Source organism: Pimephales promelas, chromosome 18 (assembly GCF_988280905.1).
Source record: "Pimephales promelas chromosome 18, fPimPro1.hap1.1, whole genome shotgun sequence".
NCBI classification, from domain to species: Eukaryota; Metazoa; Chordata; class Actinopteri; order Cypriniformes; family Leuciscidae; genus Pimephales; species Pimephales promelas.
This window is the reverse complement of record NC_142786.1, coordinates 27,856,397-27,999,835: the sequence shown is the minus strand read 5'-3', so window position 1 is coordinate 27,999,835 and position 143,439 is coordinate 27,856,397. Positions and strand designations below refer to the sequence as shown.

At 38.1% G+C, this 143,439-nt stretch overlaps 8 protein-coding genes across 11 annotated transcripts; 3 read left to right on the top strand and 5 right to left on the bottom strand.

Annotated features, from left to right (window-relative positions):
• Window positions 1-29,342: 29,342 nt before the first annotated feature.
• On the bottom strand, window positions 29,343-33,061 carry tdp2b (tyrosyl-DNA phosphodiesterase 2b). The gene is made up of 7 exons (XM_039680437.2): window positions 32,803-33,061; window positions 32,381-32,553; window positions 31,848-32,036; window positions 31,670-31,761; window positions 31,479-31,597; window positions 30,973-31,143; window positions 29,343-29,844 (listed from the first exon to the last, which is right to left on the bottom strand). Exons 1-7 carry the CDS (start codon window positions 32,959-32,961, stop codon window positions 29,569-29,571), a joined length of 1,179 nt encoding a protein of 392 aa, XP_039536371.2. The 5' UTR covers window positions 32,962-33,061; the 3' UTR covers window positions 29,343-29,568.
• Window positions 33,062-33,883: 822 nt separating this feature from the next.
• On the top strand, window positions 33,884-35,845 carry acot13 (acyl-CoA thioesterase 13). The gene is made up of 3 exons (XM_039680631.2): window positions 33,884-34,045; window positions 34,165-34,349; window positions 35,624-35,845. The coding sequence occupies exons 1-3, from the start codon at window positions 33,962-33,964 to the stop codon at window positions 35,778-35,780; spliced, it is 426 nt and encodes a 141-aa protein (XP_039536565.1). The 5' UTR covers window positions 33,884-33,961; the 3' UTR covers window positions 35,781-35,845.
• Window positions 35,846-35,858: 13 nt separating this feature from the next.
• On the bottom strand, window positions 35,859-41,448 carry c18h6orf62 (chromosome 18 C6orf62 homolog). The gene is made up of 5 exons (XM_039680630.2): window positions 39,923-41,448; window positions 39,659-39,835; window positions 39,398-39,523; window positions 37,993-38,127; window positions 35,859-37,129 (listed from the first exon to the last, which is right to left on the bottom strand). Exons 1-5 carry the CDS (start codon window positions 40,049-40,051, stop codon window positions 37,004-37,006), a joined length of 693 nt encoding a protein of 230 aa, XP_039536564.1. The 5' UTR covers window positions 40,052-41,448; the 3' UTR covers window positions 35,859-37,003.
• Window positions 41,449-41,963: 515 nt separating this feature from the next.
• gmnn (geminin DNA replication inhibitor) lies at window positions 41,964-46,306 on the top strand. Its single transcript, XM_089123320.1, has 7 exons — window positions 41,964-42,088; window positions 42,611-42,672; window positions 43,664-43,783; window positions 43,877-44,033; window positions 45,326-45,408; window positions 45,642-45,752; window positions 45,898-46,306. The coding sequence occupies exons 2-7, from the start codon at window positions 42,619-42,621 to the stop codon at window positions 46,090-46,092; spliced, it is 720 nt and encodes a 239-aa protein (XP_088979446.1). The 5' UTR covers window positions 41,964-42,088; window positions 42,611-42,618; the 3' UTR covers window positions 46,093-46,306.
• Window positions 46,307-47,435: 1,129 nt separating this feature from the next.
• ripor2 (RHO family interacting cell polarization regulator 2) lies at window positions 47,436-95,717 on the bottom strand. 3 transcript variants are annotated; one of them, XM_089123319.1, is made up of 23 exons: window positions 95,451-95,717; window positions 73,257-73,377; window positions 70,341-70,505; window positions 70,033-70,111; window positions 69,293-69,316; window positions 68,955-69,008; window positions 61,730-61,879; window positions 60,923-60,986; window positions 60,787-60,830; window positions 60,292-60,417; window positions 59,374-59,522; window positions 58,998-59,127; window positions 57,937-58,083; window positions 56,484-57,122; window positions 54,440-54,612; window positions 54,161-54,326; window positions 53,894-54,026; window positions 52,050-52,205; window positions 51,774-51,947; window positions 51,479-51,681; window positions 50,409-50,492; window positions 50,219-50,309; window positions 47,436-49,541 (listed from the first exon to the last, which is right to left on the bottom strand). In XM_089123319.1, exons 1-23 carry the CDS (start codon window positions 95,527-95,529, stop codon window positions 49,441-49,443), a joined length of 3,252 nt encoding a protein of 1,083 aa, XP_088979445.1. In that variant the 5' UTR covers window positions 95,530-95,717; the 3' UTR covers window positions 47,436-49,440. The 3 variants fall into 3 exon arrangements, with proteins under 3 accessions (XP_088979445.1, XP_039536610.2, XP_039536611.1); XM_039680676.2 differs by lacking the exon at window positions 57,937-58,083 and having other exon boundaries at window positions 95,451-95,716; XM_039680677.2 differs by lacking the exons at window positions 57,937-58,083; window positions 95,451-95,717 and adding an exon at window positions 87,062-87,267.
• Window positions 95,718-113,104: 17,387 nt separating this feature from the next.
• On the bottom strand, window positions 113,105-125,937 carry LOC120485243 (Y+L amino acid transporter 2). 2 transcript variants are annotated; one of them, XM_039680888.2, is made up of 10 exons: window positions 125,799-125,937; window positions 123,290-123,875; window positions 120,875-121,000; window positions 120,453-120,597; window positions 120,008-120,131; window positions 118,148-118,251; window positions 117,961-118,057; window positions 117,696-117,845; window positions 114,763-114,946; window positions 113,105-113,342 (listed from the first exon to the last, which is right to left on the bottom strand). In XM_039680888.2, exons 2-10 carry the CDS (start codon window positions 123,723-123,725, stop codon window positions 113,245-113,247), a joined length of 1,464 nt encoding a protein of 487 aa, XP_039536822.2. In that variant the 5' UTR covers window positions 123,726-123,875; window positions 125,799-125,937; the 3' UTR covers window positions 113,105-113,244. The 2 variants fall into 2 exon arrangements, with proteins under 2 accessions (XP_039536822.2, XP_039536823.2); XM_039680889.2 differs by lacking the exon at window positions 125,799-125,937 and adding an exon at window positions 124,037-124,066.
• A 3,009-nt stretch (window positions 125,938-128,946) lies between these two features.
• On the top strand, window positions 128,947-135,990 carry stmn2b (stathmin 2b). Its single transcript, XM_039680445.2, has 5 exons — window positions 128,947-129,209; window positions 133,854-133,949; window positions 134,278-134,453; window positions 134,556-134,747; window positions 135,699-135,990. Exons 1-5 carry the CDS (start codon window positions 129,191-129,193, stop codon window positions 135,756-135,758), a joined length of 543 nt encoding a protein of 180 aa, XP_039536379.1. The 5' UTR covers window positions 128,947-129,190; the 3' UTR covers window positions 135,759-135,990.
• Window positions 135,991-139,952: 3,962 nt separating this feature from the next.
• hey1 (hes-related family bHLH transcription factor with YRPW motif 1) lies at window positions 139,953-143,042 on the bottom strand. The gene is made up of 5 exons (XM_039681243.2): window positions 142,870-143,042; window positions 142,506-142,581; window positions 142,306-142,389; window positions 141,763-141,844; window positions 139,953-141,109 (listed from the first exon to the last, which is right to left on the bottom strand). Exons 1-5 carry the CDS (start codon window positions 142,953-142,955, stop codon window positions 140,475-140,477), a joined length of 963 nt encoding a protein of 320 aa, XP_039537177.1. The 5' UTR covers window positions 142,956-143,042; the 3' UTR covers window positions 139,953-140,474.
• Between the last annotated feature and the right edge of the window lie 397 nt (window positions 143,043-143,439).

Below are 143,439 nucleotides of genomic sequence, written 5' to 3'. Positions count from 1 at the left end.
ATAAGGGGTACCACTGTCGTTTTTTTTTCGGGTCGAATTTTTGAGTTTCGATATCTCAGCTCTGGAATGGTCTAGAGCCTCCATTTTTGCACTCAGGTCTAAGTCTCATGGCCCTCTATCAGAATCCAGAGTTTTTGGAAGATTGGAGAAACTTAAGTTTTCGCCCCGAAAAAAAAACAACGAAAGGGGTACCACTGTCGTTTTTTTTTTCGGGTCGAATTTTTGAGTTTCGATATCTCAGCTCTGGAAGGGTCTAGAGCCTCCATTTTTGCACTCAGGTCTAAGTCTCATGGCCCTCTGTCAGAATCCAGAGTTTTGAGAAGATTGGAGAAACTTAATTTTTCGCCTGAAAAAAAAAACATAAGGGGTACCACTGTCGGGTTTTTTTTGGGTCGAATTTTTGAGTTTCGATATCTCAGCTCTGGAAGGGTCTAGAGCCTCCATTTTTGCACTCAGGTCTAAGTCTCATGGCCCTCTATCAGAATCCAGAGTTTTGAGAAGATTGGAGAGACTTAATTTTTTGCCTGAAAAAAAAAACGTAAGGGGTACCACTGTCGTTTTTTTTCGGGTCGAATTTTTGAGTTTCGATATCTCAGCTCTGGAAGGGTCTAGAGCCTCCATTTTTGCACTCAGGTCTAAGTCTCATGGCCCTCTATCAGAATCCAGAGTTTTGAGAAGATTGGAGAAACTTAATTTTTCGCCTGAAAAAAAAAACATAAGGGGTACCACTGTCGTTTTTTTTTCGGGTCGAATTTTTGAGTTTCGATATCTCAGCTCTGGAATGGTCTAGAGCCTCCATTTTTGCACTCAGGTCTAAGTCTCATGGCCCTCTATCAAAATCCAGAGTTTTTGGAAGATTGGAGAAACTTAAGTTTTCGCCCCGAAAAAAAAACAACGAAAGGGGTACCACTGTCGTTTTTTTTTTCGGGTCGAATTTTTGAGTTTCGATATCTCAGCTCTGGAAGGGTCTAGAGCCTCCATTTTTGCACTCAGGTCTAAGTCTCATGGCCCTCTATCAGAATCCAGAGTTTTGAGAAGATTGGAGAGACTTAATTTTTTGCCTGAAAAAAAAAACGTAAGGGGTACCACTGTCGTTTTTTTTTTTTCGGGTCGAATTTTTGAGTTTCGATATCTCAGCTCTGGAAGGGTCTAGAGCCTCCATTTTTGCACTCAGGTCTAAGTCTCATGGCCCTCTATCAGAATCCAGAGTTTTGGGAAGATTGGAGAAACTTAATTTTTCGCCTGAAAAAAAACGTAAGGGGTACCACTGTCGTTTTTTTTTTTCAGGTCGAATTTTTGAGTTTCGATATCTCAGTTCTGGAAGGGTCTAGAGCCTCCATTTTTGCACTCAGGTCTAAGTCTCATGGCCCTCTATCAGAATCCAGAGTTTTGAGAAGATTGGAGAAACTTAATTTTTCGCCTGAAAAAAAAAACATAAGGGGTACCACTGTCGTTTTTTTTTCGGGTCGAATTTTTGAATTTCTATATCTCAGCTCTGGAAGGGTCTAGAGCCTCCATTTTTGCACTCAGATCTAAGTCTCATGGCCCTCTATCAAAATCCAGAGTTTTGAGAAGATTGGAGAAACTTCATTTTTCGCCTGAAAAAAAAAACGTAAGGGGTACCACTGTCGTTTTTTTTTTTTCGGGTCGAATTTTTGAGATTCGATATCTCAGCTCTGGAAGGGTCTAGAGCCTCCATTTTTGCACTCAGGTCTAAGTCTCATGGCCCTCTATCAGAATCCAGAGTTTTGGGAAGATTGGAGAAACTTAATTTTTCGCCTGAAAAAAAAAACGTAAGGGGCAATGGCGCCACCAGGGGGTGGCCAGGGGTGGCCATGGCCACCCCTGGCCGACTCCTGGCCACCCCATTGGCCACCCCAATGGCCAGTATTAATTTTTGTAGCATCAGTTATGCATTTTATAAATAAGTCAAAAATATTCTTAAGTAAAAGAAGACGGGGAATTATGTGTCGTGACGTGCTTTTTTAAGTGCCAAATGGTATACAGCAGCTTTTAGGTGTGTTTTTGCCACGTTTGGACAGGCAGGGATGCTAACAGCGCGCTTTTCGGCGCCTCCCGCTTTTTTCACGTCAGTTTGGGTGACAAAGTCATCTGAAGTCATTCCATAGCTTAATGTGAGGGACAGAAGTATATTTACATCATTAAAGTAAACTCGTTTTCCCTCCTGCGACTGTCAATCATTCTCCATTCATATTCAAACAGCACGCGCGCCTCTTGGATGCACGGTAAAACTCTCTCCAATATGATATATTGACATTATAAATGCATGATCTGTAGATAAAAGTCTGTATATTCGCATAAAATTACTTTATTTTCTTGGAGTTTGTTGCTGTTTTTAAGCGACTCACTACCGTACCGTGTTCTGTTAGATCACATAGCCTACATATCACAAGGATTATGAATCGGCATCAAACGCACAATAACTGTGAAACAAAGGAACAAATCGCACTTGGATTTGTGCGCTCAACATTTTTTCGATTTGTGACATGAGCTTTTAAATGCACACTTATGAAGCGCAGTGCTGCTGCACACTGTGACTCCATGTTGCTTTGAGCACATTCTGCACCCGCGATGTTTTTCATGTAGCTAATCATGCAAGAACGGGCTCAATCATGGGGTTTCGCACTGAAATATTATTAAAAGCCAATATATTTTGTTATACCTAGCCTGCTCAATACATTTTAAATAAGCATAATTTAATTGTATATAATTTATTTGTAGTTTAGGCTATGCACTTCTGAATTCTTGACAGTAATATATAAATATAAAATTGTGACATGATTGCCTGATTGAATTTTAAAAGAGAACTAATAGTAATTTGTTTTTATTAACATATTTAGATTTTATAAATTTACTGTGCAGATTTTTTCAAGAATTACTTTTTGCTGCTGATGTATACACTCATTAAGTGTATTAAAAATTCATAATACATGTATGTAATATTTAAAGGTGTTAACTGTAATCTTACACTGCAAACTAATAACTTAAAAATGATTAAATTCATCACAATTATGTAAGTATCTGGAAATTTGCTGTGGGGCAAGGACCCTTATATAATCATATAATATATATCATTATATACAATGTAATATATATTAGTTGGGCCCTACTAATATCATTAGTAACATTAAATATTACACAATAAACCAAAGTATATCAGTAGGAGTTTCCTTAAGTCTTTCAACAGTAGAAAACAATTCTGAAATTATGGTTTATACTGTAGTTTTGGTGTGCCACCCCAAGATTTTAACTGGCCCCATCTGGCCACCCCTACGAAAAATTTCTGGAGGCGCCACTGGTAAGGGGTACCACTGTCGTTTTTTTTTTCGGGTCGAATTTTTGAGTTTCGATATCTCAGTTCTGGAAGGGTCTAGAGCCTCCATTTTTGCACTCAGGTCTAAGTCTCATGGCCCTCTATCAGAATCCAGAATTTTGAGAAGATTGGAGAAACTTAATTTTTCGCCTGAAAAAAAAAACATAAGGGGTACCACTGTCGTTTTTTTTCGGGTCGAATTTTTGAGTTTCGATATCTCAGCTCTGGAAGGGTCTAGAGCCTCCATTTTTGCACTCATGTCTAAGTCTTTATATTTCCTACTTTATATTTTGGGGTGAAGTGTGACCAGGATCTGGTTTTATTGAGATTCAAACACTGACTGTGGTGTGTGTGTGTGTGTGTTTGTGCGTGTGCACCTGCTGTCTGGTCAAGTACACAGTAGTGCAGTGCCAGATCAGTGCAGTGTGTAATAAGCCCAGCAGTGTTTATGTGTATGAGTGCGTGTTGGCGCTGATTGTGTCCTCTTCACATCCGATCCTCCACTCCTCCAGCACCTGACTGCCAACACTTACTTCAGTCCCTAATATGAAGAAATGTTGTGATGGATCCGTGTCAATATCAGGATTCTGATAACACCTGGTTTAGCCTATAAATCCTTTAACATATCTCAGCTCTGAAAGGGTCTAGAGCCTCCATTTTTGCACTTAGCTCTAAGTCTCATGGCCCTCTATCAGAATCCAGAGTTTTGGGAAGATTGGAGAAAGTAAATTTTTCGCCTGAAAAAAAAAACGTAAGGGGTACCACTGTCGTTTTTTTTTTCGGGTCGAATTTTTGAGTTTCGATATCTCAGCTCTGGAAGGGTCTAGAGCCTCCATTTTTGCACTCAGGTCTAAGTCTCATGGCCCTCTATCAGAATCCAGAGTTTGGGGAAGATTGGAGAAACTTAATTTTTCGCCTGAAAAAAAAAACGTAAGGGGTACCACTGTCGTTTTTTTTTTTGGGTCGAATTTTTGAGTTTCGATATCTCAGCTCTGGAAGGGTCTAGAGCCTCCATTTTTGCACTCAGGTCTAAGTCTCATGGCCCTCTATCAGAATCCAGAATCTTGAGAAGATTGGAGAAACTTAATTTTTCGCCTGAAAAAAAAAACGTAAGGGGTACCACTGTTGTTGTTTTTTCAGGTCGAATTTTTGAGTTTCGATATCTCAGCTCTGGAAGGGTCTAGAGCCTCCATTTTTGCACTCAGGTCTAAGTCTCATGGCCCTCTATCAGAATCCAGAGTTTTGAGAAGATTGGAGAGACTTAATTTTTTGCCTGAAAAAAAAAAACGTAAGGGGTACCACTGTCGTTTTTTTTTCGGGTCGAATTTTTGAGTTTCGATATCTCAGCTCTGGAAGGGTCTAGAGCCTCCATTTTTGCACTCAGGTCTAAGTCTCATGGCCCTCTATCAGAATCCAGAGTTTTGAGAAGATTGGAGAGACTTATTTTTTTGCCTGAAAAAAAAAACGTAAGGGGTACCACTGTCGTTTTTTTTTTCGGGTCGAATTTTTGAGTTTCAATATCTCAGCTCTGGAAGGGTCTAGAGCCTCCATTTTTGCACTCAGGTCTAAGTCTCATGGCCCTCTATCAGAATCCAGAGTTTGGGGAAGATTGCAGAAACTTAATTTTTCGCCTGAAAAAAAAAACGTAAGGGGTACCACTGTCGTTTTTTTTCGGGTCGAATTTTTGAGTTTCGATATCTCAGCTCTGGAAGGGTCTAGAGCCTCCATTTTTGCACTCAGGTCTAAGTCTCATGGCCCTCTATCAGAATCCAGAGTTTGGGGAAGATTGGAGAAACTTAATTTTTCGTCTGAAAAAAAAAACGTAAGGGGTACCACTGTCGTTTTTTTTTTTCGGGTTGAATTTTTGAGTTTCGATATCTCAGCTCTGGAAGGGTCTAGAGCCTCCATTTTTGCACTCAGGTCTAAGTCTCATGGCCCTCTATCAGAATCCAGAGTTTTGAGAAGATTGGAGAAACTTAATTTTTCGCCCGAAAAAAAAAACAAAAAACGAAAGGGGTACCACTGTCGTTTTTTTTTTTCGGGTTGAATTTTTGAGTTTCGATATCTCAGCTCTGGAAGGGTCTAGAGCCTCAATTTTTGCACTCAGGTTTAAGTCTCATGGCCCTCTATCAGAATCCAGAGTTTTGAGAAGATTGGAGAAACTTCATTTTTCGCCTGAAAAAAAACCCGTAAGGGGTACCACTGTCGGTTTTTTTTTTCAGGTCAAATTTTTGAGTTTCGATATCTCAGCTCTGGAAGGGTCTAGAGCCTCCATTTTTGCACTCAGGTCTAAGTCTCATGGCCCTCTATCAGAATCCAGAGTTTGGGGAAGATTGGAGAAACTTAATTTTTCGCCTGAAAAAAAAACCGTAAGGGGTACCACTGTCGTTTTTTTTTTGGGTCGAATTTTTGAGTTTCGATATCTCAGCTCTGGAAGGGTCTAGAGCCTCCATTTTTGCACTCAGGTCTAAGTCTCATGGCCCTCTATCAGAATCCAGAATCTTGAGAAGATTGGAGAAACTTAATTTTTCGCCTGAAAAAAAAAATGTAAGGGGTACCACTGTCGTTTTTTTTTTCGGGTCGAATTTTTGAGTTTCAATATCTCAGCTCTGGAAGGGTCTAGAGCCTCCATTTTTGCACTCAGGTCTAAGTCTCATGGCCCTCTATCAGAATCCAGAGTTTGGGGAAGATTGCAGAAACTTAATTTTTCGCCTGAAAAAAAAACGTAAGGGGTACCACTGTCGTTTTTTTTCGGGTCGAATTTTTGAGTTTCGATATCTCAGCTCTGGAAGGGTCTAGAGCCTCCATTTTTGCACTCAGGTCTAAGTCTCATGGCCCTCTATCAGAATCCAGAGTTTGGGGAAGATTGGAGAAACTTAATTTTTCGCCTGAAAAAAAAAACGTAAGGGGTACCACTGTCGTTTTTTTTTTCGGGTTGAATTTTTGAGTTTCGATATCTTAGCTCTGGAAGGGTCTAGAGCCTCCATTTTTGCACTCAGGTCTAAGTCTCATGGCCCTCTATCAGAATCCAGAGTTTTGAGAAGATTGGAGAAACTTAATTTTTCGCCCGAAAAAAAAAACAAAAAACGAAAGGGGTACCACTGTCGTTTTTTTTTTCGGGTTGAATTTTTGAGTTTCGATATCTCAGCTCTGGAAGGGTCTAGAGCCTCAATTTTTGCACTCAGGTTTAAGTCTCATGGCCCTCTATCAGAATCCAGAGTTTTGAGAAGATTGGAGAAACTTCATTTTTCGCCTGAAAAAAAACCCGTAAGGGGTACCACTGTCGGTTTTTTTTTTCAGGTCAAATTTTTGAGTTTCGATATCTCAGCTCTGGAAGGGTCTAGAGCCTCCATTTTTGCACTCAGGTCTAAGTCTCATGGCCCTCTATCAGAATCCAGAGTTTTGGGAAGATTGGAGAAACTTAATTTTTCGCCTGAAAAAAAAAACGTAAGGGGTACCACTGTCGTTTTTTTTCGGGTCGAATTTTTGAGTTTCGATATCTCAGCTCTGGAAGGGTCTAGAGCCTCCATTTTTGCACTCAGGTCTAAGTCTCATGGCCCTCTATCAGAATCCAGAGTTTTGGGAAGATTGGAGAAACTTAATTTTTCGCCTGAAAAAAAAAACGTAAGGGGTACCACTGTCGTTTTTTTTCGGGTCGAATTTTTGAGTTTCGATATCTCAGCTCTGGAAGGGTCTAGAGCCTCCATTTTTGCACTCATGTCTAAGTCTTTATATTTCCTACTTTATATTTTGGGGTGAAGTGTGACCAGGATCTGGTTTTATTGAGATTCAAACACTGACTGTGGTGTGTGTGTGTGTGTGTTTGTGCGTGTGCACCTGCTGTCTGGTCAAGTACACAGTAGTGCAGTGCCAGATCAGTGCAGTGTGTAATAAGCTCAGCAGTGTTTATGTGTATGAGTGCGTGTTGGCGCTGATTGTGTCCTCTTCACATCCGATCCTCCACTCCTCCAGCACCTGACTGCCAACACTTACTTCAGTCCCTAATATGAAGAAATGTTGTGATGGATCCGTGTCAATATCAGGATTCTGATAACACCTGGTTTAGCCTATAAATCCTTTAACATATCTCAGCTCTGAAAGGGTCTAGAGCCTCCATTTTTGCACTTAGCTCTAAGTCTCATGGCCCTCTATCAGAATCCAGAGTTTTGGGAAGATTGGAGAAAGTTAATTTTTCGCCTGAAAAAAAAAAACGTAAGGGGTACCACTGTCGTTTTTTTTTTCGGGTCGAATTTTTGAGTTTCGATATCTCAGCTCTGGAAGGGTCTAGAGCCTCCATTTTTGCACTCAGGTCTAAGTCTCATGGCCCTCTATCAGAATCCAGAGTTTGGGGAAGATTGGAGAAACTTAATTTTTCGCCTGAAAAAAAAAACGTAAGGGGTACCACTGTCGTTTTTTTTTTTGGGTCGAATTTTTGAGTTTCGATATCTCAGCTCTGGAAGGGTCTAGAGCCTCCATTTTTGCACTCAGGTCTAAGTCTCATGGCCCTCTATCAGAATCCAGAATCTTGAGAAGATTGGAGAAACTTAATTTTTCGCCTGAAAAAAAAAACGTAAGGGGTACCACTGTTGTTTTTTTTTCAGGTCGAATTTTTGAGTTTCGATATCTCAGCTCTGGAAGGGTCTAGAGCCTCCATTTTTGCACTCAGGTCTAAGTCTCATGGCCCTCTATCAGAATCCAGAGTTTTGAGAAGATTGGAGAGACTTAATTTTTTGCCTGAAAAAAAAAAAACGTAAGGGGTACCACTGTCGTTTTTTTTTTCGGGTCGAATTTTTGAGTTTCGATATCTCAGCTCTGGAAGGGTCTAGAGCCTCCATTTTTGCACTCAGGTCTAAGTCTCATGGCCCTCTATCAGAATCCAGAGTTTTGAGAAGATTGGAGAGACTTATTTTTTTGCCTGAAAAAAAAAACGTAAGGGGTACCACTGTCGTTTTTTTTTTCGGGTCGAATTTTTGAGTTTCAATATCTCAGCTCTGGAAGGGTCTAGAGCCTCCATTTTTGCACTCAGGTCTAAGTCTCATGGCCCTCTATCAGAATCCAGAGTTTGGGGAAGATTGCAGAAACTTAATTTTTCGCCTGAAAAAAAAAACGTAAGGGGTACCACTGTCGTTTTTTTTCGGGTCGAATTTTTGAGTTTCGATATCTCAGCTCTGGAAGGGTCTAGAGCCTCCATTTTTGCACTCAGGTCTAAGTCTCATGGCCCTCTATCAGAATCCAGAGTTTGGGGAAGATTGGAGAAACTTAATTTTTCGCCTGAAAAAAAAAACGTAAGGGGTACCACTGTCGTTTTTTTTTTCGGGTTGAATTTTTGAGTTTCGATATCTCAGCTCTGGAAGGGTCTAGAGCCTCCATTTTTGCACTCAGGTCTAAGTCTCATGGCCCTCTATCAGAATCCAGAGTTTTGAGAAGATTGGAGAAACTTAATTTTTCGCCCGAAAAAAAAAACAAAAAACGAAAGGGGTACCACTGTCGTTTTTTTTTTCGGGTTGAATTTTTGAGTTTCGATATCTCAGCTCTGGAAGGGTCTAGAGCCTCAATTTTTGCACTCAGGTTTAAGTCTCATGGCCCTCTATCAGAATCCAGAGTTTTGAGAAGATTGGAGAAACTTCATTTTTCGCCTGAAAAAAAACCCGTAAGGGGTACCACTGTCGGTTTTTTTTTTCAGGTCAAATTTTTGAGTTTCGATATCTCAGCTCTGGAAGGGTCTAGAGCCTCCATTTTTGCACTCAGGTCTAAGTCTCATGGCCCTCTATCAGAATCCAGAGTTTGGGGAAGATTGGAGAAACTTAATTTTTCGCCTGAAAAAAAAAACGTAAGTGGTACCTCTGTCGTTTTTTTTTTTTGGGTCGAATTTTTGAGTTTCGATATCTCAGCTCTGGAAGGGTCTAGAGCCTCCATTTTTGCACTCAGGTCTAAGTCTCATGGCCCTCTATCAGAATCCAGAATCTTGAGAAGATTGGAGAATCTTAATTTTTCGCCTGAAAAAAAAAACGTAAGGGGTACCACTGTCGTTTTTTTTTCAGGTCGAATTTTTGAGTTTCGATATCTCAGCTCTGGAAGGGTCTAGAGCCTCCATTTTTGCACTCAGGTCTAAGTCTCATGGCCCTCTATCAGAATCCAGAGTTTTGAGAAGATTGGAGAGACTTAATTTTTTGCCTGAAAAAAAAAAACCGTAAGGGGTACCACTGTCGTTTTTTTATCGGGTCGAATTTTTGAGTTTCGATATCTCAGCTCTGGAAGGGTCTAGAGCCTCCATTTTTGCACTCAGGTCTAAGTCTCATGGCCCTCTATCATAATCCAGAGTTTGGGGAAGATTGGAGAAACTTAATTTTTCGCCTGAAAAAAAAAACGTAAGGGGTACCACTGTCGTTTTTTTTTTCGGGTCGAATTTTTGAGTTTCGATATCTCAGCTCTGGAAGGGTCTAGAGCCTCCATTTTTGCACTCAGGTCTAAGTCTCATGGCCCTCTATCAGAATCCAGAATTTTCAGAATATTGGAGAAACTTAATTTTTCGCCTGAAAAAAAAAACATAAGGGGTACCACTGTCGTTTTTTTTCGGGTCGAAATTTTGAGTTTCGATATCTCAGCTCTGGAAGGGTCTAGAGCCTCCATTTTTGCACTCAGGTCTAAGTCTCATGGCCCTCTATCAGAATCCAGATTTTTGAGAAGATTGGAGAGACTTAATTTTTCGCCTGAAAAAAAAAACATAAGGGGTACCACTGTCGTTTTTTTTTCGGGTCGAAATTTTGAGTTTCGATAACTCAGCTCTGGAAGGGTCTAGAGCCTCCATTTTTGCACTCAGGTCTAAGTCTCATGGCCCTCTATCAGAATCCAGAGTTTTGGGAAGATTGGAGAAAGTTAATTTTTCGCCTGAAAAAAAAAACGTAAGGGGTACCACTGTCGTTTTTTTATCGGGTCGAATTTTTGAGTTTCGATATCTCAGCTCTGGAAGGGTCTAGAGCCTCCATTTTTGCACTCAGGTCTAAGTCTCATGGCCCTCTATCATAATCCAGAGTTTGGGGAAGATTGGAGAAACTTAATTTTTCGCCTGAAAAAAAAACGTAAGGGGTACCACTGTCGTTTTTTTTTTCGGGTCGAATTTTTGAGTTTCGATATCTCAGCTCTGGAAGGGTCTAGAGCCTCCATTTTTGCACTCAGGTCTAAGTCTCATGGCCCTCTATCAGAATCCAGAATTTTCAGAATATTGGAGAAACTTAATTTTTCGCCTGAAAAAAAAAACATAAGGGGTACCACTGTCGTTTTTTTTCGGGTCGAAATTTTGAGTTTCGATATCTCAGCTCTGGAAGGGTCTAGAGCCTCCATTTTTGCACTCAGGTCTAAGTCTCATGGCCCTCTATCAGAATCCAGAGTTTTGAGAAGATTGGAGAGACTTAATTTTTTGCCTGAAAAAAAAAACGTAAGGGGTACCACTGTCATTTTTTTTTTTGGGTCGAATTTTTGAGTTTCGATATCTCAGCTCTGGAAGGGTCTAGAGCCTCCATTTTTGCACTCAGGTCTAAGTCTCATGGCCCTCTATCAGAATCCAGAGTTTTGGGAAGATTGGAGAAAGTTAATTTTTCGCCTGAAAAAAAAAACGTAAGGGGTACCACTGTCGTTTTTTTTTTCGGGTCGAATTTTTGAGTTTCGATATCTCAGCTCTGGAAGGGTCTAGAGCCTCCATTTTTGCACTTAGCTCTAAGTCTCATGGCCCTTTATCAGAATCCAGAGTTTTGGGAAGATTGGAGAAAGTAAATTTTTCGCCTGAAAAAAAAACGTAAGGGGTACCACTGTCGTTTTTTTTTCGGGTCGAATTTTTGAGTTTCGATATCTCAGCTCTGGAAGGGTCTAGAGCCTCCATTTTTGCACTCAGGTCTAAGTCTCATGGCCCTCTATCAGAATCCAGAGTTTGGGGAAGATTGGAGAAACTTAATTTTTCGCCTGAAAAAAAAACGTAAGGGGTACCACTGTCGTTTTTTTTTTTGGGTCGAATTTTTGAGTTTCGATATCTCAGCTCTGGAAGGGTCTAGAGCCTCCATTTTTGCACTCAGGTCTAAGTCTCATGGCCCTCTATCAGAATCCAGAATCTTAAGAAGATTGGAGAAACTTAATTTTTCGCCTGAAAAAAAAAACGTAAGGGGTACCACTGTCGTTTTTTTTTTCAGGTCGAATTTTTGAGTTTCGATATCTCAGCTCTGGAAGGGTCTAGAGCCTCCATTTTTGCACTCAGGTCTAAGCCTCATGGCCCTCTATCAGAATCCAGAGTTTTGAGAAGATTGGAGAGACTTAATTTTTTGCCTGAAAAAAAAAAAACGTAAGGGGTACCACTGTCGTTTTTTTTTCGGGTCGAATTTTTGAGTTTCGATATCTCAGCTCTGGAAGGGTCTAGAGCCTCCATTTTTGCACTCAGGTCTAAGTCTCATGGCCCTCTATCAGAATCCAGAGTTTTGAGAAGATTGGAGAGACTTAATTTTTTGCCTGAAAAAAAAAACGTAAGGGGTACCACTGTCGTTTTTTTTTCGGGTCGAATTTTTGAGTTTCGATATCTCAGCTCTGGAAGGGTCTAGAGCCTCCATTTTTGCACTCAGGTCTAAGTCTCATGGCCCTCTATCAGAATCCAGAGTTTTGAGAAGATTGGAGAGACTTAATTTTTTGCCTAAAAAAAAAAACGTAAGGGGTACCACTGTCGTTTTTTTTTTCGGGTCGAATTTTTGAGTTTCGATATCTCAGCTCTGGAAGGGTCTAGAGCCTCCATTTTTGCACTCAGGTCTAAGTCTCATGGCCCTCTATCAGAATCCAGAGTTTTGAGAAGATTGGAGAGACTTATTTTTTTGCCTGAAAAAAAAAACGTAAGGGGTACCACTGTCGTTTTTTTTTCGGGTCGAATTTTTGAGTTTCGATATCTCAGCTCTGGAAGGGTCTAGAGCCTCCATTTTTGCACTCAGGTCTAAGTCTCATGGCCCTCTATCAGAATCCAGAGTTTGGGGAAGATTGCAGAAACTTAATTTTTCGCCTGAAAAAAAAAACGTAAGGGGTACCACTGTCGGTTTTTTTCGGGTCGAATTTTTGAGTTTCGATATCTCAGCTCTGGAAGGGTCTAGAGCCTCCATTTTTGCACTCATGTCTAAGTCTTTATATTTCCTACTTTATATTTTGGGGTGAAGTGTGACCAGGATCTGGTTTTATTGAGATTCAAACACTGACTGTGGTGTGTGTGTGTGTGTGTGTGTGTGTGTGTGTGTGTGTGTGTGTGTGTTTGTGCGTGTGCACCTGCTGTCTGGTCAAGTACACAGTAGTGCAGTGCCAGATCAGTGCAGTGTGTAATAAGCCCAGCAGTGTTTATGTGTATGAGTGCGTGTTGGCGCTGATTGTGTCCTCTTCACATCCGGTCCTCCACTCCTCCAGCACCTGACTGCCAACACTTACTTCAGTCCCTAATATGAAGAAATGTTGTGATGGATCCGTGTCAATATCAGGATTCTGATAACACCTGGTTTAGCCTATACATCCTTTAACATATCTCAGCTCTGAAAGGGTCTAGAGCCTCCATTTTTGCACTTAGCTCTAAGTCTCATGGCCCTCTATCTGAATCCAGAGTTTTGGGAAGATTGGAGAAAGTTAATTTTTCGCCTGAAAAAAAAAACGTAAGGGGTACCACTGTCGTTTTTTTTTCGGGTCGAATTTTTGAGTTTCGATATCTCAGCTCTGGAAGGGTCTAGAGCCTCCATTTTTGCACTCAGGTCTAAGTCTCATGGCCCTCTATCAGAATCCAGAGTTTTGAGAAGATTGGAGAGACTTAATTTTTTGCCTGAAAAAAAAAAACGTAAGGGGTACCACTGTCGTTTTTTTTTTCGGGTCTAATTTTTGAGTTTTGATATCTCAGCTCTGGAAGGGTCTAGAGCCTCCATTTTTGCACTCAGGTCTAAGTCTCATGGCCCTCTATCAGAATCCAGAGTTTTGGGAAGATTGGAGAAACTTAATTTTTCGCCTGAAAAAAAAAACGTAAGGGATACCACTGTCGTTTTTTTTTTCGGGTCGAATTTTTGAGTTTCGATATCTCAGCTCTGGAAGGGTCTAGAGCCTCCATATTTGCACTCAGGTCTAAGTCTCATGGCCCTCTATCAGAATCCAGAGTTTTGAGAAGATTGGAGAGACTTAATTTTTTGCCTGAAAAAAAAAAAACGTAAGGGGTACCACTGTCGTTTTTTTTTCGGGTCGAATTTTTGAGTTTCGATATCTCAGCTCTGGAAGGGTCTAGAGCCTCCATTTTTGCACTCAGGTCTAAGTCTCATGGCCCTCTATCAGAATCCAGAGTTTTGAGAAGATTGGAGAAACTTAATTTTTCGCCTGAAAAAAAAAACGTAAGGGGTACCACTGTCGTTTTTTTTTTCGGGTCAAATTTTTGAGTTTTGATATCTCAGCTCTGTAAGGGTCTAGAGCCTCCATTTTTGCACTCAGGTCTAAGTCCCATGGCCCTCTATCAGAATCCAGAGTTTTGAGAAGATTGGAGAAAGTTAATTTTTCGCCTGAAAAAAAAAACGTAAGGGGTACCACTGTCGTTTTTTTTTCGGGTCAAATTTTTGAGTTTTGATATCTCAGCTCTGTAAGGGTCTAGAGCCTCCATTTTTGCACTCAGGTCTAAGTCTCATGGCCCTCTATCAGAATCCAGAGTTTGGGGAAGATTGGAGAAACTTAATTTTTCACCTGAAAAAAAAAACGTAAGGGGTACCACTGTCGTTTTTTTTTTCGGGTCGAATTTTTGAGTTTCGATATCTCAGCTCTGGAAGGGTCTAGAGCCTCCATTTTTGCACTCAGGTCTAAGTCTCATGGCCCTCTATCAGAATCCAGAGTTTTGAGAAGATTGGAGAGACTTAATTTTTTGCCTGAAAAAAAAAAACGTAAGGGGTACCACTGTCGTTTTTTTTTCGGGTCGAATTTTTGAGTTTCGATATCTCAGCTCTGGAAGGGTCTAGAGCCTCCATTTTTGCACTCAGGTCTAAGTCTCATGGCCCTCTATCAGAATCCAGAGTTTTGAGAAGATTGGAGAAACTTAATTTTTCGCCTGAAAAAAAAAACGTAAGGGGTACCACTGTCGTTTTTTTTTTCGGGTCGAATTTTTGAGTTTCGATATCTCAGCTCTGGAAGGGTCTAGAGCCTCCATTTTTGCACTCAGGTCTAAGTCTCATGGCCCTCTATCAGAATCCAGAGTTTTGAGAAGATTGGAGAAAGTTAATTTTTCGCCTGAAAAAAAAAACGTAAGGGGTACCACTGTCGTTTTTTTTTTCGGGTCGAATTTTTGAGTTTCGATATCTCAGGTCTGGAAAGGTCTAGAGCCTCCATTTTTGCACTCAGGTCTAAGTCTCATGGCCCTCTATCAGAATCCAGAGTTTTGAGAAGATTGGAGAGACTTATTTTTTTGCCTGAAAAAAAAAACGTAAGGGGTACCACTGTCGTTTTTTTTTTTCGGGTCGAATTTTTGAGTTTCGATATCTCTCCTCTGGAAGGGTCTAGAGCCTCCATTTTTGCACTCAGGTCTAAGTCTTTATATTTCCTACTTTATATTTTGGGGTGAAGTGTGACCAGGATCTGGTTTTATTGAGATTCAAACACTGACTGTGGTGTGTGTGTGTGTGTGTGTGTTTGTGCGTGTGCACCTGCTGTCTGGTCAAGTACACAGTAGTGCAGTGCCAGATCAGTGCAGTGTGTAATAAGCCCAGCAGTGTTTATGTGTATGAGTGCGTGTTGGCGCTGATTGTGTCCTCTTCACATCCGGTCCTCCACTCCTCCAGCACCTGACTGCCAACACTTACTTCAGTCCCTAATATGAAGAAATGTTGTGATGGATCCGTGTCAATATCAGGATTCTGATAACACCTGGTTTAGCCTATACATCCTTTAACATATCTCAGCTCTGAAAGGGTCTAGAGCCTCCATTTTTGCACTTAGCTCTAAGTCTCATGGCCCTCTATCAGAATCCAGAGTTTTGGGAAGATTGGAGAAAGTTAATTTTTCGCCTGAAAAAAAAAACGTAAGGGGTACCACTGTCGTTTTTTTTTTCGGGTCGAATTTTTGAGTTTCGATATCTCAGCTCTGGAAGGGTCTAGAGCCTCCATTTTTGCACTCAGGTCTAAATCTCATGGCCCTCTATCAGAATCCAGAGTTTTGAGAAGATTGGAGAGACTTAATTTTTTGCCTGAAAAAAAAAAACGTAAGGGGTACCACTGTCGTTTTTTTTTTCGGGTCGAATTTTTGAGTTTCGATATCTCTCCTCTGGAAGGGTCTAGAGCCTCCATTTTTGCACTCAGGTCTAAGTCGCATGGCCCTCTATCAGAATCCAGAGTTTGGGGAAGATTGGAGAAACTTAATTTTTCGCCTGAAAAAAAAACGTAAGGGGTACCACTGTCGTTTTTTTTTTGGGTTGAATTTTTGAGTTTCGATATCTCAGCTCTGGAAGGGTCTAGAGCCTCCATTTTTGCACTCAGGTCTAAGTCTCATGGCCCTCTATCAGAATCCAGAATCTTGAGAAGATTGGAGAAACTTAATTTTTCGCCTGAAAAAAAAAAACGTAAGGGGTACCACTGTCGTTTTTTTTTCGGGTCGAATTTTTGAGTTTCGATATCTCAGCTCTGGAAGGGTCTAGAGCCTCCATTTTTGCACTCAGGTCTAAGTCTCATGGCCCTCTATCAGAATCCAGAGTTTTGAGAAGATTGGAGAGACTTAATTTTTTGCCTGAAAAAAAAAACGTAAGGGGTACCACTGTCGTTTTTTTTTTCGGGTCGAATTTTTGAGTTTTGATATCTCAGCTCTGGAAGGGTCTAGAGCCTCCATTTTTGCACTCAGGTCTAAGTCTCATGGCCCTCTATCAGAATCCAGAGTTTTGGGAAGATTGGAGAAACTTAATTTTTCGCCTGAAAAAAAAAACGTAAGGGGTACCACTGTCGTTTTTTTTTTCGGGTCGAATTTTTGAGTTTCGATATCTCAGCTCTGGAAGGGTCTAGAGCCTCCATTTTTGCACTCAGGTCTAAGTCTCATGGCCCTCTATCAGAATCCAGAGTTTTGAGAAGATTGGAGAGACTTAATTTTTCGCCTGAAAAAAAAAAACGTGAGGGGTACCACTGTCGTTTTTTTTTCGGGTCGAATTTTTGAGTTTCGATATCTCAGCTCTGGAAGGGTCTAGAGCCTCCATTTTTGCACTCAGGTCTAAGTCTCATGGCCCTCTATCAGAATCCAGAGTTTTGAGAAGATTGGAGAAACTTAATTTTTCGCCTGAAAAAAAAAAACGTAAGGGGTACCACTGTCGTTTTTTTTTCGGGGTCGAATTTTTGAGTTTCGATATCTCAGCTCTGGAAGGGTCTAGAGCCTCCATTTTTGCACTCAGGTCTAAATCTCATGGCCCTCTATCAGAATCCAGAGTTTTGAGAAGATTGGAGAGACTTAATTTTTTGCCTGAAAAAAAAAAACGTAAGGGGTACCACTGTCGTTTTTTTTTTCGGGTCGAATTTTTGAGTTTCGATATCTCTCCTCTGGAAGGGTCTAGAGCCTCCATTTTTGCACTCAGGTCTAAGTCGCATGGCCCTCTATCAGAATCCAGAGTTTGGGGAAGATTGGAGAAACTTAATTTTTCGCCTGAAAAAAAAACGTAAGGGGTACCACTGTCGTTTTTTTTTTGGGTCGAATTTTTGAGTTTCGATATCTCAGCTCTGGAAGGGTCTAGAGCCTCCATTTTTGCACTCAGGTCTAAGTCTCATGGCCCTCTATCAGAATCCAGAATCTTGAGAAGATTGGAGAAACTTAATTTTTCGCCTGAAAAAAAAAACGTAAGGGGTACCACTGTCGTTTTTTTTTCGGGTCGAATTTTTGAGTTTCGATATCTCAGCTCTGGAAGGGTCTAGAGCCTCCATTTTTGCACTCAGGTCTAAGTCTCATGGCCCTCTATCAGAATCCAGAGTTTTGAGAAGATTGGAGAGACTTAATTTTTTGCCTGAAAAAAAAAACGTAAGGGGTACACCACTGTCGTTTTTTTTTTCGGGTCGAATTTTTGAGTTTTGATATCTCAGCTCTGGAAGGGTCTAGAGCCTCCATTTTTGCACTCAGGTCTAAGTCTCATGGCCCTCTATCAGAATCCAGAGTTTTGGGAAGATTGGAGAAACTTAATTTTTCGCCTGAAAAAAAAACGTAAGGGGTACCACTGTCGTTTTTTTTTTCGGGTCGAATTTTTGAGTTTCGATATCTCAGCTCTGGAAGGGTCTAGAGCCTCCATTTTTGCACTCAGGTCTAAGTCTCATGGCCCTCTATCAGAATCCAGAGTTTTGAGAAGATTGGAGAGACTTAATTTTTCGCCTGAAAAAAAAAACGTAAGGGGTACCACTGTCGTTTTTTTTTCGGGTCGAATTTTTGAGTTTCGATATCTCAGCTCTGGAAGGGTCTAGAGCCTCCATTTTTGCACTCAGGTCTAAGTCTCATGGCCCTCTATCAGAATCCAGAGTTTTGAGAAGATTGGAGAAACTTAATTTTTCGCCTGAAAAAAAAAAACGTAAGGGGTACCACTGTCGTTTTTTTTTCGGGTCGAATTTTTGAGTTTTGATATCTCAGCTCTGGAAGGGTCTAGAGCCTCCATTTTTGCACTCAGGTCTAAGTCTCATGGCCCTCTATCAGAATCCAGAGTTTTGGGAAGATTGGAGAAAGTTACTTTTTCGCCTGAAAAAAAAAACGTAAGGGGTACCACTGTCGTTTTTTTTTTCGGGTCGAATTTTTGAGTTTCGATATCTCAGCTCTGGAAGGGTCTAGAGCCTCCATTTTTGCACTCAGGTCTAAGTCTCATGGCCCTCTATCAGAATCCAGAGTTTTGAGAAGATTGGAGAGACTTATTTTTTTGCCTGAAAAAAAAAACGTAAGGGGTACCACTGTCGTTTTTTTTTTTCGGGTCGAATTTTTGAGTTTCGATATCTCTCCTCTGGAAGGGTCTAGAGCCTCCATTTTTGCACTCAGGTCTAAGTCTCATGGCCCTCTATCAGAATCCAGAGTTTGGGGAAGATTGGAGAAACTTAATTTTTTGCCTGAAAAAAAAACGTAAGGGGTACCACTGTCGTTTTTTTTTTGGGGTCGAATTTTTGAGTTTCGATATCTCAGCTCTGGAAGGGTCTAGAGCCTCCATTTTTGCACTCATGTCTAAGTCTTTATATTTCCTACTTTATATTTTGGGGTGAAGTGTGACCAGGATCTGGTTTTATTGAGATTCAAACACTGACTGTGGTGTGTGTGTGTGTGTGTGTGTGTGTGTGTGTGTGTGTGTGTGTGTGTGTGTGTGTGTGTGTGTGTGTGTGTGTGTTTGTGCATGTGCACCTTCTGTCTGGTCAAGTACACAATAGTGCAGTGCCAGATCAGTGCAGTGTGTAATAAGCCCAGCAGTGTTTATGTGTATGAGTGCGTGTTGGCGCTGATTGTGTCCTCTTCACATCCGGTCCTCCACTCCTCCAGCACCTGACTGCCAACACTTACTTCAGTCCCTAATATGAAGAAATGTTGTGATGGATCCGTGTCAATATCAGGATTCTGATAACACCTGGTTTAGCCTATACATCCTTTAACATATCTCAGCTCTGAAAGGGTCTAGAGCCTCCATTTTTGCACTTAGCTCTAAGTCTCATGGCCCTCTATCAGAATCCAGAGTTTTGGGAAGATTGGAGAAAGTTAATTTTTCGCCTGAAAAAAAAACGTAAGGGGTACCACTGTCGTTTTTTTTTCGGGTCGAATTTTTGAGTTTCGATATCTCAGCTCTGGAAGGGTCTAGAGCCTCCATTTTTGCACTCAGGTCTAAGTCTCATGGCCCTCTATCAGAATCCAGAGTTTGGGGAAGATTGCAGAAACTTAATTTTTCGCCTGAAAAAAAAAAACGTAAGGGGTACCACTGTCGTTTTTTTTCGGGTCGAATTTTTGAGTTTCGATATCTCAGCTCTGGAAGGGTCTAGAGCCTCCATTTTTGCACTCAGGTCTAAGTCTCATGGCCCTCTATCAGAATCCAGAGTTTGGGGAAGATTGGAGAAACTTAATTTTTCGCCTGAAAAAAAAACGTAAGGGGTACCACTGTCGTTTTTTTTTCGGGTCGAATTTTTGAGTTTCGATATCTCAGCTCTGGAAGGGTCTAGAGCCTCCATTTTGCACTCAGGTCTAAGTCTCATGGCACTCTATCACAATCCAGAATTTTCAGAAGATTGGAGAAACTTAATTTTTCGCCTGAAAAAAAAACATAAGGGGTACCACTGTCGTTTTTTTTTCGGGTCGAAATTTTGAGTTTCGATATCTCAGCTCTGGAAGGGTCTAGAGCCTCCATTTTTGCACTCAGGTCTAAGTCTCATGGCCCTCTATCAGAATCCAGAGTTTTGAGAAGATTGGAGAGACTTAATTTTTTGCCTGAAAAAAAAAAAAACGTAAGGGGTACCACTGTCGTTTTTTTTTTCGGGTCGAATTTTTGAGTTTCGATATCTCAGCTCTGGAAGGGTCTAGAGCCTCCATTTTTGCACTCAGGTCTAAGTCTCATGGCCCTCTATCAGAATCCAGAGTTTTGGGAAGATTGGAGAAAGTTAATTTTTCGCCTGAAAAAAAAACGTAAGGGGTACCACTGTCGTTTTTTTTTCGGGTCGAATTTTTGAGTTTCGATATCTCAGCTCTGGAAGGGTCTAGAGCCTCCATTTTTGCACTCAGGTCTAAGTCTCATGGCCCTCTATCAGAATCCAGAGTTTTGAGAAGATTGGAGAAACTTAATTTTTCGCCCGAAAAAAAACAACGAAAGGGGTACCACTGTCGTTTTTTTTTCGGGTCGAATTTTTGAGTTTCGATATCTCAGCTCTGGAAGGGTCTAGAGCCTCCATTTTTGCACTCAGGTCTAAGTCTCATGGCCCTCTATCAGAATCCAGAGTTTTGAAAAGATTGGAGAGACTTAATTTTTTGCCTGAAAAAAAAAAAAACGTAAGGGGTACACTGTCGTTTTTTTTTCGGGTCGAATTTTTGAGTTTCGATATCTCAGCTCTGGAAGGGTCTAGAGCCTCCATTTTTGCACTCAGGTCTAAGTCTCATGGCCCTCTATCAGAATCCAGAGTTTTGAGAAGATTGGAGAAACTTAATTTTTCGCCTGAAAAAAAAAACGTAAGGGGTACCACTGTCGTTTTTTTTTCGGGTCGAATTTTTGAGTTTTGATATCTCAGCTCTGGAAGGGTCTAGAGCCTCCATTTTTGCACTCAGGTCTAAGTCTCATGGCCCTCTATCAGAATCCAGAGTTTTGGGAAGATTGGAGAAAGTTAATTTTTCGCCTGAAAAAAAAAACGTAAGGGGTACCACTGTCGTTTTTTTTTCGGGTCGAATTTTTGAGTTTCGATATCTCAGCTCTGGAAGGGTCTAGAGCCTCCATTTTTGCACTCAGGTCTAAGTCTCATGGCCCTCTATCAGAATCCAGAGTTTTGAGAAGATTGGAGAGACTTATTTTTTTGCCTGAAAAAAAAAAACGTAAGGGGTACCACTGTCGTTTTTTTTTTGGGGTCGAATTTTTGAGTTTCTATATCTCAGCTCTGGAAGGGTCTAGAGCCTCCGTTTTTGCACTCAGGTCTAAGTCTCATGGCCCTCTATCAGAATCCATAGTTTTGGGAAGATTGGAGAAACGTAATTTTTCGCCTGAAAAAAAAAACCGTAAGGGGTACCACTGTCGTTTTTTTTTTCGGGTCGAATTTTTGAGTTTCGATATCTCAGCTCTGGAAGGGTCTAGAGCCTCCATTTTTGCACTCAGGTCTAAGTCTCATGGCCCTCTATCAGAATCCAGAGTTTTGAGAAGATTGGAGAGACTTAATTTTTTGCCTGAAAAAAAAAAACGTAAGGGGTACCACTGTCGTTTTTTTTTCGGGTCGAATTTTTGAGTTTCGATATCTCAGCTCTGGAAGGGTCTAGAGCCTCCATTTTTGCACTCAGGTCTAAGTCTCATGGCCCTCTATCAGAATCCAGAGTTTTGAGAAGATTGGAGAAACTTAATTTTTCGCCTGAAAAAAAAACGTAAGGGGTACCACTGTCGTTTTTTTTTCGGGTCGAATTTTTGAGTTTTGATATCTCAGCTCTGGAAGGGTCTAGAGCCTCCATTTTTGCACTCAGGTCTAAGTCTCATGGCCCTCTATCAGAATCCAGAGTTTTGAGAAGATTGGAGAAACTTAATTTTTCGCCTGAAAAAAAAAAACGTAAGGGGTACCACTGTCGTTTTTTTTTTCGGGTCGAATTTTTGAGTTTTGATATCTCAGCTCTGGAAGGGTCTAGAGCCTCCATTTTTGCACTCAGGTCTAAGTCTCATGGCCCTCTATCAGAATCCAGAGTTTTGAGAAGATTGGAGAGACTTATTTTTTTGCCTGAAAAAAAAAACGTAAGGGGTACCACTGTCGTTTTTTTTTCGGGTCGAATTTTTGAGTTTCGATATCTCAGCTCTGGAAGGGTCTAGAGCCTCCATTTTTGCACTCAGGTCTAAGTCTCATGGCCCTCTATCAGAATCCAGAGTTTGGGGAAGATTGCAGAAACTTAATTTTTCGCCTGAAAAAAAAAAACGTAAGGGGTACCACTGTCGTTTTTTTTCGGGTCGAATTTTTGAGTTTCGATATCTCAGCTCTGCAAGGGTCTAGAGCCTCCATTTTTGCACTCAGGTCTAAGTCTCATGGCCCTCTATCAGAATCCAGAGTTTGGGGAAGATTGGAGAAACTTAATTTTTCGCCTGAAAAAAAAACGTAAGGGGTACCACTGTCGTTTTTTTTTCGGGTCGAATTTTTGAGTTTCGATATCTCAGCTCTGGAAGGGTCTAGAGCCTCCATTTTTGCACTCAGGTCTAAGTCTCATGGCACTCTATCACAATCCAGAATTTTCAGAAGATTGGAGAAACTTAATTTTTCGCCTGAAAAAAAAACATAAGGGGTACCACTGTCGTTTTTTTTTCGGGTCGAAATTTTGAGTTTCGATATCTCAGCTCTGGAAGGGTCTAGAGCCTCCATTTTTGCACTCAGGTCTAAGTCTCATGGCCCTCTATCAGAATCCAGAGTTTTGAGAAGATTGGAGAGACTTAATTTTTTGCCTGAAAAAAAAAAACGTAAGGGGTACCACTGTCGTTTTTTTTTTCGGGTCGAATTTTTGAGTTTCGATATCTCAGCTCTGGAAGGGTCTAGAGCCTCCATTTTTGCACTCAGGTCTAAGTCTCATGGCCCTCTATCAGAATCCAGAGTTTTGGGAAGATTGGAGAAAGTTAATTTTTCGCCTGAAAAAAAAAACGTAAGGGGTACCACTGTCGTTTTTTTTTCGGGTCGAAATTTTGAGTATCGATATCTCAGCTCTGGAAGGGTCTAGAGCCTCCATTTTTGCACTCAGGTCTAAGTCTCCTGGCCCTCTATCAGAATCCAGAGTTTTGAGAAGATTGGAGAGACTTAATTTTTTGCCTGAAAAAAAAAAACGTAAGGGGTACCACTGTCGTTTTTTTTTTTCGGGTCGAATTTTTGAGTTTTGATATCTCAGCTCTGGAAGGGTCTAGAGCCTCCATTTTTGCACTCAGGTCTAAGTCTCATGGCCCTCTATCAGAATCCAGAGTTTTGAGAAGATTGGAGAGACTTATTTTTTTGCCTGAAAAAAAAAAACGTAAGGGGTACCACTGTCGTTTTTTTTTTGGGGTCGAATTTTTGAGTTTCGATATCTCAGCTCTGGAAGGGTCTAGAGCCTCCATTTTTGCACTCAGGTCTAAGTCTCATGGCCCTCTATCAGAATCCAGAGTTTTGAGAAGATTGCAGAAACTTAATTTTTCGCCTGAAAAAAAAAAACGTAAGGGGTACCACTGTCGTTTTTTTTTCGGGTCGAATTTTTGAGTTTCGATATCTCAGCTCTGGAAGGGTCTAGAGCCTCCATTTTTGCACTCAGGTCTAAGTCTCATGGCCCTCTATCAGAATCCAGAGTTTTGAGAAGATTGGAGAAACTTAATTTTTCGCCTGAAAAAAAAACGTAAGGGGTACCACTGTCGTTTTTTTTTCGGGTCGAATTTTTGAGTTTCGATATCTCAGCTCTGGAAGGGTCTAGAGCCTCCATTTTTGCACTCAGGTCTAAGTCTCATGGCACTCTATCACAATCCAGAATTTTCAGAAGATTGGAGAAACTTAATTTTTCGCCTGAAAAAAAAACATAAGGGGTACCACTGTCGTTTTTTTTTTGGGGTCGAATTTTTGAGTTTCTATATCTCAGCTCTGGAAGGGTCTAGAGCCTCCGTTTTTGCACTCAGGTCTAAGTCTCATGGCCCTCTATCAGAATCCAGAGTTTTGGGAAGATTGGAGAAACGTAATTTTTCGCCTGAAAAAAAAACCCGTAAGGGGTACCACTGTCGTTTTTTTTTTTCGGGTCGAATTTTTGAGTTTCGATATCTCAGCTCTGGAAGGGTCTAGAGCCTCCATTTTTGCACTCAGGTCTAAGTCTCATGGCCCTCTATCAGAATCCAGAGTTTTGGGAAGATTGGAAAAACTTAATTTTTCGCCTGAAAAAAAAAACGTAAGGGGTACCACTGTCGTTTTTTTTTCGGGTCGAATTTTTGAGTTTCGATATCTCAGCTCTGGAAGGGTCTAGAGCCTCCATTTTTGCACTCAGGTCTAAGTCTCATGGCCCTCTATCAGAATCCAGAGTTTGGGGAAGATTGGAGAAACTTAATTTTTCGCCTGAAAAAAAAACGTAAGGGGTACCACTGTCGTTTTTTTTTCGGGTCGAATTTTTGAGTTTTGATATCTCAGCTCTGGAAGGGTCTAGAGCCTCCATTTTTGCACTCAGGTCTAAGTCTCATGGCCCTCTATCAGAATCCAGAGTTTTGAGAAGATTGGAGAAAGTTAATTTTTCGCCTGAAAAAAAAAACGTAAGGGGTACCACTGTCGTTTTTTTTTCGGGTCGAATTTTTGAGTTTTGATATCTCAGCTCTGGAAGGGTCTAGAGCCTCCATTTTTTCACTCAGGTCTAAGTCTCATGGCCCTCTATCAGAATCCAGAGTTTTGAGAAGATTGGAGAGACTTAATTTTTTGCCTGAAAAAAAAAAACGTAAGGGGTACCACTGTCGTTTTTTTTTTGGGGTCGAATTTTTGAGTTTCGATATCTCAGCTCTGGAAGGGTCTAGAGCCTCCATTTTTGCACTCAGGTCTAAGTCTCATGGCCCTCTATCAGAATCCAGAGTTTTGGGAAGATTGGAGAAACTTAATTTTTCGCCTGAAAAAAAAAAACCGTAAGGGGTACCACTGTCGTTTTTTTTTTCGGGTCGAATTTTTGAGTTTCGATATCTCAGCTCTGGAAGGGTCTAGAGCCTCCATTTTTGCACTCAGGTCTAAGTCTCATGGCCCTCTATCAGAATCCAGAGTTTTGAGAAGATTGGAGAGACTTAATTTTTTGCCTGAAAAAAAAAAAACGTAAGGGGTACCACTGTCGTTTTTTTTTTCGGGTCGAATTTTTGAGTTTCGATATCTCAGCTCTGGAAGGGTCTAGAGCCTCCATTTTTGCACTCAGGTCTAAGTCTCATGGCCCTCTATCAGAATCCAGAGTTTTGAGAAGATTGGAGAAACTTAATTTTTCGCCTGAAAAAAAAAAACGTAAGGGGTACCACTGTCGTTTTTTTTTTCGGGTCGAATTTTTGAGTTTTGATATCTCAGCTCTGGAAGGGTCTAGAGCCTCCATTTTTGCACTCAGGTCTAAGACTCATGGCCCTCTATCAGAATCCAGAGTTTTGAGAAGATTGGAGAGACTTATTTTTTTGCCTGAAAAAAAAAAAACGTAAGGGGTACCACTGTCGTTTTTTTTTCGGGTCGAATTTTTGAGTTTCGATATCTCAGCTCTGGAAGGGTCTAGAGCCTCCATTTTTGCACTCAGGTCTAAGTCTCATGGCCCTCTATCAGAATCCAGAGTTTGGGGAAGATTGGAGAAACTTAATTTTTCGCCTGAAAAAAAAACGTAAGGGGTACCACTGTCGTTTTTTTTTCGGGTCGAATTTTTGAGTTTCGAAATCTCAGCTCTGGAAGGGTCTAGAGCCTCCATTTTTGCACTCAGGTCTAAGTCTCATGGCACTCTATCACAATCCAGAATTTTCAGAAGATTGGAGAAACTTAATTTTTCGCCTGAAAAAAAAAACGTAAGGGGTACCACTGTCGTTTTTTTTTCGGGTCGAATTTTTGAGTTTCGATATCTCAGCTCTGGAAGGGTCTAGAGCCTCCATTTTTGCACTCAGGTCTAAGTCTCATGGCCCTCTATCAGAATCCAGAGTTTTGAGAAGATTGGAGAAACTTAATTTTTCGCCCGAAGAAAAACAACGAAAGGGGTACCACTGTCGTTTTTTTTTCGGGTCGAAATTTTGAGTATCGATATCTCAGCTCTGGAAGGGTCTAGAGCCTCCATTTTTGCACTCAGGTCTAAGTCTCATGGCCCTCTATCAGAATCCAGAGTTTTTAAAAGATTGGAGAGACTTAATTTTTTGCCTGAAAAAAAAAACGTAAGGGGTACCACTGTCGTTTTTTTTTTTCGGGTCGAATTTTTGAGTTTTGATATCTCAGCTCTGGAAGGGTCTAGAGCCTCCATTTTTGCACTCAGGTCTAAGTCTCATGGCCCTCTATCAGAATCCAGAGTTTTGGGAAGATTGGAAAAACTTAATTTTTCGCCTGAAAAAAAAAACGTAAGGGGTACCACTGTCGTTTTTTTTTCGGGTCGAATTTTTGAGTTTCGATATCTCAGCTCTGGAAGGGTCTAGAGCCTCCATTTTTGCACTCAGGTCTAAGTCTCATGGCCCTCTATAAGAATCCAGAATTTTCAGAAGATTGGAGAAACTTAATTTTTCGCCTGAAAAAAAAAACGTAAGGGGTACCACTGTCGTTTTTTTTTCGGGTCGAAATTTTGAGTTTCGATATCTCAGCTCTGGAAGGGTCTAGAGCCTCCATTTTTGCACTCAGGTCTAAGTCTCATGGCCCTCTATCAGAATCCAGAGTTTGGGGAAGATTGGAGAAACTTAATTTTTCGCCTGAAAAAAAAAACGTAAGGGGTACCACTGTCGTTTTTTTTTCGGGTCGAATTTTTGAGTTTCGATATCTCAGCTCTGGAAGGGTCTAGAGCCTCCATTTTTGCACTCAGGTCTAAGTCTCATGGCCCTCTATCAGAATCCAGAGTTTTGAGAAGATTGGAGAGACTTAATTTTTTGCCTGAAAAAAAAAAACGTAAGGGGTACACTGTCGTTTTTTTTTCGGGTCGAATTTTTGAGTTTCGATATCTCAGCTCTGGAAGGGTCTAGAGCCTCCATTTTTGCACTCAGGTCTAAGTCTCATGGCCCTCTATCAGAATCCAGAGTTTTGGGAAGATTGGAGAAAGTTAATTTTTCGCCTGAAAAAAAACCGTAAGGGGTACCACTGTCGTTTTTTTATCGGGTCGAATTTTTGAGTTTCGATATCTCAGCTCTGGAAGGGTCTAGAGCCTCCATTTTTGCACTCAGGTCTAAGGCTCATGGCCCTCTATCATAATCCAGAGTTTGGGGAAGATTGGAGAAACTTAATTTTTCGCCTGAAAAAAAAAACGTAAGGGGTACCACTGTCGTTTTTTTTTTCGGGTCGAATTTTTGAGTTTCGATATCTCAGCTCTGGAAGGGTCTAGAGCCTCCATTTTTGAACTCAGGTCTAAGTCTCATGGCCCTCTATCAGAATCCAGAATTTTCAGAAGATTGGAGAAACTTAATTTTTCGCCTGAAAAAAAAAACATAAGGGGTACCACTGTCGTTTTTTTTTTTCGGGTCGAATTTTTGAGTTTCGATATCTCAGCTCTGGAAGGGTCTAGAGCCTCCATTTTTGCACTCAGGTCTAAGTCTCATGGCCCTCTATCAGAATCCAGAATTTTCAGAAGATTGGAGAAACTTAATTTTTCGCCTGAAAAAAAAACATAAGGGGTACCACTGTCGTTTTTTTTTCTGGTCGAAATTTTGAGTTTCGATATCTCAGCTCTGGAAGGGTCTAGAGCCTCCATTTTTGCACTCAGGTCTAAGTCTCATGGCCCTCTATCAGAATCCAGAGTTTTGAGAAGATTGGAGAGACTTAATTTTTTGCCTGAAAAAAAAAAACGTAAGGGGTACCACTGTCGGTTTTTTTTCGGGTCGAATTTTTGAGTTTCGATATCTCAGCTCTGGAAGGGTCTAGAGCCTCCATTTTTGCACTCAGGTCTAAGTCTCATGGCCCTCTATCAGAATCCAGAGTTTTGGGAAGATTGGAGAAACTTAATTTTTCGCCTGAAAAAAAAAACTTAAGGGGTACCACTGTCGTTTTTTTTTTCGGGTCGAAGTTTTGAGTTTCGATATCTCAGCTCTGGAAGGGTCTAGAGCCTCCATTTTTGCACTCAGGTCTAAGTCTCATGGCCCTCTATCAGAATCCAGAATTTTGAGAAGATTGGAGAGACTTAATTTTTTGCCTGAAAAAAAAAAAACGTAAGGGGTACCACTGTCGTTTTTTTTTCGGGTCAAATTTTTGAGTTTCGATATCTCAGCTCTGGAAGGGTCTAGAGCCTCCATTTTTGCACTCAGGTCTAAGTCTCATGGCCCTCTATCAGAATCCAGAGTTTTGGGAAGATTGGAGAAAGTTAATTTTTCGCCTGAAAAAAAAAACTTAAGGGGTACCACTGTCGTTTTTTTTTTCGGGTCGAAGTTTTGAGTTTCGATATCTCAGCTCTGGAAGGGTCTAGAGCCTCCATTTTTGCACTCAGGTCTAAGTCTCATGGCCCTCTATCAGAATCCAGAATTTTGAGAAGATTGGAGAGACTTAATTTTTTGCCTGAAAAAAAAAAAACGTAAGGGGTACCACTGTCGTTTTTTTTTCGGGTCGAATTTTTGAGTTTCGATATCTCAGCTCTGGAAGGGTCTAGAGCCTCCATTTTTGCACTCAGGTCTAAGTCTCATGGCCCTCTATCAGAATCCAGAGTTTTGAGAAGATTGGAGAAACTTAATTTTTCGCCCGAAAAAAAAAACAACGAAAGGGGTACCACTGTCGTTTTTTTTTCGGGTCGAAATTTTGAGTTTCGATATCTCAGCTCTGGAAGGGTCTAGAGCCTCCATTTTTGCACTCAGGTCTAAGTCTCATGGCCCTCTATCAGAATCCAGAGTTTTGAGAAGATTGGAGAAACTTAATTTTTCGCCTGAAAAAAAAACGTAAGGGGTACCACTGTCGTTTTTTTTTTCGGGTCGAATTTTTGAGTTTTGATATCTCAGCTCTGGAAGGGTCTAGAGCCTCCATTTTTGCACTCAGGTCTAAGTCTCATGGCCCTCTATCAGAATCCAGAGTTTTGAGAAGATTGGAGAAACTTAATTTTTCGCCTGAAAAAAAAAAAACGTAAGGGACCTTCCACCACTTACGGACCCTTCCAGAGCTGAGATATTGAGATAAAGAAATTTTCTTTTGAAGAAATTTCAATCAGCATCACTGATTCAGTAACAGGCTTTCAAACCTACTGTCCATTCTAATGGACAGACACCTTAAAAAAAAATCTTGATTTAAAATGTCCAATTCTACAGTCGATTTTTAACTTTAATAAGTTCAATCTTTCTATTTTACATACAAACTATGAAATACTGGCAAAAATATATACAAAATGTAAGAACAACTTAGAAAATGTTGCCAAGTGCTGCCATGCTTCTCTTCAATGTAGAGTTTATATATATATATATATATATATATATATATATATATATATATATATATATATATAATTACTACATGCAGAGCTTTACTGGCATTTGATTGGATGACAAACGTCCAATCTCATGGACTGCAGGCTTTAAACTAGGTGAAATGCTCCAGAAGTTAAAAAAGGGGGCTGACATGTGATGTCCATTGTAATGGACACACAGGGTCTGAATGGGTTAACACAAAAAATGGATTTATACCACCAAGATATGGGAGAGCAGTGATTGACTGAAATCATGGTTTGTGATAAAAGATTTTGTAATGAGTAATGCGGTTAAAAACCCAAACCATTTTATTCAAACCCCTCTCTCAATAATTTTTCCTTTTCCAGTATCTTACATCCAACTATGCATCCTCTTATAATCTTTATGCCTTTGTTTCTTACACTGATCTGTAGTCTGAATTCGAAGGCACTCTTCATCAAAAAAAGTCACAACTCTTTAAAACCAATTATCTTCTATATGGAAGACATCTGGCCTTTTTGGCATTTAATAATCATGTGTTGAAAGTGCAGTAAATTCCCCAATGATCACTGGTATAACGTCCACAGTCTAGTTTCTCCATTCCGACCAAGACCATGTGGTCAGGAGTGACTCCTGGGCCAGTTTTAGCAGACCTAAGGAAGATGCGGTCGAAGCGACATCTGCTGATGTAAGGCACAGTCTTATTGCTGTTTGCTTTGGTGTCCCAGGTGTATCGGCAGTGTTCCTGTTTGCCCAGCTGCTCCCATACGTCGCACACACCTGGAGGCAAACCTCCCACCTTTACCACCTACAGGGACAGAAACATTCAGAAATACTGCATTGCACTAGTGACTTCCACTGCGCTTTCATTCCTTCATCATATTTGGAGTTAAGGTCCTTGCACACCGAGTCAAAACACCTCTTAAAATGCTTGCTACGGATGCGAAAAATACAGAAAATCAAACCCGATCAAAATTTTTTTTCATGGTGGACAAAGTTTCGGAGGCAGAGAATAAACGTGACTGACTCAGTGAGCAGGGACTCAAATTTCGGACTCAGTGTGCAGTTTACTGTGATTGTTAGTCCAGAGTTATCCAAATAACTTCTCCTATTCACAGGCCCATCAGTAAAACTCTAGTGGCTTTCATCAACATCAAAGCAAAAAATGGGTTAATTTGTATTTGTATTAAAGGAGTAGTGCACTTTTAAAAAAAACTTTTGCTGATAATTTACTCACCCCCTTGTCATCCAAGATGTCCATGTCTTTCTTTCTTCAATCGAAAAGAAATTAAGGTTTTTGATGAAACCATTCCAGGATTTTCTCCATATAATAGACTTCATTGGGAAGCAAACGGTTCAAGGTCCAAATGTTCATTTTGATGAACGAGTTCGAACAGGAGAATCACAAACACGGATCACAGAACAGAGCAAGGCGAGCATTTGTGCTCATAAAACTTTTTCTATTTTTGAAATTACAAATCGTTTCGCTATAGACAAGACCCATATTCATCGTCTGGCGTCGTTTAAAGCTGCACTGAAACTCTCATTTGGACCTTGAACCGTTTGGTTCCCAATGAAGTCCATTATATGGAGAAAATTCCTGGAGTGTTTTCATCAAAAACCTTAATTTTTTTTCGACTGAGGAAAGAAAGACATGGACATCTTGGATGACATGGGGGTGAGTAAATTATCAGCACAAGTTTTTTTAAAGTGAACTACTCCTTTAATAATACAATACATGATTTTTGTCAACAATTACATTTTATTTTATAGGTTTAACCAAGAAAATTCTAAATCATTCCAAGTATATCAAAATAAAATCATAATTTAAGTTCAGTTAAGTTTAAGTTAAACAAACTCATAGTTAAATTTATTATTTTTTTCAGGTTAAACAAACTCCACTGGTTGGGAATCAATGATCTAGTTCATTTGGTACCTCAGCGTCTCTGAGATTAGTGTCTCCAGCGAAAATAACAGTGGAATCTTCTGGTGCTTCTTTTATCTTTTGAAGTATGACCCGCAGTTGTTTCATTCTCTCCTCCGAATGGTTCTTACAGCTTTCTAAATGTGATGTCATCAAGTACAGCTTTTTACCGGAGAAAGTCACCTTAATAAGAAACCACAGAGTCAAAAAAGAAATGGATGTGTGTATTAATAAAATGTATAATATGAGACACACCATCTTGAAATCTAAATAAAAATGAATACACACACTACCAGTCAAAATTTTGGGGTCAGTTAAAAAAAAGAGAGAAAAAAAAGAGATATTACTCCATTTATTCAGCAAGGATGCATTAAATGAATCAAAATTGACTTGTAATTGTAATGCCATAAACAATGAAATTTTGAATGGTAGTGCAATTCTGATTCGATTATGAAATACACCTATACAGTTATCTTCACAAACAATCTTTGGATAGCACTTATAAACCACAAACTCACCTGAGCAACTAACAGATTTCTCAACATTTGTGTTGTGGGATAACTGATGATCTCACTTTCCAAAAGTTTTAGTCTTGATTTCTTCAACATTATTGCCGTGAAGTAACCATCATCGCTCCCTTTAATGACAGGAGAACTTCATGAATCAGCAAAATAACCCCAAAATAACTTCACTGAGATCATTCTCTTACCTTCAACAAACAAGTAGCTGACAGCACGTTTCTTAAGATACTGAATGTAAGATGGAATGAGTTCTTGAAGAAAAACCACATCTGGTGTATATCTACAAATATAAAAAGTAAAACAAAACTCCCTTCTTGTCACATAATTCATGAAATAGAGGACATCAGGGGTCTCTAAACAACTCACAGAACTAGATACGAGCAGAAGCCCCTGGCACGCTCTTGAAGACTTAATGTGTCCAAACCATCCACATTCCAGCTGATGATGGAGAGCTTGCTGTCCTCAGCATCAGATTTGGTTACGCCACTTTCAGCTGGAGTTTTCTTCAAATTCACACTGCTGGAGCAAGAGGGTTCCTCTGCTGTCAAGTCAATGCTGCACAAAAAAACAATTTGAAAAAAGAAAAAGAAACAAAGCCAGCATTCCATCCAGAATTGATTGGATCGTTTGATGGTTATGGTTTGCTACTGCTGTGATGTCATGTGAGTGACAGGTTGATCCCGCCCTCGCACCATTAAACACACTGCCCAAGAGGGAGCGGAGGTTATTTTGATTGAAAATTGCATTGGCAAATTAAAAATAAAAATAAATAATGTGCACAGATAAATACAGCAATATTGTTTTGAATTCATGGTGACTGTTTTAAATATCATTTAATTAAAATAATAGAATAAATTAAGGTTTCTAATTAATTAATAGTATAGAGTAGGGAACATTACCAATCGACCTTATCCGTCTTAAATTTCTTCTTTGTTCCAGAAACATCAGCAGTATCAGAAGAATTCACCCCCTTTCTCTTAATCCCATTCCCAGCCACATCTTTGGTTTCCTCTGCGTCTTCAACATCAAACACTGAATCCATATGAGCTTCAAAGAAAGAGTTCAACGCTCTCTGGCAGGAACACAAATAAACGAACAAGAACGGCGTTAATCACTACACATGCTATACTCAATCTAATGCAGTGGTTCTCGAACCTGTCCTGGAGGACCACCAACACTGCACGTTTTCTTTATCTCCCTAATCAAACATATCGGATTCAACTCAACAGCTCATTATCACATGTTTGAGAACCACTGAACTAATGGTTTAATGGGAAACGTTACCCACAAAATTATAAGGTGTGCAGTAATAGATATTTACCTCCATGTCCCATTCATTTTCTGCCAGATAACACTGCGCCACGGCACTATCCGATCCAGACACAGAGGCAAACTGATCGCAAAGACCAGTCCTCGTTTCCTCTAAAGCAGACATTGCCTGATGATCCTTGTGGTTACCTGACATTACAGTGCTGGACATGTTCGTAGTTCACGGCGGGATTTGAATGTGTACAGCTACAAAAACATTCCGGGTGGATCCCGGAGAATACGGAAAATATAACGATATTTACATTTGCTTTTGGCCACTGGACCTACTGGATATACACTTTAGTATCATCACGACCTCAAAGTATTTCAAACTTATTTTTTCACAGTAAACTTCACATATTTTTAACCGTAGAATTAGCCTTGTTCAAACAGCGGGTTTCCGGAAGAATTTAACTGCAGTACTAAAAGAATCGGTTCTTTCGAACAGTTATTTTTTTTCAAAAACGATTAAGCAAATCCATGCACGAATAATATATTAATCAAATATGTAGGCACGTATATGCCAGTACAGTTTGTTGCAGCATAAATTGGAGCATAAGACATTTAGAATCCAAATATTATTAGCATTAACATTAAACAATTCTATATCCCTTTTGTTTTCATATTCCACTCCTCCTGCCACTTCTCTTTAAATTCTGCTTTGATTATGCTTACCATTTTATTTATTTATTTTACTTATTTATTTATTTTATTGAACAAAAAGTACAGGGGATACATCAAGCACACAAAAAATTAAATAAAAATAACAGTATACTCAAAGTAAGCAAGGCAGTAGATAAGGGAAGTCTAATAAAAAATAAATAAATAAATAACATTTTATTTGTACATTTGCCTAGAGAACGACTTTGTAAAACGAATCAGCAGATTCGTTGAAAAGACCGGATCCATTATTTCATAATAAAAGTCCTCACAGCCGAATGGTATGTCTTGGCTTCTAAAAATATTCGTTGATTAAATCTTCGCACTTTGTTTACCTATTTAGAATAGTGCAGTGGAAATTTTAATTTCCTCTCGCAGAGGAGAACTCCAAAAATGCCGTAACCTCTTAAATTATATACACTTTTATTTTGTATTACATTAAAGCAACCTTTCAAACATTCTGCCAAAGTGAACTTGTCCTTTACTGCGTGTTGGTATTTGCAAAAGCAGCAATGGTTTCGTTGTCGCTAAAATCACTAAAAGAGATCATGAAAGTGATGGTGGATTGTCCTGGATTTGATCGGGTTTTAAATAAGGTGGGTGTCTTTATTAAATTCAGCGATTCTCCTCGACAAACCACAATTTGATATGCAAACCAGCCAGACCAGTTCACACTGCAGTAGTAAACATAATGAGCCGTTCAATTTGTGATCAGGTCGAAATACTGTCTGCAACCCCTGGGAAAGTTGTGTGTGAGATGAAGGTGGAGGAGGAACACACTAACAGAGGAGGCACTCTTCATGGAGGACTGACAGCCACACTGGTGGATGTGATCTCCACTACTGCCATCATGTACACTGAGAGAGGAGCGCCTGGAGTCAGCGTGGACATGAATATAACGTGAGCGCTTGGATGTTTGTGTCACTGTACAAGACCATTAACGTATGTTACTGTGTCATGTATATGGAAGGGCTATGAATCCTGAGATATGGAAAACTGAAATTAATTATTTTCGGCAATTGAAATAAAGCTAAAAATTGAGGGGGAAAAAAAAAAAAAAAATATATATATATATATATATATATATATATATATATATATATATATATATATATATATATATATATATACGGTCACACTTTACATTAGGGTCCAATTCTCACTATTACCAACGACCTTTGCCTCAGTAAACTTATAAGTACTGATTATTAATAGTTAGTAAGGTAGTTGTTAAGTTTAGGTATTGTGTAGGATTAAAGGGATAGTTCACCCAAATATGACAATTGTCGTCATTTACTCACTCTCAAGTTGCTCCAATCTTTTATAAATGTTTCTTCTGCTGAATACAAAAGAAGATATTTTGAAGGTCGGTCACTAAACAGTCGATGGACCCCATTGACATCCATAGTATTTTTCTTCCCCTCCATACTGTGGGAAATCAACTGTTTGGTGATGACTGACCTTCAAAATATCTTCTTGTGTTCAGCCGAAGAAACAAATTCAGAACAACTTGAGGGTGAGTAAATGCCAGAATTTTCATTTTTGTGTGAACTACCCTTTTAAGCAATGTAGAATATGGTCATGCAGAACAAGGCTTTAACATGTGCTTTATAAATATGGATAACCAGACATGTTATGCTTGCTAATAAGCAACTAGTTAATAGTGAAAATTCGACCCTAATCTAAATGTTACCATTTCTAAATATTATAACAGCATGTTGTTATAGTCTAGTTACATAAATGCAGTGGTTTGAATGTAGTTTGTATATCTAGCTCAAAACAGTCTTTAAAAAACTGTTGGATAAAGTGAAAACAGGAAAACCACAATGGCAAAACATGTAATTCAAATGTAGATTTTGGCTGAAAATAAGTTCTGAATATGGTTTAAATTTCTATAATTTATTTATAGCATTTATTGGTTTGAAAATTCTTAGGTTTTTAAATGGCAAGTTCCAACTATGACATTTATAGGGGTATGTTGTCACAAAAGTTTAACATGTATTTTATTCCCTTGCTAATAATGGTGTAGCTGAGGAGTATTATCTTGGAATAGAAGTGAAACAACAGAAAAATGGGATAAAAAGTAGTCCCAGTCTCCATTAAAAATTTTATAACTTACATTCATCATCTAGGAGACTCTTGACACTCATATGTGTTTACTTTCTAATTAACAGATACATGAATGCAGCTAAAATTGGAGAAGACATCTTGATCACTGCGCAGGTTTTAAAACAAGGAAGGACTTTGGCATTTGCAACAGTGGATCTCACCAACAAGGCGAACGGAAAACTCATTGCACAGGGAAGACACACTAAACACCTTGGTAGTTGATTTTATGCCCTGTAAATTATGTCATTCTTTATGGTATATAATAAAAAAGTCAAACATTAAAAGTATTTTGCACTGTGGTTAAGATATGTTCAACAGTGTTTATTTCAACAGAATTATTCAAACAATGGGTACATCAAAATAAAGACAAAGACCCACCTTCCCCTCCAATGTGAACTTAGAATTTCAAAAGGGGAGAAAAAGAAATGATTTTATGCCATACGAACAGACAAGGATGGCTTACAGATACCAAGTCCCAAGCACTGCAATATTTAGTACTCTCAGAACAGGGTGGTCTAGAAAAGAAAAACAAATCCTTAATGATCCATTTCACGAAATTTCTCATTAGGTACATACGCTTGAATATTAGTCTCCCATCACATTTCCACCACCAATGATTACATCTGGTATCAGTAGCTTGTATGTATATAGTGCAGGAATTGCTCAATTGGTGACTATTACCACCCCAAGTAAAGAACAGCTTCAGAATCCCCCCACCTGACAGTTTAGGTCAACCATCCTAGATATACATCACACCGCACCTCCGCCCTCATCAGACACCATACCTCCAGAAATTATAAAAACAAACAAGGTTTGTCATATTATAGGCAAGGAATGACACTCAAATTAAAATGTCCAGCAAAAACTAAGGCAGTAACTGAATGAGAAGCAATGCCTACACCAAATGAGTTGAGTATTGTACACCTTGTAATAGAAGCCTTTTGAGAAAGACTACCCAGGCTCTTCTGTCCTCTGTCACTGATCGTCATTACTCAGGAAATCCCTACTCGATATAACAGACATGTTAACTATCCCTCATGACACTGATGTTTAGCCAGTCCAACACTAGAAGATCACACGTGAGAGACATCTGTCTCCTTTTTTCTCGCTCTCGTTTTTTATTTTTTGTTTTGTTGCTTTAACGTAAAGAGTTCCTTCGGTGACTGGTATTGTTGACAGTGCAGCTCCAAGAGAACCACTCAAAATCAATGTTCATGCAGGTTCAAATAAAATCAAAGAGAGGGGAGATGGGATGAGCCAAACCAAGACTGGTCGGGAGGGAGGGATAAAAAAAAAAAAAGGGAGCTAAATTAATCTCAAGATGAAAATGAGTGGTTAACAAAAAGGAGAGTTCCAAGCACAAGTTCAATTCTATTCAACTGAGGGATGAGTAGATATGGACAACTTGCTTCGAGGCCTTCAGGGGCATCTTCCGTGCGTTTCTCCTAGTCAGGCATGTATGGGCGGATGTGGTCCTCGATGTCTCCAACCCCCCAACAGGTAAGCTGATCCTGTGGCAGGTAGAGACAGAGGCTGCACAACTTGAAAACTGTAAGCTTGGCTTTTGGAGTCTGTGAAGGGGGAAAAAAAGGTTATTAATAAATACTGTAATATGCCGTAAATATTTAGATATAAGATGGGACTCACTAAAATTCTGGCTAATACTGACAAGACAATAAATTACACTTTTAATACAGCAAATAATAGGTTGTAGTGGTCAACCTAATAGCATGTTTATTTTAAAGATTTGTTTTCGAATTTATAATATATTAAATATTGATAAATATATATATATAGGGTTTATATTGACATCAGCCATCAAAAAAAAAAAAAAAAAAAAACGATATTGGTGGACCACTAATAAGGTGTATCATTACTAGGGATTAACTTGTATTAAAATTCAGGCCAATATTGACAAGTCACCAGGATATTGGCAATAACAAAAAAATAAATATTATACACAGTAAAATGTATTATAATAAGTTGTGTAATTATGAGGAATTTACTGATATTAAAACTCTGACCAACAACGATGACCAAGAAATTACTTTACATTTTTATCTATAAATAGGGTTGGGAATCGAAAATCTGGAATTGGATGCTTACGGTCAGGAATCGGATACTTGTTAAAAAAAATTTAAATTTTATTCCTCTTATCGATTCCTTTGAGTGTTTTTTAAGATGACTTAGTTTAAATCATTCAAGCGAAAGAAGACCCATGCGTTGTTTTCTATGCTACACGACGCAAAAGTGCGCACAGAAAGCCACCTCCCATATTGAATACTGCACAATAATAAAAGGAGTTCTTATATATGTATATAATCAATGGCACAGATAATCTAAATGTAAAAAGAGAAAATTAGCATGTACAACCAAACAAACAATAATGATACAAAAAAAAGTTCCTTTATACTTAATGTTTTAATGAACCAACCTGTAAGTGCTGTCTGTCCATGAAGAGAAAGACAGACTGATTGGGGTTGTTCATAACCATCCCAGCCTTGTCCTTCCGACCAACAGCATGCAAAAACTGCTTTTCATAGTCTCCGTGATGAAACTCGAACTTGGCCTGTGAATGTTAGAAAGTAAATGTAAACTTGTACGTGGATTTGTAATATTTCCTCAACAAGACTCAAGGTTTTATGTACATCTCATGTCCATAGTGCAAATGGCACAAGTTAGTGTTGTCAAAAAACTCGGTACTTCGGTACCAAGTCGGTACTAAAAAAAAAAAATGTTACGGTACCAGCTTTTCTAGGTACCGAGTACCAGGTTAATCCAGTTCTGTTCTAGACGCGATGTCTGAAACGTGCACAGTTGCGTCCTCTTCATAACGCTGATATGGCTCTCTCTCTCTGAATCCACTTGTTGACACGAAAAGAGGAAAGAGCCACATATGGAAATATTTTGGATTAGGCTAATGTCACGTTGCCATAAGAGGCCGATTACATGCAAATTCGCAATTTCAAATATAGGCGTGATTCAAGCGCGCTCCTAATAAAAACTCGTTGGCGTTGCATAGCAACGACAGACGCCGCGTGAGAGCAAGCGCTTTGGAAAGAATAAGCACGCGCAAAAATATAATTAAAAAACACGCGCGACATGTGAACGGCCTCTAAAGTGCTTTCGGGGTAGTTTTACGAGTACATGAGCACAGTAGTATCCACCCGACACCAGAGTACTACTGGTATTAGTATTGTCATTTAATGTCAGTGCCAGTTCTAGGCGTATTCTTGCCTTTATAACTCAGCAGGTTTAAAAAGCCTTTTTAAAATTAAATATGAATGCAGTTTTAGATTAATAAAAGGACAGTCAAGTCAAATAAAACATGTTTTATGGTAATGCTACAATACCATTCATAAACATTACTTAGTTATCAACACATTGAGTGAACAATATATTTTTACAACATTAATTAATGTTTGAAAATGTTATTTATTACAAACACCTGATTGTTCATGTTTGTTCACTTAATTCATTGTGCATTAAATAAATAATGGATTAAAACTTTACAAACAACTTTAAAAATGTGTTAGTGTATACTATTGTTTATTTTAGGTCATTTTATCTAATCTTTTTCTAAAGTGTTTATAATACAAATGTACAGTTTCCATACTTGTAACCGTGATAAACACTTAAATATATGTAAATTTAAACTAAGCTTTGGTACCGAAATTGGTACCGAGAACCGTGAATTTTAACTGGTATCGGTACCGAATACTGAAATTTTGGTACCGTGACAACACTAGCACAAGTGCTAAAGTTGAATACTTTAAACAAACATGCAACCCCAAATATGATTAATAAGAACCAAGTGCCAGGAAAGACAAGAGTTATACCTGAACAGGCCTGAATGGTTCATCTTCAGCCCCTTTCCATCTGGAGAACAGGAGACAGACAATCTTCTCAATATCATTGCGGGGCCAAAGGATAAAGTCCATCTCCTGGGTACAACCGATCACATCCTGTATGGATTTAGAAACATCAGTGAGATGTGAAACAGAAAGTGACCTCGAACGACATGACATGGATTTTTAGATAAGAAGAACCATTCCGTTCACAATGCTGCCAACAGCAACGATCTAAACATGTGTACTTACTCTACGCATTGACTGGTAACGAGGCGCGTGTAACTGCACCACATCTTTCTGGAGAAGTTCTAAAGAACTCTCTAAGGAGTAGCTCGTTCCCTTCACGCCTTTAAGGATATTCTCCTCATAGTTGTTTGTCATCACAGGTACCACCTCAGCTACTTCGAAGAGTGCAGACTTCTTTTTCTGTAAAAGTGGTAGAATGGCATATTAGAACAATGGCAGTCCATTCCCAAATCATTTCTTGGTTTCATACAGAATCAGTCAACATACCTTTTCCTTAAATACAAAGGCAATGTAGATCTTGAAGTCAAACTGATCGGCCAGAGATTCTCGTTTCTTCCGTATCTGGGCGCGGAGTCGGTTTCTAGTTTGATTCCGCCGAGAATTTGGGTCTCCCATTGTTACGGACAGTAAGATTTTCCTAACGCAGACTTTTTCGCTTTTTATTTTCTTGACCGTAGTAAATGAGGTTTTCAAACCCTTTGAAAAACTAAAGAAGCTATAACCAAGCACTACCAGCAGTACATACTAATTTGAATTAAATAACAAAGTTAGTGAAATCAAATCAAGTCATTTTTAATCCGGGTGGTGCACTTGGGCCAAGTAATTTTACACTTGTCTAAGTTTTGATGAGTTACACCATTTTTAAAAAGAAACAATCAAGCCAATGCTACGTGTACACTAAAAAGAAACCACTCATATAACACGACCTGATCAATTAGTTTTTTCTTTTTTAGATGAGAAACTGTTGTATTACTGAATAAAGGACAGAAAACACAAATGCCTGCTACACTGAAAACCCATTTTTTTGTGTGTGCGAGTCCGTGTGAGGGGAAAGATCCCTGGTTTTAGATAAATAAACCTTACTAGTTATCTAAAAAGCTGACCAAGAGATTTGACTTTGGAAAGTCTCTTCCAGTATTGACTCTTGCTTGTATCCATGTCTTTGTATAAACGGTCTCATAAAAGCACATCTGAATGACAGGTGAGAAAGACAACCATGGCAGAGAAATGCAGACGCCATGAGATATTGGCACGGAGTAAGAACACAGAGTTTGCTAGACATCTTTGGGTTTAAGGGCATAAAATGGGCCCACGAGCTCTCCTGCCACGGTTGAGTTTCATTGTGAGGCTTTTTAGTTTGTGGCTGGCTAGCAAACTAATGCTAGCTAAGCTGAATACACACACGCCACCAACTGATAACCTGGTTGAAGGGAGCTACATTTCTTTTTCTAACCAGTATGAGATCTACTAGAGCATTCAAAGTTAGTTATCATCAATAAACCGACTGTTACATTTTGTGTTGGCCTGTTTTTTTGTTATCGCGATGCTAGCAGAGACTGGCTTCGATGAGTGGCTGGCTAACTAACGTTAGCTAACTATTGTTTCTCTCCATTTTTTTATTCTCGAGTTGTCTTTTTGATCCGAGCAAGTACTGCAAAGAATCCTAACACGTATTAATACATCGATCTTAGTACAAAAACCCGCCCCGGATGAATTAATCCTCGGCTGAGGTTTAGCTTGATGGTCTCCGTTTGTTTTCGAGCTTTTTTCACAGTCGTCACACACCCGTATATGCCATGTCAAGATAAACTGACAAACCGACCGAAATCCTCCGTTCTCTCAGGTAACAGACGGCGAGATCTGCATCGCGGTGGACCCATAATGATGGAAGAAAAGGGTGAAATGTCTTTCGAGCGATTCTTTCGACTGTTTCGGCCCTTTGTTCTGCGTTTGTCTGGAAAATAACAAGCGTTCCTCGCTGAACAAACAACTCAAAATGGCCGATGCGCGTCACGCAGCTGTGCACATGTGATAGAGGAGGAGCGCGCGCTCCTGTCAGCTGGATTTATGGAGCGAGTGTTGTTGTTGGACAGTGTATTTCATTTTTTTTCACAAACACTCCAATTATATGTATGTTACTACTCAGTTTTAACTTACCGTTAATAGTGCATATTGCTCTGTTGTTACAAACTACTGTAGTGAAAACAAAAGCGGGGATGTGAAATGGATTTAATGATTACAATGGGTGTCAACATGGAGGATAGATAAGTTAGTTGAATATAGATACAGACATGAATTTAAAAAATAACTATTGTATTGTCATTTCGACCATACTTTATTAAATATTTAACATAATACACATAATTTAATTGTTCATAGTGTTCATTTCAATTTTGAAAAATGTATAGTAATTATATGATATTAAATTAGGGAAATGAAATATCCCTTGCCTTGAATAGCATGGACTGCAAAAAAAAAAAAAAAAAAAAAAAAAGACTTCTGTTTACCATTTACGTGCCTCTATCCGCGCGAAATCCTTGCGTCACGTGACGGTACAAAGGCAGTACTTAAGCCAGTGGCGCGCTCTTCTCACACAAGCTGTTTTGAACTCGTGAGTTGTTTTCAGCAGTGCGTGCTTAGCGGTCCTTTTTTGTGAGTATTCTTTTTTAGTTTGAGTGATTCATGTTGGCTTTTGGTCGTTTAAGTTATTTGAGGCTTTCCATTGATTTAAAAATATGTTAGTGTGCGTTTAAATGTTTTATATGTAACGTTACGAGTGTGGCTCGGTTTCATCCAGTTTGTGTGGGCAAAGACTGAGGCCTGCTTCTTTGCAACTTAAGCTTGTGATTTTTAAATTTTACTTCTGTATAATTTTAAGACAATACAAATGTCATATTTATGTTACACCCTAATTGGGTGTTTTAGTGTAATAAAACGCTTGGTTATCTTGTCTTGTCATTTTAACTGTTTCACTAGTATTAAGTCAACAATATAAAATGGTTGACGTGAATTTTCAGTTTCCTGACATTTGGAACTTAAAGTAGTTTTATTCCTACAATTTGTCATGATTTGCGTCAGTTGGTCTTAAGTATGGGCATGTCAAATACATATAACCATGTTTCCTTTGAACTGATGAATTTGTCCAAGTTCCTAAACTTTTTTTTTTTTTTCTAGTCGAAAACATGAGCTCCATCAGAAGACCCAAATATGCTGAGAACCCTTCTGAAAACATCAAGGTATTTGAGAACATCTCAATTAAGCTCAATGGATGTGATTTCAATTCAGTTCACATTAGATGTAAAATTAGTGCCTAATGGCTGATCCACTGTTCTGTTAGGTGATTGAGTTAGTTGTTTTAAAGAAAATAGCTACATCCTCATATGTTGATTAACGGCCCCTAAAGTTGGCATGAATTGGATGTGATGGCATTTTTTTTTTCCTTTTGTATGGGGAAGGGTACATTATATTGATTAAAGATTTCAAGGGCATGATTTTTAATCACATTACGCATAGATAAAATCCTCTACAATAATAATAATACTCAAATGTTCCTTATGAATTATATATATTTTTTTAAAGCTAGTGGATGGTGTTCATTGTGACTATGTAACGGACCTCTAATTATTTTCAGGTTATTTAATAATGGTCGGGTCACTTTTGAAAAAAGTAAATGTCAACTACTCGGATCAACTTAGGATAAACTGAACCGTGAGAGACCTTCCTCTGTCTCTGAATTAATCATTGTCTGTGTGCTGAGATCCAGTAACTTGTGCATCTGTTTGCCACTGTATTGTTAAGTCAAAACATTAACCAACTCCAAACTTGCATTTGGTCATAAGGAGACTTCTGTGGTGAGTTCCCACGGTAATTACAGGTTAAAGAATGTTGCAGTTAGATAATAATGCTGGCTGTCCAATAGCTGCCCGTGGGAATTGGAGGTGTTTACGGCATGCAGCTGATGTGTGGCCTGCCCCTTTCCCACGCTTGTTAGAACGACCGGTACGTGGAGTTGCTCCGATACCTTGCTTGTTGTCGTCTTGAACTGACAGCTTAACAAGTGTAAGAGGAGAATAATGACTGTTGAGGCAGGTGAATTGAGCCTGTTACTGTGTGCATGGATGGAGTTGCTCAGTTTTCCATCTCACCAAAATAGCCTTTATCCTCAGATTTTGTTTAATGACACCTGAGGACCCTGAGATTAATTATTTAACTTTATTCTTTTCTCAGAAATTCTTTGTAGCGCCAACATCTGGAGTGGAATCAGGAAGGAGGACGCTCCAGGTCCTTCAGCCGTCTGCAGTAAATAAGCCGTCTACAGGAAATAAGAACCTTGGTCGGATAATTGAGGTACTTAGTTGTTGCCATTTTATACCTTAAGTTTAAAGACTTTAGTTGGGAGTGAAACAGTGTGACTGTTAAAGCCAATCTCACCCTGTTTAGAATGGCAAATCAGTTCCTAAAAGGAAGATGTGGAGCGCAGAGCAGGGAAAAGGTTCAAAGAGGGTGAAAGCAGAGGTGGCTGTAAAATCCACAAGTCCAGAAAATGAGAACCAACCTGAGGGGGTTACGCAGGAGGCCTATGAGCTCATGATCAAAGGTAAGTTATCACACATGGTTCAGAGACATTGATTGGATTATTTTCATTCTTCCTAAGGTATTCCCGTTAATGCTGCCATGCAGAGACCAGTTGCTTAGCTTTAATGCATTCTCTTGACCAAGTTTATTGATTCAAGTGGAAATGAAGTGGTTGGTCACTTTAAAATGAAGTAGGAAGATATCTTGTCATAGCCCCACCATCTTGCAGTACAATCTGTGACTTCACTGGGTTGTCTAGCCTGAGTTAAACTCGTAGAGATTGAAGCGCAGATAGTGAAAGACCATGAAAGATGGAAACTGAAAAGCCACAGGGCACCATAAGACAAAAGGGAGCCCACTATTGCATTGCTCTAGCCTGGATAACGTTGACATTGAGGCCTAATCTGGGAACCACACGTTCATTTTCTCATGTGGCGTGGTTTACTAATGCCTCATAGCTAGGGTTGGGTATCGAGAATCGAGTATCGATTGGAACCGAGACTAACTTTTCGTTTTTCCCGGAATCGTTGAAAAGTTAAAATTTCGTTTCGTAGTTTCGATATTCACAATCCGCCGAGCGGAAGAAGAAACCGCTGAACAACACCAACGAAGAAGCGTCTACCGGAAGTGTTGGCATAACCACGCGAGTCGAACATGAGTACCTTACGTCGGCGGTCCAAAGTGTGGCTTCACTTTTCTAAAAATAACGAAATCTCGGCAAAATGCAAAATTTGTGACAAAAGGAGTATTTTTACAGAAGGAGTATTTCCTTCAGAAAGGCCGTTGGTTAGCAAGGTTGGCTAAACTTTTTTGACCCTGCCTCTTAAAAGAATCGAGAATCGTTAGGAACCGGAATCGAAACAAGGAATCGGAATCGTTCAAATTCAAACGATACCCAACCCTACTCCTAGCCAATCGTTTCAATTATACCAGATGACGTGTATATAGAGTGAAATTAGGAAGAAATTAGTCAAGTTTTCATGTTCTCTCAATCAGATTAGAAGAGGAATGAAGCACCCCTTTCATTCTGGTTGAGCTCAGTCGGATCAAGGTGTTTACGTGAAGGCTTTTCGGTCCGATTGAGCCGCTGATCTGATTACTAACGGATTATTTGATTGCGTGAAAATGTAGCCACTGTTAACGGTAACTGTTAGTTAGACCTTTTATTGAAGGTACCATACTTTTACTTGTGACATTCCTTCAAGCACCTGTAAGAGCAGTATATGTAATATGTTTAAGTAATAAAAAAATAACTTTTTTTTTTTTTTCCTGATTCCGCCTTTTGTATTGGATGTTTCTCCTCTCTGTCCCCAGAAACTCCTGGGTCCTCCTACTGGAAGGAGGTGGCAGAAGAGAGGCGGAAGGCACTGTTCAGTGTTCTCCAAGAAAATGAAAAGGTGAGTTAATTGTTGAAAGGTTGATTTGCTAATGTTTTGCCATCTTGGTCCATTTCTCTTTATAGAGCTGCTGAATCATTTGTTCACGACGCTTGTTTAGTGTGACCGTAGGTAGCTGTAATTTGTACATTATCTGGGGGGGACCTATTTGGCTTCCCTGAAAGTTTGTCAGAGGACCCCCTGGTATTAAATGATTTTATGCAAATGTGATGCCTTTTTTGTTTCAAAACTAGTTGCACAAAGACATTGAAGCCAAAGATGAACAAATTGCACAACTGAAGAGCGAGAACGATGAGTTACAGGAGCTCGCACAGCATGTTCAACACATGGCCGACATGATTGAAGTGAGTGATCCTTTTAATAGTTGTCAGCCTTGCCAAGATTTGAATGCAAGGATTGAACCAGTATTATGGTGGGATCACAGAGTTAAAGAACCTCAATGTTCAGATAATGCCTATGTTAACATTTGCTTTTTCACATTTCAATCAGAGATTAACCGGTAAAAGTCCTGACAATCTAGAGGAGCTGCGTGAGATCGCCTTTGAGCCTGAAGATGACGAGGATCAAGAAGAACATGGAGATGAGAGTGATTCTGATGAAAGCCTGAACAGTGCTGAACTTAACACGGAACAATCTCACCACTGTGTGCCACATAAGGATGATTTCACAAATGAAGAAAGCTGAAATGATTCTGTTGAAAACTGAAAAGAACCGATGGACCGGTTGTTTGGTCTTAAGTCAATTTTTCTTTTTGCCTTTTTAGGACAATTTTGCACCTTTTTTTTAATACTTTATCTTTGCTGTAAATGAGCTTTTATTTTCAGTACCAGAAGTTCACTGCCAGTGTACATATGTAAACTTGAATGCATACAGTGGAAATAAACTCCTATTTTGTACACGTCTTTCTCCTGATCTCTTCTCTTCCTGGTGTAAATGCAAGCATACTGCTTGTCTGTCTTGTGCAGAGCATTGTTCAAGCATCAAGCTCTGCTGGAATCCTTAACCTTGGAGCTACTGATGGTAGTTTAAGGTCCGCTGTCCCAGTCCAGTTTGTCTGGACTACAGACTCAGAGGATGTTGAGCAGGTAACAGCTCCAGTGCTGTTGTGGAGAGATTGAAGAAATTAGTTCAAGTTCGTGACTTCTGTTTGGTTCCTTTTCAAAGAGGAAAGCTTTCATAGTCTTTCCTACTTCATTGTGCAATTATTGTTCAGTCATGTTTGCGTTTACTCATTTAGCTGATGCTTTTATCCAAAGCGACTTGCAATTGCTATATATGTCAGAGGTTGCACGCAACTGGGGGTTAAGTGTCTTGCTCAGGGACACATTGGTGTCTCACAGTAGATCCAAACCTGGGTCTCTCACGCCAAAGGCATGTGTCTTATCCACTGCGCCATCACCATGTTTAGAAGTTCATATGCTTCGGATACTATACATTTGTCCTTCAATTTTTGCTGCTTGGTTAATTTGCATAACTAAAGGCACATGTCACTTTTTGTGCTCTGGTGAGTTAATAAAACTGAGTGCATCTTGCAGAAGAACATTTATAGCCAGAGCTATCTCTGTTACAAAGCATCCTCTTGTTGTCCTGCCAGTTTCAAATACAAGATGACAAACACCGTTTGAAAGCTGAATTCATGTATTTGCAAAACAAAGGAAGTTGCATGAAAGCGTGCTTTGCATGAGACTGGATCACTTTTCAAAACTTTTGCTGATAATTTACTGACCCCCATGTCATCCAAGATGTCCACGTCATTCTTTCTTCAGTCGAAAAGAAATTTATGTTTTTGATGAAAACATTTCAGCATTTTCTCCATATAGTGGACTTCAGTGGGAACCAAACGGTTCAAGGTCCAAAAGACACTTTCAGTACAAACTGTTCAAAGGGCTTTAAACAACACCAGATGATGAATAAGGGTCTATTGGTCAAAGTGTTTTGACCAATTGATCCATCTCCCACTGAATTATTTCTTTCAAAACTTTTGACCGATAGTATGATTTTAAAGAAAACGGCAATGTCTTATGTGATAATTATGCAAAAATAAATTTTATTCCCACTTTCAGCAGAGGAAATACAGTAAACTCAAAAAAAAAAAAAAATGAAACAATGAGGGAACATTAGCATTGTGACATCAAGTGAAATCCGCTCTCATTCAAACAGTAAGTAGTAGCTAAAGCTATTGCAACAGCAAGCTGAACGCTTAAGCCCTCGACATGTACAGTCACGCTCACGAAACCATAACAGCTTTCCTATCAAGGAGGACACTAATTTAATGAGGTTTGAACAAAATGCAGTTCACTGAGTTTCTGTCTGAGATGAATACAAGGCAATAAATTCAACCTTTTCACTTTATCTCTGTGCAAAGAAAGAAATTCTCAAGGAGTGATCACCAATGCCCAGGATCAAATACTGTAACGGTGGTCATTCCTCACAAAGCAAGTGGAAAACATTAATTTCTGTGACTGAATACAGAAAACAGGAAAAAAAAAATCATTTTTGAATACGTCATAATTCTGATAAATAGAAACCACAAAACAGCCTTAAATATATTTGACTACGGTATCATTATGGCTTTAGGATTTTGTGCAGTAGATGCCACAAAGAGTTTAACATGTTAAGAAACAATCTTCCCGAAACATTTCAGTTGTGCTTTAGAGGCAAATAACCTTCCCGTACTCAGTACATTCCTCGAAATGTGCTCTTTTGATGGATTTTAAGCCCCTGCTTTCATACAATTCTCAATGTCATAGAAAATTTTTGTAAAAATAGGTACGGTGATCTACAAAACTGCGTTTTAATTGTCGCCATAAGCGTAAATTCACATTTGAGAGACCAACATTGGGTGCGTTAACGTCACAAAGCGAGGCAAGCGTTCGGTTAGCAAAGAGCGTTTCTTCAGGTCATGTGCATAAGCAAACTGAAAAGAACGTTCAGGAAAGGTTCCCTTCAGCACAAATACTGTAGAACTCAGCGAATACATTGTTAAAAGGTGATACTGCTTAATAAAACATAGTTTTATATGTAAAATGCCAACTATATATATATATATATATATATATATATATATATAAAATTTTCAAAATAGCCCCTCAATAATACCAAATCCTGACTGTCCCTAATCATATTGTGAACAGATGTTTAGTACAATATTAATACAATCTGATCTCCGTATTTATTTATTTTTTAAGAAGGTCAAATCAGCATCTTACTATTTATAGTGAAGAGAAATTAAAAAATAAATTAAATGATATTACAGTCACGTGACTCAGTAGTAGTACAGTAACAATAGGCACAGAAGCAAGTTCGGATCACAGAGCAAATAAGCTTCCAGTTTTCAATTATGCACAAACCAAAATTCACAGTAATGCATCACGCTTCTCTGACTGAATAAAAGTGCATTTTCAGATACTCTGATGGGCTCCAAACAGCTCTAGTTGCAAGATCCAGGTATTAGTACCATATTAATGCAATTGTCCACTACAGGCTCCGTCGTCCATAGAAATATTCACTCCTGATCAGTGAAGGCAAGCGAGCGATCTGTAAATCAGCAGACCATCGTACAAGCCGTTTTTTTTTAGTAGTTCATATGCCCGGCTAGGTTGGAACAACACTTGAAATTCTTCCTTTCCCAGAGGTTATTGTAATTTCACTTTGTCCAGGTCAAAAAATAATAATAATAATAAAATAAACTTGACCATTAAAACGGCCCCTTGTAATCCCTGAAACGGAACGGCACGTACAGAGAGAAAAAAATCCCAGGACAAAATTAAAATAAAATTTGCTGTGCTATTTACACGCCTCTGACAGTACAACTGCAAATAACTAACTGCCAATAATAAATACTCTTATTGTTCAATCAGCAACAACGATTCATGACCACTGCGACACGAATAGTATCAATGAAAACGTCCTGTAGAAAAGGAGACCTCGAGATATGGGCATTGAAGCCGAAGCCTCACTGTTCTACTTGTGAGCAGGTTGTGTGTATTTCCCACCGGGTTTTTGCAGGGTCACGAGGATAAGTTGATTTTTCTAAAATGAAGTGGTAACCGCATTACCACGGCGAGTTCCCAGCCGCACAATCTCCCTCGGTACCGTGTCCAACTGCTCATATGCCAGACGGCCATCTTCACCTGAGAAACACACACACAAAAAAGCTCTGTAAGACACAGGAAGGCTGGAGTTGTTCTTTATAGGCTTTGAGACAATGTATGTGCAGCAGAGTTTTTAAAATGAAGTTTAAGACTTATTAGACCTGCACAAATAAAACAGAAAACAGCATTTTATTAGACACAAATGTGTATTTTTGGTCTGTCTAGAATGGGTACACTCGTTTGCAGAAAGAGCGTAAACAGGAAGTATCACTGAATTGACTAATTGTGCAGCCGGTGTGTCGGATTTTGAAGGCCGATACCGATACAAATATTTTTGGGTTTTGAAATCCAATATATCGGCCGATGTTTTATTTATTTATTTTTTTTAAACTGGAGATGATTTGTCACAAATTTTGTCATGCTTATTTGAGTTAAGAGAACTGATGGGGATGTTATTTTAATTGTTCTTCAAGCAATGTATGTATCGTGACCAACTCAATGATTGTTGCCAACAGAAACGGTGTAGAGTGCCCTCTGGTGGACAAACTATACAACTCCAACACTCATGACATGGTTCAAGCGTGTTCAATTTTATTTTTGAAATATTCATTTATCGGCCATTATAACTGCAGATACCGATAGTTTGGAAAATGCCTAATATCGGTCTGCCGATATATCGGTCTGGCTCTAGTCATGTGTATGACTGGATGTGTTACCAAAAGTGAGGAGGGTTTCTATGGCAATCTGGTGGAGCTCTTCATCCGCTGAGTCACACAGTAACACCACGGCGTCAATGCTCTCCACAGCCTGAAAATAACCCGAGACACACAGAGAGGCTTGAAGTAACCAATCACTGACATGATTTTAGCTTCGGTCTGAAGTGACGCGTGATTCAGTGAAACTAACCTGCAGGCAGCTCAGAGCGGCACATGCTGCTCTTGGTGTGTGTAAGCCAACTTCTGATAAGGCTTGTGTGTAACAATCAACAGCCTGAAAAACACACATAGACAAGATTAACTACTTGATCGCCCCCTGGTGCCCTCAAACAGCTGTACATTCATTTTGTGCTGTATGCTGCTACAGTACCATGATTATTGAATTATTAGTGAATTTGCACATTTCATTTATTCATATTTTTATTTTGTAGATTTTATTTCTTCATTTAAATATTATTATTATTATATCATTTTTATTTCTATTATTTATTTTTATGAAAATATGTTTCCTTCATAGTTTATACACATTTTGGACATTCTTATTCACATATTGGTATTTCTATCCAGCATTTTAATGCAGATTTTCTAAATTTGCTTTGAAATACACTGCTGTTTAGTTAGTTAGATTTTAAAGAAATTAATATTTTATTAAGCTAGTAGGATGCATTAATCAAAAGTGACAGTAGAGTTATACTGCTAGATTTCAATTCATCAGAAAAGTGTTTCTTGAGCAGCAAATCAGTATATTAGAATGATTTCAGATGGATTACTGAAGACTAGAGTAATGATGCTAAAAATTCAGCTTTGTCATCTATTTACTTATTTATTTGTTTATTTGAAAAGGGACAATGTACACTGATCAACATTCAAAACAAATGTAAGTGCACCCGAATTAGCCACAGGCTAGTTTTCATCGGCAGTCCCCTTGCCAGATGTTATTAGGCATCCTAAAATAATAAATTGTTACAATGCAATACAATTCTATATACAATAAACAAAATGTAAAATGTGTTAAAATCACAAATAATCAAATAAACATGAAGGAATAGATTACATTTTAAAATATATAAACAGATATAATACTTGACAATATTACAGTTATTACTGTATTTTTATCATATAAATGCAGCCTTGGTGAGCATAAGAAACTTTTTCAAAAGCATTAAAAAAATCGTACCGACCCTAAACCTTCGAATGTCAGATTATGTCAATGTAAACCTGGCTATAGACTTAAATCATGTAATGTGGTAAACGACTGACCTTTGACCTGAAGGGCTTGTGTGAGGCAGCCGAGGAGAGGAAGGCAGTGGCGGCCTTCATCACGTCAGGGTCATCAGAGGTCAGCAGCCCAGCCACGGCCCACAGGGTTTGAGACCGGGGCTGGAGACACATGACGGACACTTCTTGTAGTTCCTTCAGAGAACGTTCTGTGTCCCCACAGCTCAGGGCTTCTTCAAGCATGACTGGTTTGGACACAAACGAGAAACATTACACTATGCCAACAATCTATTAAAGCTATTCAACAAATTACTATTATTCAACAAAAATGTCTTGCCTTCTTTGGCTAAATCCAGCAGGTGTCGCTCCATGTCCGTGACATCGTGTTCAACAGAGTAGCGGTGGAACTGAAACACGGTGAGGACATCCTGTGCCATAGAGGACGGTGACGGACATGAGGAAGAGGCCAGCTCGCTCCTGTCCACCATTTCATTCACCACCATCCTGATCACTGGACACACATGCGAACACAGGCAGATGAACGCTGATCTTACATTCATAATAATTCTGCAGATTGCTGAGGTCTCCTTCTGTAGATTATTAGTGTCACTACCTGAGTCAGGAGAGTGAGGCAGAATCTGTTGCAGTGGCAAGGCAAAGCTGAGATGCATGTGCTTCAACACTTGGTCCAGTGTAGTATGGAAAAGACCACCACTGCAGTCAGACCACAGAGACATCAGCGCCGGCCGCTCCACCAGCCCAGGCAGCACTGGTGACCAAACAAAGAGAGGCGAGGTTGAATTGAAGAAACTGTTCAGAAATATTTCTTAGGTGCCATGACATTTTGAATTATTGTTATTATACATATACACAAACAGCTATCTAAAAGGGGACATCCCATAGACGTAATGGTTTTTATACTGTACAAACTGTATATTTTATCTCCTTAGACTAACCCTACCCATTACAGAAAACTTTCTACATTTTAACGTTTTCGAAAAACCTTTAATTACTTTATTTTTATAGCAGATTTACAAATGAGTCCCTAAAGGGAGGTTGTTGGAGATTTTGTCAGGTTTTGGTCACTTCTGGGTACAAATTTATCCCCAAAATATAGTTAAGTTATTATTATTATTATTATAAGTTATTATATTATTATTATTTCCAGTCTTTTTTTTTTTGTTGTTGGCATTTTCAACTCACTTTTATTATAATTTATTGGTAAAAGTAAAGCGGTCACAAAAAGTATTAGGACACATTGTAATTTAGTGAAGTAATATCACACATATGTGTCATCACATGGAAAAATAAAACAGGGATGTAAAATTAAATCCTAGTATATATCCCTAAGGTTATACTGTTGTTCTGTAAAATAAATAATAATAATTATTATCATTTACTATTTATTTTATTATAATTTATTTGAAGTATGCAATGATGCTGTTGCTAGTAAAATATCTTATTTCTGTCTGGTAACTTTTTAATTACTTTCTAAAGTCATTAATAAGTGCTATAATATTATGTAGGATGCTATTTGTAGTTATGCTTTTGTAAGAGCAACAATATTTAGCTCAAACAGCCAAAACTCTTTAAAAACACGCTTTGAAGTAAATATACTCATATTAAAAATAAAAGATCCAAAGAGGGAGGGATGCATTGATGCCACATAACAACCTTTCAGTCAACAGTTCTTAAAAGAACCACTTTTTGTCTAAATGTGAAGAACATTTTCTTCAGAGAAGAGATGTCATTGCAAGATGGAGGGGGAAGTTATTTTTGATTAAAGATTAAGATTAAAAAGTACAGACTACTTAAAAAAAATTAAAAAAAATAAATTATATATATATATATATATATATATATATATATATATATATATATATATATATATATATATATACACACACTGCAATGTTCCATAAAAATTTACATTTGATATTATGGTGACTTAAAGGGATAGTTCACAAAAAAATAAAATTCTGTAATCATACTGTTGTTCCAAACCTGTATGAATTTCTTTCTTCTGCTAAACACACACAAAAAAAATTGATAAATGTTGGTAACCAAACAGTTGATGGACCCCACTGGCTGATGGCTCCCATTTTGTCATACTATGGAAGTCAATGGGGTCCAACTGTCTGGTTATTAACATTATTTAAAATATCTTCTTTTGTGTTCAACAGAAGAAACAAATTCATAAAAGTTTGGTAGTAACACGAGGGAGTAAATTATGACAAAATTTTTATTTTTGGATGATCCCTTTAATAATCTAACCTTCTTCTACTGTAAATAAAAAAAATTTGCAATGGAAAAATGCAAGGAACATTAAAGGTTCTTCATGGATCCATCAATGTCATGAAAGCACCTTTATTTTAGTGATAAGTAAAAATGGACAACGCTGCTGGAACAACATCAAAATTCTCCCACAAGGAACAAAAACATCTAAGATACACTCACCATCCGACACTGAAGTGCAGCTGCCCGGTCTGTCAAAGTTTTTCTCACTGAGCTCCTCCAACAGGAGAGTTTCAGTTGCTAGTTTGTGCAGGTATGTCTTGTGCTGCGACTGCCTTCCTCCTGAGGTCAACAACTACATCCCATACATAAAGAAACAGCAATTTATATCAACAAAACACCTTGATATGCTTAAATCTGTGGTGTATGTGAGCAGTTGAGACACCCGAAAAGGAAAAGAAAGTTGTAAAGGTGGAAACGCAGAATCACCTGAATGAGATGATTACAGTATTGTAGATGAATTACGATGGCAACGTCTAGGTTCTCGTTTCCCGTGGTGAGAGGCAGAGGGCTGCCGGCCACACTGTTCCCTACACCAGTGTCCTCTGTGAGGGCTTCACTCAGGTGTCCTCTTGCTTCTGGATGTTGGACTGACCTGTCGGACGTGTAAGACATACTGTCACCACAAGGGGGCGCTGCATAATCACAACTACTGAGAGAAATTCCTGAGAGAAACCAGGTCACCAAATGGTGTGATGTCCAACTCACCCGATTCGTTCTGACTCCATGTCAATAAAGACAGAGCGTGCGAGGGTGCCCGCGTCATCTCCTGTGTCATCATCATCGAAGTCAGAGGTGTTAAGAAAGTCAAAGCTTTCCAGAGCACTCTCCACAGTCAAACTAAGGCTTGATGAGCGGCTCCTATGGGCGGGTACACGGCACTGAGGAGAGACAATAACACCCTTCACAGACTGTTCGTTCAGAATTTAATTGAAAGCTTTTTCTAAGTTAAGTGAATTCTGCACTATAACAAAGTCCTGTTATAAACATTGATGCTGTCTAATGAATCACTGTATAATGGATCTAGATTACATTCATCATTTTTGAAGAGAGATTTCGTGTGCAAATTCAGTTTCAGCGTTAAGAAAACGTTCTTCATCACCGGTTACTAATTGAAACGGATCTGATTGGCCATTGCATATTCAAAAATATGCTTGAAAAGAAATCCTTGATGCAACAGGAGCAGACCTAAAAGAGCCATTCCACCGAAAGGGTGACATTTCTGTCGACCCAGGACCTTTTATGTATAAAATTGCATGAAAATTATCTCTAAAATACATTTTATTATTAAGCAAAATGTCATGCACATTCAGCTAACTACAAATTCAAAACGTATAATTAACAAAAACGACACAGAACACTAAAAAAATTGCATTTTCTGCATGTCCCAACTCTCTATCTCTAAACTTTACCATGAAATGTTATGATTAAAATCCTTCAGAAATCAGATTTTTATTGCATTGTTGTGTGACTATATCCAAACTGCTTTAAAATGAAAAAAGAAAAAAACATTTGATCTAATATTTTAGATAAAATACACATTTGAATCATGTCCCCAGGTTTTCACTCAGTCCTGTTTCACTCGCTGAATAATGTAGAATATTCCACAAGACACATTTTCAACAATAAGTTTCATCATCTGGATCTTCTGAAGGCAATGGGGTGACTATAAGTAAATAATCATTTTTGTTTCTGTATATTTGATGAAATTGTAACTATGAATGAGAAGGTCAATCTCAACATACAGTCCTGTTACTTAAACGTTTTCTTAGATTTAATTGTTTTATTTTAAAAAATATGAACTTTTGGTGAGGCACTAGAAATGGCTCAGTGTCCTCACGCTATTAGCATCAATGCTATGTGGCCATATGCCATATATTTGATAACTTTTTGCTTAAAAACTCAATCCTGTTACCTTCAGTCCTGTTACTATTTGTTTCTTTTTCTAAAAAAAAATTAAATTAAATTATTATTTTTATCATTTTTATTTGGCCCATAATTTATACAATTATTTAATTAATTAATTCTAAAAAAATATATAAGATTGAGGCTTCGGTCGTCTTTAAAATTAAAAAAATGCCTTTGTGTTTTTTTATATCAAAATACACCTTGCTTTAATAGTGATTTTATTGGCACAAATATCAATTTTTTGAACATATAACCAACAGTTTCTTTAAAATAAACACTTTCTTGTGGGGAAAACAAAGGAATTAATTGACATGCTTCTAAACTTGCTTTTTAAATGACGCATGATTTTTGGTAACAGGATTGAGAAAACATGCATCCATATTCTGCTTAAACCTTGTAAAAAAATAAATAAAGTTGCCTGAGATTGACCAATACAAATTTTGAATAGTTAAATATGTGTAGTATTAGATTCAATGTTGAAAAAGATCAAAAATAAAATTTATTTTTGAAGAGTTACAACAAGCAAATGTCACCCATTCGGTGGAATGGCCCAAATGTAATTCCACAATCAACACTTTTCACATTTCTTTTCACATCTCATTTTAATCGTGACAGTCGTAATAAATTTAGTTCAGTGTAACAGGGGCATCTTTTGTGCCCTTCTCTTGAATTTCAGTGGCATTCTTGCTCCAAGCCTCTGTTAATTCCCGACCCTGTTTCAAACCAACTGTGTTTCCTGAGTTCAGATGGCTTTCCTGCTAATAAACCGCATCAGACTTCATAATCAATCAAACTCAAGTCTGCATCAAAATATCTAAAGACCACAAAAAGACAACTCATTCACCTTGAGCAGGTCTTCAAGTCTCATGACCTCCTGCTCCAAGTCCTGGAGCTCCACACAGCGCTGGCCTAAGCTCTCCAGCAGCAGGAGCAGAGACTGAATGGCCTCCTCCAGGTTGTTCTCCAGGAAAGTAATGCTGCCCTCTCCAGCCCAGCTCAGAGCACCGGTCTCTGGAAGTATGTCAGAAGAGGTGAGTCTCCTCACCAGCTGCCTGGTCAGACTGCCTTCCTCCCCGTCAAGCTCCACTGGCTTTAACTCCAGGGCTTCATCAGGCACGTTGGGCTCCAGGAACATCACATCCTCCGGTCCCACTGCAGACAGCTGACTCTCGGAGCACAACGAGAGGGCAGCAGAGCCTGTGCCGGGCCCCTGGCCCTCAACCTGGTCCCACTCCAGGTCTGGATCACTGGCGCTCACACTGCCGCAGTCTTCCTCAACACACTCCTCCTCAAGTGCCCTGTCCTCAGGGACGGGAGCCGGTTGAGAGGTAGGGTCCGTCTCAGGGGGCGTGACGGTGATCTCGGGGTTTGACTGGATGGGGGCGGGGCTTGAGGTTGACATGTCAGAGAAGGTGAAGGACAGGCGCTTGCATTCAGCCACACCGCATCCTCCATTTTCAAAGACGTCATCTGGTAAAGTGGACTGAGGGATTAAAAGAGGAAGAAAATATGGTAAGTATGACTTAGTCTTTTCAGTACTATTATTTATGTTGCTTTAGTGATCTAAAGATGTAGTCCAAAAGTTCCAACACACTAAAGAGCAGTAAAAGAAATAAAAACCTCCATGAAATGGTTTAACACAGGAGTTCTGTGATTTATCTTCTTTTTTTTTTATTAAACAGCCAAACCATGATTAGCCACTTGCTATTGCTAGTCAGAGGCTAGTGTCAAACTGCACGAAGACCGCCCACACAGATTGTTCACTGACCATCTGATATATACTTCACACAAAACTGAAAGCAATTGTGAAAACTGCGATAACCTGTGTTTAAAATTTACTAGGTTGAAATTTTAGTGAATTTTAGTTTAGTGCATTGTGACTTGTGGCTTAAACATGTTCATTTACATGTCAGTTAGATTAACCAATTTATTTTAATTGAGTGAGTCTTGGTCAGATTTTATTTTAATAGAACAAAGATTTCTAAATGACCTGGGAATAATATTTGTGAATATCTTAAGTCCATCTTCCTGGAAGTGAAAGGTTGTGTCTGCTAAATGTTTGTTCTGTGAACTGTGCATACAATAGGCCTCAAAGCTAACAGACATGAACTAAAAGCCAGTTTCGTTTTCATGGGGTCTTCGAACAGTAATACCAGAGTCTAGAAAAGTGTGTATGTGAGTGTGAAGAAACCTGTGTGTGAGAAAATGAGACGAATGTTAAAGCAGAAAATGCAAGCAAAGAAAAGTGACACACAGACTTCACTCAGAACGGCAGGGCACACAGTGACCTGACTCACGTAAACTTCCAGACTGGACCTTGAGCGAGGTCTCAGTGCGGCCAGATCGCCAAAAGAGCGACTGCGTCTGAGTTTCTCTAAGAGCGTCTCTCTGAGCGTGTGCAAGAACGAAAGACGCTGACCCTCCCACCGCCGGGGCTGCCACTTCTTTGCCATCGAGAAACACGCACAGACACACACAACAGCCACGATGCACACGGTGCCACAGGGAGGATACAATTCATTACACAACAGCACAGACTACACAAGAACATTCACACACAAGCTGCAAGTGCTGTCAAATTTATTAATAAACACAAAATAATAAAAAACTGAACTCACAACAGCTAGTAGCATTAATATTTAGGTTAGTACTGAGGTGTTAGAAAGGTGACATTCACTGTTTTCAAAATCTCAGCATCCTGTATTATATGTACACCCTTGTGAAAAGAAATGCACTTAATTGTATTGAAAGTGCAATTTTAAAAAAATGTACTTCGTAATGTCAAATTAAAAGTTTAACTTAACATTAAATTACATTCATATTGAGGTGTTGACTCAACATTCTAAAGCACATGTAAAGTACATGATTATAAATTTAACTTTAGTGTGTTGCTTGATATCACATTTAAAGCCTTGTCTGTGAAACCAAGGGTTTAAGTACTAAATTGCAAGTTCATTATTACAAATGTGTAATTAAGTAATATATTAAAACACATGACATACAACTTTAAATAGAAATTACATTAAAGTATATTTTAGTTTACCATAAATGTTCGTCAGTACTTTTACAGTACACTTTAACTACATTTCCAAGACAAAAAAAGATGTACTTGAGTGCAACTTAAATGGGTAAAAAAGTGCTTCATCAAAATGCATTGAATGTAAATTTAGACAATAATACATGTTTGTTTACTTAACATGCCATTAAGTGTAAAAACATACACATTAATTTCACACCTAAGTATTTTATTTCCTTAATAAGTACTCTTTTCTTAAATTTTGCTAAAGTATACTTGTTTTTCATGGTGAAAGAAGCAAACTTAAAACAGAACTGAGAAGAGTTTCCAAAGTGCACTCACAAAGAAAGACGTGTCCTGGAAAGTGGGCGTCTCGGGTGTGCCTTGGCTGTACACTGAAACTCGTCTCTGAAGGGCAGTGGCTTTACTCACGTTTCCTGAGGACAGGGTCAGATCCTCTACGTCAAACGGACTGTAAAAACAAGGCAGATACATGTTCATGTACAGCAATCTGATATCATAAAAAAAACACTACAATGAAAGAAACTGGGGGGCAACTTATGACTTATAAGCCCCATTAAAGGTTAGACAGAAATCATAATGGCCCTTCCATGATTGTCCTGAAGAGGGCAGAGTACATCAACACTTTCATCTACTGTGACTAAATTGACTACAACACCACACTTCTTATCTTTTATTATTAGATAACGTCACTTACAACCAGGCAACCTCCAGGTTAAGTTTAATAGTTCCCAGGTCGTTGACATCTACAGCAACCACCTGAGGCATAGCGGTGAACAGGTCCTTGGTTTCACAGATCACGCTACCCACTAATATGTGAGTGGCCAACCCCTTTAACTCGGTCACCTAGCAGAAAAATAGATCATGCGTTGAGAAATTTCACTTCAGCAATTTTTAATTCACAGCTTTCTTCATAGGAGCTTTCATTTTGTTGCAATCAAGGATGTAACCAAATACTCAAGACTGAGAGGATGTCATGTACATTTTAAACAAATATTGAGGGGAAGTGTTCTCTTGAATGTCTATGGTGGTTACAGCCCAGTTTGGCAATAGCCCCTTTCACACATAGTATTTACTGGTAAATAATCACCATTGAGAGATCATGTGTGAACAGGACCTTTTTAAAAATATCAGTAAATCATTTCTGGCAATTTACAGGTAATAAATATTTCGTTTTTTTTTTTTTTTTAAGTAAATACGTGCTAGATGGAAATTTTTGTATGTAGTGCCATGTGTCTCAACTCTTCCTGCAAAATGCGTACTGTGTGATCATCCCCTTACACCTTTCACTCAGAAGTCCAAAAATGCTGTCAAATTGAACAGATAGTGAACCTGTTCCTCATGCAGTCGAATAAAGACAACAGCGTAGCGTTTAAAGAATGTTTCTGATGACTGACATCACAGAACTTACCAGTATTTTGGAGCTAATATGTGAATGGACTCTTAACGGTAAAAGTCAGAATGGCATTGCTTGTGAGAACAGCATATTTGTCTATTTACCGGTAAAGCCAATCCGGTAATTTATTAAACAATTTTAATAAATCCGGTAAATTTTGACTGCGTGAAAGGGGAAATTGTCAAAATGAGTCGTTACATTTGGAAGACTGCAGCCCACCTTGATGTTGATGAGGTCTGTAATGAGGGGCATGAAGATCATCTCCTCTCCATCCCAACTCTGCTTGGAGTTTGTTTCGATCTTCCCCTTCAGTTTCCAACGCTGTCGGCCGTATCTCATGAAAATCTGCCAGGAATAGAAAGAGCGAGGCAACAAGAAAGAGAAACATTTAAAAAATGGCAGAAGTACGAAAAAGCTATCAACACAAGTTCACTTATTCGTTAATAGAGCAAGAAAGCATAAGGAGTTTTCAATATTCAGTTTTATACAGCTTTAAAAAATTAATTGGGATAGGTGGGGATCAGAAGGGAAAACGTTGCTAGGAGAGCTGTGATTACGAATGAACTGGGTGGCAATTAACAGCAGGCAATTAATATAAGAGTTAAGTCATTTGATAGAAAACAGATGCATCTGGCTTTATTACAGAAAAACGGCATGAAACTTAGTATGTTCTGAAAGAATTGAGTTTTTTTGGTTTTTTTCCAAGCTACTCACCTCATACTGATCGCCTGGACAAAGCCTGGCAAAACCAGCCAATCCTGAGACAGGAGGCAAAGGAGTTGAAAGGTTTGCGATTGAAATCCAACAAAAACATTATAGATTTTCCTTCTTTTGTGCAGAAGTCCTGTACCTTTCATTTTGATATGAAACTCCCCCAATAGGTTCTCCAGCTCACCCTCAAAAGTGCACATGTTCTGAAAAGAAGGGAACACATAATAATACAAATTGCAGCTGAATTGATGAAAGTTAAATAATTCTTACTTGTACTATTCTTACTAAAAAGTAATCTGGATTATTGTTATTAAATCAATAAAAAAAAGTGTATATTATATATTTATTACTTTTAGAGCTAAATAATATATATATATATATATATATATATATATATATATATATATATATAAATTAATCATGATTAATTCCACCTAACATTAAAATTTGCAAATTTGTTCTCCAGATTAATGTAGAAAGGCGGTTTATTTTAAATACTTGTTTAATGGTATCTTTTTAAGGACTATGAATGAAGGACAGTCTCATAGATAACAATACTGCTCCTGATGTCTCTATTGAATCTTTTATTTTTTCTGTAATCTCTCTGAAAGGTTGTGTCTATAATTAGTATTCCCTTTAAAGGACCATCACTACATTTTGACATGACTAATTCTACATGACTTTTTTCGATACAAGTTTTGCTTTTCCAAGAAGCTGTCAAAAATAGTTCAACTTCTAAAATGTCCTTTTGAAACTTCTAAAATGTTCTTCTGAAAATGTCCTCTCAGAGAGACATATGGTTGGGATCAGATAAACCGAAAACCAGCCTAATTATTATTTGGGCCAATTAGTCGAATGGACATTCAGTCGATTTTAAAAATATACTGTGCAAATATGCTAAAAATGGCCAAATGGTTAGAAAATTAAGCAAACATTTATAATGTACCTCTGTATATTCTTTGTATCTGCGGTTGACCTCAGTCAGGCTCTCGCGTGTGCCTTTAGTTGAAGGTGAAGCAGTGAAGGCCTGTTTCATCTTACTGGCGCCATCACGCAACCTTCTCTGAATACAAAAGCCCTCGTACAGCTCATCGATCTGTAAAAACACACACACAGCATTAGTGCACAGAATTAAATTACACAAAAGCACACACTCGCACATGGCATCCCTCCCTAAAGATAGCGTAAACACTAGCTTTGATGTCTAAATCGCTAGCATACATCATTACAGAGCCCTGGGGGTCCCCATTCAGCATAGAAACGTGGCTTTTACAATCTACTATAATGTTCTGTTAGCGCAATGGAGTGGCGTACTGTACGGAGCGATGAAAAATGAATTTGGGGACTTCAAAAGCAAACACAAAATGATGCGGCTCAGCGGCCCTCGGGACAATGATAATGCCATACTTCTGTGACAGACGAGCAGCTCAGAGCCACGGCCTTTATTATGGAAATGCACATTTAGCACATTCACAACTCAGTGAACACTGGCCGGCTCAAATTAGCTATGCTAATCCTAAAAACGCTGAAGAGCGAGTGATTGAGGGGGATGGAGAGAGAGTGAGAGGGGCAAATGAGAGAGAGGAGATGGACCGCAAGTGACAGAAACTAGTGAGCCGAAAGGGGCAGAACAGGGGATGATGCAGGAGTAGCCAGTAAGAGGGATGGACACTTCAGCTGAACGAGAGATCCAGCAGTGTTTCATGCACCGACCCGCTAATGCTGAATCTGTAGTGCCATGATGAACATTATACATATGTCAGAGCTGTTTATGTATGCATTTTTAAGCTGTTAAAGCTGACTGGAACTAATTGTAGCCATGTAGTGCCTGTTTGTGAGTAAATTGTGAATAAAAATAATTTATTAATCAAATTTAAAAGTATTGTTTTCTATTTTTCTATCGAATATTGTCGTGGAAACTGATACTGATTTTTCAGGATTATTATCAAAAGAAGCGTATTTACTTGATTATATATGTATATATATATATATATATATATATATATAGTAACATTACAAAAGGCTTTACTGTCACTTGATGCATTTAATATATACTTTTGTAATGAAAGTATTATATATATACATATATATAATGCTTTATATATATGTACAGAAGTCATTGGTCTGAATCATGTACTGAACCATTTTGACACAAGTCGCCGGTCGCTCACTAAAAGACAAATTATTATTGTTGTCTGAGCAGAAAACAGTTAATGTGTTACTAAGAACAATGTTTAAAATATCAATACGTACTTTGTAAGGTTAGTGAAACTTAAATTAGTTTATAACAAGTAAAGTGAACGGTGTAGCAGAATAGAGTTTTGTTATATTTTTATCAAAAACAATTATATGTTGAAAAAAAATTGAATTGGTTAAGTTAACCAAGATGTTGGGACCGGTTTCTGTGCCCCCCCACTGGAAAAACCCTACTGAGCACCGCTCTGTGAGGAAATCTGTATGAAGATTCCCTCCATAACGTAATTTCCTCTTATAGGAAAAAAACAAAACATGTCAAGACACTAAATCAAAAGGAAATATTCAAACACATGCAGGGAAGGGACATGAAATATTGATGCAGGGCTTTTTGATGTCTCAAGTTAGGAAGAGGGTGAGAAACGGGACAATCTAACCCAATTTGTGTATGCGGATTGGCTATATTAACGGTGTATGATGGATGTGTGTGTGTGTGTGGTATGATGTGTGGGGGTTGTTCATGATAAATGACATCCATTAGACAACCAGCTGTGTGAAAGTGGGGATAGAGTGTCTGGACGGTGGTCCTGTGGGTTTAATTACACTAGGAGAAAAGACCCCACCCAAGTCTGGAGAACTGTACCACGTGCTAATCCCCCTGTACCACACACACACACATACCTACTGTCGCCAGTCACAGCCCTGCTGTGGCACACAGCTGCCTGTTTATTTGGCTCCATAAAATACCCTTGTCTGACTCCTCTCATCTGCCATAGCAGCTAAGCAACATGGGAAATGAATCACCATAACCGCCCCCAGCCCAGTCCGTTCTGACGGGTGGGGTCTGATGGGTGAATTTTTATGAGCTGCATTTTGAAAATGGAAAAACAGTTTTAATTTGTAGCCAGTGTCTAATTTGAAGAAATGGTCGACACAATGAAAACAGGGACTTTGAAGCACCAGCAAAACCAAAAAGCACCATAAAAGTACCATTCAATAGTTCATTCAACTCATTTAAAACCCCAATCTTAGCTTTTTTTTTTTTTTGCCCTGATGATGCACAAGATTTAGGGTTTCCTGAAGCCATAGGAAATACTTCTCTGAGAAACCCCAAATTCAAAGGGATATTTCACCCAAAAATTAAAATGCTATCTTCATTTACTCCTCCGTCATGTCAAAACTATAAGACTTTTTCTCCTCTTCAAAATACAAATGAACAGATTTTTAATAAAGCCTGAAATATTTATCCCTCCATTGAAAGTCCATTCCACCAAAACTTCCATGCTTCAAAAGTTAATAAAGACATCTTAAAAGTAATCCATTTAAATCCGGAACAGATTTATTTTGGCCTTTTAATCATATACTTTTATTCACGCACATCCATAAAGCACACCAAACATCTTAAATGGAAGTTCAAAGTGTATAATGTCACTGGCACTATATATGTATATATATATATATATATATATATATATATATGAAGAGTTCAGATTTTGAAATTTTCTTCTAGAATGATAATTTTTATCAAGCTCGTATATTTAAGTTCAGTAATTTCACTTAAATGACAATTCATAGGTAATCTTCAATGCCATTTAAGTGAAATTACTGAACTTAAATACACGAGTTGGTTAAAAATGATCATTCTAGAAGAAAATTTCAAATGTCACTTACAGGCTTTTGCATCTGAACTCTTCATATTTATATATATATATATATATAGTGAGAGAACAAGTATTTGATACACTGCAGATTTTGCAGGTTTTCCCACTTACAAAGCATGCAGAAGTCTGTAATCTTTTAGTATATATATATATATATATATATATTATAATATAATATAGACATACACTATCACATACCTCGGGTTGCTAGCAGCTCTATTGCATAATACTATACATTATATATAATATAATAATAGTATTTTTTTTTCTGTGCAACAATAATTGAATCTCTGATGACTCAAAGACCTTTATTCAGGGTAGCAATGTCTGATAAACAATGATGATGTGATGTTTCACTAATATTTACTGCATCACACAAAAGAGTACACAAGTATCGTCAGCAAAACTTGTAATGGCTGCAGAGCAAGTACTGCACACAATCAAATATTATTGTCACCGTCACTTGATGGTGGATCTGATGACGAAGCTATATGAACACTATATAGTATAATACCACTGCAGCAATTCGAGAGATATCCACATAGATCTGGGTCACTAAAGACCCAAATATGTAATAATGATTGGCTCAACATTCATGCATTTAATGTTTAAAAACCTTAATGGGGTGAAGCTACCCATTAAGTCATTAATATCAAATATTGACCTCTTGAACAACAAATGTGACAACATACAAGCAAGAACCAATCATTGAGGTCATAAAGATATTTGAAGACATTTGTCGAATGATATTTGAAGATGCCGTGTGAATATCCGAACACAAATGAGATTTAAGAGCTCATGTGTTGTGGGCAGCATACTCACACCAATGTAATCCGACCAATCCTCAACAGCTTTCCAAATTTACCAAAGGCATCTGTGGAATGGGTCTGAACAAGAATGACTTGTGACTAACAAGAAAGATGGTGTGCCGCTCAGGTTAGCTGTTGGTTGTTTAGCTTAGTGCTTCTTTTCTGCTTTGTCCTTATTAAACAAACACAGAGCCAATACAATCAGCTGATATACTATGCCAGATTGATATTGTTTCACTTAAATATTCATGTCCACTTAATGACCGCTTTCTATCTCATTTGCTGTGCCCACAGCATTTGTTCTCACAGGCAGCACCCGTAGCCTATTTGAGCCTAAAAACCTATTTGGACACTTACACCACACTTAAAAATGTATGAATTTCATGATACAGATAGGTCAGTGACAAATACCACAGTAAAGAAAAGAAATCTTTTTAAAAACTAGTTTAAAACATGTGCCAAGTTCGGAATTTACTCTTGGTATTCAGGTTGGTTTCATACTTTTTTTAAATTCAATTATTATTACACAATTTTCAATAAAAGTTAAAATTTTATACCTTGAAAATAACATGTTGTAGCCATTAAATTAAAAAAAAAAAATAATAAAAATGTATAATATATTTTCCTTACCCCTGTGTGCATACTAAAAAAAAAAAAGGTTTGTACCTGCAGATAATCTAACATTAATGAAATAAAAGGCCACTCAAATACCAGTTTGTTTAAAAAGTGCACTTAACTAAAAGTTCAAAATTATCATTGTTTTAAAAATCTTTTGTCATGCTCTAAAGAAATGCACTTATTTTTTTAAGTAACATACTAAAAATTACTTTTAGTTCACCATAATTGCTTATTATATACGGCAGCACACATAACCATAACCAACCAAGTCAACTAATTACATTTAATATCAGTTTATAATACTTTATATTATTAATTTCATTGCAATGAACATCCAATAATTGTCTAAAACATTACATTGGGTTTGGGCATAAGTATATTCTACATTCTACATATAACTACATTATTTCTATATCTAAAATGTACTTCTTTTAAACAAGAGTACATAGGACAAGCGTTTTGGAAAATGAATGGATTACAATAAAATATAATATAATATAATATAATATAATGCGTCACTGAATTAGTTGTGTAGGAGTGTGTTGGCGTATGGAAGATGATGCATCTGGGGCAAAGTGAGAGACACACACCCAGATATGCATTTCTGCAAACAGTCGTTCCCACTGGGAGTGCTTTTGATCTACTTGGGCATGACTTCTTTTTTGGTTGACAGCAGAAGTCCAAGGCGCGACTCAACCCAGTCATGCGTGCGTGTGAGCAGCTGTTTGTCAGCCCTCTGTCCGTTGCAAGTGTGGGGTTTCGGATTAGGCCCACTGAGTCAAATAACAAGCCAAGAGTACACAGCTGGTCCACACACCACAAAAGCAACAGAAGAAACAAGGCCATGAGCACACTTACAAGGCATAATAATATGCATTACTGTACAAAGAGGAAATGGACAAAGTAGTAAAATCCTCTTAAATTACTACATCTATCAGCTGTGATCAGAGGATTTAGACTGCACGCAGAGGGGATGCCAGCTAGATTAAACAGAGATTAAACCTACAATACATTGACCCACATCAAACATCTTTGGGGTTCAAAGGCAGATCATAAAGCACCTCCAACACTGATATCTGACTGCAAGCTGAGGCCTTCTAAAACTTTCTGTTGCTGTTGCTCAACTTCCTATGGGCACGTGGGACGACTATACTTGTTATGATGAGGATGATTTTTAAAAGCACAATCCCTGCTGAGAGTCTGCTTTAAAGGGAAAAAATTAAAACCTACTCGAAATTAACTTCTTAGAATTGGTTTCTGTGTTCGAGTATCCTAAGACTAACAGTTCTTGTTGACTGTCAGCACATTTTAAACCCTTTCTGAGAAATTGGGCATCTGAATTTATCCCCCTTAATTCACCATCTCTACAGGCATCAAAGCCCTGCCTCTGTATAAATCCTCCTATTTATAATAACACAGTAATAACACTATTACTGTCAGACCTTAAATTAATGTGGATAGAAACATGGCCCAGATCTCTTGGCCTGAGAAGTATTTGATGAAATATTTACAATGAGTTCATAATGAAATCTTGTAATTCTGATTGCATGAATCTAGCTGTGAATTCCATTCTGTGAAAAACTAAACTAAACTAAACTAAACCGATAATAACAGAAGCATATGAGCAGCGGTAGAAAGCGGGAGGAAGGCGCCGCAAGTGAGTTTCTTTATGACAGTGTTGTGAAATATATGCCGCACAGATGTAGAAAACATGCCACAACAAAGTGGAAATCAGCAAAGAAATAACTAGAGTTGCCAAATGCCCCTTGGCACTATAGTGTTCTTTTACATCATGTTTACATCAAAGTTTAAACATCACGCTTAAACATTCAAATAAAGTCAAGTGCAAGTGCTTAGCTGATTTACACTTTATTAAATTAAACAAAAATAATACTAGTATTAATAACTATAAGGGTGTTTCTTTTCATCAGTACATAATTTCATTAGTCTATCGTTTGACGCATGTGAAGATTCATACCAATTTGGTTCACTAAAGACAAGAGAATCAGATTAAAAGATTGATTCATTTACGAGCCGGACATCTCTAACACCTTGGCAAATGTTAGAACAGAGCAAGTCTTTGTTGATATCTCTTCTGAATTCAGAGAAGACACATTTGAGATTATATAGCGATCTCATTTGTGATTTTCTTGTGATTGACTGATGATCCAAGCGATTTTAATAGGGCAGCACAGACCCAATCAGATTTGAACATAAACTTGAAATCATGAAGAAAAGGCATCTCCCTCTATTTATACTTGCACGCACTCATTAACACCCTGGATTGAGCCATCAGAGGTTTGCTCATCACTCAAGGGAATTGCTTTGACCTAGATCCAGTGCCAACCATAAACAGCATAAAACACAGGGGAAAACAAAACACTTCTGCAAATGAACACAAGTCAGAAACAACATGTTCTTCTTTATAAGGCCGGAAAAAAAATGAAGATTGAATTGTTTCTCTGAGATCTGTGTACGACCACACGGTTCAGAGTGTTCCTGAGAGCTAGCTGAATGTGGGGCTAATTTCAAGTGTGTAGGGCTAATTTGAGCTATGAATTGCTCTTCAACAGCCTCAAAGCTCCCATCGTCAGGTTGCCATGGCTACTTCAGGACTTGACGTGCTTCTGAGTTGCCAGTCAGCACAGTAGTTTACTGCAGCCACCCACCTGTAATGTCACTAAAACACACTGCAAGAGGAAGGGGACACAGCAGGACTCCTGACACTAGAGAATGCCAAACCAGGGGACTCAAAATGAGTCAGGACATTTATTTGAAACACAAAAGCACTCCTATAAAACTCACTTGTTGTACTGACTTCACCTTTTCAAATATATAAAACAGGCAATGAAAGTACACATACATATAGAAAAAAAAATGTGAACGTCACCTTACTCATGTGGAACTCCAGTCGTCGCATGTATCGCTCTATGGTCTTGATTTGCTGGGAAGCAAGGAAATAAAAACGTCAAAATCAGAAATTTGTTTGCTGAAAAAGAAAATGCAAAAGATGTCACAGAGAGCAATCTAAGTTCAGAGTTCAACTGACACCTTAGGCGATTGGAGTGTCGCAATAACGAATCACTGCTGCAGGAATGCAGCACATCATTTACGCAAAGCTGCTTTTTTTTCCTGCTGAATGTTTCTAACTTCTTATAACCATTTAAAAAGGTTAACACAGGTCAACTTTGACAGGTTAAGAAGCATTAGTGTGTTTAAGGACCCTACCTTGTCCAGATCATACAGCACACCCTGAGGAAGAAAAAAAAATGTATGAGTGGAAATGCTAGAAAAAAAAAAAAAAAAAAATCAACCTATAACAATAAAAATATATATATTTGGACAAATACACTGCAGAAATGCCCATATTAGACCAGCATGAAATTCATGCAGCAGATATAACCAGGGATTTCTTTCTAGTTTTACAACAAAAATAGTCTTTAAACTAAAAAAATATGCTACACTGCAATTAATGACTTCTTACTGCGCTTTTTTTTAGTAGATTTTCACTTGGTTTTTCATTTGTTTATACTAAAAAGAAAACAAATCTGCCAATGCAGTAAGCCAAAATATCTCATAATTAAATACATTATCTGAAAACAAGTCTTAACATCTTTTGCAGTGTTGCTTCTCAAGCAAATGTTTCTTATTTAGGGGGTTTTGATGTTTAATACATAATTTGATTATAATATACATGTTTCTGAAAAAAGTCATTCATACTTAATATTTAGAGGAAACTATGATCCATATAACATTTTAGGATAGTCGCCTATTGAAACCAATAGATTAGCAGCACTCTATTGTGTTTAGGAAACCTGATGATGTCATATCAATGAAGCCTTGAGCTTCAGCCTATACCCTTTGGTTTAATCAAAAGTTATGTTTATGATGAGTTGAATATTTGTTGCTGTATATTTGTTAATGATAAACCAAATAAAATGAAATGAAATTAAAATATCCTGTCTCACCAGTCTGGAATTCCTCTTCATGTCTTTCATAAGGGAAGTGAGTTTATCCAGCTCTGATTGGTGCACCTCTAGATATTCACTGACAGAAAGAGAAAATGACAAATCTTTCAGAATCTCAATAGAATCTCTGTAGAACTGCATGAACAATGGCTGTACACAGTACAAAGATTTCATCACAGCCATTCTGAGCAGCAGTGATTCATGCAGTCAATGTGCATTCAGAATGACTATAGACAGCTGAGAGAGAAGATCTACAGTATGTGACAGGACATATGTGAATCAGAGGAGAGATCTAAAACAGCACTCACTCCAGGCCTTGTTTGAGGGCTCCGTAAACTTCTTCCACTCTTTTGGGCTGAGGCTCTCGTGAGCTGCTGCTGCTGCTGCTGGATTTGTGCCCGGACAGATGGGGCTTCCTGGGCTTTGAGATGGGCTTCTTCTGCACTGCTGAGTTCCCCATGAAGGAGTTACACCTGAAAACACAATCAGATGTGGATGAATCTCAAGGAACCTGTCAAGAACATGTGGTGGTCATTTTCACCACAAAATCAAAAGAAAGAAATTCTATGTTTCTTAAAGTAAATTAAGGACAATTACAACCAAGGAAAATCATTGTAGATTGCCAAGTCTCTTTTTAGCTGCTAGTCAAGTCAAACTTATTTATACAGCACATCGTTTCAAAAGCAGCTTTACAGAAAGTCATACTAATGACGTGATTTACCATAGAGGTGTTTTAAAGGGGACCTATTATGCCTTTTTTCAAAGTCTTGATTTTCTTTTTGGTGAATCTGAACTGAATCTGAATCATGTCAAACGTTCCGCCGGAAGTGATCTTTCGCGCTTGTACGTCACTCATTGTTTACACAGAGATTTCGGAAGTTTTACCTTTCACTGTGAAGATCTAAACATATTTCGATATAAAGGAAATCGCAATGGAAGACGATTTCGATATATATATCGAAATGTTTAGTGAAAGGTAAAACTTCTGAAATCTCTGTGTAAACAATGAGTGACGTAGATGCGCAAGTGATCACTTCCAGTGGAACTTTGGACACGGTTCAGTTGGACATTGGACAACTGATTCAGATCAGTTGGACATGGCTGTGGTAACACGAGGTAAAAACGATATAAATACTGTTCGTTTTCCCACACAAACCGCTCGTTTCGTGTCTTAGACCATCAATGTGTACTTACATTTGCGAATCATTAAAACATGTTTAATTTTGACTTCTCTGTGCATGCTCTTTGAGGTGGACCCCCTATACCTGCATTATTTGACTGATAGACAACAACGGTTTGACCGAAAAATATGAAAATTGAAAATACTGTGGAAACAAAGACACCTACATCTTGGATGCCCTTGAGGTAAGCTAAAACATATCAAAAATGAATTTCAAAGTGAACTATCCCTTTAAGGTGAAACATGATGTGGAAATGTTTTTATGAGATTCACCTATGTAATATCTTATCTTTAAAAGAGAATCATACATCCATGAGACATCTACTGTATATGTATATATATATTTTTTTTAATTTATTTACATTTTTTTTCTTCTGCAGCTCCCTAACATAAACACCAGTGAGTTTAGTGCAGACTTGGAGTCTGTAGTCTAGTGTTGGAATTTCAGTGCACTTCACACTCATCTGTGCAATATCCTTGCAAATAACCACCCCTTTCTCTTTTCAGAGGTTTCAAGGATTCATGTCATAACACCAGTTAAAACCCAAAATGTTACAAGGATAAAGCTTGTGCTGTACATCTAATGCCACTCTTCCTCAAAGCTTTCTGACATTTAAGACTTCTGTCAAAAGGCAGTGTGCTTATTAGCCTACTTCTGATGTCACAGTAATAATATTCACGTTTCCTAATAACACAAAGGCAGTTGGTTGTTTGACATGTCTGAACGTGTCACGCGCACAAATAGTCAAAAAGAGCACTAGAAGTAGTGCTACAGTAAATCTAGGACATTGTGTAGAACGAGCACATGCTGTTGCCTAAGGGGTCACCCAGTCACGATTCACTCCGTCATACTAAGATAAGCCAGCACGCACAGTAAAAACACACTCTTTAAAGCGGTTACTGCATCTGTTGTTTCACCTCAGTATAATTTGCAGTTCTTTTGCCATTTGTTTTTATAGAGGAAACTCTTACTTGCCTGAAAAGTGGTAGCTGTTAAAGCAGAAATCGGTGGAATTAACGGTTTTTCAAATATTGGTGTGGTCTTAGGGTGTCTACATACTTTTGGTCATACTTTATAGAAACTCCCTTAAAACCAATGCAATAAGATAAGAGATTGTGCCCACTTTGTGCAAAGTAAACATCCAGAAATGGCACATGCATGATACACATTATTTTATCTATTATTATTATTTTACACTTAAAAAGAAAAAAAAAATGTATGCATGTACCCTTACGAAAAAGAAGTTTATTCAAGGGTGCCATTAATATACTTCTTTTAAACTAAAAATAAGAAAGTATACTTTCAGTTTATTTTTGTGTACTTCTCAGAAATATACTTCATATTACACTTAAGTGTACTTGACTTACTGAGAGAAAAGCAAGTATTTGTCCTGTACTTGAACTCAATCTTTTGATCCAGAAATTAAAAGTATAATTAAGAATTCAAAGTATACTTGAATAAGTATTACAGTAAAAAAAAGTTAACTACTAGTATACCCATAAATTCACTTACAGTACACATGAGAAACTTAATTATAAACTAGTTGTGCACTTAAAGTTTACTACTGTTACACTTAAACATATACTTTTGTATACTAAAAGTGGGCCAATTTAGTCCCAAGTGGTATTAAAATAGTACACTTAGTTACAAGTACATAATGACATTAGTATACTTACGTAATGTATACTTAAAAATATACTTGAACATTACTTAAGTATACGACATAAAATGAACTTATACTTGTATAAGTATACTTCTTTTTCGTAAGGGTATGTATGTGTGTGTATATATATATATATATATATATATATATATATATATATATGCATGGTTATGGTAATTCACACCCTTTCTCAACCTCTCACCTCTGCCAGCAAATGCTTTCAAATATGTTTAACAGTCCTATGTAAAGTGTTAAAAATAAAATAGTTTCTTCTGCAGTGGCAAAACTGATTTTTATTTATTTATATGCATCCAGTGAATCAAGAAGCTCATCTAGAGAGGGGTGAGTGTTTTAGCTTCTGACAGGGGAGATGACCTCACCGTGAGCGTCTCTCCTGCAGGGTGCTGAAGCCGGCGAATGACTGGCTCCGTATGATGCCATTGGGCCCTCCAGGAGAGTGAGTGCCAGCAGCCATGATGTCTGGAGAGCGGGAGGACACTCCTGCAAGGGGACAGAGAGAATTCTAGATGAGAGAGAAGTCAGTGGTACAGAGGGGGAAGGGTTGCGTGTCTAGGATGATGCCGTTATTATGATAAATATCTAATTATAAGTAGCTATACGGAGAGTTACGCTTCAACAATGCAAAAATATTTGGTAGAGCATAATTTCTAACTTTGCCCCTTTAAGTCTCAACTAAAGGCTTAGTTTTAACTTGCACATAGCTGGTGAAATCCAGGACCTTATTTTTTAAAAGATAATGGCTCTCTGATAAAAACATATCCTGACAACCTTTTAAATGAATGTACAATAAGCCAGCTAAAAATCACCCACGAAAGCAAGCAATGAGTCATTTAATCTCCAGTGTATGGTTACCAAAAATAGCACTGCAGGGTGAGAAGACCCCATACGGTGCTCATTCAGAGGTTTTTCTAAACCGCTCGAAGCCACCTGAGCCCACCGCAGATGAAGACAGGAAAAGCACTTACAAACAAGAGGTGGTCTAATGGAGCCCTGAAAGACCAACGTCATCACTCATTTCTATCAAATGCAATGATCCAGAGATGGTGTAGAAATCTCCCGCCTACAAAAAAGCCTTCATGCTCATCTCTGATCTCCTTATAGCTCATCTCCAACCTCCCATATTTCATCAGAGCAAAGTGGGATGATGACAGCAGCGGCAAACTCCCGATTTGAGGGTAATGAGGCTATGAGATCTGTGATCATCGATAAGAGAGGACTCATTTTGACCCTAAATTAGCACGCAACCCTCATAACCCAGCGGGGCAATGACATCTACACCAAAACAGAGGGAAAAATCTGGGTTTTGAGGCTGAGATTCTTGAGGTTACATACTGTGTTGGAGGTTATTTTACATTTGTGGGTTTATGCTCAGTGCAATAGATACACCATTGCATAAATGGAGCTACACAAAAGCAATACGACTCTGGAAAAGATGTTTTGCATGGGAAATACAAAAGGGTCTTGTATAACGTGTCGTGTACCAGGCTATTTATAGGCACTATAGAACATGAAATTATGTACCGTGCATTTTGATCATGACAAAACATACAGATAATTCAGATAAATGGTAGAAATAATAAAAAGAATATCCAGTAGCATATAATTCTTGCTGCCTAAACTAACACATCCAATCAGAGAAAAGTAATGCTCTACAGAAAGGTGATAGATTTCCATACTTTTTAAAATGTGTTCCCTCTCAAAAGGCAAAAAGTAATAATATATATATAAAATTCTAATTAATTTATTCTATTTTTAATAGAATATTAATGGTGCAACAAAACTTGAGAAAAATGTCAGCAAATTTCACCCTATTCCTATATTTCAATTATGTCATAAAACTTAATAATTCATGCATCAAGGTGTTCATGTTAATGAATCAAAATGCAAAACAAACACATGCAGCAACCTACACAACCTATATAACCAATTGCTTATTTCAACAAACAAAGGTTCCACTTCAGTTTCAAAAACACAAAGCGACACTGTGCCACCCAGTGCATGCTGGGATTGTTCCACTCATTCTATTCAGGCCTGGCCGTCGCGGTTCACAGGCACTTGTGAAGCGCTGTTGATGTTGGCTACGTCATCCCCGTCCCTTCGGGCACGACCGCTCATAAGTATTCTGAGTACAGCTGCCTGGCACCCAATTCTGAACTCTTCACTGTGAGAGACGGATGACGAGGACAAAAGAACCGAGGAGGGGGGCTTCATTAATTTTTCACCTCCAGCAGGGACCATGTTTTTCTGGCCCGTTGAGAGTACGAGGGGGTCTCAAAGCTGGGTAGGAGAAGTACTGAATGGAAAGTGCTAAACTGGTCCCTTGTTTCCTTAAACAAATCCCACATTATCAATTCTGACTACCGTAGTATTTTTTAAACATTTTAAACATAAATCTAAACAAGTAAAAAAAAAATGACAGTGGGTTAAGGAAAATAAACAAGTTGTGATCTTACATGCAGTAAAAATATTAGTTTTAAACAGGATGCATATTATATTGGTACCATATTTGTTATCTGTCAGGTTAAAAGACATTGGTTGATATTGGATAGGCCTATTTAATTGTTCATGCTCATTTCCCCATAATTTTTTTACCTTTGCTGTCATCTTTAAAAACACTTCGAAGTTAACAACACTGTTAAATATAATCTTTATGTCAGTGCCAATAGCCCCTTGGCAGTGCGTCCCGAGTTCGAGTCCCAGCTCATGGACCTTTCCTGATCCCGTCCCTCTCTCTCTTTCTCTCAAACTTCACTTCCTGTCAACTAACGGTCCTATCCAGTCTCATCCCAAGACGTCATATAACTGACGTTTTGGGACGTCTTTTGACCATACGTCAACATCCGCTGTTTTAGGGCACCCTTTAACGTCGGTTAGATGACGTTATCGGATCCTAACCCTACCCCAGACCTAAACCTACCCGTCACCTAACGACGTTAAAGGTAAAGCGTCAGTTTTATGACGTCATAGACATATACTGTACACTAGACCTCACCTTGGGGTTCTAAGCATGCGTCAAAACCGCCGCCATCTTGGAACAGGGGTCTTGTCATAGGAAGTAGCTAGGTAACGCTGCTATCTCTGCCTTTACTTCAAATTCATTGGTGGTGGCGGACTTGTGTGCAGTGTATGATGTTCACGGATGAAATCTGAACTAGGAAGAATGTTTAAAAAAATAAATAAATTCTTTCTGGAATCAATGATAAATACATGTCTGACCGTTGGAACAAACCAAAAAAACAAGAAAAATCGCATTCATGACGATTTATGGTGATTTTATTTCCATTAGACCTGCGTCTACTACATTGACGTAGATGCATTAAAGTGGAGGGGCCTGTTTCAAGATGGCGGCTCTATTGACACATTCGTTCCAATGAACTGCCGTAGCCAAGGTGAGGTCTAGTGCATGTCTATGGTACGACGTCCCAGGATCGTCATGTAACTGATGTTAAAGGGTACCCTAAAACGGCGGATGTTGACGTATGGTCAAAAGACGTCCCAAGACGCCAGTTATAGACACCACTGTGTTATCCTGTCATAATAAAGGTAAAAACACCAAAAATCTCAAACCTCAAAATGCATGTCATATTGTACATTACAATTTTGTGATGCCTAAATTTTACACTTGTGTTATTTAAAGTGACTGGTTTTGTTGATTCATTTAGTATTTGACTTCATTTATTTAGATACAAATTCTAAATAATACAACCAGTTACTTCAGCCTCTGGACAAGTCATGTTATTTCCCATGAAAGCATGCGTGCACAGCAAATACGCACAAGCAAAACACTAGCAGCATGCGTGATTATCATCAAACTCAACCCACACTGCAACTTAACAGCAGAGTGATTCCGAACGCCTGTATAAATTATAGTTTCTATAGCAACAGTGGACAATACACAATGTGTCCAGCAAAAGAAAAATGCTGTCATGGATCCCCCGCAGCAGGCCTCCTCCTGCCCTTCTCTGAGGACCCGTTGTCTCCCTCTGTGTGGTCTTTTGCTCTAAGGTAGGAGTACATCCCGCCCAGTTTCAAACCACTGTGTTCAGCTGTGTGGTGCTCAGCTGGCCTAGTTCCACACTGACACTCCGCCTTGGAATAGCAATGACCTCACATCAAGCATCCATGCCAGGTCAGAGAGCTAATGTCAACCATGTGGCAGTGACCGACTAACCCTGTTCTACCCATGCTGTAGTAATGTGTGCTTTTTGGCAGTGTTGCCAATTGGGCCAGGAGAATAGATACGGTGGATGTGAGGATGTGCGGAACCACATACACACAAATGTAATTAGTCAACTTTCACTATGGCTCGTTTCCACCAAGTGGTCCTGTACAGTACAGTATAGTACAATTCGGGGCATAAAACCTTGATCCGACTTGCGTTTCCACCACCAACAGTACCCTTCCTTGATAGGTGTGGCATAGCGATCAACGTCATTCTTGCACAAAAAAGAAGAAAACGACACAGTAAAGTAAACAACAATGGTGGACATACAATGTCAGCAGATCAACAATGGAGCAAATCATGTTCTTGCTTTTCTCGGCATGTGGCTGTTTGTCACAAGAAGAGCGAAATGAGCAAAGACTGCATGCTACAAAGAAAAACAGAGCCGAAAAAGCACACGCAAGTGACATTTCTCTTTCAATCAATCAACGTTCTGCAGGGAGTCTAGCTCCACCATTTTGTACCGGACTTCTGTACTAGGTACCCCAACGGAAGGGTCCCAAAAAAGCGGTACAATCCTGTTGAGAATTAGGGTGCCGTTCACAACTTCTGACAATGGAAACAGCATTAATTACGGAGAGGCCTGGTTGCGTTAATAGTGTTAAATCTCACAGTGTGAAATTTCCAAACACTCAAAGCTGATGACCAATTACAACAACACACTAGTCCAGCAGACCAATCAGAGCAAATTGCGGTTTTCGGAAGGAGGGGCTTCATAGAGGCAGGAACTAAACAGAGTGTTACTGAGAGACTGGGAAGAGAGGTGCTGCAACAATGGTTTTTGAACAATCTAGTAGACCCCAAAAACAAAGACTTTGTAAATGGCATAATAAGCCTTCTTCAACAGACCTGACTTGTATCTCTGCTCAGGAAAGGACTCATCATGAGCACAAAGACTATAAACACAGTGAAATATGATTCTAAAGCAGGCACATCAGGACTGAATGGATGCTCTTGTGTTGTGACCGAAAAATCATTTGCTCATGGTGACAGTGGCTGCTATTGATAAACAATGAAACAATTAATGAAAGAACAAACACTATTTGGGTGCAATTAATAGTAGGCATTATTTTTAAATCAAGTGCAAGCATAAAAAATAAAATTATTTTATATAAATGCAATCTAAGCATTTAATAATTTGATGTGGGCTTCAGCAGCCTGTACAAAAATGACAAAATAGAGTGCCGAAGTGATGACGTCGCCTTGTAGGACAACTCGGAAGCTAGCGGCGCCTGGGTGTCCATCGATCGAAAAGCAATGCATTTTCCCCATAGACTTTAGAAAAATCGCAAAAAATAAGATCTGTGTTCAACAAAGAGTTGTGACCGTTTTGTCAATCAAGATAATCTTTACAAGTTAATCCAAAATGTATACATTTTGAAGCCTATATAAAGTTTAAAAAAACCACAAGCAGGTTAACTGTGTGTTCTATGTCATAGATCAAAACGTGAAAATATTTAGAGGCTTTGTTCACCACAGACCTCATTTCAGGCGATTTAGCAAAAACCCATTCAAAAATCCCATAGACTTTAGAGCGAGGGAACCGGTAGTGCTAAATGCTAACTCACTTCCGCGTTTTGGCACTCTATAAGGGTTAGCTGAAACCACACTGATACATTTCCAATTAGAGGATAAAAAAAAGATTTTTGACAAGAGCAAAGACAAACAAGTGTCAAAATATACAAACAAATAACAACACTCACTCTCACTTGGGTCAGTAATGCTTTGTTCCTTTACACTCAGAAGTCAGAAATGTCCAACTTAACTCTCAAAATTGTAGATAATATTTGATGACAACTTTAGTCAACCTAAAGAAAATAGTGAAATGAACAAAAAGTTAGCAGAGACCCAAACTAAAGTGGACAAAAAAGGGATCCAAGTTCACGTGTTGAGCATTCAGTCAAATTGAAGAAGTCTTTAAACAAATGAATTTCCATGCTGGTCAATATACTGCTTCATTGACAGTTGACCAGCATGGTCTTATTGGTGAAGCCTTGGAAAAAAATGAATATGTGGGAATGTTTTCCACAATTTAATAGTTTAGTTAGTTGAACTTATATACTACTTATATATAAATATATAGGCTATTAAATATACTTTTTTTTTTTAGTGCAGCATAATAATGCCTCATTTTTCCTTCTTTCTTCTTAAAGGTCAAAAGCCCACGTAGTCAGTCAAATGTAATGGTGGAGGGTTCAAAAGATGTTGATAGATGAAGCTGACAACATCCAGAGACGTGTTAGGATAGGCTATAAATTGAATATCCCCTAAAACTAAAATTTAGAGCTGTGGTAGAAAAGAACCATAGTGACACGCATCTTATGGTCAAATCCTTTTGATTCTTCTGATGGTCAAAGACAACTATTTAGGCTATATTTAAGTCATGGCGCTCATAGAAACACTTCAGTTAATTTATTACAAAAAGGGTCAATATTTGAACAAGAATCCATGTTCAGCAGGTTCATTTGGTTTAACTTTGACATTAATGGGTGATTTATTTCATATTTAATCCACAGACTTTAGACTACAGAGCACTTGAAGGTTAGCAAATAATAAAATGTCAAGCTATTTTAATTTGTATTGTGACTGAAGACAGAAAGAAACTATGTCAGGTGGCCTGAATTACACTGATAACCTCTTAAGGCACATTTGTGATCTCAAACTCATAGCCATCTGAGCATGCTGGAAAAGTCATTGTGTGAAATGTCTGTTCATTATTCAGCTGCAATTAACTGTTCTTTCACTAAACACACTTTCATAACAGTGAAGAAAGCTAAAATAGAGAAAAGGCTTTTGTAGTTTTACATGCACATGGTTTTGCTAAAAAGACTACTTTTCTATATACATCTATATATTGATGTGTGTCATTTCTGTTAATGTTTGGGGGAAAATTGCCTCTTTCTTACTCTGAAAATTAGCTTATTCTGAATTAGACATGGCAATAAGGCTTTATTCTATAGTGTTTATTATATTAGCTTAATTGGGTTAACACATTTACATATACCACTTTCATAATTGTGATAGATGAATGTTTTATGTGCATGTAAACTCAGTTCATAGGCAGAGCAGTGATTCACTGGTTTAATCCATCTTGCAAAACAGCTATAAGGATAATTCACATTAAAAGTCTGAGAAAGAGACAAGTTTAAAAATAGGCTAGACTAGAGGGTCAATTCTGAGTGATATGTGGATGTTTTGCGCTAGACGCTGAGCTATATTTATAAAGCACAGAGCAAAGAGAGGACAGGGACAAAGCTAGAGACAGAATGATGAACATCCTTAAACTGTATGTGCAGACAGAAGCTTGAGGCACTGGGGGAAAAAAAACTGTGTGAGCGCATCTGAGAATAACAGAGTTGGCTAAAAACCAACTCAAACTCATGTCAAATGCGATATGATGTGAAGCAAAAAAAAAAGTAAAAAATCATATTCTCTGTCACATCATGTTAATGGGGAAAGATGATGCATTTACTTAGTGACTTTCAAATGCAGGAAACTTGTTAAGGTAAGGGTATTGTATAGCCTATATTTCGCTGTCATTCTTCTAAGAAACACCATACTTAAGTCATCAAACATTTTATCACACAAAACTGTCAAGATTGCCTCAGAAGACTTGGAATATAGCAGAATAGTAGCAGAATATAGTAGAGCCCGACCGATAAAGGATTTTGAAGGCCGATACCGATACAAATATTTGTTGGTTTTGAAATCCGATATTCCGATATATCGGCCGATATATTTTTTTTTTTAGAAACGCGCAACAAAACATTAACAGATTTCCCTAACATTAGTTATTTGTAGTTATGTATGAGTTTTAACTAAAATAATATGATAATGCATTTTAAAAAGAAACTTGTTTCTTTTATTGTCGCAACAGAACAGAGGAACCAAAGCTCATTAATGTTAACGTTAGTGGTCTTCCACTGATGATAGTGGCATTAGCTAGCTTTGTGGTTAACAGGGACGGTGTAGAGTGCCCTTTGGTGGAAAAACTATACAACTCCAACACTCATGACATGTTTAAAGCGTGTTTCGTCCGTTTTTATTTTATTTTTGAAATATTCATTTATTGGCCATTATAACTGCCGATACCAATAGTTTGGAAAATGTGTAATATCGGCCGATAATATCGGTCTGCTGATATATCAGTCTGGGTCTAGAATATAGTAGAGCCAGACCGATATATTTATATCTTGGCCTGTTATATTGAAAATGTATGTTTTACAATTTGCAGTATGATGTCATCTATTGTTAAATTATGGCTCATCATAGACTAGCTAACCACAAAGCTAGCTAATGCCAATATCATCAGTGGAAGACCGCTAACGTTAACATTAATGAGCTTGGAAACCACAATTAACTTTTTCTGCCTAAATAAAGAATTGATTACTGTATTTATAACTAGCATATCTCTAGTTACAGTCCCTGCATTGTAAAATGTAAGTTATACTTGCGAGGAGTGAACATTTAGACAGAGAAAAAGTATCAAACGTATCTTGTGCAGAAAAGTTAGCTTTTCTTTTACACGTGTGTGAAATCCAACAATATTTAATTAAAAAAATATATATATATCGGCCGATATATCGGAATATCGGATTTTAAAACCCAAAAATATTTGTATCGTATCGGCCTTCAAAATCGTTTATTGGTCGAGCTCTAGAATATAATAATATAAAATTACATCACTGTATGTATGTAAATGAGCAACTTGGACATTCTACAAAATATCTTATTTTGTATTCTAAGGAGGAAATAAAATAAAATGGTTATGGAATGGCATGAGGGTCAGTAAATACCACATTTTTTTATTTGTAGATGAACTAACCCTTTAAGCAACTGTGCTCCAAGGAATGCTGTCCTAAAATCATGCATACATCTAACTTCACCACTAAATGTGGATTGTCACTGAGGGGCTATGCCAGTCCCGTACATTTGTTAAGCTGCTTAACCAAGTTTCACTTGATTTGGTCTCTCTTTATTCAGACAGTTCTGGCCAGTGCCACACAAATAAGGCATGGCCAAAGCTCAAGCTAAAAGCAATGGAGAATGGGAACTGAACTGAATTCATTATGCTGGCAACGGACACATGCTAGCTCAACTAGGGATGCAGACGCTTGCAGGTGAATCTCTAAAATGATTCAGAAGTCTTTTTGTGTGTGTCAATGAAAGATGCATAAGAAAGACAAGAACAGAGAAAGACAGCTGCATCTTCATTTCTGCAATAAAATAAAGATGCCAACACTTGGACTTTTGTCACTTTTTTTATGATCGTTACTTTCAGCTTCAAAGAATCTAAGAAAGACAGTGCACACTCTTGATGCACAACCCTTTTAAGACTGGAGATGAAATGGTGTTCTAAAAATACAATAAATAAATAACATGATGAAAAAATATGACAAACAGAGGTTTGATGTGGTACATTTAGGTCAGGCGATGGACCAAATCCCGAATTAGTGGTGCTCATCAAGCCATCACACATGCTACATACATGCTCTTTTGACTTGGACCAGTAAACATTCACCTATCACATTCATAAGCACACCTTGGCAACACCCTGGCAACCACCTTGCTTTCCTGTTTTCTGCATTGCTTCTGACTTCATCCCTGATGAAAGCACAGCTGTATGTAAGGACAGACCCCGAGGAGGGCAGCACCCTAAGGCATAAGGATTTGCCTTTTCAAAGCAGATTACGTGTCACTGCTGACAAAATCTAAGAAACAACCATCATCTGAGGGAGAATATGTCAGACATGAGTCATGACAACATCCAAGGACCTCAATTCAATCAACCAATAACATTTCAGACAGAATTCACCACAACCAATCATATTCCCGCACACCTTCTAACCTCTATGCAAACAGACAAGCAAAAACAAAAACATTCAGTTCATCAGCTTATGTTGAAAGGATAAACCACCGTAATACTACAAGGTTGAGAGATTGTGATTTTGTTGCTATGCAAAAACTGTGTCTGCAAAAACAGATGTATGAGGGGTGTCGGTGGTGCAGTTGATTTTAAATAGACCGTTAATCAGGGGGATTATGGGATAGCACCCCCACTGATGAGAGCTAAAAGTACACGTCATCTGTTCAGGAAGAGAGAGAGTGAATTAGAGATAAAGATTCCCCACACAAGATGCCAAGTCAATCACTTCATAACGTGTCATTTGAGGACGAGGCAATCCAGAATGCATGGCATCCAAGATGGAGGACAGACGGGTCAAGAGAAATACCGATTAACTGTATGATTCATTCAATCCCAAACAGTTCCAATTAAAATACACAATTGACCTAAATTTGTTATGTGCTGCGCAATATATCAAATTTCTCACAATATAACAAATCGTGATACGTATATCATATCATATTAGCTTGAGAAATTCTGTCAGTATTCATGCATCACACACGACCAGCATTGGCCAATAGTGAGACTACGTGTGACGTAGCTCTACGCTATCACACTACGTTAACTGACTAGAGGCTCATTGAGAAGGAAGTGAATAGTTGAAATAAAGTCATTATTTTTGTTGGTTTTTGCGCACAAAAAGTATTCTCGTCGCTTGATAATGTTAAGATTGAGCCACTTGGACTATTTTAACAATGTCTTTAATAACTTTGAGGCCGGCAAGTTTCAATCCCTCAAGAAGCCTATGGACTAGTATGGAGGAATGATCCAGCTCTCAGATTTCATCAAAAATATCTTAATTTGTGTTCTGAAGATGAGCGAAGGTCTTACGGGGTTGGAACAACATGAGTGTGAGTAAATAAATACTGACAGAATTGTCATTTTTGGGTGAACTAACCCTTTAATACCTGGTGTACACAGGGCCAGAAATAAACTATAGGCTAGTCATCCAGGATTGTACTTTACAACCACAAAAATCAGGCCATTCCTGCAAGGGAACTTATTTCAAGACTGGATTCCTGGAACAGTAAGCCTGATGGTATGCAGATGGCTCCAGAACACAAGAGCACATCTGTTCTTCAATCAGCCAAAGAGAACCCATGTCACACACCTCCTGATCTGAACTGGCTCCCAATTGCAGCAAGAATCAAATTTAAGGTTTTTAGACGCTGGCTTTCAGGACTGCCACTGGAACAGCACCTCCCTACCTCATTTCACTCCAACAAGCGTACGCTCGTCCTGCCAGCTAAGGTCACTAAATTAGTGATGCCTTGCTGTTCCTTCATAACGAAGTAAAAAGTTACTCCCCAAAACTTTCACCCTGTCTACTCCTCTCTAGTGGAATGAGCTGCCAACCTCGACCCAAACTGCTGAGACCATCACATCTTTCAAGAAACAGCCCTTCTGAAAGCACTTAACCACCCCACTCCCAAACCAATGCACTTGCACACACACACACACACACACAAAGAAAACTTTCCTTTTCTGCATTTCTCCTTTTCTCTAGCTTGCTTCCTTGTTGTCAAATTGCACATCATGAATATAGTTGGGTCTATTGCTTCTGTTCCTCTCTTGTAAGTCGCTTTAGCTAAAAATGTAAATCAGAACATCCAAAACAAATCATTATCAATAATTAAAAAAAAAACATTAAGTAAAAGTATTGTCCACTATTTTTAAACCTGTATCAGCTAGACAAATCCACTTTCCCCTTGATGTACACACTTCTCTTGACCACATGAACTTGTTAACATCAGAAGCATTCAATTGTAATATATTGATTAAGAATGTAGTTGTTGGATGGAGTTAGCTGACAACAGAGAGCATATCTCAGCGGAGACTGATTCTACAGTAACATTGACACACTGGCGGCCTCTTGCTGACCGCAATGATTTGATTTAGCTTTCTTTTACGGCTGTGACGCAAGCCAAACCTCTAGCTGCCCCTTGTCATAAGAACAAAGTGACAGTAGATAAAACCCAGACCTCTTTCATCCTGCTTTCTCCATAAACTAAAAAAGATTCCAAGATAAGCTATATCCGTCTCTTTCATCAACAACTTGTGTTCTACCTCCTCCATTTCTTAAAATACCCCTCCACAAGCCCTTGGAGTCAGACTATGTGATGGGGATTTGTCTGTACATGATCACTGGAAAGAGAGACCCTTTCCAACACACATAAAACTCATAAGCTCGATTATATCTCTGTCAGGAGATACCTCAATCTCAATACGCTTGATGCATCTCCATGAAGTCGAACGGTATATTGTATTATACCGATTTCAGCAAAGCCAGTTGACATCTAGAACACTTATACACCGATGACCACCAAGAGAGGAACATTCAATGATTATCAGCTGTGAAAACGCAAACCACTAAAGCCTAAAGGAAAACAGGAGGGGTAAACATTACTGTAAACAGCTTAACATAAACTCACAAAGCTGATATGCTCACAGCCTTTCCAGAGAACTTGGACTGGATGTTTTTGAAGAGCCTGCAGTAAAGAGGCCTCGTCTTACTGAACTCCTGCCAAGTTTCACTGGGCTTTTCCCTATCCAGCGAAATTCACGAATAAGAAATAACTGCACTGCTGACAACACATATAACAAACACTGCCCTGAAGTACACTCAAAAACCAAACATCCCTTTTATTTGCTTTAGAAAATAAATTATTCATAAAAAGAACAATCAACACTCATTGTTCTCACCGTTGACGGTTCAGATAGACCTCAAAGACCCATTGTATCAAATAATAAGCCATAATGTATTGTATTCAAACAAACAGTTTTCAAATAATCTGCACAGCTGCCCACTGGCTAAGCAGACCAAGATAAAACTGATTAGGCCTAACCTCTGAATCTTTGCTTTGACATGTCGAACAGAAAACAGAGAGCAGAATGTGATCTAAACTGCATGACATTTTTGAGAGGCTGAGATTAAAGAGATAAGAGTAAAAGGGTTGGGGCCGAATCGGGGGTGCTGAAGTTAGAAGGAAGATCTTAAGATGAAGTTCTGAGAAATGCTCATTTGTCATCGGTTTGGCAGCTCTAGACTCATTGCAGCCACCTCCAATAGAGCATTACAGTGACCACCCACTTTTTCAGTGGTCTTGGTTGATGAAGTATCTTTCTTATACATTTGCTCAAGTGGAATTTTAATAATTTCATGCATGAAAGATATAAAAGATCAATGTACGAGACATAAAAAAGCATTGCAAATTATGCAAGCATAATTTCATATATTTTTATATTACTTTTAATATTTACCTTAAATCACCTTCATGTTCACAATCACTTTCATCTAGATTCTACAAAGTAACCAAGATAAGTATTTCACCTGTAAACATGACACTCTGTGTCATGCATATGAGCTTATGAAATACTTTTACAGCTGCCAAATACTACAACTACAGCAGGTTCAAACATATATTATGTGGTGTTCTGTTGGCAGTTTGCCTTATCTCATCATCACACAATCATTATAATCACACCCGCACAAACCAACAAAGTGCAGCTAGCAGGCTAGATCACCCGGACATATTCAGTCGTGCAGCACAACTACTGCACAAAAAAATTCAGGGCTGAGCCTTTTGGGAAACGCAGCCCAGATCGGTTTTGATTCATGGAAAAGATCCGACTCTTAAGAACAATTCGTTCGAGAAGCGAACTGAAGACTCACTCAGTTCAGAGCGTGTTAGTTAAAGCTTTTAAAAACTGTCCAGCTTCTTCAAATGTCAGTTACGTGCTTCTCGTTCAGTGCCCAGCAAATATACAAAAATTAAGTCTGTTTATATAACGGATACGGATTTATCTAAACTGAACATCATAGGAGCAGATACATCTTTGACTCGGATGCTGAGTTAAAAACGGTAGTTGTTAGTTCATCACATGCACAATGCATTAAAATAAAAGGAAATGGTCAACCACAGCTATTCCTGAAAACTCCAGCAAACCCACGCTGCAAATTAACAGCATGTCGCTGTTAACATCGCATACTAACAATATTAAAAGGCGTTGTAGTGTCAAGCATAAAAGCTACTCACCGCACGAGAGAGAAAACTTATTCCCAGTCAATATTATTTACTCGGGTTGGGCACTTCCATTTATGAAAGCAAAATCTCACTTCTCCTTTCTGCGGCTCGTGTGCTAAATAAAACTATTAGAGCAAAACGTGTAGAATGTCAACACCACAGACTTTGCTACGCGAAACCATCCGGAACGACAGCAACGGATCAAAAATCATGTGTCGTGCACTCGTACAGATTTGTAGCGCTCCCTCACAGCCGCCACGGACCAATCACCAGGCAGCGCTGTGGTAGTGGGCGGGGTCTTCTCGTTTCGTCACTCCCCTTGACTCCTCTCGAGGCTTGTCTAAAACGCATTGTAGTGTACAGGGGCTGACATTAATACTGTATGTGCTCAGCTGTCAGGGTGAATCTTAAGCTGCTTAAACAATGTGTCTGTTGGAGTTTTCCATATTTGAAATAGGCCAGTGTGCCTGTAAGCTACATGAAACCTGCACACCATAGAAAATAGCCTAGTAGCCTACAAGCTGCAGACTACTGACCATTGTATACGCTAATGGCGGTTAGTTCACCCAAAAATGAAAATTCTGTCAGTAATTAATTACTCACCCTCATGTTGTTCCAACCCTGTAAGACTTTCATTCGTCTACAGAACACAAATTAAGATTTTTTTTTGTTGATTGAATCAGTTTAGCCTACAGTAAATAACTTTAACATAAACTAAGACAACATGCAGGCCCAGGGACACTATAAACTGGAGTTAATGGAAGCATTTTTTTAAAGCTTTTTAGACAATGTGGAAGTATTAATTAAGCTTGAAATATCCCATCTTTTTCAAAACACACAAATGTATTATTTATATGTATTGATATAATATATATATATATATATATATATATTTATATAGCAGAATCAGCATGACCACATTAAAGTTTGAGCACCTGATTTATTTCTAGTCTTCCTTTTGCGCTCATGGTGGTTAAACCTGACCTTGGTGGTTCATCAGTCCAGTGCCTTGTAATGTATTGTATAATAGTCTGTGAGGCTGAGTGCATCCAGACAGGCTTGGACAGTGTAGCACAGACACCTCCACATGCATCCTCTCTCTCAGCTGCTGCTCGGCTCATCCTGTAATTATGGCTGTCATCAACAGCCCCCGATGAGAAGCTATATTTACTGGAGCCCTGTACAAGCAGTTCTCAGGCTCAAATGAGCCTGATACAAAAGCAAAAGCTCTCTCCATTCACTTACAACTGGTATTAAACAGGTTAGCTGGTGAAATACAAATGAAAACAGTAGGTTCTCTAAGATGAATCAATAAACACTGAAGGAATGTGACTCATTTGAAACACTCAAATACAAAGACATCTTATTTGTATCATCACTAGCATTTATAGAGGCTGGACATGCTGTTATGCAAATTAAAATCTAGAACCACTTATCATGTTCAATCAATCTGTCTTGGTAATGCGACCATCTTCCTGCGCATTAGATTTACACTGATCAGGAATCATCCACACACGTTTGTACAATTCTGTTAAACAAACTTGTCTTGTGAACACTTCCATTCAGAGGGACAAACAGAAATAGGTTACGGCATGCCACTGAGGTCAAGAGGTTACAAAAAGCTGCCAGACGAGCGCAGATGAAGATCAGTATGTGTGAAGCTGTTGACAAAATGATCACTTTAACAAGGCAGATATATTATATACTGCCTCTGTAAACAAGACTTATGCAGAAAAAAAATTCAAGGTATTCAAGTCATTATAAGTGTAAGGGACGGTCAGTAAGAGCTGTCCTTGTAAACCTCACTCCCCTAGCCTCAAGAGGCGCACTAGCAAAAGACGCTTCTAACGCTAGAGACGGCAGCCCACGATTAGAGTTTGAGGGCCCTCAGAAAACTTCTAAGGGGGCCCTAACTTCCAAAGATGACCTAAGTTCAAATTATTTAAAATAAGAAAAATAAAAAACATTAAGCAAGCTAAAACTAATAAACATGTTTAACATGTTTCTTATTTTAGGTATCCCCAAAGATATTTCTGGAAAAATTAGGTAGCATAATTTTGAAAGTACGATTTCTAGGCCTGAAAATGTCATAAAAATTAATACAATCTTAAAGGGATACTACAGTTTTTTTTTTTTTGGAAATATACCTATTTTACAACTCCCCCAGAGTTAAACTGTTGAGTTTTACCGTTTTTGAATCAGTTCAGCCGATCTCCGGTTCTGGCGGTACCACTTTTAGCATAGCTTAGCATACATCATTGAAGTGCACAAGACCATTAGCATTTCTCCCAAAAAAAATTACCAAAGTGTTTCGATATTTTTCCTATTTAAAACTTGAGCATGAGTGCAGCAGGCGCGATGACTACACAAACTTAGTCCCGGTCACGTTGGAAGCTGGGCACTATTTTCAGGCGCTGCGTCATAACATTACGCCTGCTGCACTCATGATACGACAGTGAAGTTTCCTGATTATTACACAGGAATGAGAGTATAGTTCCAAGTCATATCAGCCTAGAAAATCGCAACTTTACATTTTCTGTCTGTCTTAGTGCACGATGTAACTATAGAAGAGTCAAGTTAAATAGGAAAAATATCGAAACACTTAGAGTAATTTTTTTGGGGGGGAGAAATGCTAATGGTCTTGCTAATGGTCCGGAGATCAGCTGAATGGATTCAAAAAAGGTCAAACTCAACAGTTTAACTCTGGGGGAGTTGTAAAATGAGCGTACTTCAAAAAAAAAAAGTATCCCTTTAAAGCTCCTTGGGCGTTTTTATAATGAATATACATTTTTCTTGTCATACCAAGCTCAAAAAGCATTTTTTCAGGTAGAAATTGTAAATTAAAAAGATTTTTTTTTCTTTAAATCCTTACCAAGTAAATCACAAACAACTTGAAAAGTCATATAAATTCATTATAAATTCATTGGTTAAAAAAAGATCCTGAAATTTAGTTTACAGAAACTAGGAGTGTCATGCCTTTGAAAATCGTTGGAGTCACAAGGTTGAGGACTGCTCTGGTTTAGCAGAAAGCATAATATTGTGAGTTTTGCATGGAGTAGGAGCCAATCACATTTCCTTGTAAAATGTATAAACCTAGCTCTAAGTAAATTGTCAGGTGGGCATACATTTTCCCTTAAACCCTTTGAAATGCTGCACCGCAAAACGTGTATATTTCATGGAGTTTGAAGGCAGTCAGTAAGCCTACATTTTTAAATTATAGACTGCCATGCCCTGTGGCTGATCTCCTGCCTTTGGTCCTATAATGACAGGCTCTGATGCAGGTAGCAGCCCATGGTGCCGCCGACCCACACAGCTGTGTGTGACAGGCAGGTGTTCAGTATTTCGCTATCAGCATTACAGCTTAATAGAGTAAGATTGAGATCATGACATTATAAATGGCATAAATATAAAAAATCAGCCTGGGACATGGTGTTCCCAGTTTTCAAACTGAATGGTGCGCAAATCTGTCATCAATGGCCAGATCAGAGTTTTCACCCACCCTGCAGCACAAGAATACAGTCGTAGCCTCGTGTTTGTGGAAGCTCCCCTTGTTTGGTCTAAAGTAGGTCAACAGACCATCATGTGGCAGTGAGGAAAAAGCACACCGTATACAATCATTGTGCACGTGACGCCTGAAGTCTTTTCAAAAACACTACTCTAGCAGCTCAAAGAAAGAGAAGAGCAATCCATGTTCTTTTCCTCTCACCCTGAGGGTGCACAGTTTGTTCTGTGCGCTCAAGGGCACGTGCCCTGAGTCGCAGTGACCAGGTCATGGCTGCTTCCTTCTTCTGACACACTTTCTCAGAGCTGCAGTGAGAGGGACTACAGCCTCCAGTCAGCATAGGCCCAAACTTTCCAACAAGCAAAAGACGACATTCTATAGTATGGAAAGAAAAATACTGTGGAAGTCAATGGGGTCCATCAACTGTTTGGTTTCCAACATTCTTCAAAATATCGTCTTTTGTGTTCACCAGAAGAAAGAAATGGTTACTGGTTTTGTAAATGATGACAAAATGAATTCTTTTGGGTGAACTATCCCTTTAAGTGGATTAGAGCCCGACCGATAAAGGATTTTGAAGGCCGATACCGTTTTAAAATCCGATATTCCGATATATCGGCCGATATTTTATTTATTTATTTTTTTTAAACTGGACATGATAGTTATCTTTAGAAAACATAATGTCTCTTTTCATTGCTATGCCGATGATATGCAAATCTATCTGCCTCTGACCTCTGATAATAAGCATGCTCGTAGTTGCTTATCCGCGTGTCTGGACGACGTAAAAGCATGGCTCTCAAATAATTTCCTGTTTTTGAATTCAGATAAAACAGAAGCCATTGTTTTTAGCCCCTCCGAAACAAATAGACAAAACTTACAAAATTTTGAATCTTTAAACTTGAGTACCTCATCTCAAGTGCGTAATTTAGGTGTGATGATCGACAATAGTCTGAAATTTGACAAGCAAATTGCCTCTGTAGTGGGCTCTAGCTTTTTCTACTTACGCTCTCTCTCTAAAATTAAATCTTTTCTCTCTACTGCCTCTTTAGAGGTTGCTGTCCATGCCTTTATAACATCGAGGCTGGACTACTGCAACTCTCTATATTATGGTGTGGCTAAGACTCAAATTACACGTCTACAAGTCGTTCAAAACGCAGCAGCGAGATTCCTGAAGGGATGTAAAAAGTTTGAGCATGTTACACCCCTCCTGAAATCCCTACATTGGTTACCGGTTCAGTTTAGAATTGAATACAAAATTCTATTGCTTGTCTACAAATCACTTAATAATCTTGCACCACTTTACTTATCGGAACTACTTCACGTGTATACCCCTAAACGAGGGCTTAGATCTGTAAATAAATGCCTCCTTCAGATTCCCAGAACCCGATTGAAAAACAGGGGAAATAGAGCGTTCCAAGTAGTGGGCCCCACATTGTGGAACAAACTCCCAACTCAAATTAAAATGGCTTCTTCCTTATCTGAGTTTAAATCTGCTCTGAAAACTCATCTATTTGATGCAGCTTTTAACATGTAATTGACTTGTACTCACTGATCCTAAGTGATCACTGTTTGTTTTATTGTGTTTTATTGTAATTTTTGTACAGCACTTTGGTCGGTTACCAGCCGGTAGTAAATGTGCTCTATAAATAAACGGAACTTGAACTTGAACTTGATAGTCACAAATTTTGTCATGCTTATTTGAGTTAAGAGAACTGATGGGGGTGATCTTTTAATTGTTATTCAAGCAATGTATGTATCGTGAACAATTCAACGAGTGTTGCCAACAGGAACGGTGTAGAGTGCCCTCTGGTGGACAAACTATACAACTCCAACACTCATGACATGGTTCAAGCGTGTTTCGTCTGTTGTTATGTCATTTTTGAAATATTCATTTATCGGCCAATATAACTGCCGATACCGATCGTTTGGAAAATGCCTAATATCGGTCTGCCGATATATCGGTCTGCCTCTAAAGTGGATTATTGCTTTTATAAAACGATAGCGGAAATATTATTTAAAAAGACTGCAATACAGTATGGCTGTGCTGTATCATGAATAAGTCACAGCCGAAGGGTGTTGTTAGGCACAGCGTGAAGTGGACTGTATTATAAAAAAGATCTGCCATAAATAACATGTTATTATTATTACTATTATTACACAAATTATTCTTAACTGTAGGTGATATGTAGATATACAGAAGTGGCATATTGGTATGGAATTCAATACGATTTTGAACAAGACTCATCCAGTCTTGTTTTGTAATCTGGTAATATTGTTACCGTTAAACGTGTCTGTGGAGAATCGAACTGTGTGAAATGATCAGTACTACATCACTCTCAGCTTTATCGGTTGATGGGTGCCCGTCATACAGCCATTTAGAGCTACAATTGTCTTGCTTTGCTGACATAGACACTGTCACTGACATCATAGATATTCATTGGCCGCCGTGGACATTTGTTGCAGAGTGATGATGACTGAGCACATTGTGTAGTGATCACAGTGCCAGTTCTGATCCACAGGCATACAGATAACATCTCCACCAACGGCTCAGTTAAAGCCAGACTATATACCCGTAAATCTCTCCCATCCTGCAGGAATCAATACACGGAGCAGCTCAGCGTTGAAATTTAATGCCACAACATTAGGCTTTGCTGAAGCCTCTGAGGGGATACGGTTTCTCTGGGCTGAGTGCGATAGATCAGGGGGGAGTACAAATGGTTTGAAATCCGACACTGATGTTTTGCATGCGCGCTTGATTTGATTGACAGAAAACATGATTAAATCCAACTTAAATGCTGTTCTTAGCAGCTTTTTGACACCTCACAGATTCATTGCAGCAACATCATGTGAGGACTCCCCCCAATCAACACAAGTTGCAAAGACCTTTAAATTGAAAAACATGTCACAAAGTTTCAACTAATTAATTGTATGCTTCACAAACAATTGAGCAGAATATTTAATGTTATAGGTACTGCAAAATCAATGCAGTTGATGACAACTCTAATTGTATATTGATGAAATCAGGAGCGAAAGAACGATTCTTTCTTCCCTATTGTGTCGACATCTGAGTGAAACGGCTTCTAAAGCGAGAAAACATTTAGGACAGGACTTGATTCTGTTCATTGGGAATTGATTGGATGGTTGGATCGTTGCGGTTTGCTGGTGCCGGCGTGATGTCACAACATTGTTCAAAAATTTTAAACAATGTTGTGACATCACGCCCGTTTCGATTGTGAAATGCAAAGTATCGTCAAGTTATGTTTTACTCATAAATTGAAAAAAAAAACATATTTTGAATCAAAATATAATGTTTTTTTTTTCAATTTATGAGTAAAACATAACTTGACGATACTTTGCATTTTTATTTTTAACAAGATTCAGTTGTCACCATGACCCAGGTCTGGTAGTTTATTCTCAGCAGTGCTCATACTTCATTTCTGAAGGATCATGACGCTGATGACTGGAGTAAAAATTCAGCTTTGCCATTGCATGATAAAATTACATTTCAAAATGTAAAAAAAAAGTCATTTAAAATTATGATATTTTGCACTATTACTAATTTTACTGCATTTTTGATCAACAAATCATTGATCAATGGCAAGCAGACACACTCTGTCAGTTCAAATCTAGACTAAAAACACATCTCTTAGGCCTAGCATACACATGCCACACTATAGCCTTCCATAATTCAAAATTAGGCAGCATAGTTTAGATCAGCCGGAACCGCACGTCAATCCTGATGTACTTGGTACATCATAAGAAGGATGGCGTCTACGCTAATATTAGTCTCTCAGTTTATCCCGAGGGACCCTCTATGGTGGACCTGCGCCTGGACCCATCCCGACTCACCGACACAACAGCCATCGGCACTGATCCTCAACAACTCGTCTCCACACCAGCGTGATTACTTCGAACTTCCAAACAGATGGAAATGGACAAATACTCTTGATGTTCTGATCCAATTTGACTTGTAATGCTGCCCGAATCACACACTGTTCCTTCGTTGGCCAGAGGAGAACTGGCCTTTAACTGAGCCTGGGTTCTCCCAAGGTTTTTTCTCCATTCAATCACCTGATGGAGTTTTGGTTCCTTGCCACGGTTGCCTTGGCTTTTGCTTGCTTAGTTGGGGACATTTAATATTCAACAATATTGATCTGTGTTGTATTATTTTCATGTCATCACCGTGAAGCTGCTTTGATACAATCTGTATTGTAAAAAGCGCTATATAAAAAAGGGGACTTGACTTGACCTGGCTTGGTGAGCATAAGAGACTCAAAAGCATAAAATTCTTACCAACCTCAATCTTTTGTGTGTGTGAAAGCATGTGCAGATTTTTCTCCTTGCTTAAACACAAATCATAGCAGTTGTGCTCATTTTAGCAATGTCTCAAGCACTAAGAGAAAAATTTGCATTACATTCATCTACTTAGAATGCCATTAACAGAAAAAGCAGAAGTCATTACATTCTCGAGTTATTAAGTGTTATTTGTGCTGTTCCAAAGAGTCACAGAGAAGTAAATTCTCTTCAGAATGTTTATAAAATTCTAACAGTATGTTAATTTATGCAAATGTCACAAACAGGACATATGTATGCAATCCAGAACATCGACCAGCATCCGAACAGCAGATGAACATGTTTCATCATGCACTACCTTCAAAAAATCCCAAATGGGCGGCTGCAATGTTTCAGTTTTACAAGCACAGCTGTACATGCTCAAATCATAATATATCTGAGTTATCAAACAGATCTTTGTACTTCAGCACAGCCAGGAGTTATACAAGAAGAACGCCCACTCGAAACACTCGTTATTATGTTGAGATATGACACATAAAAACAACATCTCCGTAGCGTTCACTCACAAACACGGCCTAAACTTCCCACCCCGTCCCAGCATGACCCTACCGTCATCATCAAAGATGTCCTCTGCCTCCTCACGCACCAGTTCTTTTATGATATCCTCCGTGATGTCAGAAAAGGCCATTCCGTCTTATCCTCTCTTGCTCTTCTCTTTTGCTTAAGCGTCTGAGCAGCAACTATACTGTAAAATTAAATCAACGTTTGGACTGTCTTCCCCCCGGGCGAATGTAAAGCCCACTGTCAGCTTGAGCCTGAGCAGAGAGGCGAGAGGCAGTGGACCGCTCTGAGCTTCTACTCACTGCACCAAGTAGAGTGTGAGTATGTGTGGGAGCCCACACCATCATGGCCAAGTTTCATCAACAGGATGATTTCATAATCTCCTGTGTGAGTGTCAGAATGAGGGAGATATTGTGTGTGGTAAATATGCTTGCGAGTGGTGGTCAGCATCCTGGTGCAGTGGATAAGACACATGGCTTGGGTGTGAGAGACCCAGGTTTGAATCCACTGTGAGACACCAATGTGTCCCTGAGCAAGACACTTAACCCCTACACTGTAAAAAAATATTGATGGTTTAACTTAAAAAAGTAAGTAACTTGCCTTAAAATTTTAAGTTGATTGAACTGGAAAAAGTGAGTTAATACAACGAAGAAGAATGATTTAATCAACAGAAACTCAAAATAATAAGTTATCTCAACTAAATAAATTATTATAAAGTTGATTTGACAAAAGAAAAAATGTTGTGATAACAAATCTTGAAAATATTTTTTTTTTACAGTGGGCGTGCGACCTTTGACAAATATAGCAATCGTAAGTAGCTTTGGATAAAAGCGTCAGCTAAATGAATAAATGTAATGTTAGGATGATGATTTCGGCGATAAATTGCATAAAATGTAACACAGGTTTGTGTTCACAGGTTTCAGCCTCACAATACAACCATTAAAGGTCAAGAGAAAGATGACCTTTTTTTAAAAGGATCCTATTATAGAACCTTTAGATAGCATCTAAAAAATTGTGCATGTGTTTTTTAAAAATATATTTGATACAGCAATCATTTATGGTCTAGTATGATGTAGGAAAATATGGAACTTATACTCCTCAATTTAAAAAAAAGAAACACCTCAATTTTATTCAGAGGCCCAAACTTAGCAAAAATATGCAATTTAGTGCAGCTGCTGACATTGCTATGGCCATTGTATGGCGCTTGTAAATCAATTAGATCTTAATTACAGTACAGCAGACTACTCACTCACAGTATGTAATCTGCATATAAATATCAGTTATTTCACATTGATATGTCTCAGTAAGATGATATTTAAATTTTTTCTTAAAAAAATGTTTAAAAAAGAAAGCTCTGTAGTTTTTTATTGATGGGTGCGAAATATAATGTAACGCTATGGATAATCAAGTACGTTCTTCTTGAAATATTAGGTATGTTTAATTTATATAAATCATTATTCAAGATTTCACAGGCTTTATTGGGTAACAGTGCATAAGGTGAATCACCTTATTGAGTAACAATAATTAATTTACAATAAAATACTTCTAACTGCACAATTTAGTGAGTGTTGGAAAGATCCTATCATGTTCTTTACATCTAAAGTCTTAATTAGTAACTAGGCTGTAGTGAATTTAAGTCTTTCTCTTTAATTTTTGAAAGCTCTGTGGAATAGACCTAATGACGATCTCATTAACGGAGGGGTCAGCTCATACGCTCAGTCGTATAACAGCAATTATTCACTTCTGGACTCTTTTTGAAAACATGTCCTATATAGGGGAACCAAAATAGATCCACCCACACATGTCACGTTTCCAGGAAACATTTTGATGTGATTGCTTCATCCTTTAACATTTAAGCAAGAAACACTATTATTATTGCTTAAACGTAGTGTGAGAATTAAACAGTATTACATGTAACTCTAGAACAGTTTATGGACATAAAAGATACCTCAAAACATGCTTTTCCAAACATCTAGACTTATGATTCCCCAGCTAACAAGGTTCTGGCAAGGTTCTCTCAAAATTATGGACAAATTTTCATCCATGAGCAGCAGTCCTTAGTGTATATTTTGACTTTATGTCAGCTATTATGGCATTTGTTCCCCACAGCTCCCATTCGAAAGGGAATATCTTGGATTATGTATGTAACTATAGTTCTCTGAGAAGGGAGACACGACATTGCGTCTCATTGCTTGGGTATGCCTGCCCATGTCTCCTTCAGACAAAAAAAGTTGTTGAAGTGTACGGGTGCCCTTTTATAAACTGGTCCCACCGATAGTGACATCATAGGCTGCTGCCAGCCAATGTAATTGTCGTGTTTAGACTTGTGCTTCAGACATCGGTCACACTGGAGGCATTCAGGTCTCGCAACCCTTTTCAGGGAACCATGTTAACATCCATGACCCGTGACATTTCATCGCAATTCCTAACACAGTCCCATCCCAAGAAGTCATATAACTGACGTCTCGGGACCTCTTTTGACCATACGTCAACATCCGCCTTTTTAGGGTACCCTTAAACGTCAGTTACATGACGATCCCGGGCCGTCATACAACTGACGCTTTACCTTTAACGCCGGTTAGGTGAAGGGGTAGGTTTAGGTCTGGGGTAGGGTTCGATTCCGATAACGTCATCTAACCGACGTTTAAGGGTACCCTAAAAAGGCGGATATTGACGTATGGTCAAAAGACGTCCCAAGACGTCAGTTTATGCACAAATATGTGCATATAGGAGATATGGAAGCTCCACAGAATAAAAAAAAAGGTAGTTGCGTCTTTCTATCTCACAATTTGTATGTCTTCTGAGAAATTTTGAGATAAAAAGGTATTACCTTTTTATTTATTTTTTTGTGTGGTGAGAACAAGCTTCCAGGTTAGTTGAATGAGTCCTGATGTTCTTTAAAATGATTCAAAGCACTAAACTGGAGGTCCCTGCAAACTTGATTCTTAATAAGATGTGCCAGTTCATATTGTTAGTTTGTTCTTGAAAACAGGTTAAAACCTGGGGCAAGTTGAACACTGGCATCTGATAATCCCACAAGTCTTTGATTCTCCAGCTATGCAAGCATTATTCACAGGAAGTGTGTATTGTGCCTGGTTTGAGTTGGATTGACTCGCCCCTGGCCTACAGTTTCCTGGTGGTGCATTTCAGGTCTGTGCGCATGAATAATTAAGGGCAAGAGAGTAATAAGACCCCTGGGGTAGCCAGGAGGAACCGTTCTCTAGACCAGAGAACATGCAAAATATAAGCCAATAGCTAATAATGTCAGTACACCTCAAATCTAATGCAAAATATCTATGAAAAATCAATTCTTAGGTTATTTAAAAAAAATATAAATCAAGTCTTTTGTTGTAAGAATAAAATGTTTTAGAATCAGTTAATGAGTGATTCTTGGGAGTCTAATAAATTTTAAAGCATCTCAGCTACTGTAAATATACTATTCACAATAAACACACACACACACACACACCTGCACAGCCCTAGGTAAAAACAAGAAACACACTGAATGAAAAAATATCAAACAAAAGAATCAAGGGGACTAATCTGTACAATATCTACACAAATATTGATAGTTCGTTGGAAATTCCTCTCTGCTGACAGAGTGTCTGTATTGCATTACACTTGTTTCCATTTAATTCTTTTAAAGTACTCACATAACCTTTTACTTTCTAAGTACATCTCTTTTTTTCTTAATAGTTCATGCACATGTCTCTTAAGTGAGTTAGATAACAGGATCCTGGGTCTTGTTCTTGATTTGGAAACAGTTCAAATAATTTCATGAGGGCTTAATGAATCATTTTAATTCACGCCAATCAAAGCTTAACAATATGCTTTACTTATGCAAGAGTGTGTAACCTCTTTTAGATAACACAGGTTATGCTACTAAGACTTAAAATATGGTAAGAAGGAAGGATGTTGAAGTAAGCTGTGGGAATTATTTTATTGTGCCAAGTCGTACATTTCTTTTCTCACGAATGCCAATATAAGCATCTACTAAGAACTACTGCTTTACCAGACAGACAATAAGAAACATAACGCAACAAAAGACGACATAAATATAAATATGTTACAGGTCAGGTCAAGGTCACAGTCACACTAATGCTGATTCATTGCCGGTCTGTCATTAATGCTTGATGAGTTTATATCTTGAATGGATGTTGGAGGAAACTATTGTTAGTCCAAAATAACATAACAGATATTTTTTTCTTTTTCAAAAGCTTAAAGACTAAACCAGGGTTAGGGTAGTGTCATCAATGCAACCATAAGGGGAGGAGTGTTGTTTTTATTTCTGATTTTAAACTCTCAATGACCCAAAGCCATGCTTTTCCCATGCTTACTGAAGGCATGTACTGAGGGCACAACCAATGTGACAAACAGTTTTACTGAACCACACCCTTTGCCAGTTCCACTATAACTTCTGTTTTTCTCACTAAACAATTTTTCATATCCTTAAATGCTTTTAAAATGCAAATGCAAAGAGTGTGCGAGTCAAAGAAAATGCTTTTTTACGACATTTTATAAAAGTGAATGCATAATGTTTCTTGTAATGGCATAGTGTTTTCTTTGAAGTAGGCCTATTAGAAAAGTGATGGTATTTATTGTGTTGGGGGTAACACAAGTAATGTGGATTATGATTATGTTATCATATTACTTTTTTAATGCATTAATTTACACATTAATATTAATACTTTAAAAAAAAAAATAATTCACATTCCTCAAATAAAAAAAAATAAAAAAATGAACTACTGAATTTAAATCTCTCTATCTTCTCCATAACGCAGTATCGAACATTCTCACTCATGCATGTCAAAGCACAATTTAGTATTCACTCAAGATGCAGTTTATACCATCTTGTTATTCAAAGCACTTTGTGGTGATGAAATCAGCAATTTGCTGCACTTAAATGAATTATTGCTAAACATTATGGTTAAAGTATATAATTAAAGGGACATTCAAACAATAACATTAAACATTGTCTTTAGGAGGAGGACAGGGTATGGGTGGAGAAGCTGCTGTGGTTTGCACCACATCCGTTCCCACAAACAGGTAACCAGAGAGAAGGGATGCGTTTGCAACAGGGGGTGGAGAGAGAAAGAAAAAGGGAAGGAAAAGAGCCACACCTCCCAGATAACTTATACTGTAGCACGTTGATGTTAGTTAAGAGCTATATTGGTCATGCCTCAGTTGGGCCACATCACACATTTACCACTTCCTGCAAACAAGCCCAGGGGCAGCCCAAAAAAGTGAAATGGTACACATGGCACAATTACAGCAAGATTTAACTAAATTTGAACAAGCCAATAAGATCTCCACTGGACATAATATAGGGACACATGATCTGTCACTGTAAAACTGAACCATTTAAATTAATAAAGGGAATTTAATTTATTAAACTCAAATAACAAAAGTTCAATGAACTCGATATAGAAAAAAGCTACATGAACTCAAAATTTGTATTAAACTGAAATTTCCCTCACCATGCTTTGTGTTAGACACTACACTGTAAAAATGAATATGTTTTATCTAATCAAAAATAATTTAAATTTAATAATTAATCAAATTAATTCCTTAAAAGGTAACCATTTAAAATGAGTAAAACTTACAACAACAACAACAAAAAATACAATAAGTGAAGTCACCATTATGGTGATCGGTGTTTGTTTTAAAATGACGGTTTCCTTCAGTGATTCTGCTTGTTAAAATCAGGTATCTTCAATGTTGGCAATATAAAATAAAGAGTTCTTAATTAATCTTTGACGTCTGTCTGTTAGTGAGATATTTTTGAGAGTTTTTCGTAGGGTAGAGAAAGAAAGAAGTGAGAGGAAGAGGGGAGGGATGTAAGTAGACAAATTGTGAATGGACCTTATACTGAGAAGACGACGTTTGAACAGCCTGAACTGGCAAAACAATAGTTTTAATTAAATGTATAGATTTATTGTTTTATTTAAATATTTTTTTGAGTAATTATTTATTTAGATGCTAGTGATTTTGGTTTGCTATTGGTGAGAATGCTAACTAAATATATTATTTAAATATAAATATAAATCACAACAAAATCTCACTACAGAACCCCCAAAGTTTTTATGTCATGTATTTGAAAAAGAATGAATTTATTTTTAAAAATGAAATTCTCTTTACCGCTGAACATGCTGAGCTCTGAATATGGCTCTTAGTTTTCCATCCTGTTGAGTGTGAGATTCCCATATGGAGGTCCAGAACTCCAGACAAGAAGCTTTTTCCAGTTTATCTGCATGAGAATGTAGAATGTTCTTTCCCAGCATGCCTGGCGAGGCTGCCACCCTCTGCTCATTCAGCCTAGCCAACCCAGGGATCTTGGCATTACTTGTTGGGCCCACATCCAGCTTTTAAAACAACGATGAGCCATGGTAACATCCCAGAATCTATCAACAGGAATCGCATGCCCCAAAATCCCCAGGCCTTACAGAGAGCTCTTGAAAACCAAGGCTCCCCTCATTTAGGATCGCACAATGTTGTTGTCCCTTCTGTTCCAGTAATGTGTACCTGTTGGGAAGCTACTTTTGTAATACAACATAATGTTCAATGAGGCATCGTCACCATATTGGCGTATGATTCATGGGCTTCAGATGTGTCAGAGTTTTTTTTTTTTTTATGAATTCCTGCGAGCTGCTGGCTTTAGGACTGGATTTATTAGAATGACTCATTTGTAACTGTCAGCTTTATGGAGACAAGATGAAACTGGTAAAGACAGCATTCTGTTGTCTGGCTAATAAGGTTACAAATGGTAAATATTCATCAGAATTAAAAAAATAAAACTATATTTAAAAAATAAACAAATTAAATCAAATTGTAATGGGTTTGCCAATGTGTTGGGTTGCTACATAACTACAGTAAAGACACGATCAGTGACTGGTTAAATATGCTGTAAAATTAGATGGATAATCTTTTATCATGACAATAACAAACTTCATCTGAATGCTGTCGGCAACATCGCAAGCAATATAATGTGCTATAATATATTAATATACGCATGTCACGCAGGTTGTTTACGAATTTAACTCGTGGCCACGAGAAATAGATTTAGTTCCCTCAGCATATGAAGCACAAGAAAATACGTCGTTCTCTTAACATAGGATCTCAAGGCCACAACTTTAAATCACGTTCCTGTGAATTAATAATTCATCGCCATGACATATTATCACGTTTCAACCGTCACCGTAACAAGCCACACAAATAATAGGAATACTAATATGTTACACAAAGTGAGTCATGTTGAAGTTTAATACTAAACTGGGGTTTGTTCGAATCATTAACCCCAAGCATGCCCCACCAATTAACTCAATCTTAGTCAACTGACCTCTCTATTCATCCTGTTAACAAGAACGCTGCAGCAAATCTGTTGTTTCATTCTTTTATTTCCACTGATGTATAGAACTTCAACTACTAACATCAAACAAACAACACACTAAGGTAAACAACTTCAACACCCTGAATCTAAAAATATTCTCATTGATTGAAACTAGAATATTCCATCCTTCACAAAGGTTAATCTAACAAGAATGAATGAGCAAGCAGTCGACAAGCTAAAGGGCCTTTTCTTAAATGTTGTCGAACCTACACTCCCACACACTGAACCTACCTTTTCAAAAAGTACACTTTTGTACCCAAAGGCTGCATATTGGTACCTTAGTGGTACATATTAGCACCTGAAATGTACACATTAGCACCTGAAAAGTACACATTAGCACCTAAAATGTAAATATTAACACCTAAAATGGACATATTAACTCATGAAATGGACATATTAGGACCTAAAATGTACATATTACCACCTAAAATGTACATAATTTAGCTCCTGAAATTGACATTTTAGCAGCTAAAATGTACATTAACTCTTAAAATGTACATATTAGCACCTAAAATGTACTTATTAGCACTTAAAATGTACATTTTAACACCTAAAATGTACATATTAGCACCTAAAATGTACATATTAACACTTATAATGTACATATTAGCACCTGAAATGTAAATATTAGCTCCTGAAATGGACAAGTTTACCTTTTTGTAAAGGTCCAGCCCCAGTGACAGCTTTTGTACCTTTTTTCTGAGAGTGTGTAGTGCACTCATGCTGTAAGCAGGCACAATAAATTCCTTTCCAGCAGGGGCCATTCAAGATTACTGACACTGTGATGAAAGACTGTGAGTTTGTTAAATAATCCTGAGAGGGCCTCTATGGTTGATAGTACTTGCTGTGACCGTGTTTGAGGGTTCTTACCTGCATCAGCATGCTTGAATGGCCCCTATTGTTTTATAATATAAGGGCCAACTTATCATCATAGTCTTGTGTAACTATCAGTTACATTACTGTGGATGTCTAACCCATGTTATCTGAGAAGAACCAAATTACAGCCAAACAGCAAGAGGGTGGAAGATGGTTCAAATAAAGAGAAAGAAATGAAACAACAAGAGGAGTGAGAATGAATCACATCTCTGTAACCTAAACCTCTCTGGGGTGGTTAACCTCCATATTAAAGATCCTATATTAGATCCAGAGAGGCGTGTTGCCATGGAGTGGGAAGATGCTGTTCTGCCTCTGAAACTCATTGTAAAGCAATAAATGTTGAAAAAGAAAGGAATCCAAAAGCCAAACAAAACCAAACAGGTCTTAAATCCTCAAAAACAAATGAGACTTTAATTGATTAATGATGCTGCTCTCTGAAGTGAGTCCTCAAGATGAAGCATCAACTTCAACTTCGCGATAATGTATTTTTATAACTTAAACTCACAGTCAAGAACCAATTAACCAGGTAACCACATCATTGCTGATATTCGGACTAACATCATGGCGGGAGAGTGATATCATTTTATACAACAGTTCAAGAAGTTACTTTTAAACTGCTTGATTGGATTTTAGATACAATGTTGCCAATTCTAATGCTCAGAATTGACCCTTTTCACAGTTTCGGGTAACTCAGAAGTGGAAGTCGTCATAAACTTCTATATTGATGAATGAGAGCCTACTTTGAATGACCGATCGTTTTGCTAGATAAGACATACATAGGGTGAGATCGTGCACAGCCCTTTGAAGCAATTCAAAGCCCTTTGAAACTGCATTGATTTGGACTGCAACAATTTAGATACTGAAGGCTATTGTGTGGAGAAAAATCCTGAAATGTTTTCCTCAAAAAACGTAATTTCTTTTCCACTTTCCACTAAAGAAAGAAAGACATGAACATCTTGGATGGCATTGGTGTGAGTAATTTATCAGGCAATTTTCATTTTGAGGTGAACTAATCCTTTAAGCCCAAGATACACCAAGCCAACGTTAAAGAACTAGCGGCAAAGGAAGCTAATTGTGTTGTCACATATCGGCAGTTGCGTTTCGGCCAAAAAGCTGACCTTGAACACACTAAAAGAACTAAAGTTCTGTAAGTAAACGTTAGGTAGGCCTATCAATAGTCTATTTTCGTCATTCCAAAGGGAAACCAAAACTAGGACCACACCACAGACATGCAAACCGTAAATAAAACAGCGCTAGCTTACCATTTTGAATATCAATCACTCTGTCACTTTCTTCATTCCAGTCGATTCATGTTATTATGAAAATATTTTTGTGCATTTGACTTGCTTCAATCATCTTTGCTTTTATTCTCGCGCACTGACTCGTTTGTTACGCTGAACAGCCAATCAAAGTTCTCTCTCACCGAAAGCCCAACGCCAATTCAACGTGGTATATCAGCCCAAAAAACTCAGACATCGTCCAACTAGAGCCAACAGCATGGAAAACATAGAAAAAACTAAGCTGAATAATGCCTGAAAACGGCCCGAAGTTGCGAAAGTGTGTCCCGCCCTTAAAATACATTTGTTCATCTAATGAGTATCCGGTAGTCTTTTGAACTTAAAAATTCTTATCAAGAAAACTTAAAAAAACAAGTTGAACTCCACTAATTTGCTACCGCTTAAGTAAACTTAAAAGCTTTTGTTCATGAAACGAGTAGGACTTAAAACTTCTTGTCTAGGCATACAGAAAGTTTAGCAATGTAAGCAGCTACGATCCTTGTTTTTTCATCTCCATATTTTATTGAAACTGTTTTGAAACTTTTTGAAACTGTTTACACAATTTACCCATTTCACCCAGGCAAATAAGTTTCAAACGTTAACGTTGCAATGAGAAGTACCTAAAACTCACCACCTTGACACAAATCTCAAACATGGTGATGATCAACAATTGTAATAAAGTCAAAATATGAACTTTGGACTATGAATATTGGTATCACATCATGTACTGTATAGCATGTTGAATTTAATTCAGTGTTGTTAAAAGTGGGATTGGTTGTGTCTCCTAAGGACAATTTTGAATCATATTATCATCAGACACCATGAATCTCCCATCTCGTCAGAAACAGATACAATCTCCCCTCAAAACATGTGTTTACTGGACCCTAATCACACAAACCATTATCAAAACATAAAATGCTATTCTTGTCCAGCAGCTTGGGATTTGTCCACTATCTTTCAACCATTGCAAGAGCTCCAGTGGGTGGACACACTGCAGTCACTGGATGGTTTCTGTGGGTGGAAATGCTCTTCAGGCGCTGATCAGAGAGCTAATCTGTCATCAGATTGTACACTCGCATGTTAAAAAGGACTCTAAGAATAACATTCTCTGTTTCAGACTCTTTAGAAGGGAACCGGGTTATCGAAGGAGAAAGAGGAGTATTTTTGGCATCTAAGTTTCTTCAGTGATTTGTCTGTCCCTGATGAAACAGAAGTCACTGCTGAAAGATTCAGAGAAGTTGAAATCGAAATTTTCAACCCTCATTGCAAATTAGGTATATTGGCAAAATTTGCAGACTTTCAGCTGTTTGCAATGAACAAATCAAACAAAAGTAACTAAAATGGTTTCCCCAAATTCAACTGAAAATCAACTTTTGATAACTTCTGTAGTCTCAAAATTATTCAACCCCTTCATGGCAAGCATCTTTAGTACTTAGTAGAAGGCCTTTTTTGCTGTTATTACCTGTAAACGAGATGTATAACCAGACACCAGCTTCTGGCAGCAATTCTGGAATCTTTGCTCATTCCTCATGAGCAATGGCCTCCAGTTCAGTAATATTCTTGGGTTGGCGCGCTGCAACCACTGCCTTCAAATCCTACCAGAGATGTTCTCTGTGGTTCAAGTCAGATGACTGTGATGGTCATTGAAGAATCTTCCAGTACTTCTTCTGCTAGAGAAAGTCGTCATCACCAAGCATGTCTATCTTACTTATCTTAAAGACTGATCAAGACTGATCTTTGAAAAGTCTCAAGGGCCAACCAGGCTGAAAATCACTGTTGAGCAAATCCGATAAATCACCATAATCAGGCATCTCTTTGAGGATGTGCTTGGGGTGTGTTATCAGATGGCTTTACTTTACACCTCACAAAGGCCTGTCTTTCCCTCAAGCGTGGATCAATACTCCACCTTTATCCAAAACTTGAGCAAGAGCCTTGGAGGAAATTGAAGGGAACCAACCCTCATTTTCACTCTACCAACAATAGATCCCATACAGTCAGATGCTCAGCTGGTGTTTCACCACCACCACCTTTTTTGTTCTCTTCAAAGACAGTCTCTGCAGGTAAAGTCAGACAGCTCTTGTCCCAGAGACACCACAGGCTGTGATACAGCCTAGATGGGGTCGTCCAGCACCCCTCAGACACATTCAAACCCCTCATGTGGAGAGGATCGAGTCCTCACTCCCCATGCTGTGCTTCCTTTTGTCTCGCTAGCATAAACACATCTACAAAATGTCTATATATGAGTCTAGAAATAATGGCCCAGACTACCCAGATCCACACTTCACAGAGATGAAAGGAGTCTTTGAAATGAAATAAGCCCCCCAAAAGCTCTGTGTATGTGCGATTTATCCTTCACACACACACACACACAAAAACGGTAGGGCGTTCCAAACAATTAGTTTTAATAATACGGGGGGAGTGGGGTTCAATTCACACAGATTATCTTTTTATCTACAGTCCACGGCGAGCCTTCAGCTTCTTCTCAGACATAAAGGGAATACAGACGGACTGGAATGCAATCAAGTAAGTGAGAGTGGAATAAGAAATCAAGTTTAAGACTTGATGTAGCCTAGCCTAGAGCCTTCAACCATCAGTTTTGCACAAGCACTTAGTATCACCAAAAAATTAAGACCCGTAATATAACATATTCTACTGAAGTATGTGAATGCAAATGCGACTAACTCGGTTTTTATGTGCCATTAACTGCTTCCATCTGCACTTTAAGGATATGGCAATAATATACTGTATATATATTTTAGATTAGACTTGTAAAACCTATGATGGATCCATATTCACAATTTTAAATAGAAACATAAGCAGGTTATTATTTTTCACCAAAAAGAAGAAATTCTTTCAAAAGAAGAAAGTCATTCAGAAACCTGCCTGATTCGTGTCCGCTGGGAAGTTTCATTCTTGTGTGCAATTTCTCTCAAATTATTATCAATAAATATATCTTACTCAAGTATAGGCTACTCAAATTTAGTTTGAAATGTCTCTGCCATTAAAACAAATAAATGTTGTTTTAGTAGGCCTACTGTGTAGAATATGTTTAGGGTCTAAAATATCACATCATAATTCAAATGTCCCTGTCACTCCCATTTTCTGAGAAAACATCTGTGAAATAGGTGGCCAACTCTTAGCATGACTAAGATAAATAGCATTGCACAGACTCGTCCCAAATGAGAAACAGGTGGAAATTAATACAAATCTGGGAGTGACTGAGGCGAAATTCATGGCACATGGTCAACATTCCCAGAGCAGCAGCAGCAGCTGTTATGTTTAGGTTTGCAGAGGAATGATTGCATATTAGCTGCTAAGCTAAAACATGGCTACATTAATTAGCTATGCAAAGGGATTCTGAGGCCACGGGTTCCCTCTGTTGTCACACGGCATTCGGATGATGAGCCTGAACTAAATCTTTTCTGTCACACGTGAAACAGGATTTCTCTCTGTTTCTCTATCTCTCTCTCTCTCTCTCTCTTCCTTGGCTGTAATGCAAAATATAGCCTAGTTAGCGCTGTACTCATTTTCACATGGGGGTGGTGTGACCCATACAAAAGTACAAGATAATCAGCATCATGTCCTATTTAATAAACATCTGATTCATTTGACAAGATTATGCTTGTCTGAGATAATCTACAGCAAACCAGAGAGGAAGGGGAGAGCGTCCCCTGCAGGTAAATCACAGTAACACAGGTCAGGAAACACGTTATGCTACAGTATATCTAAATTGGCCATTTTCAGTACTTGGCTGTGTGTGTGTATATAAGCACTTTTACAGAGACTAAGGGCAGAGTAAACCGCATCACTTTACTGCTCTATCCAAATCTTCAGTTGTCCACTAAGTATATGAGTCTGTCTCTCTCTCAGACACAGTAATGATTGCTGAACACCACAACACACAGATAGCAAATAACTTTGTCACACATTATATTAGGTGTCTTTAAATACTATAAAAAAAAACAAGTACAATGTAGCTTATTGTGTTCATGTTGTATTGCAAAACACTTTTGTTGCTGATATACAGTAGAAGACCATTTCACAAGATGTAAACAACACTGGTCCAGAAGCATTTCCTGTTTCAGTTTGTAACTGTTTTCTTTAATTCACATGTAAAAATAACATCTTAAAGATGTTTGTTTAACTTTTTGATTCAGTTTTAAATGTTCTGTTGGTTGTATTTTATCCCAGCTTTTATATAGTGTTAAAAAACTGAAACAGGAAGTTCTTCTGGTTGTTTACATCTTGTGAAATGGTCTAGACAGGTTTGGTGGTATGGGCAGGTTTAATGGTGGATTAAAAATACCTCCATTGCATCGAATGATTCATTTAAATGTTTGTACATAGTTAAGGACACCTAATATAAAGTGGAACATAACTCTCAATTAACTAGGGCTAGAAAACAGAGAAACTCAGACTAAATTTAAAATAGTGCATGCTTGCAACCAAAAATTATCCATAATATAGTAATACAATATATCCCCAAGGCATCGAAATTCATTCTCCAAACTCTGAAGGATAAATAATATTTATTATATTATATTATATTATTATTTATTTTATATTATATTAATCCATTTTGAAGTTAAGAAGTTTAAGAACCCTCCAAATATGCATTTTGCCAATGATCCCCTTCAAAGATCGGTAAGCTTTTGATTGAGTGGCCATGGAACAGTTTTGTAACTCAACACTATGGATTAGAAGTTAGAACTGAAAGACATGTTAAACTTCTTGTTATTTCACATCTGAGCAAACCTCTGGTTGTAGAAGTCAGCCATTAATCTGATGAACAAATAGCCACGTGATCAACACTCGATCCCGGGCACCCATGGTGTTTATCTTCATGCAGAAAGTGAGTAGAAGAGGAGCCATTGTGGACACTTCACCTTCACACTCACTTCATGCTCTCCCTCCTTTTCTTCACACATAAATGTAAGCAGACAGGCCCATACAAAATATCAATGTGATTTGAATATGTTATTATGATATGGATACCATCAGTAGCCTATACATTGTATAATAAAGCAATTCTGTTTCAGCAGTCATTTACACTTTTAAAAATAAAGGACATGCAGGTGATGCCATAGAAGAACCATTTTTGGTTCCACAAAAAGCCTTTCAGTGAACAGTTCCTAAAAGAGACCATTTTTTCTTAGTGTGAAGAACATTTTAAGAATCTGAAGAACCTATTTCCATTATAAAGTCCAATGGAAATATTCCATGAATGTTAAAGGTTCTTCGTGGGTCCATAAAGCCAACAAAGAACCTTTATTTTTAAGAGTGTAGACCATTTACACTAGGATAAGATGTATTCATCAACCCTTCCAGCATGTTCTTTCACACACACACGAACATATCACACTCACTGTTGAACTTCCTGTGATGGGCCCGCGGCCTCCAGGGCCGGTTGCGAATCCAGTGCAGTTTTCGTGACAGTTCCATGGCTGTGCGCCAGACTGTGCCCACAGGACGTCATTGAACAGCGTCAGTCCAAACTTCTCCTTTTGTCCCCCAACCATGAGCTCATATCCAAAGCAAACATGGGACCCTTTAAGGGTCTCCGTCCAGTTCCCAAAGTAAACTATTTCCTTTCTGTCTGGTTGCGTATCTGTCGTCTCAACAAGTCTGTTTGCGTTGACCAAGATCTATATTTTATGCATGAGTCAGGGGAACCCAACTCCCTCTCCGTTCTGACACACAGACGCCAATCAGCTTGTCTTCATCCAGGGAGCACCACCTAGTATCCATGCGCCTGACATCTGGGCACACATGCACACATTTGCACACACAGAGCTGAAACATGACTCTTCATCTCCTGGACAAAAGAAGGGATTGGATACCAGTCAGTGAACATGCACTATCTTTGACTGAAAGGTGTATTTCACATTTCAGCAGTGTTGTTATTGTTAATGTTAACTAAAAACTAAAACTATTTATTAACTAAAAATAAATAAATCTTCAGCAAAAAATCAATGAAAAATTATAAATACTGCCATGGGCAAATAACTGAAAAAAAAAATGTTTAAATAAGTTCTTAAATGATTAAATTGAAATAAAAATATATTATATATAAAACAATAAATAATAACAACAATTAACTACAGCATGTTACTACAATATTACCGAAACTTAATTAAACTAAAATTAAAACTGAAAATATAATATAACAAAGGCAAAATCTAGGCTACTAAAATAAGGAATAAAGTGGTTGTAGTCCTATGACGCCCTCTGGCGGTTGTCTTCAATACATCACCACCATAGGCTGATGTTGGTGGTTGTCACCTACTGTATGATTTGTGGTTTGCTGCGCAGTTTCTAATGTGTTTTGGAGGATTTTAAGTGTTTCTTGGGTGTTTTTTTTCTCTCCAGGTGGTTAATTTTATGATATTCTATAGACAGTCCATAAATATGGCTCAGTCTCTTTTACAAAGTAAATAAGTTTAACCGCGTAGAAAAGTAACCTAAGTCACATGGTTTGAGGTGTCACCCATGTTTATCACGAATTTACTGTTATAGTTATAAGCCAAAAACATGTAACCCTAAGTATGAGCAGTAAGATAAAATTAATAAATAAATACAAATAAAAATATATAGATAAAGATAAAAAAAAAAAACAAGGAGACCGACCAAAGGTTTCTTTTTGTGTTGTTTATTGTCATTTAGTGTCTACAATTCTACATCTGAGCAATAAATAAAAGAAACCAATGAACAGTACTACAAAGTCTCACATGAACATACAAACAAAATGGAATGTAATGAAAGAACATTCAGAACAGCATATGGTTATATATCTATATCAACACCCAAAAGGCTATATATATTTGATTATTCTTCACAAAATATTGATCATCTGTGATTGTTCATATAAATCACAACTGTTTAAGGCACAAATTACCACCATACAGTACAACCAACATTTAAATATGTTGTTCTGGTGACTAACAAACAACCCTTTAAAAAAACGATGCGAGTTTGTGGGCCAAAATTTATTGATGAATAACATCAGGGCAGGACATATTCTGGACAGATTAAAATATGACTTTGGTCAATGTATCGGACAGAAGGATGAACGGATACAATATAAAAGAGCAATGGCAAGATGTAGTTATTTAGCAGCTTTAAGACATTAAATATCTACTAAAAAGAGCATCTTAAGGCTTCATAACTGCTGGTTAACCTGTAAATAATTCTTTGGTTTATTATTCCAAAAAGGTCCATCTAATGAGGAATTGATGGACTCGTTTAGAAATCCTTGAAGACCGGCAGTTTTTAAAGTGGTGTCTGTGCGTGTCAATAAACGTACAAAATAGAACTATTTAGAAACATCGGAATTTGAGATTGGCCAAAACTGGCTATACACTATAAACACTATACTCAAATGCTGCTGTTTTATATGGCCTTGTACAGTAAACCCATTTCTGCACACGATGACAGTTCTCCCATAAAACATTTTGTGTTCCACAATATTTATGCAAATACAGACTGTACCTTCACATTATTTTTGGGACCAAATAAAATAATCCATCATAAAAACATCCAAAAACAAAAGCCAATCATGGAAAGAGACAAAAATAGAGGCATATTCTACATCTACATTTATCTGGTCTGGAGTAAATGACAAAACACTTGAATGAGAAAGAAGGACACCCTTGATATGAGAAAGAAATCCTTATATAAATTAGGCAAATTAGTTACACTAATCTAACATCTTTAGAAGTCATTTTCCCAAAGGAGCTACAAGTATAAAAATGATATGGCTTTTAACTGTTGAGTACCAATAAAACAAACCTTCATCTCAGTAAATAAAATTCATTATCAATCAAACGCATCTTGAATGTCTCTACCGGGTTCAGTCAACAGGCTTAACAAAAGTCGATCAGGGAGCTTCATATCCACAAAACTGATGTGATGAACAGAGGAAGCACATAAATGGAGAAACAAAAATCTAAACGTTTAAGAATAAAAAAGGGTGGGAATCTGAAGTGCTGTTTTCAAGAAAACACCAACTTACGGTCACAATGACAACAGTCCATTGCATTGTGTCCACTGGACTGAACTTAACTTGTACTGTGCGTGGCATTTAAACAGTCACAGTGTGTGTATTAGTAGTCTATGTTCAGTCCAGTTCGGTTGTTTACCCAGATACATTTTTCAATCTAATCTCCTTAACATCCATTGCTCCATTCCATGCACGCTCAGACTGGGGGGTGCAGACATGCGGTTCTGGCTTGAATTTTGGCTTATTCTCAAAAAAGTCTGGGTAATAGAGCTTTATTGGTTTAGTTTCCTTTACAGCTGGTGTTTATTCTTTTTTGTGATCCTCAGGCGGATTGTCCAGGTCCAAACTGGGATCTGCCACGCAGCAATAACACAGCTTCTGTGTTTGCAATGAAAGTGCATCTGAAAAAAGAAAAAAAGTTCACAGATCATCATGTAAAAAATCATCCAGAATATTAAATAAATCTCCATACAAATCTAATGGTGTGCGAAATAGGCAGAGAAGCCTATGTTTGCTTAAAGGAGAACTCTGGTCAATTTTAACATTGAGCTAATTTTTTACATTTTGTACAGACAAAAACAACAAAAATCGGTGTTGGCTACACAGTGTTCTCGTCTTTTTAAAATTCGCACCCCGTTGACTTCAATGGGGCATGTTCTAAACCTGCTTTTAGCCTCTTAACATCCTTGATTTGTCATTACGAGTGCACAGCCATGTGAGTGGTGTTATTAAGAGTGACCACGGTCAATCTGACTGCAGTAGATGTGAAAGATATGAATAAAAGCCAGGTCACATACCTCTAATTGCTTCCTGTTTTCGGTTGAAGCCCACAAAGTTCGCAAAGAAACTTATTGAAGCTACACATCCAACCCATAAGTAAATGATTCCATAATGCTTTGTCTGTAAATGACGGTTTTATATGGATAGCGTTTTCAAAATACGCAATAGTGAGTGGGCGTTGATACCGTTTCCTATGCAATGACATTAACCAATAATAACAGTGGCCATTTACTAAAAGGGCACCACAATTAGATCATTTCAAACAAATAGTAACTATTTTGTCTAAAGGAAATGTGAGCAATCCTTGCCGGTGGAAATTGTAATACCATAAGAGTTACATGACTGCCACAGTTACATAATTGCTAAGTTGTTGGAGATTGTTGTTTACAGGCTCAAGCCAAAGAACCCACATTAAGCACATTAACTGAGGTTTATTACTCAATACAACAGGCTCATGAATGCTATAATGTTAAGTGTGACCAAAAATAAATCGAAAATGACTGCCGTGCCACTTTTTCTCTGTAATGCACATGGAAGCCTAAGAACAGCAGGTGGGTGAAAACACTACAGTCATTGTTTATAGTGAAAAGGATTTGCAGTACATATGGACCATTTTATGGTCAAAACACAAAGCATGTATGTGCATCTTATGTTCAAATTCATTATACAACACCACATGTATGCATTTATGCAACAAAACCCCCTAGAAGGCTAACTGAACCTGGTTGCAACATATACATGTCTGTTAAAAAATATAAACACTTCTTATGTGGTGATGGCGCAGTGGATAAGACACATGCTTTTGGTGTGAGAGACCCGGGTTCGAATCCACTGTGAGACACCAATGTGCCCCTGAGCAAGACACTTAACCCCTAGTTGCTCCAGAAGCTGACATAGCAATTGTAAGTCGCTTTGGATAAAAGCGTCAGCTAAATGAATAAATGTAAATCTTACTGCCTGCAGCAGAAATCAGAGATGCGCAGGTGCCCAGCTGAACTAATAGAAATCTAGAGGTTCTTGCGTGTTTGTGTGCTCACTCACCGAGCATGTGTCCCAGAAAGGCGGGTCTGGAGCTGGGCGGGAGGTGCACACACATGTAATACACAGGTGCTCCGGAGAGCGCAACAGTGATTCCCACTAGAGAGTTAACGGTGTCACTGAAGAGTGGTACAACCACCAGAAACACGCTGCACAGGCAGTACACTATAGGGAAGAACAGACTCAGCTACATGGAAACAAAAACACACAGAGTCAATTAAGCACATCGTTTATGACCAGGGCAATAAAGAAATAAACATGTCAACAGTGTAGCAAGTATTAAATATATGACAAGCTATTATCCAAGTATTTTAAGGCATCATAAATGTGCTCCTGATGCCTGGATGGACCACCCACACCCCGTTAGCTGAACTACACACTGTAAAAAAATATTGTTGGTTTAACTTAAAAAATTAAGTAACCTGGTTGACTTAAAATTTTAAGTTGATTGAACTGGAACAATGGATACAATGAAGGAGATTAATTTAAACTCAAGTTCTCTCAACTAAATGAATTATTTAAGTTGATTTGATAAAAGAAAATATGTTGTGATAACAAATCATGAAAATATTTTTTAAAAGTGTATGTTGCCATCTGATGCATATGGCACTAAAACTGGAAACGCTTTCGAAGGCAAAAGTCTAAATCTGACTGGCTAACTTATCAGGGTTCCTGCACACTTTTTAAAGTAAAATTTAAGGCTTTTTAAGACCTTTTTAAGACCTGAAGAAATCAAAATTAATTAGGGGTGTGCAATATTGCAAACTCGATGTTTTCAAAGTTTTGTTGGTAACAAGCAAATTTGAACAAGCAAATCCACAAAGATAGAATAGGCTAATAAAAACAATACGTACGCAAATAAGATATTTTTAATTTGGAAAACATTGAGATATGACTAAATCGAAGTGTCATCTAAAATTTAAGACCTTTCATAAGTAAAAATAAGACTTTTTATGGCCTTTTATTTAAAATATCTAATTGAAGACTTTTTAAGGATCCGCGGGAACCCTGCTTATACAGGTCTTCCGGGAGTCTTTTTGTGATGAACTTTAACGGCCTGACAGGAAACAAAGCCGTTTTAAAGTTCTGATATTGCAGAAATTAATGTTTTTTTTAAATCATTATAAGCCATGAACCGAATCAGCCAGCTACAAGGTGAATTAAACATTACAAAATTCGATTTGAAGCAAAAAAAAGTCAGACAAAAACACACATTTACAAGACAGCGCTAAGCGGCTTAAGATCTACAATCTCATGAGGCATTGTGAATAACTGAAATAAAAATGACAAATAAGAAAATAAAAATCACAGATTAAGAACTTAATTTGATTGATTTAATGATGTTGAATATACATGTTTGTTTAGATTCTCTGATTGGTGGAGATTTCATGGAATCATGGATAATGTAGTTTTTCACCAGGAATTCCACTAATAAACGGATATGGAAAGAATAAGTAAGAATAATTCTGGCTGATGGCTTTAACAAAAGCATATACCGCTGATTACACACGAAGCTCAGAGTAGGTCTGTCTTTAAAGTTTGTTCAAGTTGAAGTCGGCATGAAATGAAAATTGAAATAGTCTTTTTTCTCCCTATTGTGATACAGCTACAGTGAAACTGATTCTTAAACACGAAAAAAAAAATGTAGGAAGGGACTTGATTTTGTTCATCAGACATTGATTGATCTTTGATCATTGTGGTTTACTTTTGCTGCAATCTCAGTCGAGATCTCTAATGGCTCGTTTCCACTGAGTAGTATGGTACAGTTTGGTTCGGTTCGCAATTATTTGCGTTTCCACTGTTAAAAGTTGTGAATGGTACCAAAAAGCTGAACCGTACCGTACCACTTTTTGGGTACCCTTCCGTTGGGGTACCTAGCCCAGTGAAAGGGTACTAAAAGGTGGAGCTAGACTCACTGTAGAACGCTGATTGGTGGACAGAGTATCGTCACTCGCGCGTGCTATACACAGGCATTAAAGCATACAGTTGAAATATAATACTACTGTTGTGTCACAAAATGTAGTTTTAAGAGTTTTCATGCGAGAAAGTAGTTTTTTTAAAGCTCAAATCTGTGGTTTATTTATAGATTTATGATAATTTGACTGAAATCCATTCCAAGCATCACCGTACGCTCGCGCTCGTGTCTCCCGCCTGGAACAGCCTTTCCTTGGCTAGTCATCCTGATGTTTGCCGCTGATAATTCGTCTTGTATAAACGCAACAGGTGATCTTTGGTCTCGTGAATCTATAATTCGTTCCCTAGCCAATAGTTTTGGCAAAAGGCTACGTGAAGTTTCATATCTTTGAGCGCTGAATTTGTATATTTGACTGACTGAATTGTTTCTTTATGTTATTAAAGCTTTACTGTATATCTTTTTGTACATTTTCTTATACTTTTAGAATGGCTTTTATAAAGCGCTTGTTTCTAGTGAAAAACATGCCGAGAAGCAAGAACAAGATCTGCTGTCTGTCATCCATTGTTGTTTACTATGTCGCTTTCTTCGCGCAAAAATGGCGTCGATCACTTCTTTCCAGCAAACACCACGCCTATCAAGTAAGGGTACTGTTGGGGGTGGGAACGCAAGCCGGATCATGGTGTACCGACCCGACCCGTATTGTACTGTACCGTACCGTTCCGTACCTCTCAGTGGAAACGACCCATAAGTGACAGTTTGTCCCGGGCCTCGCGCCAGAGAACACTTCAGAGATGTTGTTGCAAGTGAGTGGGGAAGTTTTTTGATTAAAGATTATGAGGGCATAGAAGTATTTATTTTATAATACTTCATTTCCGTAACCTGACTATTGCACTCTATTGAAATCAATTGAGTAAAGGCTCTCCCTTACAGATGGAGCACATGGTAATTGAGTACATGGTGTTACTGCAGGGAAGGGAAGCTAAGTAGGGCACTAGGTTTTGGAACAGAGCTGTTGACTTACCTTAACAGGTCGGGGCAGGTCAGGTGCTTTAATACGCAGGTAGATTTGACTGCCTATGGAAAGGCCGATGAACAGCCAGTAATTAAAACTGAAGTAATTAATAAGCTGGAACACGTCTTTCACACAGAGGTATATGAGTGACATGCCACCCTAATAGAGGGAGGGAGAAAAGCAGGTTAAATTTAAAAAAAAAAGTCCTGTTTTTTTGTAGAATGCAGACGTTCTGGAAATACAGGCACCGGCATGTCTGAGCCTGACAGCTTACATTAAACAGGAGGGCTGGAATTGGTGTGTAGCGCTTGACATGAATCATGCAGAGGACATTGGGTAAATGACCCTCACGTGAGCCAACAAAGAATAACCTAGAAGAAAAAAAGAATTTGGCAAGGAAACTGAATTCCTGGCACTAGGCATCAACTCGAACGACAAGACTATTAGAAGAAAACTTTTACCTGGAGGCAGCAATGATAGAGGAGTTTAAGCCTCCATAACAGGAGATGGCCACAGATATAGGGATGATCCAGCTAGCATATCCCAGCACATAGTCGGCAAACGTCTGTATTAGATATAAAAGCAAGTGTTCATTAATAATAAGGTAATAAAGTAGTAATAAATGGATGACATTCTATTGTCTAAGTAAATAAGACTATCAATAAAACAAAATTGGCAGGTCTAAATCCTAGAGAATCAAGGCATCGCAACATTATAATGTAAAGAATGTGATTTAGATTTGCTATGTGAGAGTGTGAGAGATTTGCTAAAGATTACATTTAACAGTTCCATTAAATTATTAGGTTTTTAAAGATTAACTTGGAGCGGTAGATGATGGCAGAGGTGATCTAAATGTAAAATGAGCATAAACAATTGAAAATACAATATCTAGTACTTAAATGCTGTAGATGTTTGTAGAGATATTGTAATACATCCCTAAAAAATAACTCATCGAACACTTTTCTAGTCACTGATATTCCTGCCTAGGGCTACACAATTTGGCAAATCGTCCAATTCAATGACTAAAAAAAATAATAATAATAATTATAATATTATTGTTTTGTATTATGATTACCAAATACAAGTATTAAATAAAGTTAATTACTATTGCAACATTTCACTATAAAAATAAAAATGTAATAATTATATTCATAATCATATCATAACATTTTTTTTTTAATAATAATAATATAATTTAATTTTATAACAATAATAATTTTTACATTTTAATTTACAGTACAACTGTAAAATTGCAAAACTATAATATTCTTATCTTAAAAGGTGCAATAGGCGAACTTGGAAATGCTAACTTTAGCCTGCTAGCATTGAAAGCATATGATCCCACCCTGCCAATCGGCTACTTTGTTACTATAGATGGTTATTACTACCATAGACCGTAGGTTACTACCCACCTCTATTAATGGTCACGACAATGCTCTTCTTCTGTTGTTTGTCGTAGATCGCGCGGTAGGGGGTTTCATTCATGTAAGAGACACCTTGTGTCCCCGACAGGGAAATACACTGCTGTGCAATCTGTGACAGTAGGTACGCTGTCAATTATATCACATTGGAATTGCGCGAAAATACAATGATATTCTGAAAAAAACAATTTTACGGTCAAATTTGCAGTTCGACTATTCGAAGATCGCGACTCATCCCTAGCAAACACGTTGACTGACAGGGAATATGGTCTCATTTTATTCGGACAAACATTTTATGGTCCTACGCCTTCCACAGATGATATATATTAATAAAAATACATTTAGACCGCTTAACAGTGATTTCTATCAGGATGAGGAGACTTTCAACAAGCATAAAAATATTTCTATAGCGAATCACCTATTGCACCTTTCAATTTTCATTTTCAAATGTTAAACCATCGTGCTTTTGCCTTTCTGAAAACACCAGATTGTGAGCTGCTGGCATGTAAACAAACACAGTGCTGTGCTTCACTTTGAAATGTACGTGGGGCACAGATCATGGATATACTGTAGAAAAGTTTCCATAGAGCTGCATACTAGCATAATTACTGGCAGCAGAGCATCTGTGGCTGTGGACTAATGTCATCGGGAATCTCCAGAGAGAGGACGCAAGCTGCTCTCCTTAACTAGATCAGTGTAACGGGAGATGAAAACATGATCAAATCTGGAGCAAATAAACTAAACAGACGCTGTCAATTAACTTGCATGTGACATCCAGGATCATGTGGGTTAAAAACGAGTTTTGCTGCAGTAGCTTGGGATATTAAGATGTGATAACAGACCAAGTAGCTTTTTTTTATATATATATATCAAGTTCAGCTCCAAGAGAGTTTTACTCACCACAGCCACAGCTTCACTATTAAGCAATGTATTCATGTCCAGCACTGCATAATAGGCGATATTAGTCAGGATGTAGATTACTGTAACAATGGGCATGGAGATCGCTATTGACAATGGCAGGTTTCTGTAGCAGAGAAAATGAAACTGAGTTCTTACATATTTGAACTTCCTACTAGATTTGCAACAAAATTGCTGGACATTCATTCAAGCGGAAGTGTATAGAAGTGGCAAAAATAATGACCGTTTTCAAATAGGTTTTCCAAACACACAATCCATCTTTCTTTTGGTCAAAACTCAAACCCAAACTCATGCTATTGGTTGAGCCAGGTTTGCTGTATATATGAGAAATTATAATTGAGTCTTATTAACTCACAATGAATGGAACATAAAATTGTAGGAGACTATCTTTAGTTTATTTTAAGTGAAATGTCATTAATATTCATACCTCTCTGGGTTTTTAATCTCCTCTGTGATAAAGTTCAGGGTGTCCCAGCCAGAGTAAGAGTACAGCGCGGCGTACAGAGCCAGAGCCATGTTTCCTGGATCCAGTTTAGAGTTTTCAAAGGAATCCCTAAAGTTACTAGTTTTTCCTGTGGCAGAGTATATTTTAAATATATATGTAAATATAGTAAAATACCCAAAACAAACAGTAATGACTCACAAAAATACACATGTGTTCTACTTCCTGTGATGGCAAAGCTGAATTTTCAGAAGCCACTACCCAGTCTTCAGTCACATGATCCTTCAGAAATCATTATAATATTTTGGTTCTCAAGAAATATCTCTTCTTCTTATATATGTTGAAAACAGTATATATATGGTATAGTACATACAGTGTAAGCTACATGGGTGTCAGTATGATCACACCTTGGGCCAGAACAACCATTCCAGCGATGATAATGACTATGAGAGCCAGAACTTTAGCCACAGTAGAGATGACCTGAAGAATGGCCCCCCACTTCACCTTCATGGAGTTCACAATGGTCAGAAGACCTGCAGAGGAAAGAGAGATAGGCATGTCTATATAAATGTCTAACCATTTAAACAGTACGATTGCTGGTTGCAACTGTTTTTGAACTGCCCTTTGCGACAGGTATTGCTCTGTGTCATTTGGTTTTGATCAACAAAAGTTCCCATTTAAAGGGATGGTTAACCCAAAAATAAAAACTAACTGTTTAAGTATTTAGGTTCACTGACAGGTTTGTCCAGGGTGCTGTGTTCGAGCTTATTCAGGACAAAGTAAACCATCGAACCCAGCGGTTTAACTGACTGGTAATTCAAGAACGCCCATTCATTAGATACGGCAGTAGACACTAGGAACTTCTGGTATCTAATTTCACCAACAAAGTCCTACAGTAATTCACATTGACAACCGTCTCTGGCTCTGAAATGTTATTACTACAGAACTACAGATGCCGCTGTGATACCCAGGAGATATATTGAAGCATTTGTGTACTGTTTTAATCACATATGCCACCTCACTCCGATGAAATTGTACAGATCAAGCCCAAATAAAGTTCTTTTATTTGTTACAACAATCGAAAATAGCCACAAAGCCTGTAGCTTTGTGGTTTAGTTTGTCAAGTACTTAAGTGTGTGGACTTTGCTGCAGTAAGTAGCAAAACATGTCACAGGTGACAAATACACAAGAATTCCCTTGAACTCAAACACACCGCACATGGTCTCAATCTGGGATCACCAATGGAACTATTGGCAGGGTTATGGACTGCAGTCCAAAGGGAAAGCATTTGTGTGGTATGAATAAAATGCCAAGCAACATTGACACGAATGGAGAGCAGCCTGGCAGACACAGTGGAATTAACAGCTGAACTAACAGAAAACATGTTTCAAGATTTGCAGAGACATTACTCACTCCGTTTTGGCAAACATACAAGTTTATGCAAAAAAGAAGGAGCATATACTTTAGCCAAATGAAAATTATGACATCATTCGAATTTCATTCAATCACCCTCATGTTGATGCAATGGAGACTCACCTGTTGGACTGTGTAATTTTAACTAGTTAATATTAATGTCACACAATTCAACAGTCCACAAAAGTAAATTTGCACTTTCTGATATGGAACAAGGAGGATTCCTGAGTTAACTCTCTGGAAGTGACATTCACATTGTTTTCGTTGCAATTTCTTTTTTCAATTCACATTTTTTTTGTGCAATGTTTTAGTATGAATAAAAAAATCAAAAGGAAAAGAAAGAATAAAAATACTCCATAAAAATGAATTACAGCAGATATTAAAGGGGTTGAAAGACATACTACTACTTTAGTACACTGTAAAAAATATTTTCAAGATTTCACAACATATTTTCTTTTGTCAAATCAACTTTATAATAATTTATTTAGTTGAGATAACTTATTATTTTGAGTTTCTGATGGTTAAATTAATCTACTTCATTGTATTAACTCACTTTTTCCAGTTCAATCAACTTAAAATTTTAAGGGAACCCAGGTTACTTACTTTAAGTTAAACCAACAATATTTTTTTACAGTGTAGTAATCACAACATTTTTTCTTTTGTCAAATCAACTTAAATAATTTATTTAGTTCAGATAACATATCATTTTGAGTTTCTGATGGTTAAATTAATCTCCTTCATTGTATTAACTCACTTTTTCCTGTTCAATGAACTTAAAACTCTAAGGCAACCAGGTTACTTACTTTTTTAAGTTAAACCATCAATATTTTTTTACAGTGTATACATTTATATTTTAAACTAGCTTTTCTTTTTATATTTTCAGTTTTCCTTTTAATTTTAGTAATTTTGTTATGTGCCTTTGTATTTTTTTTATATTAAACATTTCAAATTAGCTAAAATTTACTTTTATTTGCATTTTAGTTTTGGAAATTGTTTAGTATTTAAACTTATTTTATTTCAGAAAGCTGCCAAGGCATTATTTCAGTTTTAGCTTTAACTAAGAATATTAACAGATTCAGAGACATGTATATAATGAAGCCAGTATATTCCAATATTTGTATTTTATGTATTGCATGAAAATAAATAAAAGAACTAGGCAGCCATACAAACTAAAAGAACTACCTAAATAAAAGTAAGCAGGTCATTACTATGCTAGCTAGACATGTTGAGTTGACAGGAAGCACTCTTTTCAGAGTAATCTCACACACACTGAGCTGTGTCAACAGTAAACATTAGTGAATCTCAGGGAAAGCCTTTATTGTGCCACTATGTACACTGTTTAAAGTGCTGTTACATTTGTTTTTATCAAAGCAATCTCTCCGTGCATGCATGAGCAGAGGAGCACTTACCTATAATGAGAGCTGCAATGAGCCGTACTGCATCATATGGAGGCGAGCAGGTGGGGAAGAATGGTTTCACTAAATAATTAGCAAAAGTAAGAGCAATGACCGCCTGGCAGGCCGGTTCCACGATCATCAGCGAGGTCCACAGACGGATAAAGGCCACGAAGCCCCCAAAGGTCTCCAGGATGTAGGCATAACTGGCTCCTGACTTGCGAATGGTGGTGCCCAGCTCGGCGTAGCACAGGGCACCAAAAATAGAGAAGATACCTCCAATAACCCAAATCACCAGTGATAGACCGTAAGATCCTGTTTTCTCAAGAACACCAACTGGGGAAACGAAGATGCCCGAGCCAATCATGTTCCCCACGATGAGGCAAACGCCATGCAGTAACGAGATCTCTTGCTTCAGACGCATGGAGGTGGTGGAGCTGGAATCCCCCATAATGAACTCAATTCAGAAGGGAAGACTAAACTCAAGAGGCAAGGGTACTACAAAACCAAGGAATGTGATGTTGGACCACACAAGGGTCTGATCACCTCAAAGCCTGGAGTATCAGCCGAGTCTCATCGCACTTTTCTTTCTGCATCAAATCTAGAAGGTGATAAATGAAATCAAGCTCAGTTAATGGCTAAATACAAACACTGTTGACAACACAAATACATTTGACTCATTCAAAATACTAGCTTAATCTCAACACCACACAATCTTGGAGAACAAGCTCTTTAATTGAGCCGCAGTAGTTTCACCCACACCTGCTGCCCAAGACGTCATGAACCGACTGCAGTGGTATCAGAAGGGAACCAGAGAGAAAAGCCGAGAAAGAAAAGTGAGAGTGAAAACCAGGCAACGCTTGGGTGGGTGCGGCCATCGACAACAACGTGCAGAGCTAACTGTTTTGAAGAGATAAATCAACTAGAGATAATGTCTTTCATTTGACACTAAAACTACATGGAAATATAATCATTTGAAAACTACGTTATGCATCAAATATGAAAGAATTTAACTTGTAAAAGTCACATATTAAACCGATTTAATTTCGGATTTTATTCACATTGAAACATTGATCAGTGGACATTACAGAAGCTCAACAGAACCTTCTCAATGTTTCTCACACATCCAGCGAACATGCTTAACTAACCTTCTGTTTATCATTACATATCAATGTGTGAGGTTGAAGAATATTTATGTGAATGAAATCCTAAATTCAATCTGTTCATCATATAAATCGATCACGTCTCTTCAGAAAATGTGGAATAAACCACTCAATTCAATTCATATCGATTAGTTTTACGATCTCTTTGTGGACTTTTTAAAGCGTCAAAGTGTCAGTTGCCAATGGAGGGACGTCGGAAAGTTCTCAATTTCATCAAAAAGAAAAAAATCTTCATTTGTCTTCCGAAGATGAACATGTTTTACGGGTTGAACGACATGGGGGTGAGTAATTGATGACTATTTTCATTTTTGGGTGAACTATCCCTTTAAATTACCATTTACTAGACGAACTGCTCACTGCAGAGCCATGGGTGGAGAGTGAAGTCAAGCTCCCCCACTCTAGATGTATTATGGGCATAATGGGTGAAGCTAGTAGAAGAGTCTTAGCCAAGCCAAAACTATCCCTTTCAACCATTAGATCCACAGAGGTGGAGCTAGACTAGTACAAACGTGGACGAGTACATTATGACAGGAGGAGCTTGATGTCATTTGGCTCTGCATGCACCACTTGATTTATTATACTAACGTCAAATGATGACAAACAGGAACAAAATGTACATGCCACATCTGTTCGGAATACAGGAGTATTACAACAGCTTTGAAGCATGTAACTTTACACTTCCTTTTCTAGACAATGAAACAATCAAAACGTGATAAAGAACAAGAAGGTGATTTATGGTCGCGCTTGCATACACTCGGACGATCTACTAACGTCGTGTTGGTTGTAAAACAAACAAAAAAAAAACTCCTCAGAGATAACGTTAACGTTACCTCAATTATGCATTTAATGTTTTTTAAGCTTCCGGGGATTCAGCGAAGCTGCAACATTCTGACGTGCCTGAGTTTAAATGGTCGATTCGCGCCAACAAAAACGTCTTCCTTCACTTTATAACAACATAAAAAACTGACAGAATTAAATAACCACCTTTATCTTCTATCATTTTATGAACGCTTCAACCTATATCTATATGGTCGGTAACGTTCAACGTATCTTTATCAATCCGCCATCTAACTTACATTGTTTCTTTCCAGGACACGTTAGAGGAAGTTAACAAACCATTGTCCAGGTTTAGTCTTACATTTTTACATAATTTGACAACATTTTTTACAAAACACATAATTTTAATGTTACTTGGCCGCTCTCCATAGGATAAACGACAAAGAAAACTCTGACTCCCATCCACATCTGTTAGCTAAAGGTCAGTGTAGTATTGGCTGTCTCACACAGACAGACAGACGGCTCTGCTACAGCAGCTGGTGCGGTGGAGTGTGAAATATAAAGTTTAACTGATCAGACCTCACCTGTTCTCACTGAAGAACGCGTGGGCCATGTGCGTGGATGCCTGCCATAGAGATGCCTACGCGGACGTGTCGTGGAGCTGTGGTGAGAGAAGAGGAGGAGACTCATGACATTAGGCCAGCCCCTTCTTCTCCGTCTCCTCCTTCCCTGCACTGTTGACATCATTATCCTCCTGGTGGTCCCTGGAATAGACTTTTATTTTCTGTAGACTGAAGACTGTAGTAGTGGACATTATATTTTAGCAAATTTCTTGTCACACTCAGTCTGGATGTCCTGAAAAAGCACATTCAGGCTTTTTCGGAGATAAATGTTTGGAGGTTTCACCATAAAAACAACTTCTCCTTGGCCTTTAACGATGACTGACATTAGCTTAATGGTCGAATTTAGTACTCTTATGGAAATATAATAATATTTTGTAATTCTCATTTAAATCTGTCTAATTTTCAAATCATTTGTCAACATCTTAGGAAAAGTTATGGGGTTTCTTATCCAAATAAGGCTTTCTGATACAAAACACTGAAAACAGAGCATTGATTTCATTCATGTCCACTGTGAGGACAGCAATTATTATTAAACTTTTATTTTTATTATTAAAACAATATAAATACTGAACATTTTCTCACACAAACCACTTGTTTCGTGTCTTAGGCCATCAATGTTACATTTATGAGTCATTAAATCATGTTTAATTTGGACTTCTCTGTGCATGCTCTTTGGGGTGGTGGTGACCATAGACCTGCATTATATGACTGACAGACAAGAACGGTTTGACCTTAAAAAAAAATATATCAAAATTGAAAATACTGCAGAAATAAAGACACCTACATCTTGGATGCCCTTGAGGTAAGCTTAAACATACCAAAAATTAATTTCAAAGTGAACTATCACTTAGTTTATTTCATAATCAGGCATAATTATTATAATAATTATTATAATTATAATAATCATAATTATTTCAATGTAAATTGTTATTCAGCTTTGGCAGTAGCCTAATAAAGCACAGCCGTGTGACATTTCTCCTGAAGGCAACTGGTTTTAAAAGAGATTTGTGTTGGATTTATTTTTTCAGAGCTGTCACGTCTTTCACTGCTTATTGGTTTTATGAGTACAGTGCATTCCTGACCATTGCTGAAACACAATAGATCCTCAGTTTGACTCAGTTCTCTAGTCAATGCATAACTATGAATTTTAATTAAACTCTAACATTTACAACAATCCTCTCACTGCTCTTAAAATGAATTTTCCTTCTGACCATATCTGAAAACTATGCAGTCTTTAAACAGAAGTGTCATTCAAGCATAACTAAAACTCATTTTAAATTCATCAAGGACATATGTATTATTTTGATTAATGAATGACTTCAGATAAACGGTTCATTGCCTATGTGCTTTTAGGTAATTCAACATAGCCAGCAGCAGCTTTAAGATTAGTACTACACTGATAAATCAATTTCCCCTCTTAACAGACAACTTTGTCTTGTCTTAAGAGATTTCTAAAGTTGTGTGGCCATAAACAGCTCGTTTCCTTAATTAAGGATCTATTGCCATCTAGTGGTTGAAAATAATAATGCAGTGCGTCTTGATCGTGAACGTTTAGGCGTGACCCTGAGCTGACATGTCTGATAGATAGTTGCCTAGCCTGGCTATCCGATCCATAAAGAATTTAGGCTTCAGTTTAGAAGCAATGAAAAATAACAATGAAAACATGAAGATATAAATATATTGTTATTTAAATCAAGATACTGCAGGATTGCTCTGAAATGCCAATTTGACCAATGGATTATTTAATCTATGACCATTGTACACTGTGAGATACAGGGGTCTAGCCTAATGCAACCCTTGCAGTCCTTCATTTTATGCTGTCCATTTCTAAACCGATTTGTTCAGACAGCAGAACTTTTATTATTTATTGTGCAGACTTCGCTTCCTTCATAATTGATGCTTGCAAGCCATGTGCATTTCTAATGGGAGCTGAACTGGATGTGCATGTTGATGTAGTGATACATCATCATAGTTGAATGTCTACACGAGCATATTTATCATTCTTAAAGAAGTGTTTTATAATTTTGTATTTCTTCAATGCACATTTGTATAACACCAAAACTTACTACTCTGAATAGGCCCTATACTTTCAATACATTTCGTGCTCTTGTCATTTATGTTGTCATATATGTCCCGTCTGGAACCAGAAGTTACTACGCTATCTCACGACCAATTCGTACGAAGTCGACGCATGATTAAAAAGTGTCTAATTCGTACGACCTCACTCGATTTGTCTAAACCCACCTGATGGTTAGGTTTAGGGGCGGGGTAGGTCATTTGTACGAATTCATACGAATTGGCCAATTCGTAAAATATGTACGCTACGATTTAGCAAAATCGTACTAATTCGTACTAGTGAGGTCGAACGAATTAGACACTTTTTAATCATGCGTCGAATTTGTACGATTTGGTCGTGAGATCGGGTTAGAAAGTACATATATTTTGTACAGATATGTTTGCAATTTTGTAACAGAATTGTATGCTATGATTGTCATCTTTGTTTTGTTTGTAAGCATAAAAATAATAAAAAAGTAATACATACACACAATTAATTGATTTATTCAATCTGATAAATAGATTTACAAAATACATTGATTAAATATTTCTAAACATATTTGGATGTTCCAAAGTCACTATAATAATTTAAAGAGGAAAATTAAATATTTTTAAATAACTAGGCTAAATAATATTGACACATAAGGAACATCACATCACCCATTTAATAGTGATGGGAGGGGCACTGTGTGTCCCAGTGCTGCTTTGCCGATGTACTGCCATTATATTAATGTAAAATGTAGCTATTGTAAAATACAAGTGCGTAGCATAGGCCTATCGACTCATGAATAGGCCTACTGTTAATGTGACCGTTATGAGACAGAGCCTCCATCAATCAGTGATGGCAGAAGACAAGCATTACAATCCATACGAGATTAGGCCTATCAGTGCTAGTTTACTGTATGAAATGCCATAAATGCAAGTTACCAACGTCTTTCATAGTAGGCTTAGGCTATATGATATAAAATGAATAAATCATTGGGCGCTGTGCATGAACGGTCTGCACCATTTCTGAGAAAGGGGGGAGACTCAATTAGTCACCTTGTAAGCTCCTCACCGTTGACATCCTCCGGTACATTAGAGCGAGCGCGCGACAGTCTTTCACTTAGAGCTGCGCGTGAAGGGACAACAGCAGCCAATCTGATTGAACACACGCACGCTCATAATTCCCGAAGCTGCTCTCGCGCACTCTTTCCCTCAGAGCGCAGTTCTGCTGACTCAGTGCCTTATCGAAGCGAACCAGTTCCTCGCCACCGAAACAGAGCTGAGACGCACCAGTCACCGCAACAACCCCAGCCATGGCCAAAACTGCTATCGGTAAGACAAACCATCCTTCATTTTGTTCGCCGGTTCATGTCTCTTTGATGCAGGATGCTGAGAGATGCTGTCGCGCGCACAAAAGATCCCGATGCAGGAGAAACAAAAGTCCTCTAGCTAAAAACAAAAACCGATTTCAATTACTGTCTGAGTTATTTCTTAGATAGATAAATCTGCTTTTTCTTAACACACCATGCTGTTTTATTTTCAAATATGGCTGTGCGTTTTGGGTGCACCCAGGCTGCCTACTCACCTTTACAGAGAGAGAGAAAAAATATACATTATAAATGAGGAAAAGCATTAAATTGTGTTGATAATAGAGCACACTTCTTTTAAAATGTACTGCAACATGTTTTAAAAGACATAAACGGATTTTCTTATGGTGACACTGCACCTGCCGGCTCATATCTCCAGCATAATGCAGAAGGACCCCACCCAAGATCCAGCTCTGTGTTTTAGCCTTGAGAAAATCCAATAAAACCTGACAATGCCTAACTCGGAACAGTTCAGAGCTTTGGACATCATCTATACGATATTTATATCCTTTTTCATTACATTAGCTAGGTGTGGATGGAATATTTATTGCCAAACAAAGACGTAATAGTGAAATACGACATGGTAGTTACTGAATTGCAAACTGAATAGCTTATTGCAAACTGTTGTTTTTATCCACGAAGGGATATTTATTATGCAGTATACACTAAATTCCTTAATTTTTGGAAATTATCCGAAATAATAAATTAATTAGTTTAATTTCAGTGTTTTGCACTGATTTGGGGACTCCAAAAAACTAAATAGTTTTATATGACCTTATTTATAATTGGTGAATAAGAATCTGTTCTCACACCTTTAATATACAGTCTGCCAGCACGTCATTATTTAACATTATTTCATTATTAAAAAAAAAACTTCTTGATGATTAAACAAGTTTTTAATGCGTAATTGTGGATTTGTATGTGCATCCTTTCGTTCACACCATTACTAGCGGCATATGCGAGGCAGATTGCAGTATCAGATGATTGATGTTTTAAATGGAAGTGTGTCAGGGCTGAAGTCGTCTCGCCGGCAAGCATGTCTCAGTGCTGTTGTGATTCTGGATTATGTTGTAGGCGGCCAAACTGGGGCATACCATAGACAAGGTGTGAGTCGGCTTTATCGCATCGTTTTGAGGCGCCTGCAGGGCAGGGCACTGTTGGACTGAGGGTGAACGTCTCTGTTCTAGCTGTCATGTCACTTGAAATGCTGGAGTGACATCTGTTTTGTGGAATATTTTACACTTAATCCTACCATGCAATGCAATTACATGGGGTATTGTCTTAAGGATATTTCATTTCACAGAACACACAATAAATGCCCTGACAAATGCCTGTGGGATTCCTTTCGCTAATGAGAAAGCACATGTCAATCAATATAATCAATACACTTGAAATATTTATAGGGCTTAAAAGAGCCTGCAGAAAGACCTTGGTGCATTTGTCTGCACCTACAAAATAAGAAAATTAGCTCTCTATTTTAAAAGCATGGCTTGTTTAATTATACTTTAAATTACGCATTTTAATTACAGTAACAATTGGATAATTGGCAACAATCGCATATCATTGATCAAAACTGAGCTTCCAGGTGCCTGTCTTTGTCTTATTTTAAAGATCTCCTCATGTTACCCCCACCATGCACGTTTATCATTTAAGATTACTGGATATGTGAAAGCAGTATGACTAATCCAATCAAGCCCCATTAATCGTTAACCTAACAGGAAGTTCACATTTAGCAATGCTTTGCAGTGGGGTGGGGCCATTGCTTTTTAAGATAAATTATTTTTAGGTTTTAATGTCAACCATATGATAAATATATTACATAGCATACATCTATTGCCATATTGCCATAACGTATTAAAATGAAGTGGTTTTTATTGTGAACAGATGTAATGATGATCACTATTGAACATTGAAAGGCATTTGTCCAGCTGGACAGAGCATAATATGCTCATGTCATGTGTGAGAGAGAATGAGAGAGATGGGAGGAGCCATTATTGATTTCCAGGGTGGGCATGCTGATGCATTATCAAACAAACCAAACCACACAAAGGACTTTTCGTTTGTCACTATGGGCCGTAGATCCTGGTGGCAAATTTTGAGTAATGCACTTTTTTTCTACCAAATGTTACAAATGCAGTGCATGGTCTGCATAACTGTAATGCATGGAATGATATATCAGACAGGACAAAATAGGCTATAGAATTAGAATTACTTCATGGAAAAAAGTAATATATGTAAAACTATTATAAACATTATAAATATTATAAACGTTACAGTATAAAATATATTAGTGGCAAAAGTGATATCTGTTTTTAATGATCCTACAGATTTGATTTTTGAACCATCAAAATATTTTATGTTCTAAATATTTAAATATTTTAAATATGAGGGAAGAACAAAATACTAAACTTGGTTAAGATATTTATCTGACAAATTATTTGACTATAAAAGCCAACTACAGCTACACGTTTCATTAGGCTACACTGTAAACATATTTTCCAGATTTGTTATCACAAAATTTTTTTCTTTTGTCAAATTAACTTAAATAATTTATTTAGTTGAGATAAGTTATTATTTTGAGTTTCTGATGATTAAATTAATCTCCTTCATTGTATTAACTCACTTTTTCCAGTTCAATCAACTTAAAATTTTAAGGCAACCAGGTTACTTACTTTTTTAAGTTAAACCAACAATATTTTTTACAGTGTATATGCAAAAAATGCATTGAAAAACAAAAATGTTTTCATGCTTTATGGTGACATTCCAGAGATATAATGCTTTATATACTCTGAAAAAATTGTATATTTCACCCCTAACTCTAAACCTACCATAAACCTTCCTGCATTTTTACATTAAAAAAATTCCCCAACAAGGACAAAGATTTTGGATATTATCATCTTTGTGGGAATTTTTTTTCCCCGTAATGTAGAGTTTACAAAGACCACCCATTATGTCAATAATCAATGTTTTTTTTGACCAGTGGCCATAATAGCTACAGCTCAAGCCTAAGGTGTGGTTACTCTTTTTTATTTACAAACCCTCTGATATTTTCCAGCAAAATCTCTAGATTATCTCACTGTATTGCACACAGGTTCATCCGTCTGTGTGAGATCCTTTTCACTTGCTCACCAGCCGGCTGACCTGAATTACTTGCTTCAGTGAGCTGTCTATCGTCCTTATCTCACTCTGACTAGACAGCAGAAGAGAAATGCTTACTTTGGTCCATTGCCACCCCCTCAATTTACCGGAAGAAATGGTTTGCTCCAGTAATTACTAATTAAAGCCACCTACACCAAAAGCAACCTGCCTGAGGGCTTTTAATCCTAGCGGGAGTGAACACAGTGATTCTCTCCCCTTCTTCCCTTCCCAGTTTTCTCCATTCTCTGTTTGTGGAGGATTAATAAACTCGTCAGGGAGCGAGAGGGAGTTGATCAGATTTTTCCATCCTCCTCTGGGCAAAGAGTGATGAAAGTAGGTTGGTTCTGGAAAGCATGATAGCAGCCTGATATCTGGCTGGAGAAACCCAAGCAAGCACGGTTTGATAACATCAACATAGCACTGTTGTCAAGACATTGATTTATAACTCAAATGCGCTGGCTTTGATAAATGTGTTCAAGGAAAATCAGATACATTAATATGCTTCATGTATTATCTGCCATACTGATGTGTTGTGTGATTTAGGCTTGTTTGCACTTGCTGAAAAATAAAAATGAAGTTGTGGATGAGGAATTATGGTGTTAGGATCTAAGTCTTGTCATCATAAAAAAGCCATCTGGAAATCTGTCTCGCCTCGTGTCTTTTCTGGTCTTGCGGACTCACACACCCTCAGTAGTCAGAGTAAAAATGGTTTTTAATAAATAATGTATCACTGATGGTTGGGCGATGGGGGATGGGTGGATCTTGTGGGGAACATTGTCTTGTAGGAAACCAGAGCATGTGAGGACATGCTGCTGGTTTTTCTTAGAAAGCACAAATGAAAACATTGGCAGTACTTTTAAATATTTTTATGAGGGTTTGTCATTGTTTTTGAACTCAGAACCCCAACATATAACATTTTTAACATAATACTTAAACATTGTATTATATAAACATTGGCAGTACTTTTAAATATTATATATATATATATATATATATATATATATATATATATATATATAAAATACTTTACATGTGTGTGTATACAAATGAATGTAAGATAATATTATATATAATTAAATATTATTAATTTCAATATTTTACTTTTATAAAGTCAGTGGACCCCTGAGTGTAAATGTGTTATATTCAATAATAGCTTTACTGAACACACACAATCTCACACAAACCCTCAATAATGATAGTAAAAAATGTCATATTAATTGAATTTAATTTTATATTTACCATTTCTCTCTCCCCCAGATAGTTAGATAGATTCTACATATCTACTGATCTATATATTTTAACTACTTATTGTGTAAAAATACATATTATACATCAGTCAGTTTATCCCTGGTTGAAAACCTTGATGATTTGGGTTATTTTCTGCAACATTGGCGATGCAGTTTCGAATAATCATTCATAAAACAGCGAGAGAGAATCTGGGTCAATACTTGTGTTTGATGTGTCTCTGCAGCATACAAAGAGAAGATGAAGGAGCTTTCCCTCGTCTCCCTCATCTGCTCCTGTCTCTACCCAGAGGCGCGCAAGAACCTCATGAGCGAGTTTGAAGGTAGGAAATGAATATATAATACCAGTAATGACATACAATAATGTGCTGTGCTTTTATAGACCTCATTCTGTTTGATCTTTATAATCTATTTTTTATTGGCCTGTATGTGTACAGCACTGAACATTTATTATCTTAACAGCTAATATAGATAATAAATGTCTGATAAATGTATAGGATGGCTGTATAACAAAGTTACACAAGCTCATTTCACAAGCAGAAGGAGATTTTATTGCATAGATCCGGATGCTCAAACACTACCAATGTGCAGATGGATATTTCCTGCAGTTTCTTAACAACATCTATTTCACTTTGTGTCTTACATGCTCAGACATGGAGGTTAAGCCCATTAACAAGCGAGCTTCTGGCCAGGCCTTTGAGGTCATCCTGAAGCCACCCTCTCCCACGGCTGACGGGGGCTACAGCATCTCTTCACCTCCTAAGAAGAGGGACATGTCTCTGGAGGACATCCAGAAGAAGCTGGAGGCCGCAGAGGACAGGAGGAGAGTGAGTGACCTATTTGTTTTTAGAATGTGTCTGTACTGTATATACCTGTGATGTTTGCCATTTTGTTTATATTATTTTTATCCCTAATGTTTATTCCTCCAGTCCCAGGAGGCTCAAGTCCTGAGGGCTCTGGCTGAGAAACGTGATCATGAGCGGGACGTCCTGCTGAAAGCCATGGAGGAGAACAGCAACTTCAGCAGGATGGCAGAGGAGAAACTCATCATGAAGATGGAACAGAACAAGGAGAACCGTGAGGCCTACCTTGCCGCCATGCTGGAACGGCTGCATGAGAAGGTCAGGATTTGAATTATAACTTAGACTACGGGATCAGTACGCGTTTACTGTATTTAAACATGAATACACTCAAAATTATTACAATTTAAAATAGGGATGCACGATATATCGGCCAGCATATCGATATATCGGCCGATATATGTTCATTTTTAATGTTATCGTTATCGGCCTGGTAAGAAAATTAAAATTAAAACCGATAAATAATGTATTATTCCCTTCAGCTGAGACACTTGTTGAGCACTGTTTATGTTTTTGAATTTCTTGAAATATAATTGTGCGCTTGGGACATGGATTTAATTGTGAGACTTTTGTATTTGTAATCAGGCTCTCAATATTAGATACAAATTTGGATTTAAGTGTTTCGGCCGATATATCGGTTATCGGCTTTCAAATATAAAGAATTATCGGTTATCGGTATCGGCTAAAATTTTCATATCGGTGCATCCCTAATTTAAAATAACTGTTGCCAATTTTAACATAGATTTTTGAATGTAATATATTCCTGTAATCAACACTGAATTTTCAGCATCATTCCTCCAGTCTTCAGTGTCACATAAGCCTTCAGAAAACATTCCAAAATGCTGATTTGGTGCTCAAGAAACATTTCTTAAATGCATAATTTGTCCCACAAAAGTTCCATATCTTGAAAAGAAGACTTACATTGAAGGAGGTGCTATCTCTAGAATATCGTAGACACTTGAATGCGGGCTCTTTTGATTGAGGCTATTGTAAACAACCACCCAAAACACCCTAAAAATACAGCCAACCACCCAAAGTACACATTTAATCAGATTCTCTGTCACAAGAGGGCACTACATTACAGTAAAAGAGTACTTCAAAAGGCATTTTAAGAACAAGAATTGTATTTTCTTCATTTTTATCAACATTATATCAACTTTGAGCCATAAACTGCTGATAAATGTCCTGTGTTATTTCTCTATGTGCTTTCAGGAGAAGCACGCTCAGGTGGTGCGCAGAAACAAAGAGCTGATGGAAGAGTTGACAGCATGAGCACATCTCTCTACACCCACCGTCCCATCACCCCACCCCCTCTCCCAATACCCGTGCGACCTCCCGTCCCCAGAGAGACCCCCTCTCCCCCTGCCACCCCTCTGGCACCCCACCCCCCTGCCCTGCCCCGCCCAGGCCAAAAGAATCAACCCTGCCCCTCTCACCAACAGCATCCTCCCCATTATAGCCCATAAGACAAAAGGAGCAGTCCATTAGTCCAGAAAAAGAAAAATGTTTTTGATCAATTTGAAACCAGTCAAAGTGGGTGTGTTTTTTTTTTGTAAATACTTCCTATTTGTTTTATATGAGACGATGAAAAGTATTGCGGTGTGCCATTTTATAAGTTTCTCTCTCTGTATTCTTATCTTTAAGTGGATGTACCTGTTTCCCCCCTCTCTCTCTCTCTTTCAGATCTGCTACAGTTTTTCTTGTACCGGGCTTTGGTGTTTGTGAGTTTGCTGGCTAGCTGACATTTGCAACGTCTTCTCTAGACCCAATGATCATGTTTGTGTCTCTATGTCCATGTGGAGAGAGTAAAAGCCGTCACAGTACAGTACACACAGCTCTAACCGGTCACTAACATAGCATTTACAAGAATCTCTAGCTCTTTCTTTATACATTCATCTGGTATATAGTCACAAAACACAGACACACACACACACACATATGGACCAGGTCAGCATGATTTAGTAAAAAAAAATCACATAAAAAAAATCACTAGTTTGACCATAGGGTTGCATTTATGCTGACAGCTTAACATCAAGTTAACCTTGAGTTCTTATCTTGAGAATCACAGTACTGAAGTTCTCCCATTCTAATTCTTGAACGATTTTCAGGTTGATAACTGGTAATAAAATGGACATTGCAAGATGATGATCTGTGTAAGTGTGTGTGTCTGTGTCAAGAGCAGTGTGGGTAGACGGTGTTATAATGTGCCATAGCTATTGCTTTAATGTCATAAACCTGCCCACAGCCTACCCTCATATTTCTCTTCCAGCTGTGTGTTTTATTCCCTTCACATGTAACTTTGGGAGCAAGCTGTGGTGAATAAAGGCTTGGGTTTCTTGGAATGACAATATCTGTCTTTGAGTCTGTTTTTATTTCATACAACATACACATTAACATAAACACAAAATTCGATTTCAAATGTAACAACTGCGCACAAAACGTAACATTTATGCGATAAATAACAATGTGTAATACCCTAGTTTTCTAACAGGTGGCGATAAATGACTTGGCAAGAAAACATTTTTTAAACTCGCAATAGCACTATACTTCTCTAGCTTTTGCATTATAGTGTGGGGAAATTATTTATGGAAAAAACTTACCGTATATATCCACTAAGTTTGCTTTCAAAATGTGCAGTATGCAATATAGGCCTAGTTTATTTTATTGTGCATCTTAAGTGCAGTGTGTTCGACTTGACCTTCCACTTGATAAGTAGGATGAACTGAACAAGAGGCCTAGATGGCGAATATTAGTCGTGAATTTTTAAAATGTTTCTTTACTCATTATTTGATCGGGTTGCCAAATGTTGATATTTAAATGTGAATAAACATTCTAAGTGATGAGCTCACGTGACAAAATTTGTAATAGGCTATGGCGATGTTGTCGCATTCCAGCTAACATGGAAAGTTCTCTCAACGTGCTCTCTCAGGACATTTGTTTAAAATGATGTGGTCTTTAAAAAACACAAAACTTAATTTTAATGTAATTCATGGAATGTTTTTTCTCTCTCCCCTGAACCGTTCATAATTTTCATAATTTGATGTGAACGTTAGCTAAACGTTCTTAGAAAATTTTTTGTTAACTGGGATACTATTTATCTTCATATAACATTAACATTTATAATCGAATAATTATTTATATATAATATAACATACTAAAAGGTATACAGTAAAGTTAGTAACATGGTTATTGCCTTTGGTAGGACAGTAGTAGGCCTATAGTATAGTACATGGCTTATTGCATACTACACAGCATAGCGTAAAGTACTGCCTAATATTTCTTAAAAAAAATAGTTTATGAATAAGTATCTTAATTGCTCATCTTGGACACAATCATATTGCAACCTTTTTTTTTTTTTTTTTTTTTTTTGCAAACTACAAACTGTACTGTTGGTAATTCGAGAATGTAAAATAGCAAGATAAAAATAATTACAAATTATTTCTGGTCCATTCATCAAGCATTTTGTGGTTTGGGATAGAGTACCAAACACCGTATGCTCTGTTGTATACAGCATTTTTCGGCAAATCATAGGTCATCCAGGTGTTTATGCATGTAGTTTTGCATAAATAGTTTGGGTATACAGTACATGCTACTGCTACAGTATCTACTTAATATTCCAGGTTTAGGGAATCCAACCATCACCTCCAGGGGGAATGAGAGGAAAAAACATGTGATGAAAGCCTCTAAAATGCATTTAAAGGCAGCTGGAGAAATAAAGAAGTGTGTTGGCAGTGTGCTGTGTGTAGGTGGGAATCTGTTTTACGGGTTTGGCTGGCTGGCAGGATAGTACCCATGGTGGCGTGGGAGTGCTCAACACCAGGAGCTCAGTGAGCTGCTGTGATTGCTTTGGGACAAAGCTGCACTGTGCGGCCCTCTCCTCCTACTTCTCCCTTCTCTCTCGTTCCCTCTCTTCTCGCTCTGTACCTCTCTCTTTCCTCCCTGTGCAGTCCGGGCCAGCCAGGCTGCCATTGTCCAGGATATCCCTTGGCTGTTAATGGCTTCCTGGATACATAGAGAGGCCACAGAGAGGCCCCTGGGCCGTGTTTGATATCAGTTCAAAACGCACGCATACAGGCACTGGTTCAACCCAATAGAAATCTGCAGTGCCATGAAAAGAACTATTCTTCCCCAAAGCATTAAATCACATGTAAGGCCTATTTATGTATATCCACCTGTGAGAGAGAGGGGTGACTGGAACATGTCAAGCACGCCAACAAATCTGGGCGATAAACATGTATGAATGCAGTTTGCTGTGACTGTTTAATGTTTTAATCAGACTGTGAGATTTGTCCTAAATATTCAATGTAGATGTCAGTAAAAACGGTCATTTTGTTACAAAAATATGTCATTATTATTTTGATGCACCCATGATTCCGGCTGATAAGTTGATTTAAGTTATATTATAATTATATTATTAGTAATAAAATGTATCTAAATCAATGTAAATAAAAAAAACCAATCAGTTTAAATGTTGAAACTGAATTTAGGCATCATAACATTAAAATGTACAGTATACGAAAAATGAATAGTTGATCAGTATTTTCCTATTATGGCCAATATTTAAATGTTATAATATTATAATTATAGTCATTTTAAAATGTATCCAAATAAATATGAAATTGATTAAATATAAGACACACAAACCATTTAATTTAAATGCTAAAACTGATTGTAGGCATCTAATGTAGCCTACATTTTGCAAATAGATAGCTTATAATTATTGGCATGTTATGGTCAATATTTAAATTATATTATAATTATATTAATTATAAAATGTATCTAAATAAATGAAAAATAAAACAAAAACATTTAGCCATGATAGCATTAATGTACAGGAAAATATGTAAAGGTTTGTTGAAAATTACTTTTAGCGTTTTTATTACATTAGTGGATTCATTTTAATTAAGAGTTAGATGAAGGCATAAGGTAATATAAATGTAAAAAGAAATTAGCACGCAAAACCAAAAATCTCTAAAATGCTCTTATGGTACCAATTGATATATTGTGCATTCGCAGTATTGAATGTGTCTATGACAATATAAAACAATTATAGCATGAGCACACAAATCCATGGTTATTAGCTACATGTATCATTTTATTACAGGAAAGTCACACAGGTTAGTGAGGGACAGGCACAGTACCACATCATCTCTTCCAGTACTATCTATTCCCCTAATCTTATCTGATTTGCCAGTGCAAATTCCCTATAACCATAAAAAACGATCTGGTTTTCCAAATTGCAGTTAACTGAGAGAGAGAGAAAGAGAGAGAGAGAGATGATGGGGCATGAAGGGTGAACATCCCTGTAAGCGCTCAATTTTGCTATTAACATACCTAACAGTGCCTGTGCTACAATTACATTAGTGCAGTTCTGAGAGATTGTCTATTCAGATTGTCTCTGTAAAGGTGTACCAGTGGTCCATCCCTGCAAACAACAAATTCATTACATTTTAAACAAATAAACACAACTGCAGTTCGCTGACCAAAAAGACTTAAATCTTTTTTTTTTTTTTAAAAGACTGTATACTCAGCTGAGGAATACAGGTTCAGTTGCATAGGTTTTGTACAGTCAGTGTGTGCAGATGGAAAGTTGGAAAACCTCAACTTGATTGCATAGTATTTTTTAATATCAAAGAAATGCTGAACAATTGGTGAAGATGTAAGTATCACATCATGTTATCAAATGTTCCTTTATTATTTTTTATATAATTAAATCTGTTTTGAGTTAAACTCCATTAACTCTCTCTCTCTCTCTCTAGCATGCACCTCTTCACTGAGGGACAAAAGAACTAGATTTGTTCAGAACTGATGTGCGAGAACCCGATCATCTCTAGATCTTATTTCTGCTCGACCTGAGACGGGACACGTTCAAAAGACAGGGTCGTACATCGGTTCTGTATTCGCTCTTTCCCTTTGTAAAGAGAGGAATTCTGCGGTTGTGTCCATCTCTTTGAAATGTTACAGAGAAAAGTCTTGTTTTTGCAGAGTTCAGAAGGCTCCTATTTCCATGCTCCAGGGCCTATAGGGCTTCCCCAGGCTGCTGGAGGGAGTCGCGGGGCCCAGCGAACTCGGGGACAGCAGAGGAAATGCGCTCAGAGGGAAGGGAAACGCTGACAGGCTTGAAAGTGACGTCAGGAGGGGCGGAGAAAGCTTGGATGTAGTCGGTGGTGTGAGGCCAGGGGGCAGGGAGGTACTGGGCGGCACCCTCAGCGGTCCCGTCTGCCCTGCCTCGCTAATCCCCGTCCCGGTCAGCCTGCTGGGGGCGTGCGGCTCTGTGGAGGCGGCGGATGAAGATGAGGAGGAGGAGGGCGATGAAGAATTCGAGGATGGAGGGCTGCTGGTGCTGCGTGAGAGTGGCGCCCCCTGCTGTTGTTGCAGGAGGAGGTGGTGGGCCAGGTGGCCGGGAGGCGTCCCGAATGCGGAGCCCCACGCCAAGTGGCCCAAACCCGAATGAGCTTCTCTCTGGGAGGCGTAACTGTTCAGGTGCGAAACCAGGCGGATGCGGAGGGGGTCGGTGTTGTCCAGGCCCTCGATGATACTGAGGTAACGCGCCGTCTCTGCCAGACACTCGCGGAAACCCAGCCCGCGGTAATCCATGGCCAGCGCGTGAGCATCAAAGTAACCTGTGTGAGAGAGAACGAGAGCTGGTGAGTGATCTAATCTGATAATGATTACATTTTATGACATGGAACGCTGTGCAATTAATAGATCACACTGGGAGGGGCTGAGAGTGAAACCGAAATGACACTAGATAAACAACAGAGATTAAAAGACTCTTTACACATCTAGTTTGTCCTGTTTCGGTCTGGGTTAGTAATTCTTTTTTTTAGGGAATTTCTTTGAGCAGATTCCCAAACATTGGATGATCTCGTAATGAAAGATTACACACTACATTAAACTTGGCGATATTTTTTGGTTAGAAACTTTCATTATTAATACATCGTTTTGAAAATATCATAATGCATAAAAGAGCAATGGTTAGAGATGCGGTCAAAGATTTTGTTAAGCATATTTAAAGCTTAAGAAAAGTTATATAATTAATAATAAGTTGTGACAACATCTTAAGTTGTAACTCATCAAAATAAGTTAAAGCAATTTTCAACCTTTTTTAAGTTACACAAGATTCAACACATTTTTTAAAGTCAATTTAATGTAATTTAATTTGAAATTACTTAAACATCCAAGTTGATCGTACTTCAAAGCAACTTTAATTTAAGGCGGTAACTTAAAAGTGTATTTTCTTTCAAATAAATGATTGTGCGAAAAAAAATCTTACCTTTTCCTCCAGCTGCATGAAGCATCTTTAAATGGTCTACCGTCATCTGCAAAATTTCTGCTTTTTCTAGTTTAGCAGAGCCCTGAGGACAAGAACAGATGTGGTGGTGAATTAAGTGATAAGACTAGAAATGTATACGGTATGGCTCAATGACGAATAAGCATGTCTGAGATGATAAAGAGGAAATTCTTTTTTTTTCTTTTTTAAACACATGTGCCAAGTTCTTGTTTTGGTTTCATTCTGGGAAAATGTATAACCTTTCACAAAAAGGCTTACAATTGGGATATATTAATATATGTATATATAAAAAATTGAATGACTTTGATAGACAAATCCTCGTTTTTAAGGTTTTCTTGTGCCATGACAACAATTAAGGACTAAACACATTAATACAGGACTAAACCACTTTTGCCAACATTTCAGGACTATTTCATGAATTGAATCCCGTAAAGAGACTTATAAAATCTAGACAGTTAGAACACTAGACATTTGATTGCAGTGGTCTGACTCTGAGATGTAAGTCAGTTGTTGATTGACACTCACCTGTTTCTCAAACGCGCTGGGCACCAGTCTGCGCAGCTCAGACAGACTATTATTTATCCGGTCCCTACGGCGCTTCTCTATGATCTGTCCAAACAGAGTGTCAAATCATCATTATTAACAGTCATTTGAGGACATTAAAGTCATTTATTAAGCTTTGCAGATTCCGTTTTCAGGACTTTTCAAAGAAAAAACGCTCTTACCCCTCTGCGACGTTTTCTCGCTTGCACTTGAGAGGTTGTGGATGGTGACATTGATCCGAGTGGAGAATTCACACCGCTTTAAAAAAAAAAAAAAAATATGCATAAGCACACGAACACAAAACATTTTTATCATGAAATATGATCCTGAACAACATCTAAAGGAAGATTTTCTAGCTAATATTCCACATAGGCTCATTTTTTTGACAGACGTATGATTTAGAAATATTAATCTTAATTTTGTGTGCGATTTAAATTCAATGTTCGCACATTGAGTCGTATGGTTGTTTTCTTCACTTCTTGGTCGCAAGTTAAACGTTTTACTCAAATAAAGCAAGACGACTCAAATGAATCACGTCAAACTTACGCATTTTCGTCAGCACTCTCCTTCTCCACTTCGATATTTTCATCGAGCTCACTATCCGAGGAGCTGAAATCGTGATTTCTCTTCATTTTTCAATCGTATTTCAGAGCGTATCCTCAGCGTGTGTCAGGTGAGACTGAAGTTCATCCGTATGAACCGACAAGCTTTCCCACGGTATCATTTCAACTCCGCAGCTCGCCAAGACAGGCGTGGCTGAGCTCGTGGCTAGCCAATCAGCGAACAAATCCGGAGTTGAGTGGCATGTCGGTTGTCAACGTCTCAGTTTAGCCCCACCCCTCTTTTTGAATACGCTTAACAAAGCACCAATAGAATGTCCGTCCGTGAGAGCCGAGCTCCGCCCCCGGGTTCCGCCGGTGCTTGTGTTGTCTAGCCCAGCTGAAAGGAGTGGCTGGCCGGCTGTCAGCACGCGCAAGCCGTGGGAAAGTTTCTTAGCAGAACGCTGATAACCAATCAGGGGCGACGGCCGTCTCCGGCGCTGGAATGAATGGGGCAATTGGTTGGGGCGACGGGCGGTCTGCGAGTGAGCGTGTGAACCTGTAATCTAATACTAAC

Excerpts from the sequence above, each read along its gene's own strand:
- tdp2b (XM_039680437.2), bottom strand. The coding sequence starts at position 32,961 with ATGTCCAGCACTGTAATGTCAGGTAACCACAAGGATCATCAGGCAATG. Across the intron at positions 31,762-31,847 it reads TTCTGCTCGTATCTAGTTCT|ATATACACCAGATGTGGTTT; the intron begins GTGAGTTGTTTA and ends TTATATTTGTAG. Across the intron at positions 31,144-31,478 it reads GAAATCTGTTAGTTGCTCAG|GTGACTTTCTCCGGTAAAAA; the intron begins GTGAGTTTGTGG and ends TTTCTTATTAAG.
- acot13 (XM_039680631.2), top strand. The coding sequence starts at position 33,962 with ATGGTTTCGTTGTCGCTAAAATCACTAAAAGAGATCATGAAAGTGATG. Across the intron at positions 34,046-34,164 it reads TTGATCGGGTTTTAAATAAG|GTCGAAATACTGTCTGCAAC; the intron begins GTGGGTGTCTTT and ends ATTTGTGATCAG. Across the intron at positions 34,350-35,623 it reads AGCGTGGACATGAATATAAC|ATACATGAATGCAGCTAAAA; the intron begins GTGAGCGCTTGG and ends TCTAATTAACAG.
- c18h6orf62 (XM_039680630.2), bottom strand. The coding sequence starts at position 40,051 with ATGGGAGACCCAAATTCTCGGCGGAATCAAACTAGAAACCGACTCCGC. Across the intron at positions 39,524-39,658 it reads GTTACCAGTCAATGCGTAGA|GATGTGATCGGTTGTACCCA; the intron begins GTAAGTACACAT and ends AAATCCATACAG. Across the intron at positions 38,128-39,397 it reads AACCATTCAGGCCTGTTCAG|GCCAAGTTCGAGTTTCATCA; the intron begins GTATAACTCTTG and ends TAACATTCACAG.
- gmnn (XM_089123320.1), top strand. The coding sequence starts at position 42,619 with ATGAGCTCCATCAGAAGACCCAAATATGCTGAGAACCCTTCTGAAAAC. Across the intron at positions 42,673-43,663 it reads ACCCTTCTGAAAACATCAAG|AAATTCTTTGTAGCGCCAAC; the intron begins GTATTTGAGAAC and ends TTCTTTTCTCAG. Across the intron at positions 44,034-45,325 it reads CTATGAGCTCATGATCAAAG|AAACTCCTGGGTCCTCCTAC; the intron begins GTAAGTTATCAC and ends CTCTGTCCCCAG.
- ripor2 (XM_089123319.1), bottom strand. The coding sequence starts at position 95,529 with ATGGCCTTTTCTGACATCACGGAGGATATCATAAAAGAACTGGTGCGT. Across the intron at positions 69,009-69,292 it reads TGCTGTATGATCTGGACAAG|CAAATCAAGACCATAGAGCG; the intron begins GTAGGGTCCTTA and ends CTTGCTTCCCAG. Across the intron at positions 60,987-61,729 it reads GATACAAAGAATATACAGAG|AACATGTGCACTTTTGAGGG; the intron begins GTACATTATAAA and ends CCTTCTTTTCAG.
- LOC120485243 (XM_039680888.2), bottom strand. The coding sequence starts at position 123,725 with ATGGGGGATTCCAGCTCCACCACCTCCATGCGTCTGAAGCAAGAGATC. Across the intron at positions 121,001-123,289 it reads CATTGCAGCTCTCATTATAG|GTCTTCTGACCATTGTGAAC; the intron begins GTAAGTGCTCCT and ends TTTCCTCTGCAG. Across the intron at positions 118,058-118,147 it reads TCTATCATTGCTGCCTCCAG|GTTATTCTTTGTTGGCTCAC; the intron begins GTAAAAGTTTTC and ends TTTTTCTTCTAG.
- stmn2b (XM_039680445.2), top strand. Across the intron at positions 133,950-134,277 it reads CCTCATGAGCGAGTTTGAAG|ACATGGAGGTTAAGCCCATT; the intron begins GTAGGAAATGAA and ends TTACATGCTCAG. Across the intron at positions 134,454-134,555 it reads CCGCAGAGGACAGGAGGAGA|TCCCAGGAGGCTCAAGTCCT; the intron begins GTGAGTGACCTA and ends TTATTCCTCCAG.
- hey1 (XM_039681243.2), bottom strand. The coding sequence starts at position 142,955 with ATGAAGAGAAATCACGATTTCAGCTCCTCGGATAGTGAGCTCGATGAA. Across the intron at positions 141,845-142,305 it reads CCAGCGCGTTTGAGAAACAG|GGCTCTGCTAAACTAGAAAA; the intron begins GTGAGTGTCAAT and ends TCTTGTCCTCAG. Across the intron at positions 141,110-141,762 it reads TCATGCAGCTGGAGGAAAAG|GTTACTTTGATGCTCACGCG; the intron begins GTAAGATTTTTT and ends TCTCTCACACAG.